This window comes from Emys orbicularis, chromosome 12 (genome assembly GCF_028017835.1).
Source record: "Emys orbicularis isolate rEmyOrb1 chromosome 12, rEmyOrb1.hap1, whole genome shotgun sequence".
In the NCBI taxonomy this organism is placed as follows: Eukaryota; Metazoa; Chordata; order Testudines; family Emydidae; genus Emys; species Emys orbicularis.
In genome coordinates this window covers 6,859,293-6,975,098 of record NC_088694.1, presented here as the reverse complement: position 1 = coordinate 6,975,098, position 115,806 = coordinate 6,859,293, and the positions used below count along the sequence as shown (strand labels likewise).

General features: G+C 43.7%; 2 protein-coding genes and 1 pseudogene across 2 annotated transcripts; 2 read left to right on the top strand and 1 right to left on the bottom strand.

The window, feature by feature from the left end:
* The first annotated feature begins 327 nt into the window (after nt 1-327).
* GID8 (GID complex subunit 8 homolog) lies at nt 328-6,739 on the top strand. The gene is made up of 5 exons (XM_065414715.1): nt 328-383; nt 1,134-1,263; nt 3,373-3,569; nt 4,307-4,504; nt 5,910-6,739. The coding sequence occupies exons 2-5, from the start codon at nt 1,146-1,148 to the stop codon at nt 6,081-6,083; spliced, it is 687 nt and encodes a 228-aa protein (XP_065270787.1). The 5' UTR covers nt 328-383; nt 1,134-1,145; the 3' UTR covers nt 6,084-6,739.
* Nucleotides 6,740-22,282: 15,543 nt separating this feature from the next.
* Nucleotides 22,283-58,157, top strand: SLC17A9 (solute carrier family 17 member 9). The gene is made up of 13 exons (XM_065414866.1): nt 22,283-22,440; nt 38,824-39,021; nt 41,479-41,618; nt 43,147-43,246; nt 45,114-45,244; nt 47,019-47,115; nt 48,691-48,787; nt 51,631-51,718; nt 52,273-52,307; nt 54,214-54,329; nt 56,239-56,294; nt 57,843-57,872; nt 57,994-58,157. Exons 1-13 carry the CDS (start codon nt 22,283-22,285, stop codon nt 58,155-58,157), a joined length of 1,410 nt encoding a protein of 469 aa, XP_065270938.1.
* A 42,507-nt stretch (nt 58,158-100,664) lies between these two features.
* Nucleotides 100,665-101,540, bottom strand: LOC135886974 (nucleophosmin-like; annotated as a pseudogene).
* Between the last annotated feature and the right edge of the window lie 14,266 nt (nt 101,541-115,806).

Here is a 115,806-nt window from a genome sequence, read left to right as displayed (position 1 = left end):
GCCGGCCTTGCCTCTACCGCACCGGGGGCCTGGGCAGGGCTCAGGGGAGGGAAGAGAGAGGGGACGCGGCCTGCCGCACGTCCATGCTAATTTTCTCCACCGCTTCCAGGCTGGTTAGCAGAGCCGAGGCCTCCCTCCCGCAGTCTCTATGGTACTTCGCCGACCAGGTCTTCCGTAATCTCTATGGTGCTTTCCCCTCTAGGTCTTTTCTGGGTTTCCTCTTCCCCCATCTCTATGGTGCGTGCCGCTCGCCAGCTCCGGCCGGTGATTGGCTGGGAGGCCAGTTCTCGCGAGACGAGAGTTGCGCGCAGAGTCCCGGCTGAGCGAGGAGGCGGAGGGGGGTTTGGGTCCGCGCACCGGGGCCGGCAACAGTGGCTCGTTCGGTAAGATGGCGCCTGTGGGCCTTTTCCTCGCCTGGGGCCCTCGCTCGGGGGGCGGCAGGCGCGGTGCGCCGGGCCCGGCAAGGGGGGCTAGAGCCCGGCCAGGGCAGAGGCTGAGGAGGGGTTTCGGGGCCCCGGGGTGTTAGGTGGCGGAAGAAGCGGCTCTAGTCCTCGCAGAGCCCAGCATGCCGGGCCCGTCCCCACGGGAGCATCGGGGCTGGGGGAGCAGCTGAGGAGCGCGCGCTTGGCAGGGCCGAAAAAGCCTTCAGCGTCTTGGAGGTGGTACCGTAAAGCCCTGCACCGAGCCGGGCCCCCCCGAAACCCCTCCCGGCTCACGGCCCCTCGTGAGGGGTGGGGGATAAGTCCCGGCCAGCCTGTGTGAGAGACGGGCTGTGCGCCCCCTCGGAGAGGCTGATTCGGTGCATGGTATGTGTATGGAGCTGAGCGTGTGTATGGTGGCGTCTGTTGTATGTATATGGGGTGGGGGGCCGTGTGCTGGGCTTGGGGTGTATGTGTGGGGGCAGGGCTGTGTGGTGATGTATGTGGGTCGGTTTCTGTTACAGTGGCTGATCTCAAAAAAAGAGTTCAGTTCTCCATTCAATAACTTTTTGTTTAGCCAACAATTTTTATTGAACCAGCAAAGAAGGTATTAATAACTGAGCTGGTCCCACAGTTCTTGTAGGCAAGCTAGACTTAACTTTTCTTTCACCTGCTGGTATTTGTGCCAAGTAAAATACTTTTCATTCCTTATAGTGAAAATCCAGAATGAGTTATGCAGAAAAACCTGATGAAATCACAAAAGATGAATGGATGGAAAAACTCAATAACTTGCACATCCAAAGAGCTGATATGAATCGCCTGATCATGAACTATCTTGTTACAGGTAACAGTGAGCAATGGATGCTAGTATTACATTTAGTAGGTTGGTCTCTTTTTAGATCATCTGCCATTTATTTTAATCAATAAAATTCATTCTTACTAGAATGAGCTATTAAATGTTTGATACTAATAGATATCACTATTGCCTGTATTTTCTGTGATTTCTAGAAAATATTTTTTTCTAGAATTCACAGAAAATATAGTTAATAATTATTTAATAAAAATAGTTATAAATTGGGTAAAGGAAAAACAAATTCAGTACTGCCTTTGTAGTGTATCACCCACACTCTGTTAGCAACACATTATTTTTGCTAAGTAAAACATTAGAGAACCAAACTTTGTTGACTTTGATTATATAGCCTCTACAGGTTTTACCCAATATATATCTCCTGTCTGTTTTAATCTTAGCTTTTCTGCTAAAAATATATTTCCCTTATGGCATTTCTGGTTTGGAACACTGTTACCCAAAATTGCACAGAGCTTAATATCACATCTTTTATTATACTATTTTCCTTAAATTGGGAATGTGTGATGGCTTCTACTAATGTAATCTGGACAGCATTGAACAAGCTGTGTCCGCTCTTTTTTTCATCACAGAGCAGGAGAAATTATCAGAAACCAACTTCAGCTAATTTGGTTGAAAGATCAGACTAATTATGAGGACATAGTGTCCTCAAACACCTCAGGAAGACCAGAATATTTAATGTGCTAGGCATCCAGAAACTGCAACTTAAGAGATACCAGAAACCCCTCAAAAATTGTTCTTTGGCGATATACATTAATTTTCATGGCCAAGTGCACCATAGTGGAGATGTTCATATTCATCAAGCATGCACCCCGTTTGTGTCCATGTGCAGCTGGAACCTGAGCAATGGGAGATGCACTAGAGTGACCATGTCATAAATTGTTTGTGTATATGTATGAAAGTAGAGTGTCTGTTCAGTTCTGTGACTCTTTTTCTGATGAAAAGAGCCTTCATGTGGTATGCAGACGGGAGTTCAGACTCGCTCATGTTTATGCTAATTATAAAATGGGTAAAACTATTTATACACCAGATGAATGTAATTTTTTGCTATGGTCTTTCCTGCAAAAGAATAACCATGCCCAAATATACCAGACAACAGAGTTCCAATCATGGGGTCAGTGCTAAACTTGAATCCTTCCTAGTAAAATTTTGTTTTGTACCTTTTTTCTCTTTGCATGCAGTTAAATATAGACTTTTATAGAAGGGATAGGAACTTGATGAATTTAGAGAGAATTAAATGTGAAGTTTTTCTAGAATTGTGCAACTTATTTAAATCAGCCTTTCGGAGAAACCTGTAAGTTCATATATTATCAATCATGATCTTGTACACCTCTACCTCGATATAACGCGACCCGATATAACTCGAATTCGGATATAACGCGGTAAAGCAGCGCTCCAGGGGGGCGGGGCTGCGCACTCTGGGGGATCAAAGCAAGTTCGATATAACGTGGTTTCACCTATAACACGGTAAGATTTTTTTGGGCTCCCGAGGACAGCGTTATATCGGGGTAGAGGTGTATTTACAAAAATGCCTGCTTCGTTGAAAAGATTCCAAATAGGATTGCGTGGACATCTTAGTATATCCTCTTAACTTGGTTTATTAAATAGAAATTCAGAAAACAACAACATGTTTAGACAGCCAGGGTCCATAGCATGGAATGTCAATAGCCACATGGTGGCTTTACTCAAGGTGTCTAAAAGCTCTGCATGGTTATTACTGATCTGGTGCAGCCCAGCCAGTGTATAGCCATGCAGTGTCCCCTCCTGATCTCAAATCTGATTTTCAGGGCTCGATGTGCAGGGACTTTATTTTCGAGGCCAACTGTGTGACCAAAAAGTGCTGCTGGTGGTGACTGATGATGAATTCAGTCCTCTCCAGGCCAGTACTCAATAATACATCCCTATTAATGAGAAAATAAAATCATCTTATGCCCAGTAGTTCCTGTTAGCAACATATATGAAATGCCTCCAGGCTGCTATGTTTCAGATCCATATAAGTCAATTGGAAGTATACAGGTTTGATAAATCTGTACTATTGTATATAGCTTATTAAATAGAATTCAGAGATGAAATGTGTTTATATTTCAGAGGGTTTTAAAGAGGCAGCAGAGAAGTTTCGGATGGAGTCTGGAATTGAGCCCAGTGTTGATCTAGAGACTCTGGATGAAAGAATAAAAATTCGAGAAATGATACTGAAAGGACAGATTCAAGAAGCAATTGCATTGATTAATAGTCTCCATCCAGAATTGTTAGATACAAACCGATACCTTTACTTTCATTTGCAGGTAAGACCCAGTGATTAGTTTGTTTTGTATCTAGAATTGTTTGGAGACTGAAGAAAAGATGTAATTGCAGGCATTCACTAATGTGGTGTGTGATGTGATTTTAACTGTCTACTTCTTACTTTATGGCATGGAATGCAGTAGCATTTTAAAGAGTATTTTTAGTTTGTATTTTTTAATATATATGACATAACCATATTCATCTTACCTATGATTTATAAACTCCCAAATTGCTGATGGTTAGTCATGTCTTCTAGCAGCAGTTATAAAGTTTCTTTAAAACAGGGGTTCTCAAACTGGGGGTCAGGACCCCTCAGGGGGTCACGAAGTTATTACATGGGGGGTCGTGAGCTGACAGCCTCCACCCCAAACCCCGCTTTGCCTCCAGCATTTAAAATGGTGTTAAACATATTAAAAGGTGTTTTTAATTTATAAGGGGGATTGCACTCAAAGGCTTGGTATGTGAAAGGGGTCACCAGTACAAAAGTTTGAGAACCACTACTTAAAAACCTATCTTCCAGGTTTTAAATGGCTCCAAAATCAATTGAAAAATAGGATTAACTGTACTACTATTAGTCTAACAAGAATGTATTTTTGAATTTTAGTACTGACAAAATACTGATTTAGTACGGCTTTGCTACTTAATATGTAGGAGAAGAAATGGAATACCTAGAGTCTAACACATTAAACATCACTTACACCTCTACTGACTAATCTTGCTTTGTTCCTCACGTATATAGCAGCAGCATTTGATTGAACTGATTCGGCAGCGTGAGACAGAGGCAGCCCTGGAATTTGCTCAGACTCAATTGGCAGAACAAGGAGAGGAGAGCAGAGAATGCTTGACAGAAATGGAGCGCACGCTGGCATTGCTTGCCTTTGATAATCCTGAAGAATCGCCCTTTGGAGACTTGCTCAACATGATGCAGAGACAGAAGGTAATGTATGCTCAAATGAAAGCTCTTTTCACTTTTGTTTATCCTTGTGGACAGCTAATATTACAATATTTTTTACATAATTACTAAATATTTATAAACTGGTATGGAGAACAGAAGTATTTCTAAAGCTGAGACTTCTGTTATAATTTAACAGCAATATTTTTAGAACACACAAGAACTTTTGTAATGTAAAACATCCCCTATTTGTGAAACTATGGGCTTGCTTTATCCATCTTTTGATACAGTATTAACTACTGCAGTTTCCTCTTTTATGCTCTTCCTAATCTCCATGCTCTGTAAACTTCAAGGTGTTCAGAATGATGCTGTCTTGCTCTAGGAAACAGGAGCATATTTCCTTTTTACTGGCTTCCTATCCACTTCTGAGTGCAAATCAAAATTGCTCTCTTAGTTTTTTTAATATTACTTGGATATACTCATTTTATCTTTTTTTCCACCTGTGTCCCTCAACTGCTGCCACTATCCCTTCTGTTTTTTTTTTTTTTTAAATCGAACTCCTTTTTATAGTTAGATTTAGGTAATACAGCATAACTTTAATTGCTGCTTGATTTTGCTTAGGCTAAAAACTGTAACACATTGGGGTAGATCCTAGACGCATCAGAACAGTGCTTCCTACATGCAGGGGTTTTGAGAAGCTAAAATGGCTTAATTTCATCTTGCTGTTTCTCCTCCCACACCCTTCCTGATCCTGAAGGCTGCTAATAGAATAGGAAAGGTAAACTCGTGCTTTCTGGTGTTGTGCATTAGAATTACTCTATGTAGGGAAAGGAAGGCAATTGTAGACTTCCTTATGGGATGGATATCAAGAGAACTATGTTCTCCCCTACACTATTTTTATAGAATTGTTTAATCTTGTATTCTGGGGGAAAATGGCTGTTATTGCACAAACTGGTAGTGGAACTTCAGAGCAGAATTTTTATCTTGAACTTTTGGAGAGGCAAAAAAATACAGCAAGGTAATCTTCTATGTGGTTAATTTGCTCTAACTTGTGCTGGTGGATTATGGTCCCCAGTGGTTGCTCCATCCCCAGGATCCCTGGAGCACATTGCATTCTGGCCTTATCTCCTCATCCTCACTCTTCAACTTTCTTTGCGCTGGGTGGGCCAGGAGGGGCTGGCATGGTAGCCTTATGCCAGTTGAACAATCCTCAGCTGCTGCCTTAAGGCAGATTTAACACCTTGTGGCCCTGCTGTAATGGTGTGGGAGAGGGTTTAAAAGGCCAAATCCTCAACTCCTCTTACTTGTTTTCAGTATAATGTGAGACCAGTGAGGTGTTTAAGCTCTGCTTTTTCTAACTTGTACTCGGAGGAATTCATAAACTCTGCAGGACATTCTCCTTCAGTTAATATATATGATCACTACTCTAAGTTCAATATTTCTTTTCCAGGTATGGAGCGAAGTTAATCAAGCTGTTCTAGACTATGAAAATCGCGAGTCAACACCCAAGTTGGCTAAATTACTGAAACTACTTCTGTGGGCTCAGAATGAACTGGACCAGAAGAAAGTAAAATATCCCAAAATGACAGACCTCAGCAAGGGGACAATTGAGGAACCCAAGTAAATTGTGTGCAGATGGACACCAAGAAATCTTAGTACTGCACAGTATACATTTATATCAGTCTGTGACTGAAATATTTTTACTACAGTACAGAACTCAACAATTCAGATTTTTTTCAACGAACATCTTATTTAAAGGGAGAAAAGTCCCTTTTAAATGCTGAGAAAACTGCATTGAAAGGCGCTGTATCTCTTTGAAAGTCTGATTTAGGCTATGCACTATCATACATTTTTAAAAAATCCAATTAGACAGGAAAGAAAAAAATGGCATTTTAAAGTACAGTGCTCAAGGTTTCTAATTGGCTACTGATGCTTAGTTTAGTGGCCAGTGAGTTAAATGGGGTTAACTGAATAGTTAAGTTTAACTCTCTCTCATTTGAAATGTATATAGATCAGTGAATATTTTCTACCTTATGTTAAGTTATAGCAAGATATGCATTTCCCTTTAAAACTAACAACTGGTCAAGTTTTCATCTAAAACTTTCTTACTGTACGGCCAACCTTTTGCATAGGAAATAGTGTATAAACTTGTAAATCATAATTTAAGGACTTTTTTTCCTTGTTTCTGACTCTGGTGCTTTATTTATATGGTGAGAGCTATGTTCACAGTGGATCAATGACCCATCTTTTCACAAGTAGTATTGCTGGAAATAAAAGTTTCTTTTTCATTTCAAGAATGACCAAAATGGCCTCCTGAAATAAGACATTAAATCATATATTTAAATAGGGTTTTGTTTTTGATTATTCAGGGATTTTTTTCCCTTATGTTAAACTTCCACCTCTAGTCACTGCAGTGATGCCAGCTGGTTACTACACCCTTAATGGCCACTTGTGTGTGGCTTGGTTAGCTGAAGTCTCCTTGGTGATACGAGGGAAGGCGGGAATCATAGACTTTTTTGCAAGTGTCCACCCTCACACAGGGTCTGCCTTTGTGGAATAGCTTGCAGGATTTGGGGGTGGGTGAGTGGCATAGTTTGTAGTGTGCTAGTGGTAACCATTCTTTTGGCATATTATGCCTTGGATGAATGGAGCAGTGATGTTACAAAACCCTTTTCCCTAATCCCAGTGACTTCATATCTTTCTGAAGAGATGCAGTTCATCTTCACAGCTGTGCTATTGTTTGTTGGCTGTTCCACTCCTGTTAGAAACATTATAATGCTTACACATGAGGCCCTGATTTTCTTGGTCACCAGATTGTAATCTTCTGGGTGTAAGCGGTTTTGCTGGATGTATGACTTAATCTTACTACCAGATATACCAGTATGAAGTAATGTATCATGTGCTGACCTTGCCAAATTGAGATCTAGATCTTTAAAACCCATACGCTGAGTTATTACAAAACTGCTGAACAAAGACCAGTTTGGTGGAGGAAATAGCATAGTATCACAGTGCACTGGCAATTTACACCCTACCCATCAGATACTGTGGGTATCCTAGTCTGGTAACTATTACCCTGTAGATTGAAACTACTTAGTTTCCACTTAATTTTCTGGAATACTTATGCATTAAACGTAAAAGCTTTGCAGAGACATGACTTAGAGAATAACAAAACATGTTCCTGATTGCGTTACTGTGAACAGTTTACTTGTGTGTAGCTATTTTCTGGGGGAGACAGTTGTCTCCTAAGCAGCTATAGAGATACCTCAGTGCCAAGGTTAGTCTAGGTGATGGATATAAAACAAGAGACTGATCTGTCCCATTTTACTACTGATGGTTTTATTTGACATCCTGAGGCTTTCACCATACGCAACTCTTGTAATTCATACAAAACTGTAATGAACTGTCATTGGCCACCACCTGCAATAATGAGCTGGCTTTATTTCACCCTCGTTGGTTATTCTAACAATTTACCTGAACTGAGAAGATAAATATTGTTTTCAGTCAGTTGCTGTTTTTTAAAGTATATTATTTTAATTTGCAATCTATATGGTTAGTGTAATTTTGTTTAATAACAAACTGCAGAAATTAAACTGTTTGCACTGATTCCTTCATGAACAACTGATCAACTTTTCCTCCAGTCTGACACTTTTTGTGCTGATCCTCATCTGAAGCTTTTCCAGGAGGAAGTGGAAAGTGGTGAATTTTTGTGGCATGACTAGCATTTTTCTCTATGAGAAATGCGATATTACAGACCTGGTTGAAGAGTTCACCATACTTTTAGAATGCTGCATTAATTCCATATAGTCTTTGGGCGAAGTGCATAGATTGCTTTTTTTTTTCCCCATTAAAAATAAGATGTTTTCTAAGAGGTTGAAATATAACATTTTAGTAAAGGATTATTTGAGTTTGTTTTTATTAATATACCACATTGATAAACAGCTTTAATCTGTAAAGTCTTTAATTGCAAGAAAATATTCAAAAGCTATGCATTTTACAGAAAGCATAAAGATATTCATAATGGTACTTTTAGGGATCTTTATATTCATGTATATAATTTGCATATACAAATATAATATATACTCTGAAATACTCTTGAATAGTAGGGGCTGTGAAACATAACTTATGGAAATACTGTGCACAGTAAACGCAGACCTGAGTACATGAATGAATTTTTGTCATGCATGAGAAATGTCTTATTTGGTGACTACTAATTAATGGATTTTGTTATATCCATCATTGTTAGATAACCACTTTAACAAGTAACATTAAATACCACTTTGATCAGTTTGCTGCTAGTGTAAATATATTGTTTTGTTTCACTTCACATAACAAAATGGTACAAAGATAGATTTCTTTGTGTATGAATGACATGTCAGCATCTAACTATGATCTGTTCTAAGCTCACTGGTGGCAAACAACTATAGTAAATGTGTGGTACACTATTCATATCCCTAGCACATCCTTTCCTTTATTGAAAGAAGATTTGCTTTATTAGTGATGTGAACACAGTCAGGATGTAAAATATTCTGCTTTGTAAATATATCTTAACTGTATTCTGATTAGGATATAAACTTCCCATATTTTCATGATGATTACCTACTTAATTGTTTCTGCCTCTTGGCTGTTCCCATTATTCCATTTTGCCAGTCAAATATGGAAAGGTAAACTTTTGCTTTCTGCTGTTATACAATAGTTTTCTATGATGGAGCAAATAGTGGATTTACATATGGGTGAAGTACTGAAAAAACTCTTCTCCCCCAGAGAATACTGTTTACAGAACTGTTTTAATCTTGCATATTATTGGCTGGGAACTGGCTATTACATAGAAACTAGTAGACATTATAATTTTTATTTGGAATTTTTTGAGAGACAAATGTATATAGGTAATATGTTTAAGTACAAGGAAGCTACCTGGAAAGCCGACTGAGGTGAAGTTTTTAAAAGTTACGTAGAATTGAGTGTACTCAACTTTTTTTAAACAGGATACCACTTGCTGTAAAACCACATAAGGAAACGATGCAGCAAGCAGGCAGAACTTTTTTCCACTACATGTAAGATAGGCACAAATGTAAAACCTGTTAATTACACTATCCCAGGGTATTTTTGTGTTTTGTTGTTGCTTAAGTTGTAAATATCCCTCTGGTTTGCACATTTAAGAGTGCAAGTTAAGAAACATTGAACAGGATTGCTTGAGTACTACAGCTATGTGTTGCTCAGCTTCTTTACAATACCTTAATACCCAACTTTTGAATGAAAGGTTTTAAATGCAGTCGGAGTGTAATCCAGGGTATGTGTATCTAGAGCATCGTTGCCTCGTGCTTTTAAGAAACAGAATGCTATTTCCAGGTCATGGTTGGGAGAAAAAGAAAAAATGCATAATACTGCAATTCATAAAAGCTTTAAAATGTTACAATTAAATTGTTCTATATGCTCTTCTGATATGGACTATATTGGATTGTAAATGTAATCTTAAAGTGTACACCTTGTCCTCAAGTATTAATATAAGCTTTCACTTGGTGTAGAGTGGATATATTTTTGTCCTCTTTGCCTGCCTTGTATCTACCCCCCTTTCCCTTGCAGTTTTCCTAAATATCATAAAAAGCAGCATAAAAGAGAAAATACAGTAAGCTGTGTAGTTGTCAAATAGAGCATATTTTTCTGCTCCAACAGAAGAGGTTCATTGTAGGGATAAGAGAGGGAAGAAGAAAACCTGGCAGATAAGAAATTAGACATAGTCCTACCTACAATTATTTGCATTCTCAAAAGTGCCCAAAAGGGAAACTAAGCTGAGATCTTGATGATGAAAATCAGGCTTGTAAGTGATGTAATATTTCCAAGTAGTGCTAGATGGAGAGTACTGGGATGTGAAGTTGTATTTAAGAAATGCTCCCACCCTCCCATTTATTTGTAAGAGCGTCAAAGCTCTGAGTTCAGCAAGATGTGAAGGAGTGTAAGGGAGGGTTTCTTCTTCCATGGGTTTGTGGCCTAGGCCATAAGTTGGCCTTTAGCTAACTTTGTATTTTCTCTTCTAGTCCTTCTACCTTAGGAACATAGGCCCTGCTTACTTTGAAAGCAAAACTGCTTCTCATGTGTCAGCAAGGTTAAATCAGGTATTCACTGGAAAACACGTACAGCTGTGCGTTTAAAAAGGACAGGATGGAATATGTACAATATGAACAAAATTTTGTTGCTAATAAGGTTGTTACAAGACGCTGAACAAAGCAATAGCTGATGTTTTCTTGTGTATGGGGTAAACTAGATTCTCTGATCCCATAGTGCCAGGGGCCATAAAAGTGCCTAAATGAATAGGAGCTAATATTTTTTTCCGCCATCTTATTTCTGAGGCAATGCTTCCCAAGTCCTGCAGAGGTCTGTCCACTTACATGTTTGCTGTTTGTACTTTTGTTTCCTGTGTAAGTACTTGTCTAGCTCTAACATTTCCCAACCCCCCAGGAACTATTATTGCTTTTGTCACTCTGCCTTACCCATAAAGTATTTCTTAAACTCCCTTATTACTTTCCTAAGTTTACTTTATGCTCTCCATTTTGCGTTTGACACAGAAAATGTCTGGTGTCTACCTTCTTTTTTTCCCTCCTAGAATTTAATTCTCAACTATACAGCCTCCAAATACCCCTTTTAACATTATATATTAAATTCTGTGTTCCTAATAACTTATTGATATAACTCCTGACCTCTTTTTACCAAGTTATGGCTCCCTCTTCTGGACATGGAAACACAAGTCAGGAGGACCAGGTTTCAAAGTGAAGTGCGCCCTGGCAGCAGCATCCTAGCTTATTTGCACAGTTGTCAGCTTTTATTTTATGGCCCAATAAGCTGTGAAATAAGGTCAGTAGTGTTGAGGGCTGGACTCAGTAGTCAACACTGCATTCCTTCTCTCCCTTAATTGCCATCTGCTGTTCCCAAGTCAATATTTTTTGTTAGTTTTCTCCATCAGTGCCACACCTGTTGACCTAATACGTGGTACTATGTCAGAATCCTTCCTGAAGCTCAAAAGAGTCCATCCCTTGTCTCAGTATTTTCACCTCCAAGAATTAAATTTTAAGTATGGCTTTGGTAAGTTCATGGGAGACCCACCTTTCATGTGTTCCTATCCAAGTGTTGTGCCTGAACCCTGACTGTAGATGGTTATATCTTCCCAGATCTCAAAGTCGGACTCAGCTCTACAATATTGTTAGCTATCTTTTTCCTCTGTACTCTGTAGAGATGTCAAGTATCAGGGGGTAGCCGTGTTAGTCTGTATCTACAAAAACAACAAGGAGTCTGGTGGCACCTTCAAGACTAACAGATTTATTTGGGCATAAGCTTTCGTGGGTAAAAACCTCACTTCTTGGGATGCATAGAGTGAACCAGTGTTGACAGGGCCAATTCAATCAGGGTGGATGTAGTCCACTCCCAATAATAGATGAGGAGGTGTCAATTCCAGGAGAGGAAAAGCTGCTTCTGTAATGAGCCAGCCACTCCCAGTCCCTATTCAAGCCTAGGTTAATGGTGTTAAATTTGCAAATGAATTTTAGTTCTGCTGTTTCTCACCTACTACAGGACAGGCCCAACAAGGACAATAACAGAACACCACTGGCCATCACATACAGCCTCCAGCTAAAACCTCTCCAGCGCATTATCCACGATCGACAACCTATTCTGGAAAATGATCCTTCACTCTCACAGACCTTGGGAGGCAGGCCAGTCCTCGCTTACAAACAACCCCCCCAACCTGCAGCACATACTTACCAGCAACTACACACCACACCACAGAAACACCAGCCCAGGAGCCAATCCCTGTAGCAAACCTCGTTGCCTACTCTGTCCCCATATCTACTCTGGCGACACCATCAGAGGACCCAACCACATCAGCCACACCATCAAGGGCTCATTCACCTGCACATCCACTAATGTTATATATGCCATCATGTGCCAGCAATGCCCCTCTGCAAAAGAATAAATGGACACAAATCGGACATCAGGAATGGTTACATACATAAGCCAGTAAGAGAACACTTCAATCTCCCTGGTCATTCTATTACAGATTTAAAAGTCACTATCATTGAACAAAAAAACTTCAGAAACAGACTTCAAAGAGAAACAGCAGAACTAAAATTCATTTGCAAATTTAACACCATTAATCTGGGCTTGACTAGGGACTGGGAGTGGCTGGCTCATTACAGAAGCAGCTTTTCCTCTCCTGGAATTGACACCTCCTCATCTATTATTGGGAGTGGACTACATCCACCCTGATTGAATTGGCCCTGTCAACAGTGGTTCTCCACTTGCGAAGTAACTCCCTGCTCTCCATGTGTCAGTATATAATGCCTGCATCTGTAACTTTCACTCTATGCATCCGAAGAAGTGAGGTTTTTACCCACAAAAGCTTATGCCCAAATAAATCTGTTAGTCTTTAAGGTGCCACCAGACTCCTTGTTGTTTCTGTAGAGATGGACATCTTGTTAGCTTAATTTCTAATCCCTAGATACACAAGGCCAAAAGTTCCAGATGACAAACCTATTGGAGGTTCATTAGTGTAAGCGAGTGATGTGGGGAACAGCGCAGTTGCATAGGGGCAAACACAGGGAGGAGTTAGTGTTGCTGAGATTTATGGGTGTTCTGAAGTGGGACATGAAAGAGGAAGCTAGGCTAATTACTACCCCTCCTCCACAAAAACTGGACAGGAGATGGGAGAGCAGAGGCATGAAACCAGGGGTGAGAGAACCTCCCCTCTTCCCACAGCTCTCTGCACCATGTTATCTGCTCTGTTCCTTTGTGCTGAGGTGTTTATATGTATGTTTATTTGCTGAAAATTAGTAAGATTATGTAGGAGGCAGTAAGGGAGAGGACAGGGCTCTCTCATTGCTCACTGTCCCCTTCTTGCCTTGATAACACTGCTTTCCTCTGCAGCAGGCCTATTTATAACTTGCAAACGTACAAAATTAGGTGAGCAAGGAAAAAGCAGAGGCAGTTTGGGTGGAGAGAAGAGGAGCCCTGCCTCCCTACTCATTGCCCTGCCCTCATCTTCCTTGAACTATTTTTTTAACATGCACAGAAATGTAATGTTAAATATGCATGTGTATAATTTAACTGTGGTGGAGCTTCTGAGCTCAGTGCAGACCTTGCATTTCCCATCCATAGAGTCCAATGAAGAATACTCTTCAACTTCTTGATTAGCATGGTGCTTCAACGCCTTTGTTGGTGGGTTGACACCTTTGTCAGTGGTAATCTTTCAATAGCAGCTACCCATCTATGATGACCAAGATTCCTATATTATTTCAAACTGTCTGAGCCTAAATAACTGTATAGACTATGAGAGTAGAAGTTCTGAAAACCAACTAGAGCTGAGTGCCTGGCCTGAAAAAGTATGGAGCGGGAGGCATTAAAATGGGTGTGTCTGGGTTTATACACATGCTTTATTCAAATCAAAAAGCCTCACTTTAACCTGTTTTTACCAAATGCAAAGAATTGCAAGTGAACATAAGAACATAAGAAAGGCCGTACTGGGTCAGACCAAAGGTCCATCTAGCCCAGTATCTGTCTACCGACAGTGGCCAATGCCAGGTGCCCCAGAGGGAGTGAACCTAACAGGCAATGATCAAGTGATCTCTCTCCTGCCATCCATCTCCATCCTCTGACGAACAGAGGCTAGGGACACCATTCTTACCCATCCTGGCTAATAGCCATTTATGGACTTAGCCACCATGAATTTATCCAGTCCCCTTTTAAACATTGTTATAGTCCTAGCCTTCACAACCTCCTCAGGTAAGGAGTTCCACAAGTTGACTGTGCGCTGCGTGAAGAAGAACTTCCTTTTATTTGTTTTAAACCTGCTGCCTATTAATTTCTTTTGGTGACCCCTAGTTCTTGTATTATGGGAATAAGTAAATAACTTTTCCTTATCCACTTTCTCAACATCACTCATGATTTTATATACCTCTATCATGTCCCCCCTTAGTCTTCTCTTTTCCAAACGGAAGAGTCCTAGCCTCTTTAATCTTTCCTCATATGGGACCCTCTCTAAACCCTTAATCATTTTAGTTGCTCTTTTCTGAACCTTTTCTAATGCTAGAATATCTTTTTTGAGGTGAGGAGACCACATCTGTACACAGTATTCGAGATGTGGGCGAACCATGGATTTATATAAGGGCAATAATATATTCTCAGTCTTATTCTCTATCCCCTTTTTAATGATTCCTAACATCCTGTTTGCTTTTTTGACCGCCTCTGCACACTGCGTGGACATCTTTAGAGAACTATCCACGATGACGCCAAGATCTTTTTCCTGACTCGTTGTAGCTAAATTAGCCCCCATCATGTTGTATGTATAGTTGGGGTTATTTTTTCCAATGTGCATTACTTTACATTTATCCACATTAAATTTCATTTGCCATTTTGTTGCCCAATCACTTAGTTTTGTGAGATCTTTTTGAAGTTCTTCACAATCTGCTTTGGTCTTAACTATCTTGAGTAGTTTAGTATCATCTGCAAACTTTGCCACCTCACTGTTTACCCCTTTCTCCAGATCATTTATGAATAAATTGAATAGGATAGGTCCTAGGACTGACCCTTGGGGAACACCACTAGTTACCCCTCTCCATTCTGAGAATTTACCATTAATTCCTACCCTTTGTTCCCTGTCCTTTAACCAGTTCTCAATCCATGAAAGGACCTTCCCTTTTATCCCATGACAGCTTAATTTACGTAAGAGCCTTTCGTGAGGGACCTTGTCAAAGGCTTTCTGGAAATCTAAGTACACTATGTCCACCGGATCCCCCTTGTCCACATGTTTGTTGACCCCTTCAAAGAACTCTAATAGATTAGTAAGACACGATTTCCCTTTACAGAAACCATGTTGACTATTGCTCAAGAGTTTATGTTTTTCTATGTGTCTGACAATTTTGTTCTTTACTATTGTTTCAACTAATTTGCCCGGTACCGTGTGTGTAGATCTACAGTAATTGTGGGGACAGGGGAGTAAATACCTTTAAAATGCATAAAGTGGGGGAAAAGTCTCAATACTTATCTTCATTATCCCTTTATCCTAATATTTGCTTTTTAGGCCTGGTCTACACTACACCTTTAATTCGGATTTAGTGGCTTTAATTCGAATTAACTCTGGAACCGTCCACACAACGAAGCCATTTAATTCGAATTAAAGGGCCCTTTAATTCGATTTCTGTACTCCACCCCGACGAGCGGAGTAGCGCCAAAATCGAATTTGTCAATTCGAATTAGCGTTAGTGTGGCCGCAATTCGATGTTATTGGCCTCCAGGAGCTATCCCACAGTGCACCATTGTGACCGCTCTGGCCAGCAATCTGAACTCGCATGCACTGGCCAGGTGGACAGGAAAAGCCCCGGGAACATTTGAATTTCATTTCCTGTTTGCACAGCGTGGAGAGCACAGGTGACCACAGAGAGCTCATCAGCACAGGTAACCATGCAGGCTGATAATCGAAAAAGAGCACCAGCATGGACCGTACAGGAGGTACTGGATTTGATCTCTATATGGGGAGAGGATTCAGTGCTAGCTGAACTGCGTTCGAAAAGACGAAATGCCAAAACTTATGAAAAAATTTCCAAGGGCATGATGGAGAGAGGCCACAATAGGGACACAGATCAGTGCCGCGTGAAAGTCAAGGAGCTCAGACAAGCCTATCAAAAAGCAAAGGAGGCAAACGGTCGCTCCGGGTCAGAGCCGCGGACATGCCGCTTCTACGCTGAGCTAAATGCATTTCTAGGGGGGGCCGCCACCACTACCCCACCTCTGACTGTGGATTCCGAGCTGGGGATAATCTCATCAGGTACACCTGATGATTCCATGGAAGGGGAAGAGGAGGAGGAGGAGGACGAGCTGGCAGAGAGCACCCAGCTCTCCGTTCTCCCCAACAGCCAGGAACTGTTTCTCACCCTGACTGAAGTACCCTCCCAAGCCTCCCAAGCCAGCACCCAAGACCATGACCCCATGGAAGGGACCTCAGGTGAGTTTACCTTTTAAAATATAAAACATGGTTTAAAAGCAAGCATTTTTAATGATTAATTTGCCCTGAGCACTTGGGATGCATTCGCAGCCAGTACAGCTACTGGAAAAGTCTGTTAACATGTCTGGGGATGGAGCGGAAATCCTCCAGGGACATCTCCATGAAGCTCTCCTGGAGGTACTCCAAAAGCCTTGCCACAAGGTTTCTGGGCAGTGCAGCCTTATTCCGTCCTCCATGGTAGGACACTTGACCACGCCATGCTAGTAGCAAGTAATCTGGTATCATTGCCTGACAGAGCCTGGCAGCGTATGGTCCCGGTGTTTGCTGGCATTCAAGCAACATCCGTTCTTTATCTTGCTGTGTAATCCTCAGGAGAGTGATATCGCTTAGGGTAACCTGGTTGAAATAAGGGAATTTAATTAAGGGGACTGAGGTGGCCGTTCCTACTGGGCTGTTTGCCTGTGGCTGAAAAGAAATCCTTCCCTGCATTTAGCCAAGTGCAAGGGGGGGGGGAGGATTGGCCCAGAGTTTTTCGCGTTTTGCTAGCAGGGATCTTCCCTGATACCAGCCACGCGGTGGGGGGAGGGATAAAGCACTCATCCCAGAGAATTCATGGCGGGTGGGGGGGGGGGTGTTAGTTTGGTTCCTGCAGGGATCTTCCCTGATACCAGCCACGCGGTGGGGGGAGGGATAAAGCACTCATCCCAGAGAATTCATGGCGGGTGGGGGGGGGGGGTGTTAGTTTGGTTCCTGCAGGGATCTTCCCTGATACCAGCCACGCGGTGGGGGGAGGGATAAAGCACTCATCCCAGAGAATTCATGGCGGGTGGGGGGGGGTGTGTTAGTTTGGTTCCTGCAGGGATCTTCCCTGATACCAGCCACGCGGTGGGGGGAGGGATAAAGCACTCATCCCAGAGAATTGGATGGGGGGGGGGTGTTAACCTTCAGCAGCAGAAAACAAGCTAACAGGAAAACTGCAGCACAACGGGCTTTGCTTGGTATGTGGGAAAGCAGGGCGCAGAAGCCTAAAGACAGTGGCTTACCATGGCAGCATGCAAGGTGAATTCTGTTGCCCCGACCTGCGTCTGTGATCTCTAGCAGCAAAGCCACAGGCACTCAATATTAAGAGGCAAAATGCGACCTTGCACAGAAATCACATGTGCTATGTAATGTGAATAGTATACACCGTGAAAGAGTATAAGCATTGTTCTGAAAAATGTATCTTTTAAAAAAATTCTCTCCTTTTTTCACTCCCTCCAGCAGGTGCAAATGTTTCAAGCCTCCCTCCTCCTTCCCGAAGGCTATCCCAGATAAGGCGTCGTAAAAAAAAAACGAGAGAAGAGATGTTTTCCGAAATCATGCAATCCACCAGGAATGAAAGAGCTCATCTGAATGAGTGGAAGGAGACGGTTTGCAAGTATAGGAAAGAAGCCAGTGACCGTGAGGACAGGAGGGACCAACGTGAGGACATGAGGGACCAACGTGAGGACAGAAGGGACCAACGTGAGGAGAGGAGAGACGCTCGAGATGAGAGGTGGCGGCAGGAAGATCAGAGGAGTCGGGAAGCAACGCTGGGGCTGCTGCGTGAGCAAACAGACATGCTCCGGCGTCTGGTGGAGCTTCAGGAACGGCTGCTGGAGAACCGAGTGCCGCTACAGCCCCTGTATAACCCCCCTACCTCCTCACCATGTTCCATAGCCTCCACACCCAGACGTGTAAGAACACGGGGGGGGAGGCTCCATACACCCTCCCATTCCACCCCAGTGGACAGCCCAAGCAAAAGGCTGCCATTTTTTTAACCTTTTTTTACTGGGCTTTTCCTTCCCGCAGATCCTCCTCCCAAACCCCACTCAGGTTCTGTGCCGCTACAGCCCCTGTATAACCCCCCTACCTCCTCACCATTTTCCATAGCCTCCACACCCAGATGTGTAAGAACACGGGGGGGGGAGGCTCCGTACACCCTCCCATTCCACCCCAGTGGACAGCCCAAGCAAAAGGCTGCCATTTTCTTAACCTTTTTTTACTGGGCTTTTCCTTCCCGCTGATCCTCCTCCCAAACCCCACTCAGGTTCTCTCCCTCTTTTTCTAATCAATTCATAAAGAATAAATGATTTTTAAACAATGGTGACTTTATTTCCTTTGAAAGCAAGCTGGGGGAAGGGGGAGGGTGGGTTCCTTACAGAGAATGAGTCAATAAAGGGGGCGGGTTTTCAGGAAGGATAAACAAACATAAATTTCACACTGTAGCCTGGCCAGTCATGAAACTGGTTTTCAAAGCTTCCCTAATGCGCAGCGCTTCATCGTGTGCTCTTCTAATCGCCCTGGTGTCTGGCTGCGAGTAATCAGCAGCCAGGCGATTTGCCTCAGCCTCCCACCCTGCCATAAAGGTCTCCCCCTTGCTCTCACAGAGATTGTGAAGCACACAGCAAGCAGTAATAACAATGGGGATATTGGTTTGGCTGAGGTCTGAGCGAGTCAATAAGGATCGCCAGCGACCTTTTAAACGGCCAAATGCACATTCTACCACCATTCTGCACTTGCTCAGCCTGTAGTTGAACAACTCCTGACTCCTGTCCAGGCTGCCTGTGTATGGCTTCATGAGCCATGGCATTAAGGGGTAGGCTGGGTCCCCAAGAATAACAATTGGCATTTCAACATCCCCCACGGTTATTTTCTGGTCCGGAAAGTAAGTCCCTTGCTGCAGCCGTTTAAACAGATTGGTGTTCCTGAAGACGCGAGCGTCATGAACCCTTCCCGGCCAGCCCACATGGATGTTGGTGAAACGTCCCTTGTGATCCACAAGTGCTTGCAGCACCATTGAGAAGTACCCCTTGCGGTTTATGTACTGGGTACCCTGGTGCTCCGGTGCCAAGATAGGAATATGGGTTCCATCTATCGCCCCACCACAGTTAGGGAATCCCATTGCAGCAAAGCCATCCACTATGACCTGCACATTTCCCAGAGTCACTACCTTTCGTAGCAGCACCTCCGTGATTGCTTTGGCTACTTGCATCACAGCAGCCCCCACAGTAGATTTGCCCACTCCAAATTGATTCCCGACTGACCGGTAGCTGTCTGGCGTTGCAAGCTTCCACAGGGCTATCGCCACTCGCTTCTCAACTGTGAGGGCTGCTCTCATCTTGGTATTCTGGCGCTTCAGGGCAGGGGAAAGCAAGTCACAAAGTTCCATGAAAGTGCCCTTACGCATGCGAAAGTTTCTCAGCCACTGGGAATCGTCCCACACCTGCAACACTATGCGGTCCCACCAGTCTGTGCTTGTTTCCCGGGCCCAGAATCGGCGTTCAAAGCCTATAACCTGGCCCATTAACATCATAATCTCCAAAGCACCGGGGCCCGCGGTCTCAGAGAATTCTGTGTCCGTGTCCATGTCCTCATCACGCTGGTCGCTGCGCTGCAATCGCCGCCTCCTCCTCCTCCTCGCCTCTTTTTTCTGGTCCTGTGTAAGCATAAACTCCACGAGAAAGCGCGAGGTGTTTATAATGTTCAAGACTGCGTTCTGGAGCACAACGGGATCCATGCTTGATGCAGAATGGAGTCTGCAGAGTTCACTCAGGAAAAAAGGCGCGAAATGGTTGTCTGCCGTTGCTTTCAGGGAGGGAGGGGGAGGCTGTACCCAGAACTACCTGCGACAATGTTTTTGGCCCCATCATGCACTGGGGTCTCAACCCAGAATTCCAAGGGGGGTGGAGACTGCGGGAACTATGGGATAGCTATGTAAAAGCTACCCACAATGCAACGCTCTGGAAATCGATGCTACTATGGTAGCTTGGACGCAAACCACCGAATTAATGGTGCCTAGTGTGGCCGAATACATTCGATTTTACAAAATCGGTTTCCTAAATTCGAATTATATAAATTCGAATTAATCCTGTAGTGTAGACATACCCTTAGAGTTGAGTGTGCTTGACTCAAGCAGGAGTTAATGGGCCTGTAAGGACACAGGATTAAATATAGTATGTGTAGAAGGGGTAGGAGAGATTTTTTATGTATGTTCCAACATGCTTTTTGTTTTACAGACAATTCCCTGCCCTCCCCCCCCCCCCAAAAAAAAGATTACAATTGGAAGGCCAGATTTTGATACCCTTAAACATATGAAGTAATATTTTAATGTCTCAAAGCATTGTGCACGAAGGAGGTGAAATGATTTGCTTAAGGTCACCCAGCACACCAATGGCAGAGTAAAACCCGTGTTTCTGGGCAGTGCCCTCTCCATTAGGCTGTGCTGCCTCTCCTGCACTGACCAAACCAGCACCCATTTAGCAAACCAGCTTTATCTAAATTGACTTTTCCCACTTTGATGCAGAAAAAAGGATGTCCACACACAGACTTGCACTAAAGTAACTTTTTATGTGGTGTAAACTTATTTAGCCCAAGCCTTATTGGATTTCTTTACTCTGAGATTAGTTCTCCGCTCACATTTCTGCAGTGGAAGTATTCAACAGCCTCAATTTTGCATGTGCTGCAAACCGTTCATTACTCACGAAACTTTAGGAAATGTTGCTTTGACTTTTAGGATAAAAAAATAATTTGATATTAGACAATGCTGATGAATTTCCAAATTACTGTTAAAGCACAGAGTGGGAACGTGAAAAGCAGGCTTGGCCCAGAGCTGGGTGTACAGCGGCAGGATTTTCACATTTTCCCATTGCTTCCATTTTGTGAGTTACAGGGAAACCGGTTTCAGACCAAGCATTCTGCGTAGGGGACCGCCAGGAAACTGAAAGTAAGGAAAAACTAACAAGTGGCTCTCTGCCCCTGCTTTTATATTGATCACAAATACACACACACACACACACACACTTGTTAAGTTTTCCATTCTGGCTGGGCCACTTCCACTGCCACTTCTCTGCAACGGCACAGCCCACTTGTATCATATTCCAAATAATAAAAATAGTTTGTTTGTCCCTGGGAGTGCGGTTCTCCCCTTTCGCCCCTTCTCCACACCGCATGGGAAAGGTTTATAGATGCTAAGAGAAAAAGGTCTAGGTGTAGGAATCTATCCTGCCTCTCCCTCCAGCCGGCAACGCCCCTGAGCAATGTAGCTGCACCGTGGTCTGGTATTAACAATGCGCCTTGGTTCTCGTTGGTACAAATACAGAGACCCGGTCCACACGGGAGGAATAAAACTGTCGGACTCCAATATTAATAGCAACACTACTTGCAACTGATTCAAGTGAGATGCAAAAGGAATTCTTCTGTTCTTATACTACCCTGTACCACGTCATCTCTGGCTGGAAGAGTTGAAGGGGGTGATTTGGTTGCAGCTCTGCTTATCATCATCCCTTGGTGGACCCATTCAAACTCCGCCGTGGTTCTGGTACCTTGGGGCTAAATCTTTTTACAGTGCGTTCCGGCCCGCTGCACAACGTCGGAAGCTCAATCCAGTTTGTAAATTTCCCCCCGGGCTGATCGCAGTCTGTACTAGCCGCCGCCAGACTTGCTTCCTGGAAAAGCTCCAACAGGAAGAGAAGTTGAAAACTGACACGTGGACTTTGTATTGCAAAGAGACAAACTCCCCTCTGAATCCCAAACCAGATCAGCTCGGCTTTCGCAAAGTAACAGGGCAGGGCTGCGGTGACAGGCAGGCATTGCATTCACTCCCTGTGAATGAGCCTGGCTTTGCATCTTTCCTTTAAGCAAGCACCTTCTAGGAGAGTAGGAAATGTAACCCTGTTCTGGGGATTTTTCCTGTCATTGCTGTCTGCCCTTTTTGCAATCACTCCAGCATCCTTGCAATAAGTGCCACAACCGCACGGTCTATCCGTGTCATTTTACTTAGTGAGTCGTCACCCTTTTGTAAAAAAAAAAAAAAAAAAAAAATGGCCTCAAGTATCGGTAGGAATGGTGTTCAGGTATATAGTTCTGACCTGGTCTCGCTACATCATCATAGCCACCACTACCATCAGCAGCAGCCTGTAAAGAATACATATAAGGAAGGCACGAAAAAAGATGGGACTGTGGATTCCTATTGGTCCAGGTAAGACTATACAGTCTGTCATTATAAATATTTTTATTCTTTTCCTTGTGCACAAACCCCTGCTATGTAGTTTTAATATGCAGAGTTTTCTTTCCCGTTTAATGGCTCTTTAATCTGTAGATAAAACACGAGAGTGTCTGAATGACAGTGTCGTTTTGTAAGGATGGTCCAGTGGTTGGGGATCCATCCTGGGCCGGGACACGGAGAGCTGAGTTCAATGCATTGCTTTGCCACAAACTTCCTGTGGACCCTCCGGCAAATTACTTAATCTCGTCGTGTCTCAGTTTCCCAGCTGTAAAATAGAGATAACAGCACTTCCTGACCTCACAGGGGTGTTGTGAGGATAATTACATTAAGACTATGAAGTGATACTATGGAAGAACCCGCATATAGATACTGTACAAACTGTCTTCCTTGTAAATCTGTGCTATTCCAATCAGGACTGTTTTAATAAGAACAATAGCACAAAACTGCACCGCAGAGAAAGAAAAGGTAACCACTACATAAAATACAAAACACCTTTTTTAAATGCAAGACAATTGAGCTTGTATCTGCCCTGTAGTTGGTTATTCAAACATGCCATTTGAAACAGTAAGAGCTTTTTATCAAAAGGTCTCAGCAGTTATGTTTGCACTGTAGATAATAACTAATTAAGATTAAAGGTAGCTAGATTACTCAGTAATAGTTTTTCCAAGTTCAATAATTAAGACTTTAAAAAAACGTTTTTTTCAGCCAAAAATGTGCATCCACGCTGCCTTTATGCTGATTATCAGTATGATGCGTATAGTAATAGTTGAGGTTACCAATTACAATGTACATTGTGAAAAATCATATTCTAAAATGGTTTAGCTGCCCAGTCTTAACTATTAGAGGGTGCAGCAGTGTATGTGATTTTATTTTAATCTGAGTTGATCCGGGAATGATTCCTAGCTCATTTTGTATTCTCCACTGTGTGTGTAAATGTAATATTGAAAACAGGCTCAAACCTTGTGTATAAACTTAGTTGTACAAGTCTATGGCACATGCTATGTGATTGGGTGACACGTGTAAAATTGCTACACTTCCCATTTACATTACACATGAGTACTGTGCTTAGTACGATGATGGGGTCCCAATTCCTGATTGGTGCCTCTTGGCGCTACCACACTACAAATAACAAATTGATGTTTTCTGAGGATAGCCGAATCTCCAGGTTATTAAGCCAAAATGTACTGCCTTTGACAGTGGTGGCATGTGTAAATTCAGGGTTGTCTTGTGTTCTGTAGGAACCTAAGAATTATCAATTTTTAATCTCTCTAAAACTGACTCTTCTCTCTGGCCTCGGGCAAATCACTTAACCTTTAGGCTTCAGTTTGCAGCCACTCTAATAATGCATAAGGGTGCTGTCAGGAATTAATTGGTTAATGTTGTTGAAATGGTTGGGAGATGGGGATAGATAAGGACTGTGACTAATTGGCAGAAGCCTTGCAAAACTGAAAGCTCATCATGGCAAGAATTCTTTAAAATGATATGTGCTTCATAACAAATAACCATTACATCGATGGCTGATGAGACTGATCTTGATCCTCTAGTCTGCCAAGTGTGGCTGTAGCCCAGAACCTCCCATCACCACCACCACCACAACACATGTTAGAGAAAGTCTTCTGATCAACTACCCATTGAAGCCAATGAATCCAGTGGATTTTGTGGGCTTTGGATAAGACCCCCAGGAGAGGTGGTAAAAAAGTAAAATCAATCAATCTGTGAAAACTTATTTGATTTTTTTTTTATTGATTTGCATTGAAAACTATGCTGATGAAAAGTTAGCAGTCATTTTTAACTAATGTTCTTAGCGATCATTTATGTTGTGGCCTGACCCAGACACTCCAAGCAGAATTGGAGCTGCACAGTGCTGCAGAGAGTAAAGGCTAGACATGCAGCCCCAAAGAGTTTACAGTCTAATTTAAGAGAAGTTGCAATCTGTAGAGCTGGTTGTAATTTTTTTTAAACCAAAGTACAGTTTTTGTAGTGGTCAACATTTTTCACTTGTTTCTGGGAAGGGAGAGAGGGTAGATGGGCCAATATAAAAAAATCTAAATGAAAGTTTCATTTGGGGAAAACTTTGTTTCAAATTTGTGCCCCCACCTGTGCTTCTCTGATTTGTTTTCTTTTTCCCATTAGAAAAGGGTGGCGGGAAAGTTTAAAAAAAAAAAAAAAAAGTGAGAGAATTTGCCCCACTGCTGCAAAGGGAAATGTTGGCAGATTTCATTCCAGATTTCTTCCAAAAAAAAAAAGATTGTTGAACCCCTAATTTTTGATGAAAATCTAGTTGCTGCCAGTCCTGTGTCCAACTGGCTCTATCAACAAGTGGTTCTACCAAACCTTATGAAGGAACAGGACGGAGGATAATGGAAATGTCAATAAAATTATCATTTGTACTGCTGTTGCGCATAGAGGCTCCAGCTAGAATCCAAGCCCTATTGTGTTATGCACCACACATGCAAACATAGAAATCAGGTCTCTGCCCCTGTGAACAAGACCGTCAAAGAGTGGGAAGGGAAATACAGGTACAGAAAAAGGAAGTCATTTGCCTATGGTCACACAGCAGGTGAGTGGCAGGTTTGTGCAGTTATATAAGCTAACTATCTGAGCAGATGGATGCTTTCTAATCAATTGTATATTTTAAAATAATAGGCATAAATAAATATCAATATTTCCAGATGAACTTTACTTTACTCTTCATTCAAGCTAATGAGCTACTGTTACAGAAACAAGGATTCATCAATATGGAGAAATGACAGAATCCATTTTCATACAGAAACAAAAGACACGCCAGGCAGCCTTCCAGATCCTCCATGCCCCCTTGGTGCAGTGAGACAGATAACCACTTATCGTTGCACGTTTGTTTTTCTGTCTTTGTTCTCCCTGGTTTATTCTGCTTCCTCTATTCTCCATTTCTTCAGCTCACTTTTCACTTTCCCTTCACCCACGCATCTTATCCTATCCTCTCCAGCTGCCATTCCCAAACTTTCGAGGAACTCTCCAGTGGTTCCATTATCCCATACCATCCCTTCTTTTCCAAGGAACAACACTCAAAAAATTCTGATTAGGGTGCTTGAATAGCTGTACAGGAAAAGGATGTCACTTTGAGTTAGGTATCAGAGGGGTAGCCGTGTTAGTCTGGATCTGTAAAAGCAGCAAAGAGTCCTGTGGCACCTTATAGACTAACAGATGTATCGGAGCATGAGCTTTCGTGCTGTCTGGTCACCCACGAAAGCTCATGCTCCAATACGTCTGTTAGGCCTGGTCTACACTATGACTTTAATTCGGATTTAGCCGCGTTAAATCGAATTAACCCTGCACCCGTCCACACAACGGAGCCATTTATTTCGAAATAAAGGGCTCTTAAAATCGATTTCTGTACTCCACCCCGACGAGCGGAGTAGCGCCAAAATCGATTTTGTCATTTCGAATTAGGGTTAGTGTGGCCGCAATTCGATGGTATTGGCCTCCGGGAGCTGTCCCAGAGTGCACCATTGTGACCGCTCTGGACAGCAATCTGAACTCGCATGCACTGGCCAGGTAGACAGGAAAAGCCCCAGGAAAATTTGAATTTCATTTCCTGTTTGCCCAGTGTGGAGAGCACAGGTGACCACAGATAGCTCAGCTCATCAGCACAGGTAACCATGCAGGCTGATAATCGAAAAAGAGCACCAGCATGGACCGTACGGGAGGTACTGGATCTGATCGCTATATGGGGAGAGGATTCAGTGCTAGCAGAACTTCGTTCGAAAAGACGAAATGCCAAAACTTTTGAAAACATCTCCAAGGGCATGATGGAGAGAGGCCACAATAGGGACTCAGATCAGTGCCGCGTGAAAGTCAAGGAGCTCAGACAAGCCTATCAAAAAACAAAGGAGGCAAACGGTCGCTCCGGGTCAGAGCCGCGGACATGCCGCTTCTACGCCGAGCTGCATGCAATTCTAGGGGGGGCCGCCACCACTACCCCGCCTGTGACCGTGGATTCCGGGTCGGGGATAGTCTCATCAGCTACACCTGAGGATTCTGCGGATGGGGAAGAGGAGGAGGAGGAGGAGGACGAGCTTGCAGAGAGCACCCAGCACTCCGTTCTCCCCAACAGCCAGGATCTTTTTCTCAGCCTGACTGAAGTACCCTCCCAAGCCTCCCAAGCCAGTAGCCAAGACCATGACCCCATGGAAGGGACCTCAGGTGAGTTTACCTTTTAAAATATAAAACATGGTTTAAAAGCAAGCATTTTTTAATGATTAATTTGCCCTGAGGACTTGGGATGCATTCGCGGCCAGTACAGCTACTGGAAAAGTCTGTTAACGTGTCTGGGGATGGAGCGGAAATCCTCCAGGGACATCTCCATGAAGCTCTCCTGGAGGTACTCCAAAAGCCTTGCCACAAGGTTTCTGGGCAGTGCAGCCTTATTCCGTCCTCCATGGTAGGACACTTGACCACGCCATGCTTGCAGCAAGTAATCTGGTATCATTGCCTGACAAAGCCTGGCAGCGTATGGTCCCGGTGTTTGCTGGCATTCAAGCAACATCCGTTCTTTATCTTGCTGTGTAATCCTCAGGAGAGTGATATCGCTCATGGTAACCTGGTTGAAATACGGGAACTTAATTAAGGGGACAGAGGTGGCCGTTCCTACTGGGCTGTTTGCCTGTGGCTGAAAAGAAATCCTTCCCTGCAGTTAGCCAAGCACGGGGGGGGGGAATTGGCCCTGAGCTTTTCGCGTTTGGCTAGCAGGGATCTTCCCTGTTACCAGCCACGCGGTGGGGGGAGGGATAAAGCGATCATCCCAGAGAATTGGATGGGGGGGAGGGGTTAGTTTGTTTTCTGCTGCTGAAGGTTAACAGGAAAACCGCAGCAGTCAACAGGCTTTGCTTGGTATGTGGGAAAGGAGGGCGCAGAAGCCGAAAGACAATGGCTTACCATGGCTGCCTGCAAGCTGAATTCTGTTGCCCAGACCTGCGTCTGTGATCTCTAACACCAAAGCCACAGGCACTCAATATTAAGATGGAAAATGCGACCTTGTACTGAAATCACATGTGCTATGTAATGTGAATAGTGTTTTTCACCATGAAAGAGTATAAGCATTGTTCTGTAAAATGTATCATTTTAAAAACTACTCTCCTTTCTTTCAACCCTCCCTCCAGCAGCTGCAAATTTTTCAAGCCTCCCTCCTCCGTCCCGAAGGCTATCTCAGATAAGGCGGCGTAGAAAGAGGACGCGAGACGACATGTTCACAGAAATAATGGAATCCACCCGCAATGAAAGAGCTCATTTGAATGAGTGGAAGGACACTGTATCTAAATTTAGGAAAGATGCCAGTGAACGTGAGGTCTTGAGGGACGCTCGAGATGAGAGGTGGCAGGCTGCAACGCTGGGGCTGCTGTGTGAGCAAACGGACATGCTCCGGCGTCTGGTGGAGCTTCAGGAACGGCAGCAGGATGACAGAGTGCCGCTGCAGCCACTGTATAACCTCCCTCCCCCCTCACCATGTTCCATATCCTCCTCACCCAGACGTGTAAGAACGCGGGGGGGAGGGGGGGGAGACTCCGTGCACCCTCCCACTCCACCCCAGTGGACAGCCCAACCAAAAGGCTGTCATTATATTGAATTTGTTCAGTGTCCCTTTACTTCCCTCCTATCCTCCTCCCAAACCTCACCCAGATTACCTTCTTGGTTCTCTCCCCTTATGATTTTTAAACGATAGTGACTTTATTTCCTTTGAAAGAAAGCTGGGGGAACGGGGAGGGTGGGTTCCTTACAGAGAATGAATGAGTCAATAAAGGGGGCTGGTTTTCATGAAGGGAGAAACAAACAGAAATTTCACACTGTAGCCTGGCCAGTCATGAAACTGGTTTTCAAAGCTTCTCTGATGCACAGCGCTTCCTGGTGTGCTCTTCTAATCGCCCTGGTGTCTGGCTGCGCATAATCAGCAGCCAGGCGATTTGCCTCAGCCTCCCACCCTGCCATAAAGGTCTCCCCCTTACTTTCACAGAGATTGTGGAGCACACAGCAAGCAGAAATAACAATGGGGAGATTTCTTTGGCTGAGGTCAGAGCGAGTCAGTAGCGATCGCCAGCGACCTTTTAAATGGCCAAATGCACATTCTACCACCATTCTGCACTTGCTCAACCTGTAGTTAAACAGCTCCTGACTCCTGTCCAGGCTGCCTGTGTATGGCTTCATGAGCCATGGCATTAAGGGGTAGGCTGGGTCTCCAAGAATAACTATTGGCATTTCAACATCCCCAACGGTCATTTTCTGGTCCGGGAAGTAAGTCCCTTGCTGCAGCCCTTTAAACAGAGTAGTGTTCCTGAAGACGTGAGCATCATGAACCCTTCCCGGCCAGCCCGCGTTGATGTTGGTGAAACGTCCCTTGTGATCCACAAGTGCTTGCAGCACCATTGAAAAGTACCCCTTGCGGTTTATGTACTGGGTACCCTGGTGCTCCGGTGCCAAGATAGGGATGTGGGTTCCATCTATCGCCCCACCACAGTTAGGGAATCCCATTGCAGCAAAGCCATCCACTATGACCTGCACATCTCCCAGAGTCACTAGCTTTTGTAGCAGCACCTCAGTGATTGCTTTGGCTACTTGCATCACAGCAGCCCCCACAGTAGATTTGCCCACTCCAAATTGATTCCCGACTGACCGGTAGCTGTCTGGCGTTGCAAGCTTCCACAGGGCTATTGCCACTCGCTTCTCAACTGTGAGGGCTGCTCTCATCTTGGTATTCTGGCGCTTCAGGGCAGGGGAAAGCAAGTCACAAAGTTCCATGAAAGTGCCCTTATGCATGCGAAAGTTCCGCAGCCACTGGGAATCGTCCCACACCTGCAACACTATGCGGTCCCACCAGTCTGTGCTTGTTTCCCGGGCCCAGAATCGGCGTTCCATGCCTATAACCTGCCCCATTAACAGCATGATCTCCAAAGCACCGGGTCCCGCGGTTCGATAGAATTCCATGTCTATATCCTCATCACTCTCGTCGCCGCGCTGCTGTAGCCTGCTCCTCGCCGCCTGGTTTTCCAGGTTCTTGTTCAGCATAAACTGCACGATAAGGCGCGAGGTATTTACAATGTTCATGACTGCTGTCTTGAGCTGAGCGGGCTCCATGCTTGCTGTGGTATGGCGTCTGCACTGTTCACCCAGGAAAAAGGCGCGAAACGGTTCTCTGCCGTTGCTTCCTGGAGAGGGGGGAGGATATACCCAGAACCACCCGCAACAATGTTTTTGGCCCCATCAGGCATTGGGATCTCAACCCAGAATTCCAATGGGCAGAGGAGACTGCGGGAACTATGGGATAGCTATGGGATAGCTACCCACAGTGCAACGCTCCAGAAATCGACGCTAGCCCCGGTACATGGATGCACACCGCCGAATTAATGTGCTTAGTGTGGCCGCATACAATCGAATTTATACAATCTGTTTCCCAAATTCGAATTATATAAATTCGGATTAACCCCGTAGTGTACACATACCCCAAGTCTATAAGGTGCCACAGGACTCTTTGCTACTTTGAGTTAGGGTGACCAGACAGCAAGTGTGAAAAATCGGGACGGGGGTAGGGGGTAATAGGAGCCTATATAAGAAAAAGACCCAAAAATTGGATCCAGGGTCAGAAGGTGGAGTCTAGGGGGCAGATTCTGGGCTGTGCCTCTCAGGTGGTGCAGCACAAAAGACTCAGTAGGGATTGAGGGCCGTATGCCTTCTAGATTCTGAGCTACACCAGGGGCCAGTGTGGTCCATGGTATAAGCTAGAACAGTTGCTTTCTGCAGAGGAAGTGTAAAGGGGCTGTGATGGGCTGGAATCTGTCCCCAGGTCACTTAACTGCTAGTCCTGTGCCCAGTCCCACGGACTACACTATTCTGTTCACAGCTTTCTGATTATCACAATTCAAGTCCCATTAGTTTCTTTTACTGTATGAGTCACTCATCTTATTATTAAATAACATACTTGCTAAGACCCCTTTATTTAAGGAGGTGTAATCAAGAAACCAGCTGCCAGTTGTGGTTATTCAGCATTGTCAAGTGTTATTTCTCTGTTTCTGTGATCAGCATGTCTGTGTGTGATTACAGTTGCACCTTTCCACCTCCTCCAGGCTGATTTAGTAGTTTTTTTCTGCTCATACTACTGGCTAGAATCAAATTCTATCTTTATTCTGCCAAAAGCAAAATATGAAAAGAGGGAATGAACAGAAAGTTGCTCTTGCTAAACGGTGCTTGTTGCCATCTGTGGCTCTGCTAAGGAAATCCATGCTCAGGAGAGATGCATGAAGTAAACAAACTTGTCTTCCCCGTGGGAAAAAACCCTCCCCTCTAGGTCATTCTAGTTGGTTATTAGCTGATTGGTTTGAAAAATCAAAGCTACCTTTGATGGCTACAGATCATAAGGTGTCAGCTGGCGTATGACACATTGCAATCAGGGGGAAAAAAGGATTCTCTCTCTCGACAGTTATTAATCGTGTTTGTTATGGCAGTGCCTACAGGGCCAACCAAGAATGGGGCCCCATTGTGTTAGGCACTGCACCAGCAGAGCAGTAGCCGGTCCATGTATTGAAGAGCTTACAATCTAATTAGGCCAGGCAGGCACAGGGCAGGGAAGGGTAGAACACAAAGAAGCACTTGGATTTTCAATGGTGGGGAGCAGTCATTTTTTGAGAAAAAACAAATGCAGGGAAGACAACCATCAAGCGGCGTTAAAAATAACTACCCAACCCCCTTGACAGTATCTCTGATTTAACTTGCTTCCATACAGTCTTATTTGTGTGACTGTGCTGTGTTTACTTCACATCAAAAGTTGCCACAAATACGCTGTAAATTAAAGCAATGGACAGATAAGCTGCAAAAAGTCATAGGAATAGGACAGTAAAGCAGGGAGGATTATCAAACATGACTGGAAACAGGGTTATGGCTCTGACACTTTCAGCAGCCTGTGAAGAAAAAATAAAGTGACCTATGATACAGGAGGGGGCTAGGATTTTGAAGTACTTCCTTAATTGCCATTGACTGCAGCGGAACACCTGATGTTCTGAGACATAAGAGCAGGAAAGGGAATTCTCTGGTAAGTTTCTGTGCAGTGAAAACCTGCAGCAGCCAGGTCTAATTCTGGGCTAACAACACTCTTGCTTTAGTCCCTGTGAAGACATGCATGAGGTGTGTGACAACACTGTGAGCACAGGCAGCCACCTGCATCCCAAGACCTCACAGCACTTTACGAGGGAAGGAGCATTCTTGTCCCTTTTTTAAAGAGAAGGAGACTGAGCTACAGAGACACTGGGGTGGATTCGTCAGAAACAGGGAGAAGGCAGCTTGCACCTCTCCTATTCCAGAGCTGCCACAAGGTAGTTCTGAGCACTGCCCTAACATGCTGTCTGTCTGCAGTGGCCTCTATGGACCATTGCCCCAGTGTAGAATCACCAGAGTGCAGGTTCACTGTCGCTACCCGCCCTTGGCTGGAGCCACACAAAACAGCATTAACAGGGACCAGGATATGAACCTATAACTTCTTCCTACCATAGGAAACTCCCTTTAGAAAAACAACAACAAACGGCTGGGGCTACTGGCCATGTAGTTGGATGAGACTGTTCTTAGCCTTGCTGTCTGAACATCTCCCGTATCCCTCCTTAAAATACACACATATATGACCATCCTCATTCCAGCCTGCAAGCCAGCATTAAACTAAAATCTAATGATAGCTTGAGCTCCAGCGAATCCATTTGAAAAGTCAGCCGAAACGGCTGTAAACAGACAGAATCACCAATTGGGGGAAAGGGGTAAGACTGAGTCAAGAGAAATGAAGTTGAACAAATATTTGCTCTGTGGCAGCTACTGGAGAAATTCCTCCAGTGTGAAAACACATTGCAAATAAAGGAACACTCTGCTGCTGGCTTTCCCTGGGCTAGAGTGAGGCTTAGGTTATTTATTTATTTTGCCTTTGGGGGCTCTGCAGCATCCTAGGAAATTAGTTATAACCGTCCTCAACTGATACAAAATTTTAGAGAGCGATATTTGCTTTCACCTGAGCGATTCAGCTTGTATGAGCACAGTCCCCGGGGTTTGTTACCCAGGGACACTTCAAAGCAGAGCTGCAGTGAACAGCCAGAGAGCTGCGTCGACTTTGATGGAGACATGGAGCTCAACACTGCTGTACAAGAAAAAAAATCGACAGCGTCAGATACAGCTGTCTGAGGGTTGTCAGAATAAACAAACCACACCCAAGCCTACGTGGATTACTGTGGCTCAAACACAGGAGCTAATTATAGGTGTGTCCCAGTGTTGACTGGTGCTTGATAAAACAAAGGTTACTTTCTAGGTAATGAACTTCCCCCATCACACACATGTGCCCCAGATGCTGCGGGAAAGGGATGGAACCACAGGTTTCTATTTCATCTTTATGATTTCCTGTGTAGCTTGGGGGGTTGTGAAGCTTTTGTGCAGGTAAGAGAAGGGGGATCATTAGTTTGAGAGCTGATGTGTATTCAGTTCATAGAATCATAGAATATCAGGGTTGGAAGGGACCTCAGGAGGTCATCTAGTCCAACCCCCTGCTCAAAGCAGGACCAATCCCCAACTAAATCATCCCAGCCAGGGCTTTGTCAAACAGACAGTTCCCTGCAGGAGCAGACATATCTTCCACTTGTTTTGCTGAGGGACAGCTGCTAGTCTCAGTTCTCAAACTTTTGTATGTGTGGCCCCTTTCACATAGCAAGCCTCTGAGTGCCACCCCCTTTATAAATTAAAAATACAATTTTTTATATTATACACTATTATAAATGCTGGAGGTGAAGCGGGTTTTGGGGGTGGAGGCTGACACCTTGCAACCTCCATGTAATAATGTTGTGACCACCTGAGAGGTCACAACCCCCAGTTTGAGAACCCCTGATTATGGAGATTGGAGAGCCCCGTATGACAGCTGAGAATCTTGCCTATTGTCTCTCCAGGGCTCCCAGCCCATAGTCAGCAGGACTAGTTCTTGATCCCAAGTCTCCAGGGAGTGGAGAACACCTAATAGGCTCCTGAAGAGAGACTGGGACTGAAAACTCAACAAAGCATTAGGACTAGACATCAGGAAATTGAGTTCGTTCCCAGCTTGGCCACTGCTATATGGAATTTTGAGCAAGTCACTTAGACCTGTGTTTTTGTTACTCAGTTTCCATATCAGTAACAGACAGATTATGTTTTCTCCCTTCATGAGGGAGGTTATTAGGTTGAATTTATTAACATCTCATAGACTTTAAGGCCAGAAGGGACCATCTGACCTCCTGCTCACTGCAGGCCACAGAACCTCACCCAGTAAAGCACATTGAGCTCAGATTGAGTGTGTTATAGACATGCAAAATATTTTTATTTATTAATATTTAGTTCTTGAGAGAGGGTCATATATTTCCTCCCCCCACCCCAATATCTGTAAAGACTTGCCTAATAACCTTGTCTGTTGTTGTTTTGAGCTAGGCAGACCAGTGACTCATCTGCAATTACAATGGTAACTATAATTAGGGAAAAATGCTTCCGCAACTGAGGCTCTTTCCTCTGATGTAAGCGCATCAGTATCCTTGCACAGGATTAATTCTTTCAGTGGTTTGGTGTGGATGTGGGCACCTAGTGCTTATATGTGACATTTAGCATTGTTTTAGTAGATTTTCTGGCTGGAAATGCCGCCTAAGAAGCTTGTACTGTTGTGGAGTCTTCTTCATGCTTCTCCACTTGGTTTATGCTTATAGCTATGGCTAGACTTTTAAAAAAATCAAAACAATAGAAATAAATAGAACAGAATAGTAATCAAAGAGAATATTCAGGCCATGTGAAATAATCTGCCACCCTTTAAAAAAAAGGATTAAAAACTAAAGCTCATCGGAAAATTTCCATAGAAATTTTGTCAAAAACCAGGTGGGGAGAAAAACATTTTCTGTTTTCTGATCACCCCGGTTGTTGTGGTTTCTGTATATTATTTATTATTTTTATTACAATAGAGCCTAAAGACTGCAAGCAAGATTAGGGTAGCATTATGCAAAGCACCGTGCAGCCACACAGTAAGTGATAGTCCCTACCCCAAAATGCTCACCATCTAAAAAGACAAGACAGACAAAGGAAGGCTTATTATCTCCATAGGAAACTGAGAGATTAAGTGGCTTGCCAAAGGGGGCATAAAGGGTCTGTGACAGAGCTGGGAATTGAAGCAATGGTCTTGAATCCCAGGCTAGTGCTTTAACCACACCACTGTCTTCCCTCTCTTCTTCTACCCATACTTAAAATGCTGTAGGCCTTGATCCTACACAGTGTGGGTGCAGCGTGTTACATGTATATGCACAAGGTAAGGGGAACCTGATTCAGTGTTAATGAGAGCACCACCTGTGCAGCAACCCAGTTACTTCTGTAGGAGTCACACCAAATGGGAGTGTGAGTTAAGCAACTCCTCTGCCTGTTGACGATCAAACACACTCCTGTCTCTCTAGACCCAGCCACTCCCTGTCAACATCCTGGGCCTGACTCTCCCACTGCCTTGTGAAATCATGGACACCAGTGAAATGAAGGTGTAAAAATGATACTACACCTCTACCCCGATATAACGCGACCTGATATAACACGAATTCGGATATAGCCCAGTAAAGCAGCGCTCCGGGAGGGCGGGGCTGCGCACTCCGGTGGATCAAAGCAAGTTCGATACAACGCAGTTTCACCTATAACACAGTAAGATTTTTTGGCTCCTGAGGACAGCGTTATATCGAGGTAGAGGTGTATATTGATTTGATACAAGGCGTAAGCCCCTTCTCTGTTGGGGGCCTGATGTAAAGCATTGGAGCCAAGGGAGCATATCCATTGACGGCTTTGAGTTTGAGGGGCACTAGCACCTAGCCTTACTTGACTCATGGGTGTCTGCCTTCTATTCACACTTGTATTAGGGCGTAAGGACTTTGGCCCAGACACTCACTACGCTCTCAAATGAACTCACACAGAAAAATGATAAAAGGCAAAAATACCCTCTCACCCGTGGTCAAACACTTTCCCCAAAGCGAGTCTCTGACCTCTCAGTCCTCATCCTCAAAAGAAACCTGCACAACACCTTCAAAACACAGGCCTGGGAACTGAAATGCATAACTCCGCAGGACACTAAAAACCATGGACTGGTTTTATGGCTCATTATAACAATTTGTAACACCTCTGCCTGCTAACCCTTAATTGCCCACTTAATTTAAGTGGTCTCTGACAGCACGCGTGAACCCTTGATGCTTAACAATCTGTCCCTACTTGTATTTAGCTCAGACACTCTGGTTAGCTTCCCCAGACCTGAAGAAGAGCTCTATGATGAAGCTCCAAAGCTGGTCCCTTCCACCAACAGAAGTTGGTCCAGTAAAAGGTATTACCTCCCCCGCCCTTTGTCTTGCTCACATCCTGGGATCAACACAGCTAAAACAACACTGCAAACAGATCCTCAAAGGTATGTAGGCTCCTAAATTTCATTGAAGTCAAGGGCCAGGAGGTGGTATCTTCCTCCAGCAAAAAATATTTACCCTCAGTCGGAGTTTCCTTTTCATTTCCTTTGAGGATCTGGGCCTCTGTACTTGCCGCTGCAAAGACCCACAGGATCAAGCAGTGCCAGGCAATATTATAAAGAACAATTGAACTTAGTGGGCTAGAGTCTCTCTTGGCTTGCACCTCCACGCAGACATTCACACCCGTGTGCTGCCTCAGCATGGTAGCATCTTACATCCTCTTTGCTCAGTCCCCTTTCCCACCAGGAGGGAATCAGGCCTCTTTTCTGATCATAAGTAAGGCTGCGAGTTTGTCATGGAGATCAAAGAAGTCAAGGATTCCATGACTTTCCGGGACATTCAGGACTTCTGCAGCGGCTGCTGCTAGGGCAGTCTCGGGCCACTGTCCCCAGCAACAGGAGTTGGGATGTGGGAGGGGGCTCAGTGCTGCGGGGGACGGGTGTGTGTGGGGGTTGAGGACTCCAGGCGGCGCTTACCTCGGGGAGCTCCCCGGAAGCAGCGACATGTCCCTCCCTCAGCTCTTAGCTCCACGCACTGCCTCTACCTGCAGGCACCACCCCCGCAGCTCCCATTGGCCACAGTTCCCGGCCAATGGGAGCTGCAGAGCCAGCGCTTGGGGTGGGGGCAGCATGTGGAGCTATGAGCTGAGGGAGGGAGGGACATGTTGCCACTTCCGGGGAGTGCCGCAAGGAGCCGAGTAGGGAGCCTGCCAGTCCCGCCAACCCACCCCCCCAGCACCAGCAGGGGTCCCAGGCTGCTCCCTCGGACCGTGTCCCCCAGAGCACCCGCAGCACCACCCGGGCCGCAAGATCTAGTCAGGGGTATATAGTACAAGTCATGGACAGGTCACGGGCTGTGAATTTTTGTTTACTGCCCGTGACCTGTCCATGACTTTTACTAAAAATACCCAAGACTAAAACGTAGCCTTAATCATAAGGAAGAACAGAAAAAAATGTCAAGAACTTTTCATAACATTTTACATCACAAATTAAAATAATGTGAGTTAAAAGTATCATGTTTGATAGACCCGGCCTGACTCCTCTGCCCTTCTTAGGTCAGCCCAAAGGTTCAGAATTTGCACACCTGCATTTTTAGTTTTACTGGGACCAGCTGAGCACATTAAACAAAACTAGGTCAGGGCCGTTTCCGGCCGAGAGTTCCCAAGTAACACCGGACCACTGAGGATGGTGGGGGAGGGCGTTTCCATTTGCAGGTGAAAAAAGAAAAAAAAAAAAAAAAGGATATTTTTGGCTTCGGGGTGAATTAAACTTCCACTGCTGTAATGTCTCCTTTTAACATAACCTCTGAAGGGCGTTTTAAGAGCATCTGTTACAGTCGCTGTTTGTTAAATTAGCCAGGCAAGGTGAAATGTGGTTAATTATTCTTCAGGCCAGGATATGTAATTTTTTGAGTTAGTTATTGTGTGTGTGAAGGGAGAGGGAGGGAAGCTTCAAAGCACAGAATGAAAAGTCTCAATACCTCCTGCTAAAACTTGGCATTGAATCCCGTGCCCTTCCATTCAGGAGATAGCAATAAATTAATTTCTAATGGGCACAACAGCCTGGCATGTTTTTACCACTCATTGTGTTTTATTCCAGCCTGTGATAGGGGCCATTGATATGTTTGTAAATGGGCTTGTGTTATATTGGGATAACTGGACTCTGACATCTATCATAATTAACTCTAACGAAGAAAAACAAATATTCATTTTCTGTACAAAAGATGTCCAAAGGAGGATGGAAGGTGCAGGGGGTTAGTTCCATGATTCCATGTATTCCATGATCAGGACTGCCTCTTTGTTGTATATTTGTACAGCACCTAGCACATGGGGCCCTGTCATCTACTGTAAAAATAAATAATAGTTAATTCCCCAGTCACCACGGCCCTTATTCTGAAATGTACAGTGCACAGGGGGACGACTGCGTCCACACCTACGTCAGCAGGGCTCTACACAGGAACTGGGGTGCACCCACATGTGGTACATTGCAGAATCAGGACCTAAATTTACAGCAGAACATTTGTCTTTGCTGCAGAATGGTTCTCCAGAATCGAAGTAGAAGCAGGTGCCATCCCCTACCTGCTCTCAAACACAGTGTGCATTCTGTACACAGGCTACTTCACCTCCTCCCTGGGATTTGGCTTTCTTAATACAAAACCTAGCAATAATATATTAATAAAGTTTAGCTCAAACCTTTCTGGCCTTGCCTTTTCTTAGGGATCCTCCCTCTGGACAGATGAGTCCACACCTTAGATCCTCCCTCTGTAGAGAGCTTCTCCTACTTCCCTGATATTTGAGTGGTAACAAATCACCTGCCTCTGAGTCAGCAGAACCCACTTAGCCCTTTCTCAGCCTAATCAACACTTGCTATCAAGATGAGGTGCCTCAGGCCAACGCTGCCAACCTGTTACATTAACCTTACATTTGTTATTTATATTTTTAAAAAGATTAGTTTCTAATTTTTTTGGTTATAAAAACAACAGCAAACAACTCTTCCAAACATGGACCAAGAGTAAGCAATGCAGTGACCTATGCCCTAATCTGCAGACAGCATAAATCTGAAACCTAAAGACTGCAATTGGAATATCAACATTGCTAACTGTTTCATGGCTGGGATCAAAGCAGTGTTTAGGATTAAAGAACCAGCACAGGGCATAAAGGCAGGTGGATGAAGCACTCTTTGAATGTGAGTGACAGGGTGCAAAGCTGGCATTGCTGTGACATTTAGCTGTTTAAGGATAGACTTGTCCGGCTTGTGAAAGCACTCAGGGAAACCTGCCTGACCTGTGTGGCAGCATTGTGTGATCTGAATCACAAGTTGGCACCCAGGTTTGTATCAGTGCTTGTTGTTCCCCATCTCTTTCTTCATCCTTGCAGGCCTGAATCTCGAATCTGGACTGTGATGTTACTGCTTGGGACTTGTTTACTCTACTGTGCCAGGGTGACCATGCCTATCTGTGCTGTGGCCATGAGCAGTCACTTCGACTGGGACAAGAAACAGTCCGGCATTGTTCTGAGCAGCTTCTTCTGGGGCTACTGCTTAACTCAGATCATCGGAGGGCACCTCAGCGATCGGTACCAGAACTTTCTTATATTATCCCTTGCTCAGTTTTTGCAATAATTTTTTTGGGCAAAGTTACCAGGGATCTAACCTCCACCCCAAGGAGATGAGGATTGATAAACTATCTGTGAAGTACATCGATATCTCTGGAGGAAAAGCACCGTATGCCTGATCCAAAGTCCATTGAAGTCAATGGGAGTCTTTCCATTGACTTCAGTAAGTTTTGGATCAGGCCCTATGGCTCTGATCCAGCAAAGCACTTAAGCACATGCCTAAACTTAAGTATGTGAGTAGTCCCCATTGGTTTCTAAGGGTGTGTCTACACTGCCTGCCAGATCAGCGGGCAGCAATTGATCCAGCGGGGATCGATTTATCGCGCCTAGTATAGACGCGATAAATCGACCCCCGAGCCCTCTCCTGTCAACTCCTGTACTCCAGCGCCGCAAGAGGCGCGGGCGGAGTCGACGGGGGAGCGGCAGCAGTCGACTAACCGCAGTGAAGACACTGCGGTAAGTCGATCTAAGTACGTCGACTTCAGCTACGTTATTCACGTTCCATTCATGTAGCTGAAGCTGCATAACTTAGATTGATCCCCCCCCCCCCCCCCCCCCCAGTGTAGACCAGGGCTAAGTTGGTACTGATCTTAAAGTTACACAAGTACTGAGGTGCTTTGCTGGAGTGTGGCCTATGTGCAGTTTAGGAATCACCTACATGCAAAAGTTGTAGTGTTTTAAACTATACCGGTATAGTTCAAGCTGTACAATCCCCACTAGTGTGGGCGCAGTTACATCAGTAGGCGTTTGTACAAGTACCGTTTACCCCCGTATAGGCAGAGGAATAAGCTAGGCAAGTATAAGGCACCTTTATAATTGCATCCACGCTAGGGGTTGTACTGGTATAACTATTGCCATAAAGAATGACACCCCTAACCAAAATAGTTATACCAGTACAAAACTTGTGTGTAGACCAGGCCTTATTATTATGGGATGGTGATCATTGCAATGCTCTTCCCATAGCCAGCATTAGCCAACTGCTCACATCAAGCACGATCTATTTATTAACAAAAGCTAAACACCGTCCTTGTGTGGATGGCAACTTTCAGACTGGTTATTCAAACGATGAACAACCAGCCAGGGGCAACGTTCCGTTGGTCTGCAGGGAAATCAACTCTTCGTTTCTTCATCTCATCCGCGGAATTTGTTTTCTCTCTCTTCGTTCCATGCCCACGTTTCTAGGCAGTTCCTCCCGAGTTTATTCCCCTTTGCAGCCCCTAGTCGTGCTTGGGAAAAGCATGTGCTGCACAGTTTGATTGTATTAATTAAAAAAAAACAACCAAAAAATCCAGTCAGCTGTTTTGTGGAAACCCCAGTAATTACCTGCTTGCGTTCATCCCCCAGATTGCAGTGTCCTAAGGGGGCACGGCTTTCCTGTAAAATCTTGTGCAAGAAACACAGTCTCGGAGTCACACATTGTCTGTGCAGCGGGCTGTGCCATCGCATTGTGGTCTTTAATAGACTCTGCAAGCAAAGTGCACACAGGACACGAAAGGTTACAAGCAAGCAGAGCTAATGCTAAAGAGCGGATGGAACAGAAAATGCCATCATGCTTCGAGAAAAAGAGTACAGTGCTAACTGCTTGTTGTTAAAACTTCCCCTGCATCAGGGATTCTCTCAACTCCGAGCTCGTGACCAGCCTGCCCTTCCGCATTGCTGATTGGGAAGGGGATCCTGGCTATTTGGTATGAAGGTAGGCTCCCAGTATAGAAAAGGGGATCCCAGTACTGAACAGGCTGAGAACTACTGCACCCTCTCTGTTGTTTGTAAAACTTTCTCTGTTGCTTTAAAATCAGGTTTCTCTCCCGATGTCTCTGCCGATGTCACCCTCTTTTACCTGTGTTCACCTTGTGTTTCTAAGGTGGGCTTGTAATTAACACGCTCCTGCTTTTGTTTACTTCCCCGTGGGTGCCTGCGCGTCACTGAAGATGTAACTGTATGGACAGGTGGAATGGGTAATCACTTTCCATCCCAAACAGTATGAATGTGGCTAGGATTCATCTCTCATCCCCACTGTCTGCTGCTGCTGGGGAGCAAGTGGGGATTTCCCTTGGGCACCCCTTCACTCTCAGTGCATTCTAGGGCCTCTCAGACATGCAGTTAAATGGTAGGACTGATGCCGTGTTCTGCTGCTACATGATGGTACAGGACACATGCAATTCTGGAGATGACTCCAGTTGAGATGGGGAAGGGTCTGCTTTGCTGCTCACCTCCCTGAAGGAAGCAGGTGAAGGGCGCAGGTCAGCTGGCCATCCCTGAAGACATTTGTGGGATGGGAAGGTCAGGTGGAGAGGCCTGGCTGACTTTCGTTATTAAACAGCTTGGAAGAGACGCCTGAAGTCCTGATTCAGAGTCCGTGCGCCAACCCCATACCCTACCCACAGTTCCCCTTTTACATAATTCATGCGTATCTTTCAGGATCGGAGGAGAAAAAGTCCTCCTCCTCTCTGCATCTGCCTGGGGTTTCATCACCGCCATCACTCCGCTGCTCACCTATATCAGCTCTGCCCACCTGATTTTCATGACAATAGCTCGATTCCTCATGGGACTACTGCAAGGTGAGACAAAAAATTGTGTATGTGTTCGTTCCACCCATGCTTATACTACAACTCCATATATGATGGATTCAAATGAAAGTCATAACTGCAAGGTGTAAATTGCAATGCTGGTTAGAGCAAGCTGTTTCTGAGCTGCCCCCACATCTGGAACTCCTGTTATAAAAACTGCTGTGGCTGGGTGCAGAGTTGAGACATTTGTCTCTGAGAAAGGTGCTGTCACTATAAAAAGCTTTAATCTCTGTGTCTGCCTCTGAAATGGCAAACGTGCTTCAAAGCACCTGCAATTTGAGGGGTTCTTTGGCCTTTCGCCTGAGCTATGATAATTTGGGATGATTTTCTCTTCCACTTGCTGAACTGCAGAAGCCTGGCAAGTGCTACCCAAAAGTTGGTTGGGTGACTTTTTCTTGTTAACCGATAAGAAACTCTGGGTTATTTTCACTGTTTCGTTTCTGGGCTTCTGCCTCCACTGACTGGGTGCCTGATACATCATTCTAAATAATTACATTTTTGTAAGCTACCAGGGCAACATAGCTTCTCAGTGAGGGCCTTTTCTCCTGCTTACTCCTTTCCCCCCCGTCTTTCTTTGTACTCCTCCTTTTCTATGTAAGAGTTTATTATTTCGGGGCCACATGTCTACCAAGGACTAGATTAACACTAGGTAGCATCCATTCCAGTTTTAACCAGGTACAAATTAGCCCGTATTTTAATCACTGCAACAGCTGACCCATTCTAGAATTCAGCTCTTCCCTGCCCCCCACCCTGGGAGTTTTACATCCTCTCCACATCTGTCTCCATAGTGTCATGAATGCCACCCCCCCACTGAAACCATCTGGTGCCATTACTGTGCAAAATCTTGGGCTGCTATCCCATGTGACCCTGCCACTCAGCAGAGCACATGATGTTGTCATCACCAGAACCAGGATGAATCACTCACTTCGCCATAAGAAAAAGCTGGCAACTATTTAATAAGGATTAAAAGTTACTAAAGCTTTTTCAACCCTGGGGGAGAAAAAGGATCAGTTTTGGTGTGGCTCAGCTATTGTGTAGCGGTGGAGTGCTGGCCTGGTGGTTAAGGTTCCCCGACCTGGGAGTCAGGAGAGCTGGGGTCAGTTCCCAGCTCTGCTCAGACTCCTTGTGTAATTTTTAGCAAGTCACTGAATTTGTCTGTGCCTCAGTTCCCCAGCTGTAAAATGGGGATAACGGCCCTGCCCTATCGCACTGGAAGTTGTGAGGATAAATGCATTCACACTTAGGAGGGGCTCAAATATTACAGTAGAGGGGGGCAATGGCAGCAGATACAGAGAAGGCACAAATGAGCTTCCAAATGGCCATGTGGTATATCAAGGGGAGCAGTGGGCTGCCATAAGTCATACTGGTGTGTGACACCATGAGGTCATTGCTTTGTTGACTCGTTTTGGCATTTATCTATCGTTGGATTTGAGTCAAACACGCTCACACGCGAGTGCAAGTTTGACTGATGTGTACCCTGACTGGCAATGGCTGACTCTTTCATTTCCATTGTTGTTAGGAGTGTACTTCCCTGCTTTGGCCAGCCTCTTTTCTCAGAAGGTCCGTGAGAGTGAGCGAGCTTTCACGTGCAGCACAGTAGGGACTGGCTCTCAGTTTGGGTAAGCTCCCATTGGCTTTGGGTGGTGAGTGACAGAGTCTCAGAGGGATGCCATAGGTCAGGAGATAAAGTGCCATTAAACTTCTATAGGCAAAAACACCAACCCACAAAGTACATCTGGAACACTGGATCCTGTAGGGTATCCGTTCCAGTTGAAGAAGGCTCAGACAGTTGCTATAGAATATACACACTCATTACTGAAGTCTTTGAGCCTCTCAGAGTTGGTAAGACAACTCCCACCTTTTCATGCTCTCTGTATGTGTATATATATCTCCTCAATATATGTTCCATTCTATGCATCCGAAGAAGTGGGCTGTAGCCCACCAAAGCTTATGCTCAAATACATTTGTTAGTCTCTAAGGTGCCACAAGTACTCCTTTTCTTTTTGCGGATACAGACTAACACGGCTGCTACTCTGAAACCTCTCTCAAGTGTGTTGAGGATTAAAGGGATTTTATCTTTTCTTTCGGATACGTCTATACTTACCTCCGGGTCCGGCGGTAAGCAATCGATCTTCTGGGATCGATTTATCACGTCTTGTCTAGACGCGATAAATCGATCCCGGATTGATCCCGGAAGTGCTCGCCGTCGACGCCGATACTCCTGCTCTGCGAGAGGAGTACGCGCAGTCGACGGGGGAGCCTGCCTGCTGCGTCTGGACCCGCGATAAGTTCGAACTAAGGTACTTCGACTTCAGCTACGTTATTCACGTAGCTGAAGTTGCGTATCTTAGTTCGAAGTGGGGGGTTAGTGTGGACCAGCCCTTTGAGTAAGCGGCTTGAAGGAGTTGCTATTACATTTGGTTTCCAACAGGAGGTGGCATGGTCCAGCAGGAAGAGCAAGACAGACCATCTAGGGTCCTGAATTCTATTTCTGACCCTTCCACTGACTTGCTGCGTGACCCTGGGCACGTCACTTAACCTCCCTGGGCCTCAGTTTCTCTCTCCGTTAAATGGGGATTAATAATACTTTCCCACCTTTGTAAATTTCTTGGAGAACCTCTGATAGAAACGGCTATAGAGCTGCAAAGCAGCAGTAGTATTTTATGCACCATATCTATTCCTGTGACTTTCTTTTGCGGATAGATGTATTCCGGGATATAAATGGTGATCTTGCTGGAAGGACTAAGGGTATGTCTACACAGCAATTAAACACCCACGGCTGGCCCCAGTCAGCTGACTTGGGCTTATGGAGCTTAGGCTGCGGGGCTATAAAATTGCATTGTAGACATCCAGGCTTGGGCTGGAGCTTGAGCCAAAGTGTCTACACTGCAGTTTTACAGACCCAGAGCCCGAGCCCCGCAAGCCCGAGTCAGCTGACACAAGCCAGTCACAGCTGCTTAATTGCTGTGTAGACATACCTAAGTGGGCTAAGGGTTCTTTCCGTGCTAAAATGTCCTTGTCTCAGTGCCTACAATCAGAGTGTACCTCAGAATGCTCTGTGGCATCCTTTCATTGGCAGGTATTTCAGACATCAGTAGGAAACAAAGGCCTAGATTTGCGACTGGTGTAAACTGACCATGTTCCAACAACTTCAGTAGAACTACGCTGACTTACACCAGCTGAGGATTTGACCCAAAGTGTCAAATTAAGAAATAGAGCAGGTTCTTCTCCAGTGCCGTAGCAATAGAATGGTCTATAGTACAGTGGAGTGGTTTTTAATAACCAGGCAACCTCTCCTCTCAGCATTATTGAGGTAGGGAATGATTAGCCAATGCAAATGTTTGATAAGATGAACAGCTCTTGAGGGCTGGATAAATAACATCCAGTAAAACATAGTGCTGACTCCTTACCGCTGATGCATGGATTGTGAGTTTGCCCAAAGAACACTCCGCTCAGTCTCATAATCTCTCTGGCTTTTCTTTCCAGGACGCTGGTGATTGGTGGGGCAGGGTCCCTCCTTCTGGACTGGTATGGCTGGGAAAATGTCTTCTATTTCTCTGGATTACTCACTTTGCTCTGGGTTTACTGCATGTGCAAATACCTCCTGAATGAAAAAGGTAACCCCCCACCCTATTCATTCCTACTAGCAATAGCTGTTCACCAGGCTGTGCAGTGGAGATGACAGGAAAGTGATGTATGGCAATTGTTAACCCTGGGGCAAACGACAGGTGGCACTACCACCTCCTCCTCTGGCTGGATTCTGAGTGGCACCCGACCTGCTAGGCCGCCTCTGAGCAAACCGACTGGATCAGCCCCACATGTGACTTAGGTGTCCAAAAGCCTGGCTCTTCCTGGTTTGTGAATCTCTTTGGGGCTTAGGCAGAAACGTAGGTGCGTAGAGAACTTTTACTGCAAAAACTTGGGTGCTGAGTGAGCTTAGGCGCCTACAGCATTTGGCAGGAGATTCATGGATGGCAGTGGAGCCAGAACTGGGACTTAGGTCCTTAAGCCTCAGACTTGGGCACCTAAGTCTGGGCTTTAGGCACCTAAGTACCTTCATGGATTGCAGACTAGCTGTTGTTAATTTTTTTGTAGGCTTTACAGAAAATGAGAGTTTTAAGGAGGATCTTGAAGGAGCATAATTAGGTGGTTTTTGGATGTTTTCGGGGAGCCAGAAGCACCAGAAGCTCCCTAGAAGTGGGGGGAGGGCACCGGCACCTGAACCATGATCCTACCCCTGCTCCACCTCGTCCCCTGAAGCCCCGCCCTCGCTCTGCCTCTTCCCCCAAGGCTCCACCCCCACTTGCTCCTCTCCGCCCCCTCCTCCCCGTCGCTTGCCCTTAAGGCAGGTAAAAAGTGAAGGGGCCATGGCCCCCTGACCCTGCCGTTCCAGCACCCCTGTGCGGAGCGTCTCCTAAGTGTAAGGGACAGCATGGGAGAAGCACAAAGGTGCTTGTTTGAAAATGTATCAACTGAGCAATGGAGGCAGGCAGGAGTCGACACTGAAGGAGAGATGATAGGTAGGGTGGGGGATAGGCCATTAAGGGACTTGAAAGTGAAGACAAGTAGCCCATGTTTGATGCAATAGAGAAGGGGAACCAGTGGAGGGATGCAAAGAGAAGGGTGACGTGGGCAAAGTGATGGGCTAGGAAAATGATCTTTGCAACAGCCTTCTGAGTGGATGTGAGCAGGGTAAGGTTGCATTTGTCAAGGCCAGTGGCAGTAATTGAGACCGCACCAGGGTCCTTTCAGGACAGAGGTTCAGCATTAACTCTTGATTTGCTGTGTCTGGAGGCGTGCGTGTGTGTGTGTGTGTGTGTGTGTGTGTGTGTGTGCATGGGGTGGGGGTTTGGAGGAAGTTCAGTTAGAACACCACCGCTACTTAAAGTAGTTTTTATGGTTTAATGCAGGGGTCGGCAACGTTCGGCACGCGGCTCGCCAGGGTAAGCACCCTGGCGGGCCGGGCCAGTTTTATTTACCTGCTGACGCGGCAGGTTCGGCCGATCGCGGACCCCACTGGCCGCGGTTCGCCGTCCTGGGCCAATGGGGGCGGCGAGAAGCCGCGGCCAGCACATCGCTCGCCCACGCCGCTTCTCACCGCCCCCATTGGCCCGGGACGGCGAACCGCGGCCAGTGGGGGCCGCGATCGGCCGAACCTGCCGCGTCAGCAGGTAAATAAAACTGGCCCGGCCTGCCAGGGTGCTTACCCTGGCGAGCCGCGTGCCGAACGTTGCCGACCCCTGGCATAGATGTTCCAGGGTTATCCTTCTGAATGCACATTTTAAGCAGTTCTTAAACCATGTGGTTAAGCCCTAGGATAAAACAGATCCAGTGTGTCTGTATAGACTATTGGAAAACATAGCTTTGATTTGATATATTTCTTCCCTGCAGAACTCATCATTCGCTTAGAACATTTAGCAAAGGGCCTCTCGTTATCCAAACAGACCAAAGTTCCCTGGAAGCAGTTATTTAAAAAGGCCCCTATCTGGTGAGTAAATGTCATGGCCATGTGTGTTGTGCATGTCAGCACCTCTCTCATGCAGAATCTGGTTTTCTTGTTGCTTCACCATCCTTCCATTCTGAAGCCTTTGTGTCTTGCTCCTGGAGTTAACTACCACCATGCATTTCCAAACTAGGTCAGCCGGGGGCAGAATGGTGGGTCTTTCCAAGGTTGCTATTTTTATTTAATATCTATTTATTTATTTAGGAATTTTTAACAGGTTTACAAATCATTGCCACGTAAATATCCGAATCAAAACAATAATCATTACACCAATGAGCTTATCACTAGGCAGTAAATTAATCATCATCATTTAGCAGGGTATTACCTTATTACAGGTGAGTCTCTTTACACCATCCCATCCTCTGTGAATTATATTTGTCTGTGGCTCTGTTTTACAAGCAGTGCTTCAAACAGTCCAGGACATAATGCCACATTCTGTATTTAGAGAGACAAGGTGGGGGCAGGAATATATTTTATTGGACCAGCTTCTGTTGGTGAGAGAGACAAGCTTTCGAACTACACAGAGCTCTTCTTCAGGTTTTTCCAAGACCTGTGACTCGAAAGCTTATCACTGTCACCAACAGAACTTGGTCCAATAAAAGATATTACTTCCCCAACCTGCATTTGTTGCTCAGAGGACACTGGGTGCTGTAATCTTTGCTCTCGTTGCAGAGAGAGACAACCAAAAAATGCCCTTTTAATTGTCACTTTGACTTAATAAACTATCTCAGGAGACATTACATCCTCCTAGTTTAGGGTTCTGGATTTAACACTGTTCAGCCCAGAGCAGGGGAATGTTTTCGTATTGCTCAACACATCTGCCTTGTGGCCATTTAAGGAAAGACAGTGACAAGATCTGAGGGAAAATGGCCATGGCTTTAAAGACAGTAAGGTGATAGGTGGGGAAATGGGCAGTATTCTGGAAAGGGTGCCGAGGATGCACTGGTAAGAATGAAGCTATATTAATTATAATGTGGGCGTAACATGAAGCTAGTAATTCTCCCTGGTACGCTTGCATTGCAGTGTCCTGTCAGATATGGTTCTGTTCAAAACCGCCTGTGTTACTGTTTCAATGTCCACACCACCCCAGCTAGTATACTAGATTAAATCAGTTGCTTATTATCGCTAATATCTGGGCTTGAATGGACATGTTTGCCCGACAGACATTTAGCAGGACCTAAACAAAATCCCAAGGAAGGGTACAAGTCCTGCTGTAAGTAAGGAGCTGATGGGATCTTTCCTACTGAGATGCGTGAGTATGACGGTTATCAGCACTGATTGTATCATAAGTTATCAAGATATCAAGATATCAAGGCCCCATGCAGAGCTGCCTATGGTGAAAGCATCATGGGAATGTGCTGGTGCATTGCTCTCTCCTCTTGCTCTGGCAGTCAGGTGGGGTTAGGTATCTCCAATAAATCGCAGGAAGCGGCTTCAGTGCTATAGAGGGTTTATTTATATGCCTGACACCACTGCCTTGAAGTAGTGGGTAGCTAGAATCCCTTCTTTTGTTATCCAGTGTGATCTTGATTGATTCTTTTTCCCATTGTATATTTACAGGGCTGTCATAGTAGCTCAGCTTTCTACGGGCAGCACGTTTTTCACCCTCCTCTCCTGGTTGCCAACTTTCTTTAAGGACACTTTTCCCGAGTCTAAGGTAGGCCGACACCACAGCAAAGCAGAGACTCTGAAAGCTCAGTACCAACAAACAGCTGTAGTATTTTCCGTGTGTTTACATAGCTCCCGTTAACATTGGGAAGCTTTGCAGTGACTTCAGCGGGCTCTGGATCAGGCCTGAAGAGAACGGTTCTTTCGGCATCTGAGCCAATAACACTAGGAGGTTGATTTTAGTTCCCTTCGCCCCCACATTTGATTTTGATTGGTCTAGTCCTTCCGCATTGTTCTGACAGGTTCACTCACATTTTGTCGCTTGCCCCGTCTTGCCGCAAGGTCCCCTCTGAGAATATGTCAGGGAGCAACACTCTCGGTCGCTCCATAATGTCAAGCTCTTGAGAAGAAGCCACTCCTGCACTGTCCAAGGCCTCCTTTGTAGCCCATGAGATCTAATGCAACTCCCCCAAAACACACAGCTGGTAACTGGGCCACAGATTTTGGATGAGTCAGGAAGACGGTGTCAGTATAGGAGAAAAGCTTTTTCTTGGGATCAAGCATTGCTGAGAGGGAGAGAAGGGGGAAGGAGGAGGAATGATTTCTGCCCCATATGGATGTGCTGTATACATGGTGGTGGCCTGTTGCCTTTACCCCTGATTCTTACGTGAAGGTGTTGGCAAGCAGGGAGTATATGCTTGATATATGCAGGAGTCCAGCTATTTAATAATAGGGGAATAGAAACTTGTACCTCCCACACGTCCCTTCTAAAACAAAGCTACAAATATAGGTCCTGATCCATGCCATCAAATCCCCCCCCCCCTTGCACCTGCACATTGACATCACGGGATCTGATTGCAGGATCTGGCCATATTGTTTAACTATCCAAATGCACCAGCAGTGCCAAGAAATAGCATTGCCTGCTCTGATCCTTTCCAGTAGTGTCAACATGCTGCTCTGTCCCCCCAATCAGCAGCTCCCCGTCATGAATCCCTTTCTCACAGAGTTCTGTGTGGTCTCTAGGCTGCCCCGTTGTGTGGGTGAGGATGGCACAGAGCTCATCGCTGCAAGCAATTTCAGACAACCACCACGGGGCTTTGTTACTGTACTGGCATAACTGAGCTTAGTGGCGTGATATTGTTAGTTGTTACAATGCTACAAATTTTAATTACTAATTAATATACATTTTTTATTTGCAAAGCTCTGAAGAAAGGCCTCTCTCCGCAAATAAATCGCCCGTTTTTCTGAAACTTGGTTAAAATTCTTCCGGGCTGAGATCTTGTATTTTTACAATTCATTCTGCCCACAGAAATCCCGAGATTGCCTTTTCTATGGTGGCTCTGTCGTGTGTTTCTGGAATTTCCCAGAGCCCCTTACATTTATTACATTAACGAGGGGCTTTATGACATACTTGATATTTATATTAAAATCATGTATTAAACCAGCAAACATATTGTTATAACAAGATTTGCAGCACCTCTTGTAATACGCTTGGGTAGCGGTGATTTGGTAATTTAGCCATCTGTTACATATTTAATTCCTGTGCCCTTATGTAAGATGCTCTATATAATATTCCTGCATCTGGCCACTGCTTCATAAATATTAATAAAACGTGGATTCATTCGATGTAAATTGAAAGGGTTGACAATCCTTAATGTGGTAAAACTATGTCACCTACTGGCCAAACATACATGCTGCAGGTGAGTTGTTTTTCTCCCTCTGCTAATGTCCAATTCAATGAAGAGAATCCTGCACCTTTGGCCCAGGCCGTGAAGTGTGCTATGATTTGAAAAGGGACCCTATAAAATAACTATGTGGCATTGTTATATGCCCTTATGTTTTTCTTGTATATTTTGGGCCACAAGCTTAGAGGTGCTGAGCGAGAACAGCTCCAGCTGGCATCATTGGGAGATGCAAGTGTTCCGCTCTTCTGAAAATCAGGCTCTCGTTTTGCAAACTGCCAATGCAATTTAGGAGCCTAAGTTCCTTTTTCAAACGTGACTAAGGGCTAGATTTTTAAAGGTATTTAGGTTCCTAACAATGCAGATATGTGCCTAGTGAGGTTGACAACAGCATCTGAACAGGTTAGGTTCCTAACACCCATTGAAGTCAGTTAGGGGCTTAACCTCTTTTGGTGCTTTTGAAAATCCCACTGGACACCTAAATACCTCTGAAAATCTGACTCTGTCTCACTGAAAGCCAGTGGGATATAGACTCCTACATTACTTCGGTGCTTTTGAAAATGTTTCCGTTAGTCGTCTTCAGTTACATCCATAACACATTTTCTCAGTTGAAAAGACAAAGCAAGATTTTCCTCTTTACCATTCTTGAAAGCTCAACCCTGGCATCAGAAAACCCAGCTGTGTTCCCTCAGCTGCATAGAAATGCTAGCTAATAATATAGCGGCTGGAGTCTGAATTTAGTCTGCAGTTTTGCTGGTGACCCATTAGGCTGGATAGAATACACAGTTTGCATATTGGCTCTGTGCTGCAGAATCTTGTTTGCCAGTAAACTCTGCCACTTTTAATCCTTCCTTATTGCTGTAGAGAGAAATTTCTGCCGCTCTGTCATGGGTGTAAAGCCAGTCAGACTTTATGGTCTTTAACAATTCACTTATTTATATTGCACCTTGTGTGCACGTACATTACAGACCTCAGGCCCCATCCTGGAATGCACCAGAATGCTGTAGCACATTGGGCAGAGTGTTATAAGAATGTGTCTTAAAGCTCCTATGTTAGGTGAGCAAAAGCACCAGGAAAGGGTAAACCCTAATGTCCCATGGGACGCCCCCGCAGTATAAAATCCATTAGCTGCAAACAAACCCTGCTCTATTAGCAGGATGTGAACGTTGCTTCTCTTCACTTTTCCTGTGAGGATTTTTCTCCCTTTCAGGGCTGGGTGTATAACGTAGTGCCATGGCTGGTTGCAATCCCAACAAGTTTGTTTAGCGGATTCCTGTCTGATCACCTGATCAATCAGGGTAAGAGATCCTTGGGTTGTTCATCCGCTCTGTCTTTTCAGAATGCAAAGAAAAGACTGGATGGGAGGAGACGGGTTTGGTGGGAGAAAGGGGAAGCTGAGCTTCTGGCCTGGAACTTGGATAAATACTGGCCTCTACATATTTGTAACGCCCTTTGGGTTTGTCTACACTGGCACTTCATCGGCAACACTTTTGTCATTTTGTCAACAAAAGTTTTACCGACAAAAAGCGCCGGTGTGAACAGCGCTTTGTCGACAAAGCCACTGCCGCTCGTGGGGGGTGGAAGCTTTTTGTTGGCAGGAGAGCTCTCTCCTGCCAACAAACAGCAGCTAAAAGCCTCATAGCATAGCCATATCTTTTGTCTTGTATGGGAGTTGTAAGCACCTGTCTGAGAACAGAATCTGACCCTGTGTGTTAAGTTTACCTTATACTCACTCTCCTGACATGAGCCCAAACTATGGGTGTTGAACTCTTCTAGACTGAAACATTAGTCCCAGCTTCATTGAGAGGGGTCTAGTTTAAATACCTCCAATTGTCTTCCTTTTCCCTTTCAGGCTATAAAACGATCACCGTTCGTAAGTTCATGCAGGTAAGAAAACGAAAGCCTGTGAGTGAAACATCAGTTATCTGTTAGCGCCGATTTTGCATGTTAGTCTAACAGTGGAAATCAGATTCGAGTTCTTGGGAAGCTTCACTCATGATCTTGGTTACAAAAAAAGAGCTTTTATAGATAGGCAGATAGCTGGTAACCAGCGTCCATGGGAAGGATACAGAGAAAGGCCTTGACCTTTTCACTGGGCTTTGACAAACCATTACATTTTAACAGTTTGCTTGGGAGTGGCGATTTTGTGAGCGATATGGAGGGTTTTTGTCAGCCCCGCAGAGCAAGCGTGTTCTTTCACGCCGAATGACTCTTCAGATTTTAGATGAAGGGAAACAGCAAAAAAATGAACAAGAATAAAATCCCCGTGCGAGAGCAGCGCATCCCTTCTGTAGAACAGCGGCTCCCAAACATTTTACTAAGGTGGCCCCCCAACTGCGTTTGGTCTCTTATGGGGAGCCCCTGTTATATAAAGATGTACAGAAACGACTATTTCTAAAATCCTGTGAGTGTACAACAACAATTCTGGGTTTGTTCTCAGCCTTCTGCTCCCCAGTCCCCTTCTCAGCCCCTGCTCTCCCCTCACTAGCGTGGCCAAAACCCCTGCTCAGCTCCCCCCAGCCCCTTGCTCTCATGCTCCCAGCTCTGCCCCCTGCTGCATCTAGTCAGCCCTTCTCTCCCTACGACCAGGCCGCAGTCGCTATCAGCCAGCTCACTGGCTCCGGCTGCTTCCTCCGCACTGCTGCTGCCTGGATCCCGCTCCCCAGGCTGCTGCCCACTTCCCCGGCCAGGCAGAAAAGAGCATGCGGGGAGGGGGGAAGTGGCATGGGGGGGGCAGTGACTGGCAACCCATCTAGACCCTTCCCACGACCCACTAGTGCACGGGTAGTCAATAGGCGGACCGTGGGCCAAATCCGGACCGCTTTTGAACGGACCCCGATATCTTTTCATTTACTTATTATCATTATTGTTGGGGTTTTTTAATTATTATTTTCTCTGGAGGCTGGACCTTGACTATACCATTGACCAAGAAATTTGGACCGTGACAAAAAGTAATTGACTACCCCTGCACTAGTGGGTCAGGACCTACGTTCCCTCTAAGCTGCGCGGCTGCCTATTAAACCCCACACAGGGGCTCAGGGCTGCAGTGGGGAGAGGCAGCCCTCCCCGCAGGACCCAGCACGGACCTTCCCCAGAGCTGCCGTGGCCGGGGAGAGGTGCCTCTTCCCCGGCCCCGAGCTGCTGTGGTGAGAGAGAGCTGGGGAAGCCTGCAGCCCAAACCCCTCATCCCTGGCCTCACCCCAAAGCAGCGGCGTATTATCGCCTAGGCCGACAAGGCCTAGGCCTAGGGCGGCAAATTTGCAGGGGCGGCAAATTTGAGCACCCACGGAGAAGCTCCCCTCCCCCCAGAGCCCACACACTCCCTGCACTCCAACCCTCTGCTGCAGCCCTGAGCCCCACTCCCACACTCTGAACCCCTCGGCCCCACCCCCACCGCATTCATTTTGTTATCTACACCAATATGAAGGTGATGTATCACACATCACCTCCATATTGGTGCACATAACAAAATTCATTCCGCACATGGATGTAAGAAATTAGAGGGAACACTGGTCAGGACCCATCATTTGGGAAATGCTGCTCTATAACATGCTCCATTGCCTCCGCCTCACAAAAGGGCACTTGTCTGTGCCCATAGGCCGTCGCCTTAGGAAAGTGAAGGTGCCATGCAGAGGAAAGCAAGTCGTAAGAACCACCCAGCTCTGTGTACAGAACCATCATGAGCCCTTCATATTTCAAAAAGGGACAGCCCGTCTGCAATAGGAGCTACTTTTGTTCACTGCAACTCGCTGTGAATCTGTTGCGGATGTCATTAATTTTCTTTTTCCTTCAGGTCATCGGATCAGGCGTATCAAGCATTTTTGCCTTGTGCATGGGTCAGACATCCAGTTTTTGCAAAGCTATAGTATTTGCATCTGTCTCAATTGGACTTCAGACCTTTAACCACAGGTAATAATAATAATAATCATCATAGGAGTAATGCATAGCTCTGATAGAGTACTTTTCAGGAGGCAGATGTCATTATCCCCACTGGGGAAACCGAGGCACAAAGAGATTAAGTGACTTGCCCAACGTCACCCACCTGGCCAATGGGAGAGCCAAGAATAGAACCCAGGTTTTCTGAGGCTTAGCCTAGTGCCCCGTTCAATAGGCCATGCTGCCTTTATAGAGGCAGTTTATGTCAAACACCTAGCAGACAACTTGAACCAATGTTTTATTTGTTACATGTGAAGAGTTCTAATCTAAGATCGAAGGCTTGAGGATTTATCCAGGCTTTATTGAGCAATGACTGTACATAAAGATGAAGGGTCCAGAACATGAGCACTGTAAGTGTCAGTAACTCAAGACAGCCAGCTAAATCCTTGTAAATACCCACTGTTGGGAAATATTAAATATATGACACGATTCAAATTCAAGGATTTCTCTCACCACCTTCCCACTATCTCAGCTTAGTCTTGAAACAGCCCAGCACAGGGCCAGACTGGGGATAATGGATGAATACGCTACTTAGCAGATGGGGGCAGCCAGGTTGCTGCAGATCATGTCTGAGATGCATTATGAGGTTTGCACGAGAAGAGCTTCCACTGCACCTTCCTACATATGCCAGCCTCTAGCGAAGTCATTGGCAAATTCACCCCATGATTTTTAAACTGTTATTTACTTCGGTCTTATTGTCCACTTAGAACTGGGGATTTCTTCCCAATTTTAGCACAACTGTTTGTTTGGTTTTCTTTCTGCGTCTAAATTTGAGTTATCATAGAAGCAAAGAAAGGCAGAAGAACCATTTATGGCTAGAAGTTAAAGCCAGACAAATTCAAATGAGAAATAAGGCATTTTTTTTTTTTTTTTTTTTTTTTTTAACAGTGAGGGTTGTTAACCATTGGAACTAACTACCAAGGGGAGTGGTAGATTCCCCATCTCTTGATGGCTTCAGTTCAAGATGGGATGCCTTTCTGGAAGGCATGCTTTAGTCAAACACAAGTTATTGGATTCCATACAGGAGTAACTGGGTGATATTCTACGGCCTGTGACATGCAGGAGGATGATGTAATGCAGGGGTTCTTAACTTTTTTCTTTCTACCCCCCCTCCCCCAACATGATATAAAAACTCCAGGGCCCAGCAGCAGGGGAAGGGAAGGGGACGCTCTGGGTTTCAACCGCTGGGCTGGGGTCGGGGGGAGAAGTTTGGGGCTTATGCCCTGTGGAGTGGCAGAGCTCCTGGCTTCAGCTGTGGGGAGGGGGGTCATCAGGGCTCAGGGCTTGAGCCCCATGGGGGGCCGGGGGAGATGCTGGGGCTTGGGGCTTCAGCCCAGAAGGAGGATAGACTAGATGATCTAATGGTTCCTTCTTGCCTTAAAAGCTATTAATTGAAGCATCAGATTTTGATCACTGCAGGATGTTGGGCTTCATGGACCAGTGGGTCTGAACTGGTACAGCAACACCTAGTCCTAGTCTAGCAGGGGAAAGCGTCTTAGTCTTGCCACAGTGAAGCTGGCACGTTCTAGCAGGCTAATGATGGACACACCAAAGAGAATTCAAATTTCATTCTGGCCCCACCTAACACTTTATAAATGCAACTACAGCTGTCTAAGCACCACTGTATCTATTGTACTTTTCCGCTAATACTGAAGCTCTTTGCTTCTTATTTTGAAGTCCTTCCATTCAGTTATTTTCCCATCTTGGTTCAATTTCAACCATATTTTGGTTCTCAGTTCCCTCCTTCTTCTCCCCACGGGGTTGGTTCAGATTGGTTCCCTTCATTGAACAACAGCATGCTTTATCTCGTGTAAATTCTGAAAAACAGTCAAAACCTGTTTAAAAATAAAAAGCCTTTAATTTCTCTTCTCTTTGTGAATAGTGGCATTTCAGTCAACGTACAGGATCTGGCTCCATCGTGTGCTGGCTTGTTGTTTGGTAAGGGGGCATTTTTAACAATTTTTATTTGCACAGAAAATATACCTATGTCTGGGGAATAATTCCCAGGGAACTACATGTAAACACAAGTAGCTGAGGGCAGAACATGGCTCAGTCCAGGCAGGTTGCAGAGATGTAACAGAAGGTAGAGATTGCTAATATCCATGACATCTGCATGTCAGAGAGAAATTAAAAAAGGGCTAGATTGTGCCCAAATGCGCTGTGGGTGCTTATGAAAATAGGGCCCTACCAAATTCATGGTCCAGTTTGGTCTATTTCATGGTCATAGGATTTTAAAAATTGTAAATTTCATGATTTCAGCTATTTAAATCTGAAATGTCACGGTGGTGTAACTGTAGGGGTCCTGACCCAAAAAGGAGTTGTGTGTGGGGAGTCACAATGTTATTGTAGGGGGGATTGTGGTACAGCTGCTCTTATTTCTGCGCTGCTGCTGGGTGGTGCTGCCTTCAGAGCTGGGCAACTGAAGAGCGGCGGCTGCTGGCCGGGAGCCCAGCTCTGAAGGCAGAGCCGCTGCCAGCAGCAGCGCAGAAGTAAGGATGGCCTGGCGTGGTATTTCCACCCCTTCTTCTGCGCTGCTGCTGGCAGGGCACTGCCTTCAGAGCTGGGCTCCCGGCCAGCAGCCGCCGCTCTCCGGCTGCCCAGCTCTGAAGGCAGCGCCGCCGCCAGCAGCAGCGCAGAAATAAGAGTAGCACTACCACAACCTCCCCTACAATAACATTGTGACCCCCCCTGCAACTCCCTTTTGGGTCAGGACCCCCAATTTGAGAAACGCTGGTCTCCCCCATGAAATCTGTATAATATAGGGTACAAGCACACAAAAGACCAGTTTTCTCGGTCTGTGACGCGTTTTTCCTGGCCGTGAATTTGGTAGGGCCCTACTTATGAAACGGAGTGGCTTTATGGGTGCATAGGGAGTGTGCAAGGAGTCCTCTCTCCTACACAGCAGCCAGACTCGCGTGCAGTCTCTGCATCCCCCTGGGAGAGCAAGACATCCTGAAGGGGGATGGGGAGGAGGTGGACCCTGCCCTCCACACACTGGACAGCTGAGCTACTTAGGTGCACCTTAGGGAAAGTATATGCTGGACTGCCTGAAAGGGTAGCAGTGGATAAGCTCTTTCTGTGAGCTCTGGGAGGAAGTCTACTTCCCAGAACTCTCCCTCGTTCTACCCCGTGGGGAGCTGCAGCTCTACCCTGACACCCACGCAGTGGGGCTGTGTCTAACCAGCACGAGCGAACCCAAAGCGAGTGAAAAGTCTTGGGAGTAGCACTGGACACATTCAGAGCTAGATTGTCAACCCTCAGCCTCTCCCTGTGCTTATTCATGTGCTTTCACCTGCCCTCGGCAGGTGCAAATAATTGCACGTGCATGCCCTTTAACGAGTCTAAGGCTTGTGCACACACAGGAGTCAGGCTATCGAAAGGGCGCATGTGAGTGTTGAAATTTCCAGATTCCTAGCAAGTAGCTTATGGTTAGAAGCATCGTGTGCAAATTGGTGTGATGCAGTGGTTTCCTTCTTCTCTTTACAGGCATTGGAAATACAGGTGGAGCCCTATTAGGTAAGGGATTTTCCTGGAATTGTCCCTCATTTGGGGGATCCTCCGGCTGAGCTGACATTACAGGGCGAGGCCCTGGCCAAGTTCTATTTGATTCATTTCTGCTCTCTCTCTCTGTACACAGGTGTCGTTTGTGTGTATTTAGCCGGTCTTCTGATTGAAACCACTGGTTCTTGGGTTTCTGTTTTCAACCTTGTGGCTACAGTTAATGCCCTGGGGCTCTGTACATTCTTGATCTTTGGAGGGGCCCAAAGGATGGACACAGACTCTGCATACATAGATCTATAGTCGCTGTAAAGATGAGTTCAGCAAATGAAATCTGTTGAAGGGTTTAGGACTGTAATTTCTATTGATAGCTGTTGTGCAAGTGGTTGTTTGCAGAAGAGAATATTATTATTTTGTAGAATTTAAATAGAAAAAAATCTATTGAGAGAATATTACGGGCCTGAACTAAACCCAGAGGAGGGAGGAAATCCAGAGTTAAAACTTTGCTCAGGGGATGGCTGATGAGTTATAGAGCCTTTCAGCTCTAGGTCACCAGTTTGAATTTGTAGCAGAGGGGTAGCCGTGTTAGTCTGGATCTATAAAAGCGGCAAAGAGTCCTGTGGCACCTTATAGACTAACAGACGTATTGGAGCATAAGCTTTCGTGGGTGAATACCCACGTCGTCGGATGAAGTGGGTATTCACCCATGAAAGCTTATGCTCCAATACGTCTGTTAGTCTATAAGGTGCCACAGGACTCTTTGTCGCAGTTTGAATTTGAATTCACTAGTGCCTGAATGAAGCAGCTCATGGCCTATGTGAAATCAGTTGGTACCTCCAGTCAAGTTCCTAGTGCAGGAAATGCCATCCCAGATGACACTAAATGGTACCTTAGCTGAGAGTCTCGGCAGAGATGCCAAGGACTGAACGGCTCATAGAGAGTGAACTCCTCTTTCATCCTGAGAGATGCTCCCTCCGGGACAGAGATGAGACATCTGAGCAGGCATTGCAGGTGTCCATGTTCTACCTGTTCTGTGGCTGAGAAGATCACTCCCCTCTCCAGGGCTGTCAATCAGTTCTTTTCATCAACACTAAATGAACTTAATAATACCAAGGACTGTCCTTAACTTGCCCTTTTGTGCCTCAGTATTGCCATATATATAACAGGTACAATCAGGGTGTACAAAGGAATGGGTTCAGAGTTGTTTTGCCATATACTGTGAATGTATATGAAGGGTGGCTCACATTCTGCACTATGGATCCATAATATCAAGTGTTTTCTGCTTTACTAGGTCTGTTCCCAGTATGCATTGAAAGGAATGCAGGAGACATTCGAAAGAGCCTGAAAAATGCGTGTTATGTATTTACATTAATTATAGGGCTTGTTTCTGTGTTATGGATCCATACTGCTGAATGCTCACCAAAGGAGTTACCATGCCGCTGCAACACATGCTTTGGAGCCTGATTGTGTTAAGTTATTTATAATTTTTGACTTTAAATACCAAAAAGGCTTAGTCCACTTTATGCTCTAAAGAGGTGATTCTGCAAGCTGTCTCGTGTGGACCTCTCGCTGCAATCCATGAGCGTTCCGTGAAAGGAAGGATTTAACAGCCTGCAATTTTATTTTGTTAGGGCTTATTTTAAATATGGAGGTTCATGTAAAATCATAAAACGTCTTCTCCCTGCCCCCATTCTTATAGCTTATGCAAAATCTGTTTGGTTGTGTTCAGCATTTGTGTTTTAAAAAATTGTACTTGTGGAGCGAATGAGCAGGGGACAAATTTTCAAAGGGGCCTCAACCTGGCATCTTGGTTTTAAGCTTCAGTTCTGTGCTCCAGTCCATGGCAAGGACTGTTGCTCGAGAATTAGCCACTCACGATGCTGTCTCATGACACCTAGCAACTGATCTGCTTTGGCACTTATGCCGTCGTCCGTTGAGGCAGATGGTTGCCACGACATATGAATCAGTTTGCAGCATGGCTTAGGGCATTTCAGGGCCAGGCCCTAAACTGATGTAAATTATTGTTGGTGCATAGTGGAGACATAGCAATTTACACCTGCTGCCAAACCCACACTCACCAAAAAGTTGTGGGTGTGAAATTTGCAGGCTCAGATTTAATGCCCAGATTCTTTGAAAATTTGTCCCCCCCTCCTTTTTTTTTTTTTTTGGTGCCAAATTTCAGCTCAGAACATATTTACAACGAAGTCATAAACTTCTGAGTGCACAGGTTCATAATAAAAATATTGACGGACCTTTTAACTGCAGAGGTGCTAATGAGCTCTACTAATATGCGCTGAACTTTGATGCATACCGAGATATTAATAGATCGTGGTGATCCTGTCCAATGGCGTGACAAGAGTTTACAGCATGCGTGTGGCCTGGGACCAGAGAGATGAGCAGAACTCTCCTCCTTGTGTGCTTTTTCTGTTAGTAGCCGGCGGTGGACTTGCAGTTACAGCTCACTGCCCCACATCCTGACGGTGACCAGATGACACTGCTGGAAGTGTTTTAAAACTGTCAGGAAGATGAAAGCGTAGATGCTATAAACAGGACTTGCAGAAGAGAACGCAAGGCTATGTCTTTGGGTTCACATTTCCCTCCATCAGCCACACACCATATTGGTGAAAATGATGCAGGAAACCACAGAGCCTACCGATTGTTGGACCTGTCCGTGATGACAGAACTGGTCACCCTGAGTCCTGCAGCATTCAAGAGGAATCCAGATGATGGTGCTGTTCAGAGTTTTAACAAGGAGAACTTCACATTTTTTGTTTTATTTGAAGTCAATCAGGAATTCCACTGGTCAGAATCCAGAGCTGAAACTGGCCCTTGATGGACCGTGAGTCTATATTTAAGTAAAAAAGTGGTGTCAGGGATTATCTACTTAGAGCAGTGGTTCTCAACCTGCGACCCGTGGGCCACTTGAGTCCCAATCAGCACACAGCTGCGCCTATGTGACATCCCCAGGGCCATACAGGTAGTATTGGATGTGGCCCACAATGGGAAATAGGTTGAGACCACTGACTAATAAGAGAGAGGGAGTGGTGGAACTGGGAAGATGTGACAAGGTTTATAAGAAAATTGGGGGTGCTCACATACAAATTTGCACACAAATTAGTTAAACTGGTGCAAACTCCTGTGTTTTCTACACTCATTTCAGTGTAAGAGTGGCTTATTTCAGTTTAGGTTAAACCTGCTCCCAAGCTATTTGCATTAATTGAAACAAGCCTGGTTTAAACTGAAACACACAGCCTTTGGCACTGGTTTAACTAAATCAGTTTAAAATCACATTCATACCAGTGCAAACCTGCATGTCGATAAACCCTTCCTAGCTGCAGGAGATTCTTAAGCCGAGACCTTAAAAAAGAAAACACAAAGGGCTTGTCTTCACTGCCGTTAGCAGGGTGACCAGATAGAAGTGTGAAAAATTGGGATGGGGTGGGGGGTAACAGGCGCCTATATAAGAAAAATCCCTGACTATTGGGACTGTTGCTATAAAATCGGGACAATCTGGTCACCCTAGCCGTTAGCTCAAGGTGTAACTTGAGTTGTGCATCTAACCCGACTCCTGTCCACACACAAAAATCTCTAGCTCAAGATAAGCAGTGCTTTTAAGTTTGAGCTAGCTGGTTGGTCAAGAGTAGTGGGTTGAAGTTTGAGTGCTGCTGATGCTTGAGTTGTTAATGCAGGGGATGGCAGCAACCCAACCAGAGGTGAAAGTAAGCGGGTCTGGTCCAGTGTACCGGTAAGAAAGCCGGTACACAGTCGACCGTACCGGCAGGGCCGCTGATGGCGGGGGGCCAGCAAAAGGGGAAGCTGCCCCAGGGCCCAGCGATTTAAAAGGGCCCGGGGCTCCCAGCAGCGGCCGGAGCCCCTGGCCCTTTAAATCACCACCGGCGGTGGGGGCTGGGCAACGCTGAAGGACTGGCTGGGGGAGTCTGGCCCCAGCCCTGCCCCTTCCACCTGAGGTCCCGCCCCTTCCGGGGGCCCACAGCTGCCCCCCACACCTTGTCCAGGACCCTGGCCACCAAGCATACCGGTAAGTCCGTTAAGTTACCCCTGAACCCAACTCACAACAGCTCAGCTGCTAACCCACCTGCTCTATGAAGCTCGAGTGTGGTTTTGCAGTGTAGTTGCTCTCACTGGGGGTATATCCGCATTGCAATTGGAGGTGTGATTGCAGCACAGGTAGACCTACCTGAGCTTGCTTTGATCGAGCTAGAGCAAAGTTAGCTCAAGTCACAATAGCAGCGAAGCTACCTGAGATGTGTCTACACGCGCCGCAGTCACTCTGTCCGATTGCAGTGTGGACGTACTGCAGGCTAGTGCTACTGGAATAACTCAGTCCGCCTGTTCCAGTGAAGTCAAGCCCAGAAAAACCAAAGCAGCACTGCTGGCTGCACCTACTTTTGTAATCCCGTTGGCAGCTAACATTTTGGTACATAGTCTTGGTTATCTGTCTCTGTCAATCTAGCACGGGCTGGTATCTTATATATGTGACGCGCGTCTGGTGCTTTTTTCCAGGTGTTTTATGCATTTTGATAAGAGATTGAGACCATTGTACCTGGCTGTATTTTTTTTTAAGAGCAAATCTTGCCTAACCTTGCTTGTGTGACAAGGGTTGTTGCAGTCAGAAAGACCTGCCAAAAATAAAGGAAACCAATCAGCTGAACAACGCCTTGTTTTCATTTAAATACATAGGTGCAACGTGATACGGCTAATAAGGGAGAGCCAGAGCCAAATGATACGTAATGTGATTAAGTATTAAAGTAGCAATTTATTCAGCTGACTCATCTGCCTTAATTTACATTCTCAGGACCAGATTTTCAAAGGTAAAGAGGTAGATAGATGCTTTGAAAATCCCACTAGATGCCTAACTATAAGGACAGTTGTACCAATATAACTGTGTCTGCAACTAGGGTTTTTACCATCATAGCTCTATCGGTAAAAATCACACCTCCGACTGACACAGCTATGCTAGTAAAATTCTTAAGAGTAGATCCAGAATTTAAAGTGGACTTGGGCAAGGACTTCTCATTGAAGGCACTCCCCCCTCCCCACCCCAAAGCAAAATGTTAATTAAGGAGATTAAGATTGGACACAAAACAAAAAGCCTATCACATACTATCATCTAGGGTGAATACTGGGGTTTTCAGCATGCTAACCAGAGTGCTAAGGTGTGGAGGTGGGGGGTGTCAGCTTAAGAAATTGAAACAGTCACTAGAGAGAGGAATGAGAAGACCTTGCAGGAGTTTTAGGAATCTGTCCTTTGAATTCCAAAGCATTTGCTAGATTAGAATGATGCAGTGATGCCAATTCTCACGATTTTGTCTGGTGATATTTGGTGATTTTCTTAAAGCTGTAGCTCCCGGAGGTGTGTGAGGAGGGGAGAATCTCAACTTGCATTAATTTTTTTTTTTTTTTTTAAGTGAGTTTCTATCCCTCACTGTTGAGGAGAAAAGCTTGAAAATGTGACTCGAGTGCCACCTACATGCTCAAACCAAACGGCAAATAAAACAAACCCAACGTTTTTCGTGCTTAGCCAATCTCCTAATTTTTTGTGGCCTAACGCTTGGGCTTGGCGATGCTGATGATGTCTCTGCATAATATCCTCTCCTTAAAGAAATGCATATTTCAGCCAGGTGCTGCATGAATTGCAGTGTCGAGTAGAGCGGAGATGCTGGAGCTTGGCTCTATACATATGCTTTTTAAAAAGCGACATTATATACAGATGGATAGAAGTATAATTGGCTCATAAAAATTAAGAGGTGCTGATGTGTCCTGAACCCTGAAACAATTTAACTGAGGCAGCAGGGGAAGTAGTGGAGTGAAAAGACTAAAATTGGGGTGTTGAATCTCTGTGATGTCATAAATTAGCACTTCTGAACTGGAACTCTCAAGACAGTTTAGTCGACAATTCTTCCATAGACCCTTGGGACATGTGATATTGTTCATTTATTAGAATAATTATAAACAAAAGCAGACTCAAAATACTATAGAAAATATACACCTGTATTACAAATGTGTTTATCAGCAATAGGTGTCCTTTTAAACGGGAATATAACTCTCATCTCTGTTTCTAAGTATTAACTTTCATTAAAAAAAAGCCCAATCACAACAGCTATGTAATAATACAATAAAGTGTGTGGTCATTTTAGGGATGGGGAATTGAAATTGTCAAATTTAAATAATCTGAATTGCTCCATTAGCCACACAGCGACAGTAATTCTCAATATCCAGCTTTGGACTGGATGTGCAGACTTAAAATGAAACAATCCTGCATCTTTCAGTTTAACTTAAAATGGACATCAACCTCTTCAGGGGGAAAAAAACCATCAGTTCAAAATATTTAAAGGCTGCAGGGATTTATTTTTCTTTAAAGACGTTAGAGACTATCACTGTTAAGACATTTGACTGCATGTGCAAATCAGGGACTTGCGTGCACAAATGGCCAGTTGTGCAGGCAATCGTGGTAACTGCATATACAAAGTAGGCACACACACATTTCTGTGCAAGCAGTTATACATCTAAGCTTTTTGCAAATCAGGCTCTAATAGCTGAGGGGGAGAAACAGGGGCTCCTCAACAAAGCAAAAACTTAACACTGAAACAGACTCAAGCTATTTACAAGATAATTGAATTCTTAACAAAGTAACATTCTGTCCCCTGTATGTTCATCATTGTCCACTAGGACTTCGGCATAGGATTTGTCTTCCTTGAAGAAAGTTCTCATTGTTAGCCTACATAGATTGATAGTGTCCCTTTAATTTGGTATTCAATTATCCAAATAATTTATTATTACTGATAATTTATAATCTGAACTTCCCTTAGTTACAATTGTCCAGCTTTTACTGCATATCTAAGACTCTTGGGACAGTATATTCCTTGTATATTAATCCTTCATTATTCATATTTTGAGTTATAGCAGTAAGTGGGCACTAATTACATTTATTTGTAAGTGTAAAGTTACTATGTTAACCACTGACCGAGTAGGAGACTAGGGTTGTTCTGGTGTATTTTACCCACCATAGACAGATCACCATCAGCTGGGAGCGTGCTGTAAAGAATGCTCTCTCGTCCTACCTAATAGCTTCATACAGATTCCAACAGAGGGACCTGTTAGATTTGGGATGTGTCAATCCACGTCAAGCTTGTTGACTTGGTTCTGAATGGCTGGTACCAATGGTACAATTGGGAGTTAAGTTGTTTCCTCAGTTCAGACTGTCCAAGACACTGACAGGAATGCTTCTTGCTGAAGTTTCTGACCTCTTTATTCATATAAACAGAGGCACATTCGCTTGGCCTCATGTATGATCATTTGCTTTCTCTTTTCATGTGCACGTTCAGCAATTATACAATGATATGATACAAGAAAGAAGCACAGACATAAATTTTAATGGAGGTGGAAATAGCCTTCAACTGATTCTGGGGGAACTGATGGATCACAGAATCCACCGGCTGCTCTTTTTGTCTTTTTATTCCCCCTACCTGTAGCTGGAGTGCAGCGTGAAACTTGGTGTCTTTAGGCAATGTGCTGAAGAAGTGGTTTTGCAAAACCTGAATTCCTTTGCAACATCACCAGGCTTGGGACCCCAAGCTAGGGTCTTTTGTTACCATGCCTACAATGATGTGAAATCCCATCAATTACACTATTTTGAGCTATAAAAGCTCTGAATGTCCTGGGACCAACCTAAGAGACTGCCTCTCTCCTGGTGACATACTGCCACCACATTAAGCCTCATTCATATCAGAGAGAGGGCTGTCCTCTGTCCGAGCCCCTAGCCATTGCAACTACCTTCCTCCGCTGGGCTGTAAGAGTCTGAGTTTGTCAGTATTCCAGTCCAGCTTTTTGCTCTTGCCGTGGGGATAAGGGCTGGGTAGTGGGGTTGGGACTCTGGAGGTTGTGTGCCTGGGTGCATTAATTGCAGTTATATTTATGTTGTTGGAGTTGAACTGATTCTGGGGGAACTGATGGGTCTGTTTATATGTAAATTGTCCAGGGCATGTTAAATGCCTGGCACAGGCCCACAGAGCATTGGACGGATGCTCTTTTCTTACAGTTTATATAAATCTAAATAACTAAATACATTTAAACATATAGTAAGCAAAACATAAGGGAAAATGCCTGCCCTGGCAGGAGATGGGGCATGACTATCAAAGAGCACTTTCTACCCCCTAGTTTCTGTGATATCGAACATGTATTTCCTTCAAAAAAAGTGGAAGTGCTCCATAGCCCACTGGAATCAATGGACCCACTGACTTCAAGGGTCTTTGGGGCAGGCTCTGCAAAGGGCAGCTAACACCCAGCGCTATACCAAGCAAACTATCACCATTCATTGCAGCACCAGTGTGTCAAGCAATTTTCCATTTCAAACCTGACTGCAATAATGAAGATGTCTATAAAGGTCTTTCAGTTTGCCTGCTTTGTCATTAACACCTGGGGTGGAAGCAGCTAAGGGCCTCAAAATTCTTTCTGGCAGCTTGAATTTCATCTTCTTATTTCTCTGTGTTTGTTTGTTGGCTTAAATTCATCTTGCCCCTTTTGAATGTTTTGTTTTTAATCATTTGTCCTCAGTGAAGGCTGCTCTCTCTGGGTGCTGACGAAGGAAAACCAAGATCATCACTTTGATTAGAGGCCATTTGCCTGGGCTGTTTATCCCAGTGAATATTTTTCCCTGTACCAAAAGGAAAATTAATCCCTATAGTGATTGACGACCATGTACAGAGATGGGCCCTGATCCTACAATGTGATCCATTCAGGCAGTGCATGGAAATCACTTTCTCTTTCTGTAGTCTGTTTCCCCTCAAACCCTTCTTCTGTCTTATCTATTTAGATGGTTAGCTCTTCAGGGCAGAGACTGTGTCTTACTATATGTGTGTACAGCTCCTAGGACAATGGGGCCTTGATCTTGGCTGTTAGCTGCAGGAGATATCATAACAATAGTATATATTAATGCAACATGCAGATAACAATGCAAATAATAATACAACATGCAAATAATAAAAATCATATTTAAGAAATAGACTTCAATGAGCTTCCACATGGGCACAGCTCTCCGACCACTCAGATCACTTTGCAGGATTGGGTACATGGTAATTTTTATTCCAAAAACGAATGGAAAATTTTACCGTCCTTAGCACGAACATTAAAATATTGTCTCTTTGTATATGGGGTTTCCTTTCCTAAGTGCCTCTGTGACTTAGATACTAAATTCCATTAAAACCAATGGGCTTTAAGCACCTAAATCATTACTTAAGTGCTTTAAAAAATTTTACTCAGCTCTCCATATTGTTGTAAAGGATTACAAAAAAATGTAATGATCTATGTTTGATTGTGCAAGCGAATGCTGGAAAAGCTTTAACTAATCATTGGAATCCCTTCCCAAACCTCTGTCTCCCATTTTGCATAATTGGCCACCAAGGCAATTTACTGACAAGCCCCTGTTAGGCATTCAACTCAAAACTTTGCGTAATCTCCCAGTGCTTTTTCATTAACTATTCTCTAATAAATTGTTTTTAATTTCAGCTGTCAAGGAAAAAATAATTCCAATTTCATGAGCGAGAGTGGAATGGTACATGTGTTGCAATTATCTGAAATTGTGTAAGAATTTTATACAAAGAATTGTAAACCTACCAGAGCATATCCTGCATTCTCATTAATGGAAAACAGTTAGCAGTTGACAGGGGATTTTCCAGTGAAACCATTGGGCTCGTTGCAGCTGTTAACTTCCTTTCATGTTTTTTCTCCCCTACCAAGTTTCCTATAAAACCACTAATTTATAATCTCTCATGTGTGCATGCGTGAGCTAGAGTGAGGTGAAGACTTTCATAAAAATGATCCTTGGCTCGGGGCCTGTCACGAGACTAATCAGAACAAACCGTACCAGCAGTGCACCTTTGCAGTGAGGAGTGACAATTCCCCATTCAAAACTATTGGGTTCCATGGACTGCCCGGTTGCCCTAAAGAGCTCGATTCTGCTATTTCTGATGCTGCTCCTATCCCCACCTAACTCCAGTGACCTCAATGTGGTCACTCTTGATTTGCAGCAGTATACATCGGAGGAAAATCATGCCCATAAATTCTGCCTTTCAAATCTTCCAGCACTGCTGCTTTCTCCTCCTGACACATTGTGTTGCCTTAGGCCGTTGATTCTTTGCTTGCCTCCCTACAGTGTTGCTTATCCTGCATTCCCTAGTCATGTCAAACAGGCCGTTATTTCTTGCTCTGAGAATCATCCCAGCTCCGTGCCAGTGACACGATGGTTCCCAGGTCTTGAGCTGAATCCTGTGCGGTTCCGGGCAGTTTTGCTGCAATCCCCTTCATGTGATTTTGCTCCTCAAAACAAAGTCAGATGTCTGATAAAAATGGATGCAGCTAGGTGGCCATTTTAAATATGGTTCTAACTGCCTCCGGGCTCTTCATAGACCACCCCCATGCCCAGCTGTTCCATCCCCCTGTTCAGGTCCCTCTCAACACCTTCCCTGTCTACTCCTTCCCAATGGACCTCCAGTCTGTCACCTTCCCAGATCCCTCATCCATTCATTGTCAGTCGGTACCTGATGAGTGTACACGGGGCCTGCTCCCCTGGATGTCAACTGCAAAATCCCACTGGCTTCCATAGCAGCAGAACGAGGCCCTAAATCGCAATATTCAGAGCCTGATGGTTCTAAAACAGGTGGAACTGTCCTGCCCCTCACTTTTGGTGACCAATAACAACCAGACCTAATAGAAGCTGGCGAGTGAACACCCAGACGTTCGCCTTCCAAATGGGCTTAGTGCTATGAAGCACAAAGCCTGCTGTAAGTAGCTGGCCTTTGAGTGGCGCACTACGAGGGGCTGGAGAGTAAGGCAGGTGGGAGGTTGCACAAACACTCAGGCTACTAGTGCAATCCATATTCTGGAACAATGGCTGCTACCACTCCGCACCCTTCCAGCAGGGAGATAGGGCCAGTGTAGATCCCTGGCCTGCACTCATCTAGGTGTTGGCCTGTTTGGGACCTGTGCAGAGACCCCTGTTGGGGTGTGCAGGGTGTGCAGAGAGCCCTCTGGCATGAGAGATGTGTCTGGGGCAGCCCTGGGCAATCTTCTCACCAGGCTTTGAGCAGGAGGGTATAGGAATTAGGCCCCCTCGATCAGTTTCTGGCAGTGATGGTTGTGGAGAATAGCTTGAAACTGTGACCCCTAACGGCTCAAACAGCAGAAGGCAAATAAAAAGGACACAAAATGTATTATTATTTTTTTAATCTCCTATTTTTAAGCCAATTTTAAGCAAAAGCTTTAAGGGGGGTGTGTGCTGGCTCATGACGTTTGAACTTTTGAAGTTGGCAATTCTGTGATTGCAAAGTCATGTTTGACATATTCGTTAACACGACTCCTCAAGGTCATTTTCTAACATGGGCTAATTTTCTAGTGAGGTTTTCAAAGGCTCTGTCTGGTCAGTGTCAGAACAAAGAACTTGAGCAAGAATTCAGGGAAAAGATCGTAACCTCTTGGGAGCCCTACTTTGCAGCAATGAGGCTCAACTTGACCAGTGAAGTGCTGAGCCAACACATTGCAGCTCCACTTTTTAAAAAATGGACTTTTTCAGGATTTTACTTCAAATGATGAATTGTCAAAATGATTCCGTACCCAAGATTATGTGAAAATGGTCAAAAACATAACACAATTACTCCTCGTAACCACTTAATACTAGTGAAATCTGCATTCTCCAGTTGAATAACCACCTTTAATACCAGATTTACTGGACAGAAAACTAAGAATAACCATACAGAACTCTAAGCAAGAATATAGTCAAGGATCAGAGAAGGTGAGGCGGGACAGGGACACAGTCTTCAGTTACTTACAACCAAGTGATTTATTTTGCTCTGATTTTTTTTTTAATTTCATTTTGACGGGGTGCAAATAGACTTTTAAAAGGTTTGCAGCCTGCAGCTTCCACTGCATGAGTCACCTAGAACAGGGAGGTCTCAGAATGAAATCTCAGACCTAGCAATTTTATGTTACATACATCTATAAGCAGGGCAAGTACAGCAGTAAGGAGGGTGATCTGAGACACCTTTGTTCACATTAAGGCTGGCCTTTCTGAGCTCATGACAGGCAGAATGAAGAGGGTGGTGTAAGAGAAGTGGATGTGATTCTGGTCTTGCTGGCATCCATGTAACTACACTGATTTCCATGGGGTTGCTCCTGATTTACACCAGTGTAAATGAGAGCAGATTCAGATTCTCAATAATATTTGGACATTTGGGGACAATTTTCAATAGGGGATTCCATTCTGCCTCTAATTTTGTGCCTGCAAACAACTGTGGGTACAAAATGAAAGGTGCACTTCATTGCTTACTGCAAATGATGCACATCTAATGACTAAACTGTGGGGGAATTTGAGTTCAGATCCAGATCAGAACTTTTGGCTTGTTCATATGTCTATAATGAGCCAAACTAAAATCTCCAACGTAAACACCTCCAAACTCTCCGCACTCTGAGGCTTGACCCTAACTTTAATTGTTACAGAAATGTTTATTTGATAGGTAGAAATATGATTCTTAACTTTCACTATTGTGAACTTTTTGTTGTTTGTTTGGAAAAAGTTACAGAAACACAATCCACAGTGATGCTGAACCAATGATAGATGCTGATTCCTCCTGCAAAACTGCTAAAGGCGGGAAAACTTTCTTTGACGGGTAACAAGCCTTGTGGATAAGGGGGAAGCAGTAGACGTGGTATATCTTGACATTAGTAAAGTTTTTTATACTGACTTGCATGACCTTCTCATAAACAAACTAGGGAAATACAACCTAGATGGAGCTACTATAAGGTGGGTGCATAACTGGTTGGAAAACCGTTCCCAGAGAGTAGTTATCAGTGGTTCATAGTCATGCTGGAAGGGCATAACGAGTGGAGTACCACAGGGATTCTGTGTCCAGTTCTGTTCAATATCTTCATCAGTGATTTAGATAATGGCACAGACAGTTTGCGGATGATACCAGGCTGGGAGGGGTTGCAGGTGCTTTGGAGGATAGGATTAAAATTCAAAATGATCTTGATAAACGGGAGAAATGGTCTGAAGTAAATAGAATGAAATTCAATAAGGACAAATGCAAAGTACTCCACTTAGGAAGGAACAATCAGTTGCACACATACAAAACGGGAAATGGCTGCCTAGGAAGGAGTATTGCGGAAAGGGATCTGGGTGTTATAGTGGATCACAAGCTAAATATGAGCTGTTGCAAAAAAAGCGAACATCATTCTGGGATGTATTAGCAGGAGTATTGTAAGCAAGACATGAGAAGTAATTCTTCTGCTCTACTCTGTGCTGATTAGGCCTCAACTGGAGTATTGTGTCCAGTTCTGGGTGCCACATTTCAGGAAAGATGTGGACAAATTGGAGAAAGTCCAGAGAAGAGCAACCAAAATGATTAAAGGTCTAGAAAACATGACCTGAGGGAAAATTGAAAAAATTGGGTTTGTTTAGTCTTGAGAAGAGAAGACTGAGAGGGGACATGATAACAGTTTTCAAGTACATAAAATGTTGTTACAAGGAGGAGGGAGAAAAATTGTTCTTTTTAACCTCTGAGGAAGAAGCAATGGGCTTAAATTGCAGCAAAGGAGGTTTAGGTTGGACATTAGGAAAAACTTCCTAACTGTCAGGGTGGTTAAGCACTGGAATAAATTGCCTAGGGAGGTTGTGGAATCTCCATCATTGGAGATTTTTAAGAGCAGGTTAGACAAACACCTGTCAGGGATGGTCTAGATAATAGTACTGCCATGAGTGTAGTGGACTGGACTAGATGACCTCTCAGAGTCCTATGATTCTATGGACTCCTATCATTAAATTTCTGGACCCACTCAAATGCTATGGGTTTGAAAGTTTGACTCGTACTTGCATGTTATCTGCTTTGCATTCTGCTCATGAGTGACTATTAAAAAAAGGAGCAGAGAAGGGGAGAGAGAAAACGTATCAAATGAAAACACAGGGTGAAAAATGAAGCAGAGAGAGAGAGAGACATAGAGAGGTAACTAAGGTTCATTCATCCCTATTAGACAGCATCACCCATGCCACCTTCAAAGCAAGACGGAGTATTCTGTGTTCTATAGAGAGAATGCTCTGTTCTGTGCCTGAGCAGCAGCAGGCCAGTCCCAGACCCCTTTGCTCATCTCCAAGCTGGCAGATGGTTCTCTGTCTCTTTCCCAGAATAGGAGCAAATGAGAGCAGTATGTGACTCACATACATTAGGTCCTTCTAATGGGTGCTGTGCAGTACAAGGGTCATATCCCAACAGTGGGAGCTGTGAAATCCAGGGTTAAAGGACCAACATGTTTTGAAGAGGTTATATTTTAAAAGGGTGTTAGATGGAGACCCTGGCTGAAAGGGCTAGATTAGAATGCACGCAGGACATGGCTGATGCTATTCAGAATGAAAGCCGGGAGCCAGATTTTCCAACCAAGTTAGGAATGTGAATACATGCACAATTATGTGCCAGATTTGCAGGGGCAATTGGCAAGGCTGCACATGCAAATCCAATAACCATGCCTGTACAACTGGCATTGGTACACGCAATTCCAGCTAATATACATATACATTAGATATGTAATTGTGCAGCTAGGTAATTTGAAAATCTGGTCCGTAAATGCAATCCCAGCCAGACTGCTGGAAGTTAGCACTACTCAGAGCATCACTAGAAGGTTTTTGCACCTAGGTTCTGTAGAGAAGCCCCCGGATGGCAAATCTAATATAGACTATTTCTTAAAGGTATATCATAGTATACCATGAGCCTAAATGTCTGCTGAAAGGGAAGAATAAACTATGGAAAAGCTAGGGTTATCGTGTAAAACAAAATGGAAATGGTTATTCCTGTTCTTGAAGAAGCATCAAAACTATTGCTTTTGGTGAAACAAAAAACCTCTTGTGACTTTACATGGATGTTGGCACAAAGCCAATAGCATTTTCTACCAAGCTTTGTGTTTTGCAGCTTGGATTTCAATTCTGGCCCATACCATTTTATGCCAGGGTCTAGGCAGAGCTAGAAGTGAGTTTGAAGAAAGGGCTTCAGCATTTGTTGGCAGAGTGTTCAGGTCCAGGTGTGTAAGAAAATATCACCATACACATTGATGATGATTTCTCTTTTCCTTCAATCCAGTATGAGTTTTTATTCTGCTTTGATGGTGCCTGTGCATCCTCCTCCTCCTCCTCCTTCTTGCAGATATTTGGATTAAAGAATAGAGTGCAGAATTGAATTGCTGAATGTGCATTAAAGCAGATTATTCCCATAGATTCATCCGTCTCCGGTGGATTAATATTTTCCGGGGAGGGCATCTCATATCTCAGCCAATACTTCTCTAAAAATTTGCCAAAACATCCCTCACTTTTGGAGAAAGAATGAGTGTCTGCAATGAGATGAAACCACAACAGCAGTTTGTGACACAAGCTAATTCAGTCTAGGGTCTTTTGCAACACAGGCTATTTCAGTCTGGAGTCTTTCATGAAAACATATGAGAAATCTTTTCTGTGGAGTATAGACTATGCTTTATTCTGCTAATGCTAAATGAACAGCCCACTAAAGATTTCAACTCAGCTCCCAGCATCACTGAGGTCTAATATAAGTCTTCCATATATCATCACTGGCTACCAAAAGAAGCCTTTTAGAGAGGGGGCATGGCATTAAAACAAAATCGGGACCTGTCAAGTTAATTAATTTGGCCTTCACTTCCTGCACATGTGTACCAGATCAAGGGCCTATTACATCATAATAGCAATCTGTGACGCTGTTTTAGCGATGTGTGGCTCTGAATCATGCTTCTGAGGTTAACAGCTAAAGTAGACACTAAAGCTCCATCCCTCATGATCTGTCCTCTGCATGGTAAAATCACCATGTATAATTGAGCAGAATGGGCAAACCGCTTCCCAGGAGAGGGTGTGCTGAGTCAACAATGGACCCTAATTGAGACCTTGGAGACCAGTCCTTAGATGCCAGCCAGGCAGACGAAAAATGATTGTTTCTCAGTCATGCGCTTGGACACATCACATGGAGTTCCCCTGAATCCCTGCCTTTACTGTGTTCGAGCTGGTGACCACAAACAAAAAATTAAAATTAAAAGAAAATTGTTTGATAAAAAGCACTCAGAGGAACGATATCTATCTGTCTGTCCATCCATCCTTGTGCACACTCATCTATCTATCTATCTATCTACCTATCTAATCATCTTGCAATGGCATATGTTACTATAGTAGCTTCTCTATACAGCTAAATATACAGTAAATATTATAAAAATAGCTTATTGGATCATACCGTGCCCTTGATCTGCAGGTAGAATTGCCTCCGCCTATCACCACTGAAGGCCAAAGGGTATGGAATGAGTAAGCCTTTATTATAGGTGGGTCCAGTGGTTAGGGCAGCAGCCTAGGACTTTGAAGATGGGTTTTAATTCTCAGTTCTGCCACAGGCTTTGGGTGTGACCTTGGGCTCATCACTTAGCCTCTCTGGGCCTCACTTCCCCAGCTGTACCATGGGGATAATAGCGCTGCCCTACCTCACAGGGGTGTTGTGAGAATAAATGCATTGCAAGATTGTGAAGCAGTTTGAGATCTGCTGATAAGAAATATTATAGGATATTATAGAAATATTATTATAATATTACATAATAACAGTAATAATATACGTTTGCATTGAAACAGCCCTTTCCGCTAGGCTCTCAGAGTGCTTCTTGAGGTTTTGAAACAATTGGCCAAGTGTCTGGTTTTTTCCCCTCCTCAAGCAGGAAGTACTGAAATACCATAGAAATTTTGCAGGATTTGTAGCCATGATCAAGCATGTATGTTTCTCTGGGAAGGTGGATTAGGGGAATAGGGCTCACTCTATTGGGCAATAGAAATGGAGATTGGTTGCCTGGTTATATCTGAAAGCCCCTGATGGACTAGTCAATTGCTCCTCGAGGCTGGATTCAGGGAGAACAGGTCCAGTGCCTCCTGGCATCCTGGGTACACTGGAATGATCGCCCAGTCAGCCCCTGGAACAGCGCCAGATATTGGAGCAGGAGGTGGTAGCCACAAGAACTGCCCCCAGGTAGTGGGAAGCTGGCAGAAGGGGTTTGTGTGGGAGCTGTGCCGGAAGCACCCCACAGTACACTGGGGAAAGGGATGTGTGTGGAAACCGTGGCGAAGGGTTTTGAGACATGAATGAGCCTAATAGGATAAATATCTAACTTTTGGGCTCTTCTCCATACTGAACTCTGTGTCCCTGGTTCTAAGCTCTCTTACAGCAGGTCTACTTTGGTGTAGCTTCACTGACTTCACTACAGTTACTCCTGATTTACACTCATGTGACTGAAAGCAGAATTTATCCTGGAGCCTGCCCCAAACGCCAATGTATATTTCTCTTTGCTTCAGGAGCATGCACAAGGGGATGCAAACAGGGGCACGGCCTCCCCCCCCAGTAATTAGCGGGGGCACAGAACTTCTCCAGCCCTGCGGAGGAGTCGGAGAAGCTCTCATTCCCAACCTTGGCCCCGGGCCTGGAGGAGCTCTGTGACCCCACCACAGCCAAGTACTTGTGGATACATTTATTCAGATGGCTCCATGGTGCATGGATTTTCGTTGAAATGGTGTGTGTACTGCTGTTTATTTCTATGCATCTGGTGTATGTGCGTGTGTTGATATGGTTTAATGTGTATAATATGTGTGTGTTAAATGTGCCCCTCCAAAAGCAGTCCAATTTAAATTCCTGTGCACACCCCTGCTTTGCTTACCTCAGGCTATCAGAGCTAGTGTTCAGGGCAGATAGTGCTATTCAGGGACCCCCGAACACGTGGCCACATTGACAGGCTGTTTCTGGGGCATCTTGTAAGAACAGAATCATGAACGTCATTAAACTGAAGTGCAGTGGTAAAATAACTGGTTGACATTTTGTCACCTCCAGGAATGATAACAGCACATTATCCAATCATCCTCATCAGTGTGCTCTACACAGCATTGTGCTCTGAGGACTAAACAGAAAGACAGTGGTTTCCTTTGTGTAACTGTCCTACGCACAAACTTCCTGAGCAAAATTATAGATGGTTGCAAACGACATTTAGCAAATGCAGTTTCATTTCATTTCTGTCTTTTGGCAATAAAAAAAAAATGGATTTTGATTTTCTCGCTGTTCCCCGGAGAATGATGCTGAGGAGGAGGAAAGGTACAACAATGAAACACACACAAACACCCTGAAACCGGCTGGATGCTGGAATGCAGAAGTCTGATTAGAGATGCAGAGTAAACAAAAAGCCCATGATTTATTTATTATACTCATCATCAGATGAAATGCCCTGAGCTAATTTATTTAAAAACACTCTGATAACAGACAAATGTAGCACTGATTATTGTTTCACTTGCTTTCAAATAGGGGCTACAAGTTGGTAAAGAGATTGAAAAAATCTCATTAGAGGCCCTGTCACCTTTGTGCGTAACTTGTTACTTTAATAAAGACACTTGATGAATCACAATGGTGTCTCTACCCCTCCTACAGCAAACCCTGCTACAGGAAGGACTATTTTAACTGTTTCTCCAGAGGTAGAAGAATCTCCATGCCAAATCACACTAACCTTTGCTACTTTCACAACTGTTATGAGATTGCCCTTTGTCGCGCTCTGTGTAAATAATTGCGTGGTTTGGGAAAGTTTTTTTATTTCCCCACAAAACATTTTGCTGAAAATGATTTTTTTTCCTGTTTGCACAGACATATTTCATAGAAACACCAAAAACTGAAAAAGTTCAGCAGCTTGGGCCAGAAGTTTTTGTTAAAATGAACATTCATACAGAAATTTAGAGTTGCATGAAGCAGCCATTTTTCGCCCCCAAAAAGTTTTGAACGAAGAATTTCAACCCGCTCTAGTACATCATTAATTAACAGATAAGGTACCAGTAGATGGCGCTTAAGAACACGTAGCCTAATTTCTGGGTTTTGTTGGCCCAATAAAACTTGTGCTCTGCAAATGGCTTCCTTTATGCAGCTCTTTACATCTGCCATTAACAGTAACCTCTGTAATAATACAACTCGGTGATTAGGTTCTGCACTCAGAGATCACTTCTCTCGAAATGAAAATTAAACCAGTCGGTCTTGAGCTATTAAATGTCTGACCCAGGGCAAGAATGCAATTTGAGGGTCTGCACCCATTGAATTGTTATCTCAGATGTCAATAGGAAGAGGATCAGGCCCTAAACCAAAGCGTCAGAAAGAAGAGATGGGTGAGTATGTTTGAAATGCAGCTACAGTATGTATTAATCCTATCTCAGTCTAGCAGCACAATGTGGTCAGAGCTCTGCTTGATAAATCACATTCCAGCCTGAGGTGTCAAAGGAAAAAAGAAACCAACTATTTTTCCTCTTTCTTTCTAGTTATTTTTGACAAGCTGGGAGAGAAAGAGAGAGGGAAAAAGCTGACGCACATTTGATATACATTTTTGACGGCGATTTTACTTTATTATGTTTAATTGAAAAGTGTTAAAGTCATGCGACATGAATATTCAACTGACGCCTTTTGGTGGTGTTCCAGGAGTTATGATTGTCTGTGATTCTGCCACGGCTTCACAGCACGGAGCCCTGTCAAAGTGAGAGTGACAGTGGGGAAGCTATTAATTGAAATAGCTTCATTAATTAGTAATTAACAGCGGGGTAATGACTATGTCACACATCGTATTTCAATGAATGCCCTTCATGTGTTATGGGGCCTTTAATTAAAGAATATGCATTTTAATTAAAGGCAAGTTTGGCCCTTTGGCCTTTGGAATACAAAAGATGTTTCTAACTTTCAAAAATCAGAGGAGAAAAGGTTAGGCTTTTTATTTATTTATTTATTTTTTAAAAGGCTGAGTGCCAGTGGTTTCCAAGTGAAAGCACACCAGCTGCAATTACAGGACTTTGGTTCAAGGCCTGCTAATGGGAGAATAATAACCATCATTTTTTTGGGAGGATCTGGTTGGATCAGTGAGTGAGACGGTGCGTAGGGCTAGTCACCCAATTCTGCACCCACCCAATTTGCCACCATCCCTTCCAACCTCTGCTGGTGACCCGCTGTCAGTGCTTCTGGCTGATCGCTTCATTTATTCCTTTTCATGCCCCAGCCTTGTCTGTGGCCCACTGAGTCAGTGCAGCGGGAGGCACTCGTTTGAAACCTTCATGAGAATGTAATGACAGAGCCTCCTGGCAGGTGGCTTTGGAACCTCTATGGTAGGAAGGGACGGCAGCTCTAAATACAGTAGGTGGGCAGAGGAAGTGTGGCGGGGATTAGAGAAAGAAGGCAGACTGCAGAGTCCGTGGAGAGTTGTGCAAAGCATAGAGGTAAATTTTGAATGATATTGGAGCTGCTGGGGAGACGTGCGGATGGGGTGTGGGGCTGATGCTTCTTTGGACATATGTCACAGTGGGTATCACTATTCTGTACTTCTTGAAATCTGGAGAACTGGGATTGGAGAGGTGCAGTAGTCAAGACAAGAGAATATAAAGGCTCAGATGTGGATTTCAGCATGGAAGGAGTCAAGGTGTTGGCATATATGGGTAGCATTGCAGATTTGCAGACGTAAGAGATATAGTGCAAGAAGGAGAAATCAGGGTCAGTTATGTCCCTGAGGTTATGGAGAACCAAGCAACTGAGACTTCTGCTGGCCAGTGTCACAGGATAGTGGACCTGATGGACCACAGGTCTGATCCAGTATGGCAACTCCTATGATACTAAGTTACTATCACATCTCAATTGATGGAGGAGGCTGAGATGGTTGATCAACTAAATGACTAGAAAAGTTTGCAGTGAATGCTTAGCAGGCTGCAGATTTTGTGCTCTCTACATTTTACTGGTTGGGGTGTTCACTCCCCAACACTGGGCTGGGCCCAATTTTGATTTCTCTTCACTGTAAACTAAGGTTAGATTTGGAGTGATCCCCAACATATGCCTGGAAAGACGGGTTCTGGAGACTGAACTATATTAGCTATTTCATAAAGATCAGGGGAGGTTTAGGAAAACAGATGTAAGAGCAATGGCTCTATCAGAACTATTTAAATTGTCGGGCCAATTAAATAAATACACAAACCAACAAAAAACAACCAGCTAAAGGGATTTTTAAAAAAATTTATCGAAAAAGCATTTGTACATTAAAACAATAACTTCAAAATCATCTATTCTTTTTTCTTTTTCTTCTTCTTTTTTTTTTAAAAACAAAACCTGCTCCCCTGATACCCTAATTTGAAAGAATCAAGAGGAAGCTTCCCAAATGGGACCTGGACTAAACGAGTGAGGCATTGTATTTCAAAGGGAACCAGCAGATCAAATGCAGCTCAAGTGCAATGCTGAAATGTCCGCCCAGGGGGACTCCTGCCTCAAGAATCGAGTCTGGATAAGGAAGGGCGGGGGGGTAGGGGAAGAGGCTTAGGGCCTGATCCAAAGCCCACCGAAGTCAATGCGGCTCTTTCTGTTGACTTCAGTGGGCTCTGGAGTACATCTTGGATGCGGTGTTGAATTTGGAAAACTGAAGTTCCATGTGTGTATATATGTCTGCAGTGCCTTGGGTGCTTGTGATCTTCCCAACTGGAGAGGTAAATAATGGTGTCCCCCAGGGGTCTGTACTGGGCCCAGTCCTATTTAACATATTCATAAATGATCTGGAAAAAGGGGTAAACAGTGAGGTGGCAAAATTTGCAGATGATACAAAACTACTCAAGATAGTTAAGTTCCAGGCAGACTGCGAAGAGCTACAAAAGGATCTCTCAAAACTCGGTGACTGGGCAACAAAATAGCAGATGAAATTCAATGTTGATAAAGTAATGCCCATTGGAAAACATAATCCCAACCATCTGTATAAAATGATGGGGTCTAAATTAGCCGTTACTACTCCAGAAAGAGATCTTGGAGTCATTGAGTGGATGTTTTCAGAGAACTATGCACAATGTGCAGCGGCAGTCAAAAAAGCGAAGAGAATGTTGGGAATCATTAAGAAAGGGATAGATAATAAGACAGAAAATATCATATTGCCTCTATATAAATCCCTGGGACGCCCACATCTTGAATACTGCGTGCAGATGTGGTTGCCCCATCTCAAAGAAAGGTATATTGGAATTGGAAAAGGTTCAGAAAATGGCAACAAAAATTATTAGAGGTATGGAGCGTCTACCATATGAGGAGAGATTAATAAAACTGGGACTTTTCAGCTTGGAAAAAAGACAAGTAAGGGGGGATATGATTGAGGTCTATAAAATCATGACTGGTGTGGAGAAAGTAAATAAGTAAGTGTTATTTACTCCTTCTCATAACACAAGAATTAGGGATCACCAAATGAAATTAATAAGCAGCAGGTTTAAAACAAACAAAAGGAAGTATTTTTTCACACAACGCACAGTCAACCTGTGGAACTCCTTGCCAGAGGATGTTGTGAAGGCCAAGACTATAATGGGTCAAAAAAAGAACTAGATAAATTCATGGAGGATAGGTCCATCAATGGCTATTAGCCAGGATGGGCAGGGATGGTGTCCCTAGCCTCTGTTTGCCAGAAGCTGGGAATGAGCGACAGGGGATGGATCACCTGATGATTACCTGTTCTGTTCATTCCCTCTGGGCACCTGGCATTGGCCACTGTCAGAAGACAGGATACTGGCCTAGATGGACCTTTGGTCTGACCCAGTGTGGTCGTTCTTATGTTCTAACTTCAAGGTTCCAAGACAAGGTCTCACCAGAAGGTTCAGCAGCCCATTCAGATCAATAAGGTGCTAGAATGGTTGTCATATCTGTCCCCCCCCTTGACCCCTCTGCTCACCAACCACACCAGGCCTGTTACCCTGTTCATGTCCTTTTCCCACTCCTGTCTCTATGATATTTTCCACACTACCCTGTGTGGATGAAATACCTTTCTCTCCCTGCTTCACTAAGCCACTGCCCCTGCTCATTCAAACCCCTCTTATAAATATCCTTCTCCTGGGATTCCCACAAGAAATGAGCAGAGCTGGTTGAAAAATGGCCAAAAAAACAAAATTAAAAAAAAAGCCATTGCCATTTTTTGCTGAAATTTTAACAATTTTGAAAAATACACCTCTACCCCGATATAACGCTGTCCTCAGGAGCCAAAAAATCTTATTGTGTTATAGGTGAAACCGTGTTATATTGAACTTGCTTTGATCCACCGGAGTGCGCAGCCCTGCCCCCCCGGAGCACTGCTTTACCGCGCTATATCCGAATTCGTGTTATATCGGGTCACGTCATATCGAGGTAGCGGTGTATTGACCCGCCCTAGAACCGAATTTTATAACTGCAAACAAAGAGAAGAATCCAAGTTTTCCTCCCCAACTCTGGATTCACGGGAGGTCTTTTGGGAGCCTATTTTAGATTGTAAACTTCTCAAGGTAGAGACTGCCTTTATTGGTGTACATTGTATAGTGCCCCTCCCCCACAACGCTGGCACTAAACAGCCAATAAGAGCTGCCTTTGTGGGCTTGTCGTACTCTGGGGAAGTGCCCCTCTCTAGGGCAGTCAGACATAGCCGCTGTCCAGCTATTCCATGTGCTGTACCAGAAACCATGAACATTTTTGCCAAGTTTCAGAGCCCACCAGCTTGAAAGGGTTTAAGAAACTCATGTTTTGGAACTAAAATATTGTCATTCTTATTACAGAGGAGTGCTGGAATCCTTTGAAGAGTGTTAGACTTTAATCTCTGTCCTTCTAACATCTTACGGATACCCTTCCAAAGTCCCTCAGAGGGCAAACATGCATTCAAAATAACAATATTCCAGTGAAATGGCTGGTTCAGATAACTCATGGTAGGCTAGTACCATTTGTCTCCAGGTCTCCAGTTCACACCCAGCCCAGCTCACCAGTGACCACATTTGTTACAATCTGATGGCTGTTCCTTGTGAGTGTGATATGGGTTTGAGGACTTGGATCACTGAGTCCAGTCCCCTGCTATCTCAGGCAACCCCGTCATAAAATCCTGTTCATAAACTTATCAAGCTCCATTTTAAAACTAGTTGGTTGTTTCCCTCCACTAGTCCTAGTGGGAAGCTGTTCCAGAACTTCACTCCTGTGATGGTTAGAAACCTTTTTCTAATTTCCAGTCTGGATTAGTTCATGGCCAGTTTATTTTTGTTCTTTGCCATTTGTTCTTGTGCCAACATTATCCTTCAGCTTAAGTAGCTTTTCTCCTTCGATGGTGTTTACTCCCCGGGTGTTTTTATAGAGACCAATCATATCCCCGCTCAGCCTTAATTTTGTTAGGCTACTCTGTACCTAGTCCAGACTGAATTAAACTTTCTTGCACATAAGTGACCAGCATTGTACACAGTATTCCAGAAGAGGTCTTACCAAAATTGAGGGAGTGGGGTTGCACCCAGGTGCTGCTCAGATTTGGGGCTGTGGGGTCAAACCTGAGTGGGCAGAAGGGCAGCCAGCACTGCTCCTCATTACACTGTCATAGGGAGTGCCCAACGCTGATGACTTGACATCTCTGCCAATGGTATGCGTCGTGCATAACGTGTGTAAGGCTGTAGGTGCCACTGCAGGCTTGTGTTGTCTGTGTTGTAGAAGAGGGAAACTGCACAGAGAAATGAAGTTCTAGGCAAACTCAATTGAAGTAGTGGGATGAGAGTCAAGAATGCAAGAACTGGTTCCAGGCACTTGTCCAGCTGATATTTCATTCTGTCAGATTGGTACTGTCCCTTTAAGGAAATGAACGGAGAAAAACATAGTGTGTTTAATTAAGATTTAAACTTTGCTGGGGAAGTTGGGGGATGGAAAATGTGATTCACTCACAGTATCGGAGTATGGTAATTAATGTTAATAACATTAAATAATTTAAATGGATAGGCAATATTTTATATCATATTTCTCTGGCATTTTTACTAGTGGCACAATGGGTTTGTCCTCATATAATAGATTGCTATATCAGGAAGATCTTATTTACTAAAAGGAAAAAAATGATGTGTGGACTTTTTTATGCTTTGTTTTAAAGACATTCTTTACTTCTGTTTCACTAAGGCTACATCCTCACTACAGGGGGGGGTCGATTTAAGATACGCAAATTCAGCTACGCGAATAGCGTAGCTGAATTCGACATATCAGATCCGACTTACCCTGTTGTGAGGACGGCGGCAAAATCGACTGCCGCGGCTCCCAGTCGACGGCGCTTACTCCCACCTCCGCTGGTGGAGTAAGCACGTCGATTCGGGGATCGATTGTCGCGTCCTGACGAGACGCGATAAGTCGATCCCCAAGAGATCGATTTCTACCCGCCGATTCAGGCGGGTAGTGTAGACCTATACCTAAGTAAAATCTCAGGCCTAAATCCCAAGTGAAGTGAGAGTGCAAACTGTGCACACACAAATGTATGTTTGCACAGATAAAACTAACCTTCATATGCATGCTGGGTAGTTGCACTAAAATGTACTTGTGTATTCACCATTACCTGATTTGTGTGGCCAAATGTACTAATGGTATACACAAATCAGGTGTACATTTGGGGTCAATTTTCACACCTCCAACCTCCACACAGATTCAGTTTTCCTACTGGGCCTGGTTTCATAACCTGTGCTGATACTGCAACCCACTTGGAGGGGATAGTGGTGCATATCTTCAGTGGACAGCTTGGAGCTTGACATGTAATTTACATATAATTATCATAAAACCTTCAACTCCGCTGTTCTTGTTTGCTCGATTGTGAGTGCACTCAGCTCTCTCCAAAACATAGAGGAAGACTTGGTCTGTGTTCTGAGTAGAGCTGCTTGAAAAATGTGCACCAAAACTTTTTTAATGGAAAAGGGCTTTTCAACGGAACAGACATTTTTGTTGAAAAATGTCCATTTTTGTCAAGACCGTTCAGGTTTTTGAAAAAAACAAACCAACCAACCCAAAAGCACAAAAATATTTGGATTTTTGGCAACTGAAAAACCAAAAATGGATGAGGAGTACTTGTGGCACCTTAGAGACTAACAAATTTATTTGAGCATAAGTTTTCATGGGCTAAAGCCCATATCCGAAGAAGTGGGCTGTAGCCCACGAAAGCTTATGCTCAAATAAATTTATTAGTCTCTAAGGTGCCACAAGTACTCCTCGTTCTTTTTGCTGATACAGTCTAACACGGCTATCCCTCTGAAAAATGGATGAATTTTTTTTTAAATGAACATTTGGAAATGAAAATGAAACAAAAAAAAATGTTTTTGTAAACAAATTTCATGGGGAGGTGGATGGTAATTTCCTGAGTCGCTCTAGTCCTGGGGGACTGAATCTAACTATTTTCGACATGTAACGGGTGGGATGATCAGAATTGTCACAAATTCTATTATGTGGCATCTACTTTCTAGCACTGAGATATTCCTAGAGATGATGACTTTGCATTGCTTTTTTTTTTGCCAGTGCACTTTTTGGTGGGGTAATTTTCTACAATGCAAATGATGGTGATAGTTAAAACGAGACACGAGGTTAGGAGACAGTGCTCGGTATATCTATGGTCGCTGTTGTGCCGGGTTGGCTGCTTTTTTTCCTTGCTGGCATAGCAGTAGGACTACAATCTGGATTTGCATTATTAAATTAGAGTTTATGGTTTGGGTTTGACTCTGAATCAGGGATAGGTTTGGGCTCAGGTTCAGATACGATGTACTAAAATCTCTTGAGCTGTTCTCACATGATTTCTGTCATTTGGGGACAAAACCTTTTAAGAGTCTTATGGAGACTTCAACCACAAACAAAGCCAGCATTGGAGAATAGGACCCTTCTGGTTTTGTATGTGACCTGGAAACAAAAACCACAGGGCATGTTTAGATCCAAAAGGATACAAGATAAAGTGTTCTAGTTTTGGCTAGTCTCTAGGGCCCTGCTGACTTGTGAAGCTGATGGGTTGCTTTCAATGATAGGTGCATGTTGGGGAACCTGCTTCATTTTTTCCGGGCACCCAACACCCTGTTAAAATGGATTCTGGTAGATGTAAGAAACAATCTCAATGAGTTCTCCATATTTTTGCACACCTCTCTAAGTACTAAAATTGCGACATCTGAAGCCCCAGGGATAAAGTGACACTTGAGATTTAGCTCAACTAGAGCTACAAAGACAACAATATTCTCATTCCCAGCGAGCATGTAACTTAGCTATTAAGATAATGTTTTATCAGTTTGTTTGTTAGAGAGAGTTGATTAGTTAAAAATCAAGTTAGATATAAAACAAAAACAAACAAAATGAAGAAAGCCAAGAGTTTTTGTTTCGAATGCAATGCCATTGTAGAATTTACTGTACTAGTACATACAGGGGTTGATCCATTCCCTGGGTGCACATCCCTGGCAGTGGAAATTCACCATAAAGGACTGCTTAGGTGCTTGAAGTTAAGTACATGCTTAAGTACTTTGCTGGATCAGGGCCTAGGTAAGGAAAATAGTTAAGCATGCGTCTAACTTTAAGCATGCGAGCAGTCCTGTCGAAGCACATTGACATCAATGAGGCTACTCATGTGCTTGAAGTTATGCACATGCTGAAGAGTTTTGAAGGATCAGGACCTTAGGGCCTGATCTAATGTCCACTGAAGTCAATGGAAAGACTTCCATTGATTTGGATAGGCTTTGGATCAAACTCCTTATGAGCCTGGGTGATCCCTCTGGAACAGGCTTTAGGTGATGGCGCTTACACCACTGCAGATGTTGCAGCTAATCTGTAAGTGTGTAAAGGACTTGAGCTTCCAAGGTCATCAGTATGTCACCAGCCTGAAATCTCTCTTCCTCTTTTATGATCAGATAAAGGGGGAAGAGGGTGGAAAGGTGGCTCAGAATGGAAGAAGACATTGTCATATCCTTTGAGTGTGTCTGGGAAATGCACCTCAATAAAACAAATTAAATAAATATTCCACTTACAGATATAAGTGCGGTATGAACATCCCTGCAATGAAAAACATTGTAAATGTCTGACCTCCCTCCATATTGTCTTCATTATAAATTTCCAGTTCTCTCTCCTTTTGTTTAACAAAAGAGCTTATTTGTTATGTACTACATCATTGTCAAATCAAATGTCTTATTTCCTCTATGCTTCCAGAAATGAAATTGTGGTAAGGCCTTTTTTTTTTTTGAACAGCAAGATTAAAAGTTGTTTGAAGAATAATGTTTTCCTAAGTTTTAACTGACATTCAATTTTAATGACTTTTTAAACAAAGTAACTATTAACTGTGCATTGTTTTATAGTTTCCTGATGTCTGACAGGTGTTTTTGCCCATGTGGGAAACAGATGCTAATAACATTTTCCCTAATAGCTCATAAATAATAAGCATTTAGCATTTTCCTTTGTATACTGCTCTGTCAATAGCCAATTTACTTTTCAGAAGCCACAACGTGTTCCTGTCAATCAGTTTTAGCCTCAGGCACTTTTTGGTGATTAGAAACCCCTTGGAGAGCCAAGAACTCCAAATTAGTTTTAAATAAAAAATAAGAATATTCATGCTGTTGAACATCTAAAGGTAAAAAAAAGAAATGATCTGGGTACATAAAAATCACTGGTGGGGTATTAATACTTCATAGAAACTGAGTGACCAGCTACTCTCTGGAGAAATGCAGTAGAGACGAGCACATGACACAAAGAAAATAATGAATGCAACTGAAAAAATACAAACTTTTTTTTAAAGGAGGAAATTAAGGGAATTTAGGTTTCAAACTAAAAACTTTCAACCACATTAGGGCTTTAACAACTTATTATATTGAAAATATAATTAGCGGTAAATATAGCATAGCATTTCCTGTGTACTATGGGTTGTGGGTTGGTTTCCTTTGATTTTTTTGGATCTAGTTCTGACATTTTGCCTACTACATGAAAGGATTTCCAGAAAAGGAAAAATAAAATGACCGTCTCCTTGAGAAAAGAATAAATGCAGGCTTTGAAGAAGTTTGCAGTGTGAGGCACAAGGATCAGAAATAGGGAACAGAACAGGGAATTGCCCAGACAAGTGACAAACTTTATGGCCGTTCTCCTTTTACCAGTTTATTTTATGCAATAAAGCAGCTGGGTTTTCTACAATATTGGGAATGTCTGAGGGGTGTTTATTTTCTATCTACCTTGGGGGTTTATCCTGCCTTCCATAGTTGCAGTATCTGGGCAACTTTCCTGGAAAATCAAGAGCAATGACAAAGTCCCTAGTGGACTTCATAGAATCTCTCCGGCATTTAACCCTTTTTGGGGAATGTAAGGGGGCTCACTCACTGCAGGAGTGCCTCCTTGTGGTCAGGCATGGCGCAGTGGCTGTCTCCTTGTATGGCACCTCCTGCTGACGGTTGCTCTGTCACTGCGGTGGTCTCTCTTCTCGCAACTTGGCCCCCTGGTCAGGTCATGGTTTAGTCCAGCCCTTCAGGTAACAGAGAGTTGAATCAAGCTGTAGTCCAATGACCTTACAGCAGGTTGTCTATCTGTTTCTGGGCTCCATGGTCCTTACACCCCTTTCCTCAGCGGCTTTCACCCCACCTTCCTCAGTGGCTGGTAGGGAAACTCAGGCTCTCCCTCTGCTCTGGGTGCCAGCCCAGGAATCCTGTAGCTGGCCACGAACGTTTACTCCCTCAGACGCCTTGCTGCCTCTCTGAACCATTTCCTACCTCTTCTATCTCCCAGTGAGTGACTGCAGATTCTCTCCCTGCAGACCCTGCTGCTACAAACTTCCTGGCTTTATAATCTCTGCCCAGCCCCTACTGAGCTGGGCTTCATTATTAGTTAAACCCAACTTTCTCTCTCGCAGGTGCTGCCATGCATGTTAATTGGCCTCTCAGGCCCACATTAATCCTGTCAGGGCCTGTGTGGGGGTATACACCCCATCACAAGGAAACAACTCTGCTTGGGATATGTTCTAAAGGCAAGCCTCCTGCATACCTTTTGGTTAATTTCACCGTCACCTAATGATCTCAACATTGCCAAACTTTTGGCATAAGACATAAGAGAGATACAGTTCCATTTCCCCTGCGGATGGTGGAGAACTTTAAAAGGAGAGATCCTCAGCTTAGTGAGACAAGGTGGGGGAGGTAATATCTTTTATTGGACCAACTTATGTTGGTGAGAGAGACAAGCTTTCAAGCTTACACAGAGCTCTTCTTCAGGCCTGGGAAACATACTCAGAGAGTGTCACAGTTAAGTACAAGCTGGAACAGATTGTTTAGCATAAGTAGTTAACATGTATTTCAAGGGACCATTTAAGGAGAAATGACCTGTTAACACCCCTCCAGTCATAGGGGGAAAAGGAAGGGAGAGGAAGAATTGGCAGCTGGGGGTGGGGGTTGTTAATAGGGTGACCAGATGAGGGGAAGAAAATATCGGGACACATGGCGGGGGGGAGGGTGCCCGCTGGCAGAGCAAAAAACAACAACAACAAAATGGAGTTCTGCCGGCTCTAGTCCAGTCTCTCTATTCAGTCCATGATTTTTAGTGTCTAGCAAAGTTATGAATTTAAGCTCCCAGACTCATCTTTTGAAGGTGTTGTGCAGATTTCCTTTGAGAATGAGGACTAAGAGGTCAGATATAGAGCGATAATTTTGTGAAAAGTGTTCAACTGTAATGACTACTTTAATAAGGCCAACCAACAACTCTCCGACACCACCTACCGTAAAGAACTCAGAGAAGACTTCACACCACAATTTACCCAGGAATTTAAGGATATCATCAAATCCTTCCCCCAAACAAGTCCAAGAGAAAGTCTACAAACTCATCCCCCAAGAACCCACCAGTGGAACCTTCTGCATGCTTCTCGAGATATACAAACAAGGGAACTCAGGTAGACACATCATATGCGATGGCATTCTTATTGTAGGAGTCTGGGGACTACATGCTTCTCGAGATATACAAACAAGGGAACTCAGGTAGACACATCATATGCGATGGCACTCTTATTGTAGGAGTCTGGGGACTTATAGAAACCAACCTCAAACCACTCACCACACAAGGGGCCAGTTTCCTCCTGGACACAAACAACTTCCTCCCAAAACTCTGCAACATCTATAAGCTCCCTCAGAACACTATCTTGCCATGAAGGATGTCACTTCCCTATACATCAACATCTCTCACAATGTCAGCATCGCTGCCTGCCTCAAATATTTACAAGACAATGGACAACACTCAGATATCCACCCCAAACACATTGCCAAACTCATCCATTTGATCCTCAACCATAACGGTTTTACATTCAGCAACAAACACTTTGTCCAAACCATGGGTACTGGGATGGCTCCCCAACCTCTTCATGGGCTATCTTGAGGAAGAATTTCTGAAAAAATGTACCACAAAACCATAAGCGAGACAAGGTGGGTGATATATCTCAGATAAATTAATGATATTTTCATCCTCTGGACAGACAACCTGAACTCCTTCATAGATTTCCACCACAACTTCAACAACCACCACCCAGCCATTATAATCTCTCCAGAACACTCCCACACTAGCATCAACTTCCTGGATACCACGCTCAGCTTCAATAATGGAACCTTACAGACAACTTATATACAAGAAGCCAACAGATCACTACAGTGGGCTTTCTAACAGATCACCGGAAAGCATGAGGATAAACCCACCTTGCAATGGGGAGTGGTACTTCTGCTCTTGTTTGTTTACAAGAAATTTGATATAGTCACATGTCACTTTTGGGGGGTTACTTTTCCTTAACCTGCACACATTTGTTGGCAGCCTTCTCCCACTGCATTAAGACCTCCTCCAAACAAACAAACCAACCCACCCCAAACACTTTGTTATCTTAGAAGATAAGATCTTCCAGGTGTGAATAAGATTCAGATAGGTCAGGTTTTTTCCCCCCTCTTGATAACTTTGCCAGTCTTAAAAGGACAGGGATGTTCTTCTGATACACACACATATTTCATATGACTCCCTCTTGCATGTCAAAGCAACACAATGGCATAAAGGCATCAGAATAAGAATGGCGAGCTATTACAATGTATTTTATCCCAATTCTTGACATCGCCTGGTTATGTTACCATCCTCTCAGTTGCTGTTTTTGGCTTACTACATACACCAAATGGTAAACTGCCTCACCATAACTACTTTGTTAGTTTTTCCTCTATGAGCAGTTGGGTTGAAACATATGCCATTAGGTCTAATGTCCCCAGTTAAAACCCCTGTCACATCACTAAATATTTTAGCAAATAACATTTTTTTTAAACATGCGGCCAGATGTCCACGTTGACATAGTGCTTAAGGCGTTTGACTGATAAAAAGCCAGGGCCCTTGGTAAATGGGGATTTAAAAACATGTCCTGAGGCAACTGTGTGATATTAAAAACATCCTGGGCTCTTTTGTATGGAGATTTGCATACGTTGAGGTTTTAAAGAGAGTGTCCATCTGTCACTGAGCATTCTCCCAATACAACAAAGCATTGATAAATATTTTGAACCACAGTCACTTTTTCAGCAGGCACCAGCCATGAAGCAGAATGGTTTCAGCTGGGATATCCATGCTTTGTGCAATAAAAGGAGCTGCAGTTACACTTGAGTTGGAAGCAATGTTTAATATTTATGAGGATGACAGCCCGGTACAATTAGACAACGCAGCCCAGCCCTTGAGTGATTTTATGGAAAGTCTCCATCAACTACAGTGAGAACTAAAGCTTTTGTTTCAGAAAGTCTAGTCGTAAGGTATAGTGCTATACACTGTTTATGCCTCATCAACAGTTGCACACGTTTTAAATATACGTGACAATGGGCCTGATCCAACACTTACTGAAGCCAGTGGAAAGACTTCTGTTGGCTTTATGGGGTTTGGATTAGACTCAACGTATTTAAAATATTGCAGAAACGAACAAAATTCACCATTCTTATTGTATGAGTCAGACAGAAAGGGCCAAGCTCCTGGCTGGTGTAGCCCCAAAGAAGTCAATTACATTAGGGATTAATCTGGTCCTGTGTATTTAACATTGAATATTGTTCTCAGGCTCTACCCAAGACATAGATGGGCACCAAGTGGCAGCAGGGGATACTGAACAGGGTGTGTTCATTATTACAGGGTCCGATGTGCGAGGCAATTTACAGAAGAAAAGAGAAAGATCTGGTCTGTACCTTGAAGAGCTTGCAGTCTAGCGTTAGACATGATAGAGTAACGTGTAGAGCTAGTCAAAACATTTCCATAAAATACATTTTTCTCAGTGGAAACATTCCCGAAAAAAATCTGGGTTTGTAGAAAAACGTCAATTTTTGATTTTTCGCTGGGGGAAAAAAAATCGACAAAAATGATTTTTTGGTTGTTTTTAAAGGAAAAAAATTGTGGGGTGGAGGTGAGAAAATCATTTCCTGGCCAGCTCTAGTAACAAACGATCAGGAAAGGATGGGTGAAGAAGGGCAAAAGTTACTGCATTACAGTTATGGATTTCGAGAGAGAAGGTTGGTCCAATCAAAGATTTTACCTCTCCCACCTTGTTTCTAATATCCTGGGACCAACTCGGCTACAACTACACTGCATACAGTTATGGATTTACTCAAGCTATGCATGCATATGCATAGCTTGAAGGGATCAGTTATCTCACTGGATTTCCACTCCATCCACTCCAAATTCTGACTTAATCTGGATCCAGTTCTGGACACTATCTCTCTGGCTTCTCTCTTCTTTTCAGGGATGCCATAAAACAGGTGATTGCCTCTTGGAGGTAGTGCTTATTGCCAATTACTCAGTATTACTTCTGTAGGACTGGTTCTAATGATGCAGTAAGCTTCCTGGTGTTGATGGTAACAAGATGCCATGTACCATACATATACTACAGAGACGCATTATGAAGATCCTACAGTGTTACGGTGTACATTTCAGTGACTGGATATAAATCTTTATTAAAAAAAGAGGGATCTCTGTGACGTTGTGCAGTCTATATGGTTTTATAAAAACTTGATAATAAGTCAATATAATGTAACTGGGATAGTTTTAGAGAAAATACGGTAATAAGTGAATGTAACGTAACTGGGATATGCTTCATGCAAAAGGTCTCTTGTAAGGTATCATTACAAAGCTTATAATCTACTGAGTATGATCATCTGATTTGTATAAATGTACCAGTCTTGTATCTAAAACTAGAAATATAAAATGTAACTCTGAGGGCCTATTGTAATTATGTAAAGTGTGGGACATTAATGATGGTTTGGAATCTTGATGACTCCCATTGTCTGCAGATGGCTGTTTACCTGTGAGTCTCCCTGTATATGTGTGTGCTGGCAAGTGAGTAATGAAGTCTTGCAGTGACATGTGATCATGTCACCTGAACTGGAATCCATCTTTAACCTGGTGCTTTTCCAGTGAGGGTGGAAAACCCAGAGGGACAAAGGGTTCCCGCCTTATGCAAAAGATATATAAAGGGGTGGAACAGAAGAGAGGGGGAGAGGAGCCATCATGAAGAATCCCCTAGCTACCACCTGAGCTGGAACAAGAGCTGTACCAGGGGAAAGAATTGTGCCCAGGCCTGGAAGGTGTCCAGTCTGAGAAAAACTTACTGAAGCATCTCTGAGGGTGAGATTATCTGTATTTAGTTTGATTAGACATAGATTTGCGCATTTTATTTTATTTTGCTTGGTGACTTACTTTGTTCTGTCTGTTACTACACGGAACCACTTAAATCCTACTGTCTGTATTTAATAAAATCACTTTTTATTTAGTAATTTACTCAGGGTATGTATTAATACCTGGGGGAGCAAACAACTGTGCATATCTCTCTATCAGTGTTATAGAGGGTGAACAATTTATGAGTTTGCCCTGCATAAGCTTTATGCAGGGTAAAACGGATTTATCTGGGTTTAGACCCCATTGGGAGTTGGGCATCTGAGTGCTAAAGACAAGCACACTTCTATGAGCTGTTTTCAGGTAAACTTGCAGCTTTGGGACAAGTGATTCAGACCCTGGGTTTGTGTCTAGAGCCAGACGGGAGTGTCTGGTTCAGCAAGACAGGGTGCTGGAGTCCTGAGCTGGCAGGGAAAACAGAAGCAGGGGTAGTCTTTGCACATCAGGTGGCAGCTCCCAAGGGGGTTTCTGTGATCCAACTCGTCACAGCCATGTACCATACATATACTACAGAGACGCATCATGAAGATCCTACAGTGTTACGGTGTACATTTCAGTGACTGGATATAAATCTTTATTAAAAAAAGAGGGATCTCTTATTTACAAACATCTGCTTGGGGCATTTCTGTAAGTGCCATGCTCTGATAAGATATCGTGATGGAACTATTGCTTTGTTAAACATCTGCAGAAAAGAACGTTTCAAAGGGGTAAAAAGGCAGACAAAAATAAAATAATGTCTTTTCTCTCATTTGTAGAATACACACATTCAATAGGAAAACGATGCTTATTTTTCCAACGAGGAGGGTGTACATGTTTATGCAGGTTCAGGCAGAAGTACGTTAGGTGCAAAAATATGATACTAAAAGAAACTCTGACTTTACCATGTATAGCTGCAGTACAGTTTATGTCCAAGCACTCATTATGCCGTAGGACAAAAACGATGTGTCCTGATGTTTAAATGGCTGCATCAATTGTTTAAATGGCTGTAGTGTTCAAAACAGAGTCGGAAGAAGTGGCATAGAAAATTTTAATGATGCCATATTAATTTCAGGCACAAAACAGAGAGTGAAATGAGATCTTTTTCAAAAGACTTGAAGATCCTTTCAGACAAATTCTGTTCTTAAGGCTGGAGTTTTGAGGAAGTTAGCATCTAGCTGCTTGCCTAATCTCGCAAATGCTTGCAGTTTAAACTGTCTACTGGGCAAATTGGAAATTGCACATGCAAATGCATCTAACTGTTCATCTGCATGCTCAATTACCTGATTTGCATGCAAGTTCAAGGTGTTGTGCATGCAAATGAGGCATGTAATTGCATACATATGTGACTGCTTAATTTTGTAAATAATTTTTGAGTTTTCCTCTATACCATAGTGAAGTTCTGGAACAGCCTTCCAAGGGGAGCAGTGGGGGCAAAAGACATATCTGGCTTCAAGACTAAGCTTGATAAGTTTATGGAGAGGATGGTATGATGGGATAGCCTAATTTTGGCAATTAATTGATCTTTGACTATTAGCGGTAAATATGCCCAATGGCCTGTGATGGGACACGAGATAGGGTGGGATCTGAGTTACTACAGATAATTCTTTCCTGGGTGTCTGGCTGGTGAGTCTTGCCCACATGCTCAGGGTTTAGCTGATCGCCATATTTGGGGTCAGGAAGGAATTTTTCTCCAGGGCAGATTGGCAGAGGCCCTGGGGTTTTTTCGCCTTCCTCTGCAGCGTAGGGCATGGGTCACTTGCTGGAGGATTCTCTGCACCTTGAAGTCTTTAAACCATGATTTGAGGACTTCAATAGCTCAGACATAGGTTAGGGGTTTGATACAGGAGTGGGTGGGTGAGATTCTGTGGCCTGCGTTGTGCAGGAGGTCAGACTAGACGATCATAATGGTCCCTTCTGACCTTAAAGTCTATGACTCTATTATATGTGTTCCTATAGGCTGTTTTGGGAAAGCTGCGTGAGTGACCAGTGCTCAGTTCTTCATTCTGCAGCTGTGTAAGTTTCTGCTGCTGACCTGATATCAGCCTTTCATTGCATGGAACAAACACATTTTTTAAAAAAGACCAGTTTGATGACCTCTGGAAACCCTCCCTGAATTGTACTGGGACAAGAAACCTAAATGTAAGGCTCACAAATAAAACGAGTGCAGACAATGAAGGAGAATTGTGGCTTTAAACATAGCAAAGATACAATAAAAGAATTTATATTTTCCATATTTGTATCCATTTTGTTTATTCATGTGACATTTATTCCTTTTGTTCAGAGGGGTTGTATATATACACATTTCATCATAATATTACAATAAAAGCAAAAAGATGTTCAGTATAAATATATGAAAAATAAAGAAAACAAAGTGTCTCTGTGCTTTATTTGATTTCCTTGTTCCAGGTCTGTAAAAACCCAATTGGGCAGCACCTGTTAATTTTAACGATCTACTCATGTGAGTAAGGGATGCAGGATTGGGCCCAATACTGATCTAAAATACTGACTACTGTAGGTATGTCCTATGTCAAGCGGTTGTTTGTGATTATGGAGAAAGTGCACAGCAAACTCAAACGAGCCAGCGCCTCACCTCAGGAAGACAAAATAGCTATGTTGATTTATACTGACTCAGCAATGTTCTGTGGTGGGTTGGGCTAAGTCTCATTGAAACCGGGGGGGTATAGCCTCTGCTCTTCATTTAAGAAACAGTTAAGCTCCTTTATGGAACCAGATAGTTGAAAAAATTGTGGACTCCACACCACAGACAGGCACATGGGACCCCAGGCATCTCTGTATTCACACCCAACACAGTGTTGCAATAATATTTGTACAAAATATGCCTTGTGAGGCCTCATATGAAAGCTCATAATATCATTGTAAAATCAATGTGTTAACCTTATAGGTGAAGTTATGAATTCCCTCTATGATGTTCCCAGACCAGTGGTTTTCAACCTTTTTTCATTTGTGGACCCTTAAAAATTTTCAAATGGAGGTGTGGACCCCTTTGGAAATCTTAGACATAGTCTGTGGAGTCCAGGGGTCCACGGACCACAGGTTGAAAACCATTGTTCTATAGTAATGACAACCTTTCAGGGATTCCTTAGACATAGGGTATGTCTACACTGCCCGCCGGATCGGCGGGCAGCGATCGATCCAGCAGGGGTCGATTTATCACCTCTAGTCTAGACGCGATAAATCGACCCCTGAGCGCTCTCCCATCAACTCCTGTACTCCACCGACGCGAGAGGCACAGGCAAAGTCAACGGGGGAGTGGCAGCAGTTGACTCACCGCAGTGAAGACACCGCAGTGAGTAGGTCTAAGTACGTCGACTTCAGCTACGTTATTCACGTAGCTGAAGTTGCGTAACTTAGATCAATCCCCGCCCCAGTGTAGACCAGGCCATAGTCTGCGGATCCCCAGAGGTCTGCAGACCACAGGTTGAAAACCACTGTCACAGAACATGTTTAAGACAAAGTAGCCTAGGTAAAGGTCTGTCCTAGAGCAAGGAATGTGGATTTACCTCTCTTTACATATTAACAGTAAACAAAGCTATTGGGCCATAACCAGCGGGGGGTTATTCTGTTCCTGAACTTGAGAGACAGAGAACTAACATGTTCCTGCACCACAGAGAGATACAGGAGACTGAATCCCCAGCAGCCTTCCAGACCTGTAAGACAAAGGCATTCCTTTTTGTGAATATAAGGAACAGAGAGAGACTCCACCTTTACCCTTCACCTAGAAGACAAAGAAACCAAGTGATCTGAGCTCCCTGGTGAGTCCTGCCCAGACTGGCCAGTAAAAAGCTGGAAAGGAGACAGTGGGTGAGAGAAAACATCTTGAACAAAGCCTGTATCTTGCTAGATCAAGTTTTACACTTTTATTTGCGTGTAACCATCTCTGCCTTTATCTCTTTTACTTGGTATCACTTAATACATGCTCTTCTGATAATAACCTTGTTTCACCTTTACTAGAAACCAATGCAGTGTTGTGTTTGAAGGGAAGGGTGTATTTATCCCAGTTTAATTAAGAAGTTGTGATGTACTGTACTTTAAGAAACCAGCAAACTCAATATCTTCTGTGAACGCACAGTGGTGGGGTGGTGTGTTGCAGAGAAACATCTCTGAGGAGCTCGGGGACGGGAGTTCACTGATTGTTACCTGCTCGGCAAGGTTTGGGCCAGGAGAACTTTGAGGAGTTTGCTTATTAGGAAGACAGACTGGTGTGGCAGGGAGCGGACACACAGTCTAATTGCCAGCAAAACTCACTCTTGCTAAGGCAGAGAGTTAACACAGTTTCTCAGAGCTCTGGCTATCACGTCACTGCCCAAAACAAAGGAAGATGCAAAGCATGTGTGTGCGTGAGGGCTCCACTGGCTACTGTTTGTGATGGTGTGTGTGTCTGTGAAGGAGACGCAGAATGATCAGAGAAGGTGAGAGAGAAGACAGCAAGAAAAAGCCAAAGACACAGTCAGAACAAACATTGGGAAGAGAGCTAAGAGAGAGCTTTTGGGCTAAGTGCTGGCTGAAAGGGGGTTGGAACTGTGAGCAAAGATACTATCTCTTATTGTTTGATTCCTCCTGACTCCATCACCAATTTGTCCTCCTAACGGAAACAACCTGGAAGACTCTGCTAACCACTCAGGTAAAAAGGGGCAACAATACCATAGAAATAAAGGACCAAATCCTGCTCATTTTACTCACCTGAACAAAGTCAACTGGAGTAATCCTGTAAGTAAAGTAAGCCAGGGGTGAGGCCAAAGAATGGGACAATGTTTTGTTGTGTAATTTCAAATAGCAGTTCCAAATTGTATCTGTCTTGCAGTTGTTACACACAAAATTCCCAGTGACTTCAAGAGGAGTTACATGTTCAAATAGTGGCTGGATTTGATCTAGAAGTATCTCAGAAAAATGAGTTAAATCTAAATCCCGACTCTTCACGGCTTACTTACTGCCAACCATCTAATTTATGTAAACTGGTCATTAGAGCTGAATTAAAACCTACAATTAGCCATCCAGGAGTGCATGGCTGTAATTCAGACAGATGTGCCACTTAAAAATATTTACATAATGCTCCCAGAATAACTAGCACCCCTACAGGCAACAGTTACAGAAATAAAGCCACGTCTTCAAGGAATCTCTGCGAGTCATGCCACTAACTGCAGAAACCAAAAAGTAGGCTAAACCAGCGACAATTGCCATGCACCCAAATCAGCTGAAAAGTACAATCAGGGCCAAAGTTTTCAAACCATTGCAGCCATAGTGATAACCCTTTGGATTAAAAATGTGTCAAGACCTGAGAATTAAATGCCAAAGGGAATTTTAGAGAGACAAGGTGGGGGAGGTAATATCTTTTATTGGACCAACTTCTGAATTTTGGAATGTATTCCCATTACATCTTAGATTGTAAACTTTCTGGGGCAGGACTATCTTTTTGTTTGATGTTTATACAGGGCTTAGCACAATGAGGTCCTGCTCTGTGACTGGGCCTCCTAGATACTATAATACCAATAACATTAATAATAATAATAAATAATTCTCCTTCTCTCAGTGGACGTAAAGAAGACAACATTTCAGTGCGTTTGTTAGCCACGTTTGCAAAACGGGAAACATTTTGAATAGTCCAGGCCACCTACACTGCTCACTGCTTTAGTGTGGAAGTCTTATAAAAATGTTATCTGGTTTCCCGGCAGAAAGGGAAAAAAATCTTTTGTTGACTTGGAAAAAGTAGACGCCAAAACAATGGAAAATGAGAATCTTCTTTGTGCTTTACAAACGTTATGGGGGGCGATCCTTCTCGGGGTTGAGTGTGGGAGGGTTCGTGGGGAGAATTCTTCCCCCAGGCAATGGAGTGGCAGTGGAGCAGTTCTACCAGTGCAGATATAGCCTTATGGCTCCAGTAGTTTTTGAGGCTCTTGCATTTGCTAGTTGGGGTCATTGTGGATAATTCTCTGAAACAGGGCTGGCCTTTGGGAAAATGGCACCCTGGGCAAACTTGTATTTTGGCGCCCCCCCATCACTCCTGGCCCCCACGGGCTCCCTGGGCTTCTCCCCCCCCCCACCTCTGGGCCCCGCGGCCTCCCCCAGTGTTTAGTTGGTATTGAAAGAGATGTCAGAGCTCAGCCCTGGCACAAATTAAGCACTGGCAGGGTGACCTGATACTGGCGGGTGCTGGCTGGGCACCCAGCTCTGAAGGCAATATCACTGCCAGCAGCGGCAGCGCAGAAGTAAGGGTGGCCTGGTATATGGTATATTGCCACCCTTCTGCGCTGCTGCTGTGACTTGTGGTACCTGATGCTCAGCAGGTGGCTCAAGGCGGGTTTCGCGCTGTCACACGTGGGCTACATCTTGCCAGAGCCCACGGCCCTCCTGCAGCCCTCTGCCCACTCCTGGCTCACCTGGGCGCCATTTCAGGTTTTGGGGGACTGGGAGGAAACTTTAGCCATGATTCCAGGGAGTATTTAGGCACCTGAAAACTCTAGGGTTTTTGCAGATAATAACTTAGGGATTAGCTGACAGGAGCACTGTATCTAATTGTTATATAAAGAAAGAAAAAATATCTACAAACTCCAATTAAAGCCACGTTTAAAGTTTATATGTATATTTAGAACAATCAGGAGATAATACAGCAAGATATTCCCAATTCCAAGCCTTGAGGTATCAGTTCTGGAGCTTTAACACAGATCTCAGAAACACACATCTGATACTTTGTACACTATCTTTAGCAGAGATAAATAAAAAGTAATAAAATCTGCTTACTTTCTCTAACAGACACACTCTGTTACTGCCATTATCTGCTCTATTTTAGTCAATTGTTTTTTACTAAAAACATAATTTTAACATATGTGATTAAGGTTTGTTTTCTTTTATTAAGAAAGGGAATTTTTTTTCTAATTATTTTGGCATTTATGTTTACCGATCACAATCATGTATGTGACTCACTAACATTTGACTCCATCATTGCTATTGGTATCAGAGTTGGAACTGCATTTATTTTCATGCAAATTTTAAGTTATTTTATAGATAATATTAAAAAATACAATTTGAAAATAAGCGACCTGCACAATGTCTAAAGCTATGTGTTTAGCTAATGGCTTTTTAAACTGGCACTGCTAAGGTTAGTACAAGCTAAAGTTACAGTCTAGGACAGGGGTGAGCAAACTATGGCCCAGGGGCCGCATCCGGCCCTTCAGATGTTCTAATCCAGCCCTCGAGCTCCCGCCAGGGAGCAGGGTCTGGGGCTTGCCCTGCTCTGGCGCTCCAGCCGTGGAGCGGAGTCGGGGGCTTGCCCTCTCTGCGCATGCTGTGGCCTCCCGCACCCTGAACTCCTCATTTCTGGTCCTACCCCAGAGCCCGCACCCCCAGCCGGAGCCCTTACTCATTCCCGCACCCCAACCCACAATTTCATGAGCATTCATGGCCCACCATACAACTTCCATACCCAGATGTAGCCCTCGGGCCAAAAAGTTTCTAGGAGGATACTATTATTTGATTGTACCCCTTTAAATAATGAACGACAAAGCACAATATGATAATAAAAGTAATAATGATAATTAGCCCAGCCAGGGCAGGTTAGGCATTTTAGAACTCACTACTCAAAGTATTAAATGTAAGCATAAGAGAGAAATAAAATTATGAAATGCACAGACCAATCAAAAAACTAAAATAACAGCACTTTGAAAGAATACAATTATAGAGAATATATGTGCATTGCAGGAAGTACCAACAGCAATATAAGTATGTGTTGGGGACTGAGTGTGAAAAAGACAGCGTGTGTGAGTTGAGGGCATGTGTGAGAGACCGCACGCTGCCCCTTTAAGAGAGCAGCGCTCACCAGCCTGAAGGAAAGCGCCTTCAGACACCGCAGCAGCTGCTAGCAGCTCCGTCCCACTCTTTTTACTTTATCAAAATACAAAATTTTATTTTCACATGTACATTTAATCTCCCCACCATTTCCATTTGTCTGACCACCACCTCTACTATGCCTAGGGTGACCAGATGTCCCGTTTTTAAAGGGACAGTCCTGTTTTTTGGGACTTTTCCTTATATAGCGGCCTATTACTTCCCACCCTCGTCCCATTTTTTCACAGTTGCTATCTGGTCACCCTAACTATGCCTTATCAAAACATTCCATACATATTTAAAATGAAGCAAAGGGTGGAGTTCTGTCTTTAAAAACTAAACAGGCATTTTGGACAACACATTCTTGGCAAAGTATTCTGGAGACATTTATCAGACGCAGTAAGGAAAGTTCTTTCAGCGTATATAAAAAGGACAGCCAAATATTAATGGGTATAGAAATAAGACTGCACATTTTAATGAATGGTTTAAACTGTTTTCTTTCTTACAGAGTCTGTCTCCACTGCCAGAGAGCTTGAATAACCTTCTGATCCTGTGTCCTGAAACAATTCTTAACATAGTTGACAAATTTGGCTTCGACTTTAGGAAGGGGCAGAACCCTTTTCTATGGTTGCCTGCATCTTCGCTTTAATCTCCTTTAGTGAAAGGGGTACTTTTTGGTGATTTTGGACTTTGTGATTTATTTTCCTTTTTATTAGATGCCGGAGTTTTTGATTTAGACACCAGTGTGGACGTCTTAGAATCTTTTCCATTCTGCTTTGATTTCGGAGTATTTTTTTATGACAAATCCTGGGCAGGTTTCTTCATTGGAATCTTCTCTTCTTCCTCTTCATCAAAATCATCCTCATCCTCATCCTCATCGTCGTCATCTTCATCTTCATCCTCATCATCTTCTAGCAATTTTGCTTTTTTCTGTGGAGTTTTAGCTGCTGTTCCGCTTGCTGGTCTCTTTGCTGAAGTGTTTAATATCTTCACTTCATCTTCAGACTCTGGTTCTTCCTCTAATGCTACAAAATGCTGGCCACTGACATGATCGGGCCCTGAACCACATTTCAACCTCAAAACGACCGGAGGTGTAATCTCGAAGCCACCTAAAGAAACCGTAGGCTGTACTGACATTTTCAAAGATGCCTGTGTGACTTCAGTAGGGTTCCCTTCATAGTCCAATGCCTCTGCTTCTATAATGTGTAATTCATCTTTGGCACCAGCACCCAAACTGACTGTTCTCAGTGACAACTGGTGTTCATTTTCCTCATCATGCACCTTGAAGATACTCCTTATCTGCCTTTAGTTCACAACTGAAGAGGAAGGTCTGGAGGTGCAGGGGACCCATGCTCTCCATGTCCATGCTGTCCTCCATGGTCTTGGGCCTGCTCCTCGGATGGAATCGCACTCTTGGTGAGCCCTGTCCCCACCTCCACCCCCGCACTGCGGAGATGGGGTACATGGGCGGGGGAGGGGGGCAGGGGTAGGGTGACCAGATGTCCCGATTTTATAGGGACAGTCCCAATATTCGAGGCTTTGTCTTATACTGGCGCCTATTACTCCCCACCCCCATCCTGATTTTTCACACTTGCTGTCTGGTCACCCTAGGCAGGGGACACCCTGACATCAGCGCCCCTTCCTGTCCCCTACAGTAAACAGGCAGCTCCCAGGAGCAGCTGGCCAGGGGCGGCTCCCAGGCAGGGGGCAGGAGCTGTGGGGCTGCAGATGCCAGCAGAACAGAGTGGGAGGGGCACCACTGCTCCAGAGGCGCCCCGTTTATAACAGCACCCCCAGCCTTCGCCCAGTTCGCCCACGCTTAAGGCTGGCCCTGCTCTGAAAACATCAGCTCAATGTATAGTGGCAGTCAAAAAAGCTAACAGAGTGCTAGGAACCATTAGGAAGGGGATAGATAATAAGACAGAAAATCTCATAATGCCACTATATAAAGCCATGGTAGCCTACACCTTGAATAGTGTGTGCAGTTCTGGCCACCCCATATAAAAAAAGATGTATTAGAATTGGAAAAAGTACAGCGAAGGGCAACAAAAATGATTAAGGGTATGGAACAACTTCCATATGAGAGATTAAAAAGACTGGGACTGTTCATCTTAGAAAAGCGACAACAATTATGGGGGATATGATAGAGGTCTATAAAATCATGAATGGTGTGGGGGAAATGAATAAGTGTTATTTACCCCTTCACATGACACATGAACCGGGGGTCACACAATGAAATTAATAGGTAGGAGATTTAAAACCAACATAATGAAGTACTTCTTCACACGACACACAGTCAACCGTGGAACTCCTTGCCAGTGGATGTTGTGAAGGCCAAAAGTATAACTGGGTTAAAAAAGAATTAGGTAAGTTCATGGAGGATAGGTCCATCAATAGCTGCTAGCCAAGATGGTCGGGGTCGCACTCTGATGCTCTGGGTGTCCCTAAGCCAGAGGTACTACTTGCATGTGCAAATTAGACATGCAATTGAAAGCCTAACTTGTTTAAAAATCAGGCCTGTATACTTTTTTGTGTTTAATTTTCACCTTTTGAGCTCCAGATTAAATAACAGGATACAAAGTTATTTTACTCATTTTCCTTTCTCTCAAAAGCTCTTTCTTTAGCTGTATTCACTTTGGATTTTAGTTTGATTTGTCAGTGAGGATTCTTTATAATTTCTTTATTTTAACAGACTTATGTTAGAACTTTTAAAGCAAGCAGGAACTCTGTTAAAAAGTATAACTGCTCAGCTTATAAACAAAGACAGAAAGCTCCCATGTTGCAAAATGTAAGACATGATGAATACATCTAAGACAAAATCTAAGACATGATCTTTGTAGTTCTCCATAGTAATTCATGAGATATTAAGAAAAACCCTTATTCTGAATGCTTTGTGGATGCTGACACCAAGAACCACTTTAAGCATTTTGTTCTGTAGTTCATTTATTGACCTTCCCCTATGGTGCATTTCATTTTCATCTCCCAATTCATGTGTACTTGATTTGCACATAGGTAAAACTGGTTCCAGAAATGTTTCCGTTCTAAGTTATGAGATGCGTCAGTTTGGTCACAAAAAATAAATCATGATTCCTAAGAAAGGGTGGTGGTTAGCCTTGGATGCTAAGAGAGTTAATGCCTATTCTTCCTAACAATTATCTAGGAGTACTGTATAAAATGTACTTTATATAGAAGTAGGGTGACCAGATAGCAACTGTGAAAAAACAGGACGGGGGTGGGGGGTAATAGGCGCCTATATAAGAAAAAGTCCCAAAAAATGGGACTGTCCCTTTAAAAACGGGACATCTGGTCACCATATATAGAAGTATCTGCCTATTCATCCGTTTGTGTATCTGTTTATAAAGTTGGGAAGAGCAGAATAATCCTGTTTAAAAAATCCAAGCCAGTTCGTCAGCTGGTGTAAATGGAATGACTCTAATTTACACCACCTGAGAATCTGGCCCAAAGTATTTTTTTTCATAGCTTAAGAAAACAAATGTGCATTAAGAGAGATATTAAAGATATTAAAACTATATCAAGATACAACATGAGTAACCACTTGTTCTTTATCATTTTGTAAACTTTGATTAAGCACTGGTTCCATTTCTAGTGTTTGGGCCCAATGTCTGGTAAGCTTCTGTTGTGTGTGCATCCTCTGGCATGAGCCAAAAGCTGGACTTGCACACACAAACTGCAGGCGATGGGATGGGGTGTTTGTACATTTCCCTCCAAACTGTACCCAGGGATATTTTTCATGTATTGAAGTGAAATATGGCCCCTTTAGATTTATTTCTTTTGCTTGTGTAAATTGTTTGCTCCAGTTAGAACAAGGCAAGAGCAGAGTAGCTCAACCATGGTTCCATTTAGGGCTAGTCAAAATATTCACAGTGGACAATTTATTTGATGAATTTTAGCTTTTTTTGTCTGTTCACCAATTTGCCACAGATTTTTAACAAGTTTGTCCTCTGTTCATTGTAGTGTGCAAATGAATTTCAGTGTATGGGATGTACACAAACTGATGTGAGAATGCATTTAGTATTCGCTATTCATCATTGGTCAGCAAAGTCACATGGTACTGTCTCTGCTCGCTGACTGGACGACTGTAACATTTATAATGTCTGGCACACATACACGTTGTTACACTCAAACACATGTTCTCATACGCGATCAAAAGTATTCCTGCAAATAGGAGCTCCTTTCAGACAGTCATGAGGACAAACCAGAATGTTCACAAACAGCATATGACAGAGCATTGTGAATACTATTGTATCAAATTCACTGGTTTATCGGCACAGAAATAGTGTGTGTGAGGGGGATGGGGTGGGGAAGAAGTATTTGCTCAGCTCTGGTTTCATTGTACAATTTTCATTTTTATCAGTGATTGCCTGAAAACCTTCTGAAATTTGATATACTTTCATTTTTAAATGAAAGTAGTTTAATCCAAATGTCATTCATCTCCTGATCTAAGAATTTAGAATATTCTAGCAGTGGGTTTGCTTTGTTTCAGGACAATGGAAGCTACAAAAAATACCGCAGACAAATTTTATTATTGCAGCTTTTATATGGGACATGAAATGTGCACTAGTTTAATACAAAGTCATTACTGCAGTTAAAACCATTAAGTTAATTAATATGGACATTTATTACTACCAATAAAAGATAATATCAGGGGATTTATAGAATCAATATATCTGTATATTCACACTCCTACAGTCTCTGTGAAGACAGGAGTTTCAGTAGGGTAGAGTATAATGTAATGGCACCTGTTACCACAGCTTTAGTTAAAGGTAGGTTAAGGGGAACACTTTCAAAGGGGATCATAAAGCTAACCCCACGCCCACAAGGGCTCTGCAAATGGTCACCAAATCTTTACAGTTATAATGTATTAAAAGAAGCACAAAGGCCTTGATCCTACTAGTTCCTGAGTGGTAGAAATCACCATTGTTATTGTCATTTGTATCACAGTAATGCCTAGCTGTCAAAGCCAGGACCCTCTTCTGCTAGTTGCTGTATGTGCACACAGTGGAAGATAGTTCCTGCCCTGAGAGGCTTACAGTCTAACTAAACACAACAGACAAAGGGTGGGAGGGGAAACACAATCACAGATAGGTGAAATGACTTGCCCTAGGTCACGGAGCCAGGAACAGAACATGGTCCCCATGCAGCAGGCTGTTCACAAGACCACCTGACAGCATAAGGCTGCTGCAGGCAAAGTGTGTGATCCGCCATTCCTTACCCACCTGGGGCCCTGCACTGAAAGTAGCTTGGCCAGATCCGAGGTTCTGGTCCCATGTCTTTATTTTGCTAGTTATTTTTATTTCCATGTTTGACATGATGGCACTCTGTGAGAAAACTTATTCTTTAGTCTGTTCCTTGGGTTTCCAACACACTTTGCAGACACCCAGACTGATACTATGGTATTGAGCAATGTAAAGAGAGTGAGTCTGAGAGAGAAACAAATAAACAAAATGACATCCTGGCCTTCAGGAGCTTAAAATATAAGGCCCCGAGCCTACAATTAGGTCTGCCCGAGGGGACCTTTGTGTCTGCGAGGACCCCATTTGAGCAGGATTGGGACCTTGATTAGACAAAGGATGGTAACCGAATGGTGGAGATACAGTACATAAGACCAAGGGTTACAATAGTGAAATATCATGGGATGTTATTTATGTTACTGTACATAGGAATATTGTTAGTTATTCTCTGAATTTTTATTCATGTATATTTATTTGTACATTTAAATGGGTATGGCCACTTTCCACAGCTTCACTTTCCATGTCTTGTATGATGCACTTTTCCCAGAAAACACAAAGTATAAAAACGTTAGTCATAACCAAGGTAATTCTCTATTAAGATTTAGACTCTGGACTGGAATCTCTAGTTAGAAAAATGTCACAAAAATCCAAGCCTTTTCTTATTTATGTTTTTGAGGTCTTTATAGCTGAAAAAGCTTAAGTTGTCACTGTGATTGCTATTGGTCATTTAGTTCCAATGATGCTGGATAACATTTGGAAGTCGAGGTAATTTAATAAAGCTTTGCAAATGTAGACAACTGCAAAATGTGATAGAGAAGGCTATATCAATCACGGTAATGATAGGCATTAGCGGCATGCCAAGTGTTTTGGTCTCAACAGATCCGTCACCGTTTTGCAGTCAGTACTCGTAAGTACGGTTCTGTGCAGTGGCCATTCTAATTTAGTGCTGCCTGCAAAGCTGTCGTTTAAAACGGAGATTTATTGGGCTGATGCATGTGATTTATGTCGGACAGTTTCAGCTTTGCTAACTTGTGTGCAACAATAGTAGTTAACAAGCAATTAAAATCTTTTGGTCCATAGTGCTAGAAGCTACAGTATAGTTCCCTTGAGCCACCACTTAACCGTATCCCTTCTAAAAAGCCTCATTTCAGCGGTTGAAAAGAATTTCAAGCATTACCTCTATGGGAGCTTTTTCTTTAATTTGAAAATGTGCCACATTTGCTACTGTGGGTCTCCCAGGTAAATGCGTCTGGAGGATGGCCAGCTACGGGACTGCTGTTTACTCCAATTTCTCCTAACTCCCCTTTCCCCATGATGTAGACTGACACTGAGGATTCTGTGGGCAGGAATGGAATGGCCATGTGTGGGCACAGTTCTGAGACCACAGCGTAGGCAGTGCTATGAGTCAGCCAGCCTGGGCTGTCATTAGACTTATGTGGCTGACACCCTCCTGTTCTGTGAGCATGTCCCCTTTACAATGCCGAGCTTTAGACCAAAAAAAAAAAAAGCCCTCAGTATCTCTTTGATAATCCAGCTCACTATCATCTATTTTGCAAATCTGAATCCCTCCCTCCCAGAGCTGACTTTTTAAGGCCCCTGTCCCCTCCTCATCTTACACAACTCTGATTCAGACTTTAAGGTCAGAACTAAACAATCTGACGGGCCCTCTTGTTAAAGCACACAGTAAAGACATTTGAATTGAATCGGTCCCACACATTCCTGGAGCAACCAGAGATACAACCCCATCAACAAAGTAGTTACGAGGGGGGGGGGGGGGGAGAGAGAAAATGATTATTCTGCCATTGAGCTAACAAAGTAGGATTGATAATTTCAGCCAGCACAGAGCCAGCATCTCGTCTTACTTCTCCAAGCTGCACTGGTATGCCTGCTGCAGTACTATAATTGCCTTGTTCCAACTTTCCTATCAGTGTGAATGTCAGGAGTTGCAGGAGATGATTTGCGATAACAATGCTTTCCTCTGCCTCCAAAGCCCACTGTCAGGATCTAGGAACTGAAGTCAGACGGGCCTGACTGAAGTGCAGCCAACAGAGCCGTGTGGCAGCATGTTGAGCCAATCTGGGCATTTGCGTGAACCAAACTCTTTTAAATCATACAGTACATTGGAGATAATTAGCCCCATTGCATATATACAATGGCTCTTCCATGAAGGATGTAGTCTTAATTACTAATGACAAGGTTCCCCCCCTCCCCTTCTACAAATAAAAATGACTGTAAATACTCATATAAACAGGCCAGATAGATGAAACATTTCACTTCACAAAGACTGCTGTCTTCTTCTTTTGTTGTTGTTGTTGATTCCTTGAGATTGGATCTGTACCTGAGAGATTAGGTTTTTTCCCCCCCATTCTGAAATGGGTTTAGAATGCTGGACACAGCTGGAGATTTCTGATTGACTCTAGATGCTGTGACCCTAACCCAGTAAATGGGCAAATCTCTCTGTTTTCTTTATTTTAATGTACAAATCCCTGTTCATATTAGTCACAATATACTACAGGCATTGCACTTCTCCAGTGGTTAAAGTCACCACTTATCTTTTAGCCTTACCACACAATGCTGCAATAGTCACCCAGAAATTCATGGCCTGGTGGGTCTCGTTGCTTAAATAATATCTAGGGCTTTTACAGCTTGTAGTGTGATTCCCCTCCCTATTGTCCAGTAGAGCATTACTTCAATATCAGCACTGTCCAGTTAGCACTAACAAATAATACTCCGCGTACTGTCTGGATACTCGTGCAGGCCATGACTCCTAGGATCCAGTTGGAAAAAACTTGTCCGGCTTCAGAAAGCAGGACTCCCTTGACATCAGCCACGTCTATACATAGGTCAATGCAGCTTTTCCCTCAGACCCCCAATCCCCGGACTAACCAACAAACCACAGTTTAAAAGATTTCCGTCCCCACACACAAAATACCCACGGTTTTGTTCTTTCCCTTGGCCTGAAACAGAGTGAAATTCCCTGGGCTTGTAGTCTGCCATGTGCTACTTAGCTCAGGTTTAGAATCTTCATGACCCCCAACCTTAGAAGGTCCTTACATCACACACCTTTTGGCAGGTTTAAAAAAAGGCTTACAGGTTTCATGGCTGGTCTTTTTTCTGTGAAGCCCAAAGAAACCATAGAGATGACACATGACTGAGGGATTGCTGCTCTCTGAGGCCAAAAGAAACCTGTCCTGCACTGCCCTATTCCTTTGATGCCAGGCTGGGCAAGTAGTCAGGTTACTGGTGATGGCAACACGGAATGGTTTCCTTCTTTTCAGGGCAAACATTTCTCAGCGCATTTGTCCCATCCCTGCTGTGAAAGGGTTAGATTCTAGGAACCCTTACTCATGTGCATAGACTTTACCCAGAGTAGTCCCATTGTTGTAGGAGTAGTCCCATTGAGGCCACTGGGGGGCTACTCACATGCATGAGGGTTTGCTGGATTTGGCCCATATCTAGAACATTGGCAGAATTTTAGTCTCACTATGCAAGTGTAATTTTAGGAAACAGACTCCAGGCCTTTGTATGAACAGCTGTGGATTACATTTATTTTCTACCTCAGCACAGGGATTACCTCTGATTTACAAAATAGGCTTAGTGCATTTTTTGATTATAAAATGCAACTCAAGAATGAAGAGACAGAGAGCACAGAAACGAGACCTTGTCAGAATCTACAAGTCAGTCCAGCTTGCAAAGAGTCCTCGTGGTAGACCCTTCCATTTGGGGTATTTATTCAGCCTCTGAACTCTCTTGGTCAAAACTTCTGGCCTGCCCCATAAAAGTCGTACATCTGCGTCTACCTCTGTGTTTAGAAGTACCTGTACTGTGCTGTACAGCTTCTAAAACGTATTTTAGGAACCTGCTGGTGAAATAATCCCAAATTTGGATCACTAGCCCTACCCCACACCAAATCTCAAGGCAACCTGAGTCTGCGTCTATACTACAAGAGCTACAGGGGCATAGCCAAATCTGAGTGGCACTGCGAGCCAGTGCGCAGGGTCAGAAAGTTACTCAGTCAGATTTGGCCTGGCACCTGAGTGGTTCTGCGACATCTCGGCCAGGTTGCTATGCCTGGAGCACGAAGCCTGGCTCAGTTCTGTAGGAGAGGGGCTGCTGTTGTGGGGTGAGTGTGGGGCAGGCTCACTGTCCAGTCCCTCACCTGTTGGCCTCCCCTCTGCATCAGCCTGGGATTAGGGTTGTGGTGCTGGGGCCGAGTGCCTCTTCAGCAGTTGAATATAGTACAGACATTGAATTGGGAGTTACATCCACCCCTGGCTTAAGGCTAGGATTTCCAAAATAGCTCAAGGGATTTAGGCACTTAACTTTGAAAATAGAAAAATTTGAAAATATCAAACTAAATTTTCAAAAGTGCCTAGTAGAGGTGGCTAGAAAATATGTTCTTTCCACCCAGTGAAAAATTTAGACAAAAACAAAAAATCTTTGTCATTGAACTTTTCTATAGAAAATACAGACTTTTTGTCAAAAAAAACCAACCAAACAAAAAACCCAATCTCAAAAAAGGTTAAGGTTTGGGGTTTTCAGTTTTTCAATGAAAAAAATCAAAAACATTTGAGGAAAGAAAACACTCCATGAAAAGTGTCATTTAGTTGAAAAAAATTGTTTTGACCAGCCCTAGTGACTAGTGGTTTTGGTGCCATCTTGAGAGACCATGAGGGGGTATGGTTTTCAGAGGGTGGGTTTTGAAAGATGTCTCAAGATGGGCACTCGGAACTGGGGTACTCAAAATCACTAGTCACTTTTAAAAAGCCAGGCCTATAATCTTACTTTGAGCAAATCAATGCTTTTAGCACCTCTATCTCTGGGATTTTTGTTTTGATCCTGCAAAAGAACGACATCAGGTCAGAAGTTCAAAATCAGGACCGTCTTTTGGTTTACAGGTTAGTAAAGATACGTACTTTTCTGAGAGACAGAGAGCAGCGCGCACACACACACACACACTATTTTGTAGACCTAATGCAGAAAAAAAATTGTAGGTGAGAAAAAAATCCCTTTTAATTTCATTTTCTTCTGGGTAATTTTCCATTAAAATAATTTGTGGTAAGAACTTTTGTCTTTCACAAAAGGTTCATTTAAAAAAAATTGATGGTGCTTGGGATCTATTAATGTTCTCCTGTGTGTCCTGCTAGACACATTGTAATGAAATGTAAAGAATTTCTTGTGGCAGAGGTACCAATTCCTTCTTTGATTCCTACGAATATGTAAACATTAATTAATTAATCTTCAGAACACCCCTGTGAGACAACTGTGAGTCCTACAGAAATCTTGACAATGGATAGGCTGCCAGTGTACTGAGACCACAGCCTATCATTCTGACTAATATCATCACATTGTTTCCTTGTACTCTCTTGTCTGTCTGTCTGTATCTATCTGTTGTCTCTTATCTTAGCTTGTCAGCTCTTTAGGGCAGGGACTCTCTTTTTGTTCTGTGTTTGTACAGCACCTAGCACGATGGGGTCCTCCATGATTAGGACGCCTAGGCCCTGTCATAATACATATAAGTGCTGTTATAATACAGATTTTAGAAAGGGGTAAAATGAAGCACAGAGAGATACAGGACTTGATTCTACCCCCTTTACTCATATGAACAGTGCCACTGAAACAATAGAATCAGGCCCTAAGATGCAGCAACTGGATGCTGTGACCTGAATTGCATCTCAGAGTTCTAGTGAGCTTCACTTTAATGGTCCATGACAGTGGTTTTCAACCTGTGGTCCGTGGACCCCTGGGGATCTGCAGACTATGTCTAAGGGTTCCGCGAAAGGTTGTCGTTACCATAGAACAGTGGTTTTCAAGCTGTGGTCTGCAGGCCCTTGGGGTCCGCAGACTCTGTCTAAGATTTCCAAAGGGGTCTGCACCGCCATTTGAAATTTTTAAGGTGTTTGCAAATGAAAAAAGGTTGAAAACCACTGGTCTCTGATACCGAACTGCAGTCTGGTAGTCACAGTTGAACAGGGTACTTTATTTCTTCAGTTTTGCTTTTCTTTCTTCAACAATCATATCCATCAGACAGCCAATGGTTGACTAGAAGTGATATGAGCTGACACTGGGAATTGTTTGAATTACAATAACAGTGAGATAATATTTTGCTAAGCCTACCTGTAATATAATGTGTGTCATTTAAAATTTCCCATTATACTGAGCAGAGGCTGCTATAAACCCAAATCACTCAGACTGTGCAGAAAAGCTCTCAGCAGTACTGTAACAAATATCTTTTTCCCAATGATCTTTAGATGTCACTGATTAATTTCACTTTCAGTTCACTGGTTATGAAGCACAGAAAGCTGTTCATTGCCTGACAAGTGTATTCACTGCAGTGTAAAGTGCTGGGTTGTACTCTTCAGAGATTTAGTGACAAATCAGATTTACAAATTAGCTACATGGCAAGTCCTAAATAATATGGCTCCTGCCCTGTGATTGGCAAGTGCATGTTCAAAATACAACTGGCCATTGTGGCTTGTCACAGCATTTTTTATGTCACAAAGCATAAACAGTTGTTTTATACACGGTGGCGCTCACCACTCCCATACAGCAAGAAAGAAGTTCTTGTCATTGTTTTCCTTTACAAAGAATTCTACAATTAACCTTTTACCAGATTATGTGGCATGTGAAGGTATTTTAGCTACGTGCTGCCCTCATGTTAATGTCTTTTTGAATTTTTGTATCAAATTTAATATGTGTAATGTTAGGAGAAACAGGTCAGGGTTTCAGATTAACACCAATAACCATAATGAGAACAGATGCTTATATCCATCTGGAACATAGATTTAATATGTTAAATTCATAGCGCAGCCCATGAAACACAATAATCAGATGTTTACTGGTTCCAATTTAATGAGCGATTTTGGATTAAACAGGGGCCAAACAACAGGCCACCGATCTATATTAAATCTCAGCAAAATGAAAATTGCAAAGATTTACTTAGGGTCATTACACAAGAAAATTTAATCACAACCTCATCCATAATGTCACATCGTCATCAGACTGATAATTGAAATGCCATGTGAGGGATTATGAATAACCCTCTGTTTATGAAGATAGCTCTCTGATTATCTTTATGTCCTATGAGTAACATAAAATACGATTTGTAATAATGTATATAGTCCTTGCTGGTAAGAAACTCCACTGAAGGTTTCCACAAAAAGTCTAGTTTTTATCATCACTGTTTGAGACACACCCTGTTTCAGAAATGAAAGTATCTTTAATTCAGATTATGTATTCTTGGGTTTTTTTAATCCTCTCTTGTAAGGTGAAGAGTGTATTTATAGTAGGTTTTAATGTCATAATGGGGTAGACATCTTTTTAGCAAAATCCCTGTGTTATAAAGAATTATGAACATGAATTTAATAAGCTAAACATTAGTTTGTCTAGAATCAATATTTATTTTTCACACTTTGAGGCCAGAAGTGTGCCTTCTGCTGTATTTGGTAAGGCCCTAGTACATTTTGGGTGTTACTGTAATAAAAAAAATACATTTATTATTTTACATAGACCAGGAAATGTTCAATATGTGGACATTTTATAATGTTTGTATTCTACATTCTCTCTCTCTCTCTCTCTATACACACACACACACTATAATACATTCCTATATACAATTAAATTATATAACATTCAATTTTATACAATGCAACCTTAAATACAGATCCTGTTGGTCCCAAGCAAGCAAACACTTATTTAGAAATTTGGTTGCAAAGTAGTGCCAGATCAGATTCTTATTTTAATGGTATTTTTCATATACTCCCTCCCTCCAAAGCCAAAACATGAAATGTCAGCAGAAGAAGAGTGAAGGAAAGAGGTACAGGCAAAAGAGGAAAGGCAGGTTTGAAATTATATGAAATGACACTGAGGAGAACATTTTCCCACACACAGTGTCCCAGTACATATTATTTCTAATGATATAAAAGAGAAACTATATATTAAGGCATCAGCACGAAGGCGCAAAGTTACGGATGAACTTTTAACCTTAGCTCTGCATTTTCTGAGTGCTTGATTTCTCAACTTCACCACTGCATTGATAATACAAGCTGGTTTTTTACATGGAATTTTGTGTAATTTGTATACAAACATTCATGCTTGCACTGGATAATTAGGTACAGAATTACTTGATTTGCATCTACAAATGTAGGGCTCTGTATGTGTATTTGAAAATACTGCAGGAGCAATTATGGAAGGTGGCTGAAAACTGGGCCTAGTGGTAACTATTGCACCACAAAAAAGGTAAAAAAAAAAAGAAAAAAGAAAAATTCCCTCGGATTGTGAGCTTGGTGCAGTAATCTTCAGAAACAGGCACATTTTCTCTTTTGAGATCTTCCTATATGTAGGAGGCCGGGGAGCGGGCGCATAAGAGCCCAACTAAATATTTATGTAGTAAATTCTCAGAAAATCTCCCTAACTTCCAAAGCCACGTAGAACTGAAGGTGATAGTACAATTTATTACAAGGCATTTAAAAGACAATGCATGTGCTTGTTGGCTTGTGTGTCTGTGTCGCTGTTACCTCTGCTTCCAGAGTTACTCTCGCTCAGTGATTTCATACCAAACTTGGTTGGGTTAACAAGTTAGCAGCTGGATAGAGAGGTAGGATGGTCCAGTGGTTTGGTTGCTAGAAGCCTTGGGTGCAATTCCCTGCTCTGTCACATGCTTTCTGTGTGACATCGGGCAAGTCACTTTGTTTCTCAGTGCCACAGTCACCCATCTATGAGATGGTATTGTGAGGATAAATACATGAGAGATTATGAGGCACTCAGATAGTATAGTAATGGGGCCTATATAAATACCTTAGACAGAAGATACTTTTTTCCTAAATTATTGCCACTACAAACTAAATCTAAGATTTGAATAGTCAAGCTACGATTCCCTTCTGCCAGATACTGTGAAGATTCTGCAGCCAGAGAGAGTCTGCAGTTTAGTTGCAGCATTTTGCAGCATTTTGTTAATGGTGAATGAGGAAGATTAGGATCTACTCAATCTTCCTTAGCTGGATAGCTCTGGCAATGCGAACAGGAGTAAAAAACCTGCGTTTGTTGTTAAAGGAAGCAGATGTGGCTCTTAAGCCATACAGGGCCATTGGTGTAAGTGGGCTCCACTCCAATAACTTCTACAGAGTAGCACCAACTACTGGCAGTGGTGACATGGGTCCATAGGGAGCAGATACGTTGAGCAAGAAGGTGTCAGTTTTCCATAAGCACTTACTGGCTACAAGCATCATTTGTTTAGATGCTTTATCATCTTCTCAGCTTTGCAGTACGGCTATGTAATAAGGCTGCAATGTTCTCTTGTTAGATGCTGAATCCTCAAATGTACAACGGGTACTGGGATTGGATTTAGCTGCTCATCTCCAAAAAGCACTATTGAGCAGAGCTTTCCAACCTTCTCTGGATTCCATGAGTTTGCTATGCTTGATTTCTCAACCTGAACATATCACGTTGCCTGAGAATTCGGACACATCTGCAAGCTCTGTGGAAGGTTAGGATGTAAGTGGGAATGTCTGTTCTCCCTGGTGCAACGTCGCTTTCTGCTTGTCCAAGCAGCAGGAGGTGCCTCTAACAACAATACCTACACAGTACTTCATATTCCAGTGCACTGCATGTAACTGACACATTTGTTTCTCAGCCCTCCTGTGAGCTACTTATTATGTTCCCCATTTGTAAAATAGAGAAACAGAGTGTTGATCTGTAATCCCTCACCTGATTTTAGGTGCAAGATTAAATTATATATCATGTGCTAAATTCTATTAAAATGCTTTAAAATAGTGAAATAGAAGCCATCAGCCCTGTAATGCAAAACGTGGAAGAAGAGAAACCTAATAATCTGTATAACAGCTAAGGTAGGTTTGGCAATAACCTGAGGCATTGTGGGCCAGATGGTAGTTTTGATAGTTAGCCTAACTAGCAAAAGAGTTAGCATGACTGCTTAATTTAAGATTAAAAGATTTAGCAATATTTTGCAATATGTAGCTTGTGATAACAAGTATCCCATAGACGCTAGAAATAATGGATTTCTAGGGGATTTTGGTATATATGTAACCATGGAGAAACCACACTGATGTATCAAAACTATTGGGACATTAATTGATACAAGTGAGGTATTAACTGTTGGAAGTTTAGCTATGGTTAGCTAGAATACCAAGTATCATCAGCTGGAATACCCCACATGGCAGGGGCTGAAGCCTTGTCCAATATGGTCGTAGGCATGTGTAGCTGGATCAAGAAAAAGATGGTCAGACCAAACCCTAGTTGAGACACCAGGGATGACCAAATGGTGGAAGCCTGAGTATGAGCAAGCCCTCTTGTGATCTCCACTTACTTTTTCTTCTATCTTTCTGTTATCAGTCTCCACAAGGTTGTAAATATGCACAAGGTTGTAAGTATATC

Coding starts and splice junctions, on each gene's coding strand:
- GID8 (XM_065414715.1), top strand. CDS start 1,146: ATGAGTTATGCAGAAAAACCTGATGAAATCACAAAAGATGAATGGATG. Junction 1,264..3,372: donor CATGAACTATCTTGTTACAG/GTAACAGTGAGC, acceptor TTTATATTTCAG/AGGGTTTTAAAGAGGCAGCA. Junction 3,570..4,306: donor ACCTTTACTTTCATTTGCAG/GTAAGACCCAGT, acceptor TCACGTATATAG/CAGCAGCATTTGATTGAACT.
- SLC17A9 (XM_065414866.1), top strand. CDS start 22,283: ATGGCCTCAAGTATCGGTAGGAATGGTGTTCAGGTATATAGTTCTGAC. Junction 41,619..43,146: donor CCTCATGGGACTACTGCAAG/GTGAGACAAAAA, acceptor CATTGTTGTTAG/GAGTGTACTTCCCTGCTTTG. Junction 48,788..51,630: donor ACACTTTTCCCGAGTCTAAG/GTAGGCCGACAC, acceptor TCTCCCTTTCAG/GGCTGGGTGTATAACGTAGT.